The sequence below is a fragment of the Neopsephotus bourkii genome, unplaced genomic scaffold, assembly GCF_033783945.1.
Source record: "Neopsephotus bourkii isolate Nb327-2 ecotype Australia unplaced genomic scaffold, CSIRO-AGI_Nbou_v1 NB_1749, whole genome shotgun sequence".
Classification (NCBI taxonomy): domain Eukaryota; kingdom Metazoa; phylum Chordata; class Aves; order Psittaciformes; family Psittacidae; genus Neopsephotus; species Neopsephotus bourkii.
Window position 1 is genome coordinate 7,290,401 of NW_026902223.1, and position 135,048 is coordinate 7,425,448.

A 135,048-nucleotide genomic window follows, 5' to 3' on the forward strand; every position below is an offset into this window, starting at 1 on the left:
GTCTTGGGGGCTGAGGACAGCAGTTCACACCCTGTTGGGATGCCGTTTCCCAACTGCCTCTGTTGATGATACTTAATTCATTTTTGTTTTTCCTTTCCACCTTTTCTTTAGGTGATGATGGAGGGTTAGAAATACGTGAGCTTTGCCTGATGGGAGCTGGGGTCCTGCCTCCGCTCCCGGCTGCAGGAGCTGTGGTGCTTTTCAGGTGCCTCTCCCCTTGTCCTGTCCTTCAGCAGGGTTGTGTTGAGGCAAATCAAGCTCCACCTTGAGTTCCTACACGTACTTGTTCTCTTCCATGGTTCCTAACAACTGAATTCGGCACCTGTTTTCCAGTGTTTTGGCCTCACTATAATTGCGTTCAATATGATTCTCATCCCATAGCCCAGGAAGTGGCAGTTCTTAGAAGGGAATCCCCCTCTTTTAATTCAATTAATGTTGAGGGTAATTTCCAGCCTGGGGCTGAGTCCCGCTGCCTTTGAAGTCAATAATAGTTTTGTGCTTCCCTTCAAGTGGAGCAGGTTTGAGCATGCCCCTCGCAGGGAATGACTTTGCCAAGCATTTCAAAGAGCTCTGTGCATTTTTGTGCCAAGAGAGCTGCATCCTGCTTCAAACTACATTTCAGCAGGATGGGGCCACAAGTCAGAAATCTCTGCCTGTCAGGCCAGGTAGATGTTAGAAGATGGAGTCCATTTGTTTTGGAAGCATGTTCAGGATCTTGGGTAGAAGGTCCTTCATGGGAGAAGAGTTATTGCTCTGTAACCACTTTGAGGCATATAGTATTTGCAATGAAACACATATTTGCCCTCTCTGGGTTTATTTACTGCCAGAGTTTTTATGTATGTGTTTAAAATACCATTTGGATCATCCTTTCCTGGTTTGATTTAATGGAGTGAAAACCGCAATCAACTGGCAATGAGTCTTTTTTTCCTATTCAGGGCAAAGTATGAGGTGACGAATGTTGAGATGTGTTTGCTCACTGTTGAGTTCTAATTTGAGACACTGATTTCAGGCATCCAAAAGGTGATTTTGAGCAACTTCAGGCTTTGCGGTGATTTTGGAATAAAATTAATTGATTTCATAGAAATAAATGCAGGAATCTTTGTGTCGATGGAATCATAGGGGGAAGACATGCAACCAAATTACTGGCAAAAATAGAGCGTATTCCATATGTTATGGTTCTGCTACCTATTGAAAAGTACTTTTACAAAAGTCTTGACATAAAAAAGTTCTGTTTTGCTAATTTTCATGTGTCCTTCATAAAAGGAAACAAACCTGTAGCATTTGGTCAGGATTTAGGATAGAAACCTAACGTACAAAGTTCCATGGGAAGGTTGAAGCTGTCAGTGTGAAATTTGGGATAGATGTGGGATAGATTTTACATCAACTGGTGATGCACTTCTCCACTTCTCTAAAGTTTTGCCCTGTAAGAGAAAGCAGCACAATACCCCGGTGTGCCCCTCCATCTGATTTCTAGGCTCCACACTGCTTATCAGCCCTAATTGCTGAGGACTGCACAGTGTGAGAGGACAGCAGCTGCCTTCCCGTGATATGATAGGAACCGATGGGTAGGACACCAGGAGATGAATATGTAAATAGCTATATGATCCCCAAGGGATAATTGCTTTGTTGCAAAATAGTCTCACCAGGAAAGCATAGAAACATGACAAGTCTCATTGTGCTTTTGGGGCAGACGAGCTGCCCCAGGTAAATATCTGAACTCTTTTGGATGTTGTTGGGGTTTGATTTGGCGAGCAAATGTAGCGCGCACTCTCCTCTCACTGCCATTATTTAGTGTGACACCACAGGGTTTCATGCTAGCTCACTAGCAGGGTGAGAGGCATTCATGTTTATCTGATTGGACAGGGAGAACTCTCAGCCGTAGCCTCCAGCCACAGTCCAGAGTTAACAAGCTCCACGCTCCAGAGATAAACCCATCTGTAATCCTCCGGAGCCCGTGGTACTGCAGCTTGTTCAAAGTACCACAGTCCCTTCCCACTGGGATGGGCAAAGTGATCCCAAGAAAATGAGAACTGACCTGTGCCTTTGCCCCAGCATTTAAAAGGAATGGGGATCTAAGCTTGCCTTTGAGATTTAAAAGCTCTCTCTATATAAACGAGGTTGGTTGGTCAGTTGGTTTCAGTTCTCTTTCATGCTTACAGTCCTTGTGCCAGGGGCACCTCCTGATCAAGCTGGGAAATTTGCTTATGAAAGGACTGAATAAAAAGGAAGGGAGGCAGCAGCCTTTACAGGTGCAGATCTGGAGTTTAGGATAAACACCTACAGGTTTGGATTTCCTGCCTTCCATTTACCGTAACTGTCTAATCTAGCTACCCATTCACCTTTCCTTTCATCCCAGGATGTCTAGTCTGATCTTAACTGTCTGGCCTTTCATCCCCACTATCTTCCTCTTGATCTGTGTTTTTAGAGCTCATTCATCACACCTTCCAACTTCTAAAGCACCCATATAGGGCCACAAAGCTTCTCTTTACATTTTAGCCAAAGTGCTTGAAGGGATGGAAGGCGCAGCCTGGGCTGAGAAACCCAGGGAGAGGAGCTGTTACTTCTTGTCTGAATCACACCTGAAAGCACCACTGAACAGAGAAGAAAATAGTTCACATCCTTGAAGCTCTTATTCAAATCTTTGCCCACTGGAAACATGCAGGTTCATTAATTACATGGCTTTCTTGGCTGCTTTTTCCCTTGTACTGGATAGGGGATGCAAGTGCATAGGGCACCAGCATGCTCCAAGTGAAAGGATAACGGAAGACACTAGGGCAAAAGGGGATACTCCAGAAGGGCTGTTACATTCACAGACACATTTTTGGCCTGTCACTTTGTTTTCAGCCCGGGTGGCAGCTTGATTTTGATTTCTAAAGAGGGGAGGAAAGCATAGAGAACATCTGAACAGGAATAAAAACCTGAACATTGGACAAAAGTGGCTCTTTGAATATGGGACTCCATTAGGGCTCTTTATTTCAAGGTCTGAAACTAGGAAGGTCAGGGTGGAAACGGTCAGTGGAGATGAGAGAAATGAATCATATATCAGTGAATGCTGTTGTGAGTGCCAGCATTGCCTGGCTTGAAAGCGGTGCACTGATTTCTTTAGCAATTTCTAACCAGCAACCAGCTTCAGACAATGATTTAGGGCCAAAATTAGCCTTACAGGGAACACCTCTTTTGGAAGGTCTCTCTCTCATTCTCCTTTGCTCATTCCTTCTGTCCTTTTATTTCTTTCCCTCCCCTCCCTCAAAAGACAAGGTTGTTACTTGGGAGCCCTTTTGAGGAGAGAGAACCATGGTGAGATTCTTGTGTTGGCATGGCTGATGTTAATGGGTAACACCAGGGCCAAAGGTCCTTTAAAGCTCCCACATCTGCAGCTTTGTACGGACCTCACCTCCGAAATGCCTCAAAGTGTGTAGCCAGGCAGGGCTTAATGTGTATTAGCAAGACAAAGGCCCGGGGAGGGGAGGAAAGGGGGATGAGTTTTAATTTACTGAAGATTTATTAGGCCTCATGAAATCGGCCTGAACCACCCATTTTCTATATCATCTGCCCACATCTAAAGGGGGCAGCTTTGTTGTGGGGAGATGGTTGTTGAGAATTATCCCGCAACAAATCTCAGCAGCATGAAAGGGACACAGACAGGAGCAGGATGTGGAGGAGGGTTCACGCTCTCTACATAGAGCCCAAAATCTGGAAATATGGAAATGTGGGAATGCCATTCAAGCTGGATCCTGCCTTCCCTTGACTTTTGTTTGTGGAGTGCATGTTCTCTTTGCTAAGTCTTTCTTGCTCAAGTAGATGAGTGAGATATCAGGAGGGTAGAGAAAGGGAGGAGGAGATGCCAATGTGTGGACATCACGTGAGGTTTGATCCCAAGGGAGCCTTTGGAAGAATGGGAACAAGAGCAGGGGTTTGGCTGTCTTTGAGCATAAGACTGACCAAGACCCTCTCAGTATTTCTCCTTGCTCATAACATCAGCAGAGAGGAGATGACCCTGGATGGTGAACTGTGTATGTTTATCCCAATGTAAAGGATGTATAAATCTCAGCAGGCAGACCACTAAATTAATAGCAGTTAAGCAAAGTATAAGGTGTGAGAGCAGGAAGTGGGATCATGAACCTGTGCCAAAGGGAGGTTGTTCAGAGCCAACAGAGTATGTCTAGAGCTTATGTAGAGGGATGCAAGCACCCTGTTTCCTGATGGTGGGCAGCTAGGTATCTGATTTACACATCCAGTTGTATGTATGTATGATACGTGTAACTAAAGGGGTGGCCCAGTTTTCAGTCCTTGTGTTCCCCTTTCCCATGTTCCCCTTTCCTACAGCGTCCAAGCCACCAAGCCTAGATACCACAATGCTTCTGGGCATCACAGTTTAATGGCTTTCATCTTTTAGACAAGGGCACATCTGAACTATTAGCCATGGTAAGGGTTTCCTCTTCCAGACAGTTATCCCTGGCGTGGAATTTTATTTTTGGATGAACAGAATATAACAGAGAGGATTTGAGAAGAGAAAGAGGGTAAAGAAAGAAGCCTGGTCTGATCTTCAGAAATGAGGCACGCTCTCTCCCCTGGGGCAGTAAGTGCCATAGGTAAGATCAGGCTCACAGTGATAAAGCCTCTTAGTGCTGCAGTCTGCTTGGAAGAGATCCCCCTTTCTCAGAGGGGAGAGGGATGTGTTTTTGGTACTAAACAGGGGAGGGAACAGTCCTTTCACTGACAGTGGAGTGAACAGGATGCCCTGAGAAGTCTTAAGTTTTGTTCAGTTTTAGGACTGTGTAGAGGACAGACTGGAGAGAAACCTATAGAAACAACATGCATGCTCTTGTATGCACACATCCTGCTCCCAGGCATTCCACCTATTCACTGCTGGTAATTAGCCCACAGGAAAAGGTCACTGTAGGGTATAAAGGGTCCTGCTTCTCCCAGGCAGTGGCTACAATAGCTGTACCCAGTGGCAGAAGTACGGAGTAATAGCACAGGGTCTCTCTGTACTTACATTGGTGGACATGGAGGTGACCTGGGCAGGGACCATACCTGAATGGATGTCTCTGCGTGCTTCACTGGCACAAACATGTCCCAGAGCAGACCAGAGATGTGGAGAGAAATCAGGGACAGATGGGAAGTAAACCTTTATGTGATGAGAGGGACACAGTGAGGGAGAAGGGCAGGAGAAGGGAAAGGGGTTGTCTGAACTCAGCAATCAGAGAGGGTGTTCTCTGTGGTTTCATCTCTGTCAGGCTTTGTAGGCTGATAAAAATCACACCAGCATCCATCTCTCTTCAGTGCATAGGCATAAAGGGATTCTCAGCAGCTCCTACAGATGAAGGCATGGCCAAAGCAGACAGACTTCCTTGTTGCTTACTCCTGGCAGGAGAAAACATCCAAATCAAGGTTCCTGTGAATGTGTGTGCATTTCTGCTTGATTTGGGGCTTGGGACCGCAACCCAGTCCTCTGGGGTGGAATCAGGACACTGCACCATTTAGGATGGGGCAGTGCGGGTGGACTGCAGAGCCTCATGGCATTACATAGAAACAAATGAGTATCTAATAGTGCCTTTGAGATGGTGTTGAAGGTGTTTGAGTGAAAGATGCAACACACAGGTCTAGGGTCACTCCTACAGATCCTCTTCTCGGCTGTACTTCGTGAAGTTATTTCTAATACCTTATGAGATCCTTATGGTCTGTGTCACAACAGAAGTGTAAGAGACCTCCCTTGTGCTTCTGATTAAATGTGTTTGCCTTGTGATCAGCTGCAGCTTCACAGCTAAGTGCCTTGCATCGATGCTTTCCAAGCCAGCTCCCTTGGAGCTGCATGGGCTTGTCAAAGGGTTAAGATTTGTCCTATTGATACAAAACTGCCTTTAGACACTGCAGCTCTTGAAAACCTCTGCCTGAACCATTGAACCCCTTTGGAGTTAGGAAGCTGTTCATCCACCCTCAGGAGGAAAGATGAATGGTGAACAGAAAAGTTACAGTCCATGGCCAGGCTGAGCAAACATGTTACGTTTGGAAAGCAGTCAAAGGAAGCTGAAAAGCCATCTTAGATACGGAGCTGAGCGTGAGTCACCCAGGGAAGTCAAAATAGACTGCTCAAGTACTTCACTTCAAAGCCTTCAACACCATCAACTCTCAAGCATCCTAGGAATGTCATTGCTCTTCAAAGGCAGGGAGGGATCACTGTGTGTCCTGCATTCATCTCCTTTCTAAGGGGATTTAACAAAGCCCTTTGCTGGACATTCAGTGTGTGCTCCCTCCCGATGCGGGCAGTACCAGTTACCCTGTTCCAGTCTAGACTCTACTGGCTGAGTCTGGAGTCCATCTCATGGTGTGTTTACACCAGAGCCCCACAGCTTGTGATCCACTTCAGGTTAATTTAACTGGGAACAAAGCAATGCTCACTGGCTTCCCAGGTATTGCAGTGACATCCAGGTTTTCCTTGCGAGTAGCCAAATTACTGTTGCTAACAGCAGATTTCAGTGTGATGGGATGAGCCCTGCTCATAGGTTGACTGTGTCTGCACCCCATCCCAAGTACCTCCCGGGGGTATCCCTCTCTGTCACTGGTTACCAGCAGTGGGTAACATTCATGCCATAGGCAGGGCTTTACAGTCCACAACACAGATTTAACAGTGAGCTCCTGGTGATTTCACGCAGAGGACAAAGCTGAGGATCAGTGTTTGATTTTGTCAAGTGTTGCAAGCGCAGCTGATCCATTGAGATGTGAAATGTCCCTTTTTAAAAATTCAGCGTCATCTGCAGGAATATTTCAGTTCTATTTATCATTCCTATTAATATTATTATTATTTTATTAGGGAAGACTGAAGTGAGAAATCTGCTGCTTTGGTAGACAGCGCTTAACAGAATCTGAAATCATCCTTTTGGGTGACCACGAGCATCAAACTGCTTTTTCTGCATATTTCTTCCTCTGAATTTGCATTATTTGTTTATTTATTCCATAATATTTTAATCTTAGCTCTACTGTGAATGAAAATTAAACCCTGGGCACATCAAAGAATCAGGTTAGGAGGGAAAGTTGATGTTTTTGTATTTATTTTCCTGGAGGAGCATAGCACAAGTCCTGCTATTTGTACCACCGGTAGAGCTGGGATAAGTTTGTAAATGAATAGAAGAAAATGAATAAACTCACAGGGCTTAGTGAAAGCAAAGAGGGATGCAACGCAATGAAACAGAAAACAGGCGAGGGGATTTGAAGTGTTGTAGAGGCTGAATGCAATTGCTTGAGTTGGAACCCGACCAGAGTCCTGGGGCTAACACCTCTCCTCCACGGAAAGTGCTATAGGAACTTTAATATTTATAATGTTCAGGATTCTGGGTTTGTGCCTTGTCCAGGAATTGGATTTAAAAAATCAATGTTGATGCTGCTGAGGATTCTCGCATGGAGGAGAACCTGTGGGCAGGCCACAGGTTTTGTCAAGGTTAAATATAAATATAGCATGTAGGTGACTTAGGTGCCAAAGTCTAATTTTCCTAAGTGACTTAGATGCTTAGGCTCAGATCCAGCCATATGCTTTGGGTCCTAGCTGGGAGACAAGAGCTCAAACTAATATTACACACATGTACTATGCTGGATCTGGGCACTGAAGCCAAACTTTCAGTGTAAGTATATGAGATATAAGTTGCTAAGTCACTAAGCACCTTTGAAAATATTACCTGGGCTTAGGGGAAATAGAGTTTCCAGGCAATTTAGCACTTGGAAGCAAGGTATTGGTGTAATACCAGTCATATTGGTAAGCCTAGGCTATTGCATTTTCCAAGCTGCATGTCTAGCTTAATGCAATCCAGTTTTCTGCGCTGCCTTGGCTGGTGGTGGAGATGGCATGAAGGGATGCTCCTGGGAGAAGGGGCAAAGATGGATTAACTGAATTGTTCTGTCTTTGCATAGGGTGAGATGGGTAACCCCTCATGTGCTTATGTAGCTATGTGCTACATAAAGGTTTTCACTGCGTTAAGAGCCCAGTGCACGAGCTCCTTCTTTCACCTATTACTGTTAGTGCCCAGGAGGCAGCCTGACTGCAGTACATCATAGCATCTTTTGCCTTGACATCCCTCTAAAGGGTGTTATCCCAACCATCCCTCCAGCTGCTCGCAGTAAATCCAGCATTTTGAGGCCCTGCTGGACCTGCCACTTGTAAGTGGCAGAGAAAGAACCATCTGCAGAAGAGTATGGCAGGGCCAAGGCGTGGTGCCTCTTTGCTGTGCCTGTTCCAGGCTAGTTTGTCTGCTCACTGAGCCAGTGGGACTGCGGCAGCTGCCCTTGGCTATGGAGAATTTTTCCATGATAAGACCTTGCTGTTGTTTATACTGGAGTCAGCAAAATGAATGGGTCTTGTGCGCAGTGGTGCTGCCACACTGCCTTGCAGAGGAGATTTACTGTGCCTGGAAAGGAGCCCAAACTCATAAGCCTGTAATTGTTTTAATAGCAAATTAAAGCAATGTAGGATGATACTGTGTTAAGGCCTGTCGTGTAAATGCCATAGGCAGCAATGCAGGAATAGCAGAGATGTCACTACCTAAGATGGCCTTGGAGCTGTCCTTTTGAATGACTCATTAGTCACATTTAAGTATACCACCAGGAGAAACGTATTTTAGGGTTAAATAAGCAATACCTGTCTTCCCTGACCTACAGCTATCTGGCTAGCTGCGAGATTGGTGCTAGGTGGTGGAATTTGGTGTCTGTGCCATGGTGAGCTGATAAAACTGGGATTTGATGATTAATTTCAGGATTTGATGTGGGTTTGAACTGAAGTCCATGGGGACTGTGTTTGCTCTGCCCTTTCTAAGCAATGCCCATTGCTTTTGATCCTAAGTATGAACTTAGATGCTTTCATTTACAGCAAGCCTGAAAACACAGCAATCTGAGTTAGGCATTACCATGCTATAAAGAGGATAAGGCTACCAGCCCACTTTGTAGGAGAGTTAGGAAACTTGATGTCAAACACCACATCCCTCTGTGTAGAAGCCCCATTTAGCCCTGCAGCGAGGGCAGGTCTCCAGCTCCACATCCCAGCCAGGGCTGTTGTGCCCTGGCTGAGATGGAGCCAGGCCAGTGTGCAGCTCCCTGCTTCCCCTGCTGCGAACATGTGTAGGGCGGAGAAATCAGGGCTGGTGGAAGCTGCCTTAATGAGCATCGGTTGCTGAGCAGGCCACCATCTGCAGCCCCATCTGGCAGGGGGAAAGGCTGACACAGCGGTGGCGAGAGGAGCATGGGATCATAGAAGTGAACGCTGGAGTGAGAGCATCAGAGATGTTAATGCTGGAGAAGCTTTTTCACTCCTTATGGGTTTAGGGTTTGTTTTTTTCTCATGCCCGTTTTGCACGTGAGTGAATGGCTGAGCCTATGCTCCGTGTTTGGGAGGACCACAGTTGTCTTGATGAGGCTCCTGCCAAGCTGCCTTTGAAGTCAGGGATCATACACCCACCAGGGAGCATGGCCACAGCTGCCCAGGCTGAAAAGCCAAAGCAGACCCCATCCCAGCTGAGCTGGAGGGCTCCTGCTGTATGCGTTATCCTGAGAGCCTGTGGGTTTGTTTGGCTGTTGTATCCCAGGCACTGCTGTCACTTGCAAGCTTGTGTTAAAAACACTCTGCAACCTGCAGCTCATACTGATTTTCCATCTCACTTCCCTGGCCCAAGTCCTGGGAACTGCGTGTAGGTTTTGTCTCCGGGAGGTTTAGCACATCCACTTCAAAGCATACAAGCAAATCAGCATATGGAGGACATGGACCATGGAGTATTACAAACCAGAAGTTAATCAGCAGTGCACATGCACCAAAGAAAGGAGTCTGAACACTCAGTCTTTCTTACTGCTAAAAGTACCATTAACTAGTGGACTCGCTGTCACCCTGAGCAGTGGTTAAGCTTCCTGTTGGTGCACAGCAGATGCAGGTTCCCCGTGGAGCAGCATGGCATTAGCCTCAGTATTTCAGCACACTTTGGCCAAGCATCCTCCACCAGATGTGACATGGGGCATATGGGAGACCCAGATCCTTTCTGGAGCAGCTGCAGGATGCCAAGGGCTTCACATGGAAGAGCTGCTGGATGCTGTGTTTGGATACCAGGATCCTTCCCTCTGTGCCAAGTACCTTGTATGTTTATTCAGTTGAATTTTTGGGTTCAGGGAAACGTGTACAGCAGAGAAATGTCCCTGGGGTGCCACACAAAGACAAATGATGCCCCCTGCACCCAAACAGTGTGAGTCTGGACCTGTTCACAGGGTTCCCTGATTGCTCCCAAATGTGGTACTCTGACACCATGGTCATTGGGAGAACTTGCCTGCAGAAACCTGCACCACTTGGCTGCTCTGGAATAACCAAGGAGTGGAGAGGGCCCTGAGCTTGGGGATGGGACAGCCACCGCCAAATGGGGCACTTCCAAACAATCAGAGTAGGAAGGAGTGCATTTGCTTTGATCTATCAGCTTTTATCATTTGTAAACATCTATTAATTGGCAGTGTCAGGCCCAGATCCTTATCGTCTTTGGGTCTCATTTCCCCTGTTCGATACATTTCCTCCACTATAAAAATACCCATCACCCACCCCTGTCAGCACAGATTAAATCTAACGCTCTTTCTTTCAGCTCCTCTCCCCAGTGAGGCTGTAAAGCTGTCAGCTCCACACTTGACAAGAGCCAGGCTGCCCTCCTTCCCTTTGTCTCCTGAAGGAGGAAAATATTTAGGTGTCACTGGCTGGATGGCCGCAGTGGAGATCGGCAGAGCTCGACCCATCCATTGATCTGAGCCATGAGAGGAGAGAGGCGTTTCTACCACCACCAGCTGTGATGTTCCCAGTGGATAGGACCAGGGCGCATCTTTGGGATGCATCAATCCCTGCTGCTGCATCCCCGGCTTCCTAAGAGCTTTTGGGCATTCAGCCTTTCAGGGCCTCCTCAAGGACACTTATCCCTTGGAGTCACCCAGCTGCTGGCATACATGTGACATCTAAATAGCTTCCCAGGCAGCAAGGTGCTGGCTCCTCAGTGAGAGGCTGATAAAGGGTGTGATGTTGGGTCTGTTCAAAGGAGATGTGCCCCCCAGTCCAGGTCTCCAAAGCACAGCTTAAGGTCTGAATGTTTTGTAAACCTGTTGGTTGAGTGCTAACAAGATGTCCTGTCCCTGGGTGTATATAAAGAGCAAAGGAGGTGACTGCAGATGGCATGTCTGCATATGTGGAATGAAATAGGTGAGACAAGATCCCTGAAACCCCCTGTTGTGTGTGCTGGTTGAGTAAGGTTGCGCGTAGCCAACATAAGAGCTTACAGAATAGATCTCTTCTCTTGCCCCTTTCCACGTAATACAAAGCATTTGAAGCCAGACCAGTTTCTAGTGTGACTAGACTCAGGGTGACTGGGCTGTGTAGAGGTGAGCACTCAGGAGCAGGCTTTCCTCGGGCAGGTACTGCTGTTGAAGCATCATGGTGCTCACATACCCCAGTTATCTCCTCTGCACAGTGCTTGCACTGCTGGTCATGGCAGCTCAACCATCACCTTCACCTCTTGCTATGATCCCACGTGTCTGAGCCCAAAGTGTCAGCCTTTGAGATAACAAGTGTTGCAGGATGGGCCTGAGAAATACCCCAAGTGTAGCAGGGCAGAGCTGTATCTTCTGCCATGGGTGACTCGAGCTGTGCTTGTTGCTCTGCAACTCAGGACATCAAGCCAAGAAGACTCACAATACCTTTAATGTGCGTGTTAGCACTCCATTAAATATTGACTGTGCTTAAATAAATGATGCAGCCAACTTTCAAGGAAGAAAGTGCTTATTTTGTCAACATAAAATATCCCTCTGTGCCTTTATCCTTGTTAGTCTGTCTGTGGCTAGAAAGGCCTCTGAAGGAGGCCTTTGTAACTGGTTTCACATAACATCACTTGTCCGAAGGAGACTCTGTTAGAGCTGAAAACTCGGTTTGGCCTTAAAAAGCAACCTGAGAATGTCAGAAAGATGACAGCAAAACTGTCATTGAAAGAAGCTTGTGAAGAAGAAATTTGTCCAAACCAACCCGTTCCCACAAGCTGCTTTGACGTAAACGGATCTGCATTTTGACAGAGAAATCCTTCAACTGGAAAATCCCAGAAGCACCTCAAATGTTCCTGACTCACCACATCGTGATGTTGTGTGTGTCCTCCAGTGTGCCATGGTCTCGGTGGACTGAGTGTAGGGCATGTGCTAATTTGGGGGATTAGCCACTAACCCGTCAGAAAAGCTGGACCAGAGGCTGGATTTAGCCCACCTAAACTTAGGAGCTAAACTTAAAGACACAAGCTGACAGGAAAACAGCATCTGGGTTCCTTCCACAGCCAATGGGAGGAGACAAGTCCTGCTCTCTCCTCTCCAGATTATGTAGTAAGGTGACATTTATTTGGCTGAATCAAGATAGAGCTGTTGCTTTTGCCATATTGAAGGGACCATCACCACATTGACTAGACATCAGTTCAGATGTCCTTCAGTTGAGACCCCAGGCTGGGTCAGGGGGGTGGGACGGACTGCACCACCTTTGCTGCCTTTCTTCTTTTCTGCTTCACTATTGCTTTCCTCAGGCTCCCTCTCACTGCCTCTTCACATTTGTTTTCATGACACCTTACAAATAGCTGGTTTTAATAATGTATTGTTGGAGGCTCTTTTATACGCTTTTGGTGCATCAATTATTGAAGCCCAGTGCTGGCGTTCCCTGTTAATAATGGGGGTGTTTGGTTTATTTATTTCTGTTGGTCAATTTTTTCATGGGAATGTTGTCACAGTGGATGGTATTTGCCCTGGATGCTAAAGGACAAGCAGCTCTTCGTAGTGCTTTCATCAGTGACCTGAGTGCATCACCCATGATATCCGGAGCTCAGCCTCCATGTGCTGGGCAGGTTTTGATGTCCCCTGGAGCAATACCAGCCACAATACAGCAATGTCCCCACTGCAAACCAGTACTCAGGAGGGTCACATTTCCCAGGGAATCATAGCTGGGAAGCAGCCACCTTCCTGAGAAAGGATAGAGCTGGGTGCCTGGGGTTTGAACCAGGTTTGTCCCCACCTGCCTCTGTGCAAGCAGAGTGATGCTTCAGCATCCTGCCAACAGTGCTCATGGCCATAGACAATTAAAACAGTAAAATCCATGTTGACAGAGAGCTACATGTGATGCTCAGCACTGTTATCACTGAGCCAGGAACTACAGGGACCCGCCAGCCCAGATGACCCTGCCTCCTGATTCTTTTCTAAGGCACTAATAGTTATCACTGGGCATTTTCCTCATGACTGTTTCCTCTCTTTCAAAACAATTGGCTTGGTTTTTATGTTGAAAAGGATCAGGTTGGAATATGGCCATCTGTCTCAGATGGTTACCTTCATTTTCCAGAGGCCAGTGTCATTCTCAGAGCTATAAGATGGAGACTTGGTATCTGCAAGGAAGCTCAGTGTAGGACTTGGTAGGGCAGCCATGGGTTGGTCCTGCTTCTTTTCTTTCTGTGAGGTGAAAGAAGTAATAAACGTGCTGAATTCTGTTGTACCCTGAGGTTATGCTTCCTTCTCTTTTAAAACTGGAAAGGAAATTGGTTCATATATTTTGCTTGCAGTGCAAAGGCAACCTGACACCTCGACTTTTTCCTTTATTATTAATATTATTATTATCATCATTATCATTATTGTTTTCCTCTCCTACATGGTCAGCACTGCCCAGTTCCTAATGAGAAAAGGCCAGGGAAACCAGTCGGTATACCTCCCACTTCCTTTAATAAAGAGCTGCTGTTAGAGCAGGGTTTGTGGAGCAAGTTTGCTTTGTTGGCTTAATCCACACTCCCTCATGGGTTTATACTGCTGAGAATTAAAGAGATGAACATTCCCATGCTTGTTAATCTGGTAACAATAAGTTGGCAAAGCTGCTGTAGTTTACAGAGAGCACAGCCACAGCTGGACAGATGTTTGACTGCACGAGACACCTTATTTAAACACCAGTCTTGGCGTCAGCCTCGTGTTTTTCGTTCTGGTGAATACAGAAAACCCTAGAAGTTACATGGAGCAGCTGGTGATTTTAGTGCTGACACATCATGCTTTGGCATCTGGTGGCATGGCTTGCCAGCCAGCTGGAATAACACTGTTTTGGATTTGGTGGCATTTTTGAGAGCATCTCCAAATGACTTTATGCCTGCATGAAAGGGAAGTGGTTTCACCCTGAAGTAAATGTGTCAGTTTTGGAGGCACATCAGACCTCCACAGCCATCGGGAGATGTGGAAATGGAAGAGAAAGAGGAGGGAAGCTAGGCTCAGCTCCTGAATTTTCCCTTCTGGTTTGCCCTGTGACTTCAGGCAAGTTGTTTAACACTTCTGTGCCTCAGTTTCCCTGCTGTGAAATGCAGCAATCCTCTCCTACACCTCCAGCATGACACAAGGAGAGGCCCATGCTGTTTGAGCTGCTCCTCACCATTGTGTTACGGGCCATATAAAGATATTTCCTCCTGAGGGATGGTCCTTGTTATCCCATGAAAAGGGACTTTTGCTATCATGTAGGGATGTAAGACCTGACAAATGACTACCATGTCTCTGCCCTGCCTGTCCAGTGGGTTACCCATGAACACAACCTCAGAGCATCACTCCCTCAGCCCCAGCTTTTCCCCCTTGCTGCCATGCAAGACTGCAGGCTTCAGTGGGTTTCGGGTCAGTTACTGTGTGCTGGTCACTCCTGGGTATCTAAAGAGCTCCATTAATTGTGCATATGACTAAAAGACTGATGGATGGGCAAAGACAACTCTCCCCACACCCCAATTAGTACTTCATCAAACACAGGACCTACTCCTCAGGATACTAAAATGGCTTAGTGGGTCGAGGCTATCTGCATACCTCTTGGACAGGGAGGTAATGGAGTGAAATGATCAGTCAATATTTAAATACAGACAAGATCTAAGCTCTTTCTGAACTGCAAGTTGGGCTTTTGTGGCAATGCTGCCCCACGCCCTGCATCCCTCATTTTTTATCATTCTACATTACCCACAGGGCTCTTGCATTCCCACCCCACTTGACCTCTTGACTCTGTTATCTCCATCTTGGAACAAACAAGAAACATTCTATTCCCACCAGCAAACTGTCATTCACATCAGCGGCTTCTGCTCCAAGTCCTCGGCTCGTTTTTCTCCATCCTCTCCCCTGCCCCGCTGGGAGCTCTGTGCCTTCCTGAGGAGGAGAATACAGGCAGAATAAATCCGCTCTCTAAATGCTTTTGGACCACTTGCTCCTTCTTAAAGTAATAGAGCAGATATAAGGCAATTTCTTTTTGCCCCCATCCCCAGTGATTTATTCTTTTCCTGGGTGTCTTTTGACCGGTTGTAAAGATAAATACAAGGGTGGCTGAACAAATCATCACAGTCAGATCAGTCAGGGGTGGTAATTGCAATTAAGATAACTCCTAAGTAACCTACTTTGGTCTAGTGCCTTCCTCCACAGGGGGGCTGTGATTGGAGATGCCAACCCTAAGTTAACCAAAAGAGCAAGTCTTTTAGTACTAGTTCCTTTAATCTACCCTGTGTAATTATTGTTCCCCTCTGATGTTATTAACAAATGGGCACCTTAAGCATGTTAAGCAACCCTGCAGATAAGTTAGATGTGAATCTTGCAATGAGGGGTTTGGAAAGATGTCAGTTAACATGATTGAAGCAGCAATAGCTGAGCTTTGCAAGGGTGCAAACAGCCATGGTGCAGGGTGATGTGTTGAGTTGTTGTGGAGGAGCTGCTTTTTGCTGGTGTTACACGCACACAGTGCTCTGTTACCCCTGCAAACAGGTCAGTGCTGCAGTTCCAGGACTTGGGCCAGTTCCTAGGACAAGGCTTCGGACTCCAGCACCCAGCTGCTCTGGTCAATAGCTGTTGGGTTTTCATCTCTTGGTACATAGAGTAGAGCCTATTTGTCCCTCCATTTAGGGCCGTGCTGTCAGATGGGTACCACAAGGACCTTGGCACAGGCTGTGCAGGAAGGAATTTTGCTTGTCTTCAGTAAGTAGAGCTCTGGTCCCTGCACTCCTGTGATGGAGAACGAGAACCCATTGCTCACAGAGGGGACCTGCCCAAGTGTCCTTATGGAGGAGCCATTCAGGGGCAGGTATCTTGTGTTACTCTGAGCTGCCCTTAAGCAGCTCGCTGAATCTCAAACCCCATTTCTTTGCTGGGTTTAGGAGGGAATTAATCCAGGCCCTGGAGCTATTTACAGAAAACAGCATCTGCCTGGTACCTGTGTAGGGGCTGGCACGTCCCTTGGGCATGAAAAGACATGGAGCTGCTTGAGATGGGTGGAATGGATGAGCAGAGATGAAGAGCTAAGTGCCTCCCTCCATGTGTCACTGTGATCCACCTCTGCACCTGCAGATGGTATGATGACACTCACATGCTTGCTCCACAGGAGCATGAATCCCTTTCCCAGGTATCCATGAGGAGCACAGCTCCTGAGGCAAAGGGAACTGCATCAATGCCTGCAGATAAATGACTACATCCATTGTAAGGACTTGGTAAAGCCCCCATTGAAATAAATGGCAAAACTCCCAGAGATTTCAAAGGGATCAGCCCTGAATGTTTGTAATTCTCTCCTAGACTTATCATATATCCTCAGTACTGTGTGCCATTTCCATAACAAGAGGTATGGCATTCCCTTATTTCCATGTTTGTTAAGTAACAAAGAGAGATTTCAACGCTTGTAGCCTTCCCAAATTTGTCAGGCACCAAAGAGTCTCCCCCTGGCTCCATGTGAGCGTGTTCCCAAGCACAGGGCCTCGTTAGTGTCGTGATGGGAAGTTGTTCAGATGCTATGAATATGCATCAGGGCTACGGTTGGGGTTTTGTTGGCATACACAGTGACTTTGTCATTTAATCGTCTCCAGGGCTGTTTTAATCAACACGCACATTTCCCGTGTCAGATTCTTTCACTTCACTGCTTATTATTTGATTTACAAATATTCTGGCAATTGCTTGAGTTTATTCTGTCCCATTCGCCTGTAACTTGCTCCTCTCTGCTCCGCACCATCCTCAAGCCAGGGACTGTGGTTTCCTTTCCTTTGTCATGGGGAGGGATCAGATTTACCCTCCACCAAGCTTTGCTTTCCCTCATTCCCCGTTTCACAATGTTGATTAAACTGGGAAGGAAGGAGGGGTATTTGCTCAAATGCGATTTACAACAGCATGTGGAGTCCTAGGCACTGGGCTTCAATGGTCTAGACAGATACACAGTAGTGCCAAGGCCACCGGGGATGCGCCTCAGTTCTCTAGCAGGAGCCCTGAGCCTGTCTCAGGGATAGAGGATTTATTGTATCTGGTCAGGGGGAGGACAGGAATTAGCACGGTGCTGCGTAGGCTAATGAGATGTTCTGAAGGAGCTGTCGGGGAGATGCTCCCGAAGCCCTGGGTGAGACGGCTGCTGAGAAAGCCCAAAGGAGCAAGGATTGATGAGATGTAGGTCAGGAGAGGTAGATACACAAGCTGGGAGCTGAGCTGCCAGTATTCAGGAAGCTGATGGAGGTTCCAGCCAACAGGGCAGGAGTGCCTGTGTGTGTGCCTGGGGGAGGAAGATGGATTTTGCAGTGACAATTTGGATGGGCTAAAGAGAGAGGGGAGAAGAGTCTATAATGCTTCAAAGACACGTTAGTCCCTGTGCATAAACACCCCCATCACATCCCACACTTCACTGCACGCTTAGGGGGCTGGGAGGAGATAGCTTTTCCGGTCCTAGAGTGAACACTTTCCCTCCAAACACTCACCAGAGTTGGTGTTTTAAAGGAAAGGTGCCTGCCAGGAATTCAAATATAAGTATTCAATCCGTGCTCATGTGCCTTGGCACGTTTCCCATCGCAACTGCCAAGATGTCCAAACCTGAAACGAGCAGCACAGCATCTTTAATAATTCACTGATGGATGCTTTTAAAAACCGTGTGGTTTATATTCATGCCAGCACTGACCCTCCCTCCCCTCTTCCCCATCTCCCTTTCCTCTCCTTTTCTTGCAGGTGGTCTATTTAATTTCAATTTCAAGCTGTTGCCTCCTGCTTTGGTTCAGCAAAATGACGTGTCTTGACCTATTCATTTCATGTTTCCAAAATCTTTTACATTTCCTGCCTCCTCCACTCCTCCCCCCCACCCCTGCTTAGAAAGAAAAAAAAACCAATTCCAACTCGCAAAATGAAGAATTTCCCTGCATCTGTAGAAAATCTGGCCTCACTTATACCTGTAAAAACAGTTGTTTCCCGTGCAGGAAATGGTTTGCTTCAGCACCTGAATTTTGTTAATTTTGTTTTGTTTTTTTCCTGGTGAGATTTGGATAAATCTCTGCCTGATTTCTGTAATGAGTGGGCAAAATCCATGCAGGCTGAGTTAGCTGTTTGGCCTCTCAGTGTAGAGGACTTCACTTTCCCCTGTCATAGAATCATAGAATGGTTTCGGTAGGAAGGGGTCTTAAGATCATTCAGCTCCAACCCCCTGCCATGGGCAGGAACTCCTTACATTAGACCACGTTCACGATGTACCTAGTTCAGGTTGTACCTGAGAACAGGAGGGTTTTGCCCTGTCAGCAGGGATCTCCAGAAGAAAAACACTTGGACACGTACTTGTATAAGGGAGAGATGATGCCAAGTGCTCAGTAATCGTAAGTGCCTGTAGTCTGTTGTAAACAGGACTGTGTGCATGGACCAAATCCACGGTATGAACCAGTTTCCTTTCCTTCTTTGGCATCATTAGCTTCTACTTGGAATGCCCCTGGTATGAAGATGTTGCCCTTCATGTTTTCCAGCTGTATACGCATGTGTACGTGTGTGTTTGTGTGTCTACCTGGGCGTACAAGGTTATTCAATTCAAGTTCACCTTTTTTAACATAGAGTGCAATTGTTTGATAGAAGCAATAGAGCAAATCACCCCCACGGATAGCACTTGCCATCTGCCACCACACCTTCAAACCCAGCCCCGTAAGAGTGTGGCAATGTGATGTTCGACCCCTCAGCCACACAGACTTCATTCCTGTCTGTGCTGCCCCTGCAGACCAACACAGCTCCAGCAAAACAGTGCCCTGAGGAGGACTGGGAGGTGTTGAAGTCCCTCTGGAAACAGGGTTAAAGTTGCTTTGCCTTCTCTGTGGTCTGCGGTGGTCGCATGTGTAGTGATGCTGGGGGCTTGGGGTGAGGGAGAGCGCGCGTATGTGTTTAGGTAGCTTAACTTTTCATTTCCTGCCTGGTTTCACGTGAGGTGTGGTATGTGCGACCCGGCTGAGCCGATGGACAAAGCAATGTTTTATGTACGTGCTGGGTTTCCAGAAATAACTAGTGGTGAGATAGAGACATCAGTGAAGGAGTTTCAAAGTCACCAGAGAGCCTGGCTGACACAGCTGAGATTGGTTTCAGTTTTGGTGTTCAGAAACCTCCTTTAGAGTTCCCTGCTTCAAACCCCAAAGGGTGAAACGGGGAAGATTAATAAGTCTATTTAAAAACAAATCTTCCTATTTGGAACAGTCTTGTGTTCTGAAAGGATAACAGTTACAAGGCTGAAAAAGCAAAGCAAGTGCTGCTGTAGGTGCTCAGGCTTACAGCATATGGGAAGGATGTTCTAGGAGTGTTCTCCTGGCTCCCTCCTTTCTCTCCACCATCCCCATGTTTTGGAGGTGCTCAGCTCCATGATGCTTGTGTCCTGCTCCACTGCATGACAAGGCTCTGGTATTCCTTCTCCTGACTGCCAATTCTATTCAGCTTTGCAGCCTTGTTAATAAATGGGAGTGTTTGAGGCTCGCAGCAGTGTGAGAACAGCATACCGTGGCCAGCAAAATGATTTCTTTGAAAAGGAGGCATTTTGGTTTTCAGGCGTGTGTTCCCTGCGTGCTTTTGAGCCAGGATGCAAAATTGCCACAGAAAGTAGCAGAAAAGAGAGAATGAAACAGAACCCAGTTGAGGTCATTCCAGTTTGGGGAAGGGAAGGATCAGGGGTGATAAGCATCTTCTTGGCTGCTAAAGACAGAGGGCAGCGGGAGGTAGTTTCTTCCTTTCTTCTCCAGGTGTAAGGGGGAGTATTTAAACTGAAAACCGATTCCACCCTCCATCACTACCACTGCATGGTAAAGGATGAACTCAGCACTTGATAATTGCATGTATATGAGATTATAGTCATAAGGAACAAGGCTCATCCTACATCCTGGAGAGTGCTGGCACAGTCCAGCTCACTTCATGCAACTCCCCTACCTGCTGCTTGTGAGCAGATCCTGTTGTCTGCTGATCCCTAGCTTATGCTTGGACATTAGCTTGGGGATGTTTTATCAGCACAGGCCAACACCCTCCTAAGGCACATGCATGGAGTGAGGTAGGGAAGACCATCATGAGTCACTGGCTCTATTTCTTTTCTTGGTATAGATGTGATCAAGAAGACCAGCTTCATCATGATCTTCCCCTCAAATAAGAGTAGACACCATTCTTCATGTTTTAGTTAGTGGGAACCATGGGAGGCCCAGTTGAAGTATGCAGGACAGGAAATTCAAACATTAGTTAAAAAAAAGAGTGCTTTCTGCTCAAAACCTGCTTCAGCATCCATAACTTTGGTCAAATATGTACATGAAGGGTACATTTAATCGCCCTCCAGGGCTGGGATGGTAAATCCAGCACACGAGTGAGAAAGAGCAGATTTCCTAAGGCAGATTTGAAGTCAAAGACTCTTCAGGGTGTTGAAGGTTAAACAGGGACCTCCCTTTAGGTAATCCATTTGATCAGACCATGGGCAGGTACACCCAGTGCATTTAAGTCATGTCTGCAAGTGTAGTGTGCTATGCTTCACATACTGCTGTATGAAATAATGTGGTTGGGCTTAGCTTCTGCAGGGAGAAATGGTTTGCTTCAAGGTTGGTATTTAAGTCAAGCTGAGATCAGCAGCAGTGGTGAACCCAGATTATGACCCCGAGGTTTTGCCTTGGTACATCAATGGAGAGCAAGGAAGGACAGTGCTTGCAGCCATGGAGCTCTTTAGGTTAGACTAGGGTTTTTCAGTGTACCTGGAGGTTCATGCCAGGAGCAATGGAGGTTTCCTTCATGCAGGTCTCTGTGTGTTGGTGTAGTACTGATGCTCCTGACTGTGAACTCCAACTGCAATTTCCATGCATAGAAAGGAATTGTGCAGGTGCTTTTCAAGTTTAATGCATCTCCTAGGGGCAGGGATGCTTTTTTTATGCAATTACATCACACTAAATCCATAGTTTTGGGTTTTGTTAAAAAAAAAAAAATGTTGGGAAAACCTAACTGGTGCTTTGTCCTCTAAAACTCATTCTTTTTTCTTGACTGCCAAATGGTGTGAAATTCTTGGAAATCTCATTAAAATAAAAGGTATGGGGTTTATTGCTGTAATATTGTGTGACTCAGTATTTCCCCTGAAATCATCCATCCTTCCTCCATAGAAACCAAGAAATTGATCTGTCTTCTTATTCATTAGCCTGAAACAAGGCTGTGGCAAAACCAAGAGCGATAAGATCAAACACATATGCTACACGGGTACTTTTGCAGCTAGCTTGGCTTACAGTAGACATAACATCTTAATTAAGGTCCATTCTCAGTGCATTTTCCCTCCATCTGCTAGGCAGAAATCACTGTGAAGCCTGCAGGATTTTATACCCTCTCAAGCAGAGGGTCCTGCCACAAAACAAGCTTTTGAGAAGTCCTTACTCAGTATGACTCACAGACATAAGGAAGTGTTGTCTAGACGAGACCCCAGGTTTTTAAGCCACAGCTATGAGTGGGAGAAGTGAGAGAAGCCAAGTGGTGTCAGCAGGAGGCATGAACTGCAAAGCTACGGGGTGTCTGTAAGCGTTGGATTGCCCTGGTGCTCACATGGCATTTCCTCCAAGAGGAAAACTCAACTCTGCTGGGAGGTAACACGTTCTCCTACGTGCTGGCTGATAAGAAGGCTGCAGGCTCTCAGTCTGTGATGTTCACTGAATAGCTGGAGTGGTTGGTGGTGGTGGTGTGTGATCGACTCAGTGTGGTGCTTCAGCCTTGCATGTAATTCATCCCTGTCTTGCATATTCCCAGACACACTCTGGACAGCACCAGCACTGCCTGCGTATGAGTGTTTGCTTTGGCACGATGGTACAAGGCAGCCAGGGCTTTCAAACTGGGCCTAGAAACCCATGCACAATCACTGCAGGTTAAGGAGCTGTGGGGTTATTGGCTTGTAGAGGAAATGTCTTAATAATAATAATACCTACAACCAAACAAGTTGAGTTTTACACTATCTCATCTTCTGGCTTCAGAGAAGGGCTCGGTGAAGAATAGTCTATGAGTATTTGGATGATGAAAGGTAGGAAAAGCTCAGCTCTACTATTTATGGAATTGCTGGCTCACAGTAGAGGAGGGCCATGTCTGTGTCTACCCAAGGAAGTGACCAACGAAGGGAACAGATGAACTGGGTCAGAAAATAGCTTACCATTTGCAAAGGATGGGCTAAACAGTGCCTGCTTGGCAAAAAAAAAGCCAAGGGTAGACTGCCTTTGGACTAGTTATACCATTCCTCACTCATCAGCATGTATTTGCTGATGTTCAGAGGTGGTTAAATATCAGATAAAAGGACCATGAAAGCTGTATCTGTGTTGATAATTCAAGCTTGGGTTTCAGCACCTTTTGAATTCAGATAGCCTTTCAGATGAGCCTGGACAGAGGGAAGCCTTTCTAGTGTGCACAGTGAAAAAGCCAAACCATAAAATCATAGCTTTGAAGTCCCAGCTGGTGTTTCCTGCTTCTGAAGTGGCCAGTTCTGGTAGAGGAATGGATTTTCTTTCATAAACTCCCAGTTGTAGTCAACAGAATGGAATTCTGTGATTTTACTTAGCCGAGTTTTCAAGCCAAGGCAACTGCTTTGTTCTGAAGAGCTGGAAAACTACTTGATCAAGCTAAGAATTGCTTTCTAGGTGTTGTCTCGCTGCAGAGAATCCTTTTTCCTTCTGTGTAGGAGCAGGCAGAGTATTTCTGGGTTAACAAAAAAAAATCAGTTGAAACTTAGGCACAGTCACAAAAAAGACGTCTGTAAAGCAGTGATACCTCCTGAGCCAAGGACTTTTTTACTGCCAAATGCCTGCTATTTTGAAAATCTTTGAAGCTTTCAGAGAGAGATCCACTAGGATGTCTTTCAGTATGACTGATTTTGTGCTATAGGGATATTGTAAAGGAGCACATGGTGTGGAGAAGTAATTACATGTGTCTTAAAATGAGTCTCTAACTCTTTCAAGGTTAAAGAATCCACAGTGGTCACCTAACTTTATTCAGATTTATATTCTTGTGCAATCCATCTGACTGTAATTATTTTCTATATGACTCTTAAAAAGGGAATATATTGTCCTTCCATTCCTCCCCCCATCCATCAATGTAATCTAATTTAATCTAATCTAGCCTAAACTAAAATAATGAAGACAGACAGCCCTTCAGAGCCAAACACAATTAATTCATCCGCAGCTGAAATAAAATCCTTTCTTTTTGTATTCTCCACTGGAATTTCCCTATTGAGTTGGACGAGGCCTAAATCCTTTGCCATAAGTTTGGGAGAAGCAGGATATCATCTAGTCCAACGTGTAGCACAAGTAGAAAACATGGGACTACTTGTCCCAAATTAATGAATGAAAAATCAAAATATTCCAAAATTTAATGCCAGTGCATAGCTTTAAATCTGGTTCTCTTTGAGCACTCATTACTGATGCTGTATCTCCTAACAGTGAACTCTCAAAAGGTAATTTGGGTTCATTTTTTTCACTCTGCTACTTAGTATTATTACAGAGAAGCTGTTGCCTATGAAGGAAATACCCTTTCCTGGGCACTTTTCCTTCAATGGGCTCACTGGATGCCCACAGGGCTGAATGCACAAAGTGCTGCAACAGAGCTGCAGAACGTGCAGGTCTCAGGGCTTCTCTAGCGTGGGAAGGGCTGGTTTAATATTCTGTGCAGAAGCTGTTACTTCCAGCTCAGAAAATCGTTTTCAGGTTATCTCATGTCATTTTGGAAAAGGTTTAAGCTAAAAGTTTAAGTGAGAGGTTTAAGCTAAAGTACATAACATGACCTCAGGCCATGGTGCTGTTTTGTTGGCTCACTTTTGTAGGTGTAAATCTACCAGTATAATGCATAAACCTGAGCTGGAAAGACAATCAAGGCCCTGGTTAGGTGATGGGCTACCCTTCAAGTGGAAGAGTAGAAAGACAAGGTTAACTCACTATTGCCTGAGGAGGTAGAAGTCCTTCCATCGAGGTTGACAAGAGCTTCGGAAGGATTCCTCTCTTGACCAGAAGAGTAACTTGGGATGGCTGCTGTACCGACCCAGGTATCCCATTACTGTAATTTAGATAGGATGAGGGTTAAGTCTATGCTCACACCAGCAAATCCATTCACAATTGTCTCCCAGCTCAGCTGGGGAGGAATGAAGGTGCAGAAAGCGCACTGAGGTGATGGTATGGGTGAGATTTTGCTACTCATTTTCCAGCCATTGGTGGAAGAAGGTCTTGCTTTAGGCTGGGCTTGTATGTGTAGAATAATAATGGGTCACTATGTATATATGTATGTTATAGGGCTTCCCTGGGTATCCTTGCACTCTGCTGTCTTTGGCAGGGTACTCTGTCCCATGCATGGCCATCCCACACACTTGGGTGGTGGTGACTTAGGAGGAGAGCAGAAAAGCACCCTGCATTGATGCACAGGTGAAAAAATACACATTGGAATTGCATATATTGGAGTAAATCTACCCAATTTACCAGATCCATCCTACATTTGTATTAACGGAGTAGGATTTGCAGTGTATTTAATGGGAAATCTCCCTGTGGAAGGTGAGGGATGAGGAATGGGAGATACCCCACGGATTTAAATCTCCAAGTAAGAGCTTGTGAACTCTGCCTGTGTGGTGAACTCTGTGAACTCCAAAATCAGCTCAAAGAGCTTCGTGAACCCTCGAACTCCAGCGGGCTTTGCCGTGCCCGGTGGAAAGGCCTTGGTTTCTTGTCATCCCCTTTTTGTTACTTTTGCTCTCTTTTATTAGCAGGGAAGCACAGCTGTACAATCTCTCCCATCTCAGCGTAATTGCATTAGACACTTGGAGGCCGTCGGATTGCCATTCAAGCTGGTATATAATGAATTTACTTGACATGCAGAGGTCCTTATGTCACAAAAGGTTTTCTCATTATATCTGAGCTTTTACTTGTTTATTGAGAGCCTCCAAACCCTCACCCTCTCCCCACTCACAGAGTGGGAGAAGGGCTTCAGGAAGTTGGCGTTTTAGTGCAATATTCATCAGGAAAAGCCCACCTGGCTGCAACTTTTATCTGCAGCTTGCAGGGGAAGATGTGGCTGCAAATGCTTGCTGTGAAGAGTCAGCATTGGGGACTGACATGGACAGGGGTGATTGTTTATAACTGGCAGCATAATGTTCTCCTTAAGGTGTATTGGGACACCTGGGGATCTTATGTCTTTTTCCCAGTAAGATTAAACAGGATCTGAACCCAGAGGGTGCACCTTTATCCTCACTGAAGGTAGCAGTTGGTCCCATGAATGGGTCTTGGTAAAACCTGTAACACAGATAGGCACATTCCTGCTTGGTCCTTCCTGGGCGCTGGATTTGACCGGTTCAGCACATGGCACAGGCTGCAAAGGGCTCCTCAGGATGCAGTAAATAATGTCTCAAGCCTTCATCCTTCAGCAAGGTGGGAACGGGGATTTGGTGTCGTGGCAGTAAGCAAAGCTGTGCAAAACCCCTCAGGAGAGCTACAGAAAAGATGCGATGATGCAGTTCCTCATCCGCTTTGGTCCTGTTAGCCTGGGGTACATGTGGGACTGTACCCTCTGGATTCTGCATCCGTGGGCTGCAGCACTGGGGGTGGATGAGACCTCCAGCAACAGGCTGCCTGCTCCCAAAGTGCATTTGGGGCTGCAGGCTCTGTGAGTCCTGACCAGCATCCCCTTAAAACCAATGCCCAAAGCCTCCCCTTGCAGGAAGGCTCAGAAAGGGGTCTGTCTGCCCAGCCTTGGTGGGGGAAGCCCCAGTCCCTCCTGATTAGCCTGTATCCGAGGCTGAGCCAGGGTCACTGCAGCACCTCTCTAATAATTCCTGCCTATTGTCCGGGGCCTTTCTGGCAGTGATGTGATATTGTTGCTTCTCCGCGATGCTGGGGGCTCTGGCCGGCTCCTCTCCCCAGCAAGGGCCGGGGTGGGAGCAATGTCTCGCATGAATGAGATAAGAGAAGACAAAGCAAATGGGGAAGAAAGGAAGCTTGTAGCTTTTCAAGTTCAATGAGGCTTACCAGGCTTTCGGGGGCCTCTTCAAATCAGAGGCCGAGTTAAAAGAACATGCAGAATTCAAAGCCTGTCCTTTTCCAGGCCCTCTGCCGGCTTTGAAAATCCTCCCAATTCATGTTTACTCTTGTTTCTCTCTCCCCCTCCCCCTCAGCCCTACCTTCCCCATGCAGATGCACACTCAACCCTTCTCCCCGTGCGTCGTCATCCCCCCAAATCAGTCCAAAGCAGCCCCTGGTCCTGTGGTGCCCAGTGATGCCCATCCTCTGGAGCAGGTGGGGTGGCTGTTTCCATGCCCCCGGATCCTGAATGTGGGATGTATGCAAATGGCAGCAAATGGTGGGCAACATCAGAAAAGGATACAATGGACCCCCTTAATCCCTCGTTGCCCAGAGCTGTCTCTCACTGCAGTGAAACACAGCATCAGAATGGGGTATAAACAGTTCCTCTCGAACTGCAAGCATTAAAGTGTTTCTGTTGCTGGCAGGCACATACTTTGGAAGGTTGCTGCGATGGGGAGCACAAAGGCTGGGTGCTTTCATCCCAGGAATTACAGTATGAGCCACCTCTTTCTGGGAGGAATCGAGGGCTGCAGGCAGGGGGACCTGGAAGGATGGGAAAGGATGTGACCTCCATTTATGCTGCTTTGGAAAGTGGTACCATGACTTTACTTGCAGGAAGAGGTCAATGCACCTGAGACACTTCATAGGCAAGAGCTCTGTAGTAAGTGATGTCAGGTGCTGTGCAACAGGCTCAGACTGTGTCTGGCCCTTCAAAGGACAGAGTGCAATAGGCTGCATGGTCAGGGTGTCTGGGAGAGAGTGTTGGCGTCATATCCCAGCTCATCCTCTCATCTCCTGGGCAAGCACAGGACTTTATTGTTAATGACAACCATGCTTTGCATGAATGGGGCCTCAATGGCAGCTAGGTAGGTGCAGGCAACCTTTGCCTGTCTGCTAATACTTTCATTTTCTTGCGGAGGAGCTCAGTGCATGATAAAGGCTGTTGGAGGTATTAACTGTCAGTTGTTCATACCTCTGGTTCCATACTACTCAAGCAATCCTGGCCATAGCTCTATGATTACCACCTCCTGCCCTTGACCAGCCTTATAAAAAGAGAGAAGAAATGGCAAAACTCATACCTGATAATCTGCCTGCTGTCACCCAGCTACGTGTGAGACAAGCTGTGAAACACTCCTGCAGGTTTCCCATCCTTTGCTGTGCGATGGGGATGTCCCATCTTGACACAAACCTCAGTGCTGAAGGGAGCAAAGGGAGCATCAATCTCCAGGACCAAAGCCCAGCTTGTTAGGAGTGACTTAAGAAGGATATACGGTTTTTTGCTGCCTACCTGGCAGGGCCCCCATATAGAAAAGAGCTGCCACTTCTTTTAAGAGTTGCCACATATTGCTTTCTTTGACATGGGGCTGTAAAAGTGTCTGTGAACAAGGGAAGATTTGCATGCCAACTAGTGGCACTTTCTATGACACTGTCGACAGAGTCAGCAACTGCGGTTTCTCTCCCTTCCCAGCCATGCAAATGAGGTTGATGAAGGCACAGGGGTGGGGGGAGAGCGATGTGACAATCATGGCAAGTCACTAAAGCAGAGGGAGTGAAGCAGCCCCGAACGTGAATGCAGGCAGCAGAGTGAATGCAGCCGAGCTCCATCTCATTCGCCGCTGTGTTGTGTAGCCCCATTGAGAGCGGGGCGCCTTCTGCAGCTCGGTAACACAGAGGTGGATTGTGCCTCGTGGTCTCAGTTGTCACTGATCAGCAGGGAGATGACAGATCAGGACCAGCGCCTCGGCTGACATGAGTTCCAAAGTGTCACTGACCTTGTGTGGCCCTTTGTCACTATTGTCTCAGCTCCTCTGAAAAGAAACCCTTGGTCTTGTTCTTCTCCTCCGGGCTGGGAAAACGATTATTATTATGTCCTGGCCTTTGGTTGATGAAAATATGTGCAGCTTTTGTCACACGTTTCTCTAACCCAAGTGCATTTCCCCCCCTCTCCATTTGCTATTCACACTTTGTGTGAATATGGTGTTTGTTAAAGTGGTAGAGACTGGGGGTTAACGCAGGCAGGGAGCCAGGTACACCTCAGCCCTGCTTGGGAGACTGTGCCCTCCATCATCATGAGGCTCTGCCAATGCAGCCTGTATCTGACCCTCTTCATGGTTCTGGACCCCCAGACCTCTCTGGAGCAGCCTTTTGCTGGCATGTTAAATGCTGTGGGTTTTAAGAGGGACAGGAAGGCATGAGGAAGCTCACCAAACCCATTTCCTTAGAATGCTGAATCCCTGACTCAGGATGGAGAGAAAGGAAAACAGAGAAGAGAGGAGAGGAGGAGATGTGTATTTATATATAAATAGATATACTGAATATCTATGGGAGATCATATTGCCTGTTTTGCTCTGCTGTTTCTCTTTCTCCTTGCAGCATCCATTAGCCTTTGCCCCACTACAAAGTGAATGTGAAAGATGGTTTCTAATCTTATCCTCCTGGTTTCACAGTGTGTTACATCTGTCCTTTGCAGTGGTGGCACCCACAGCCAGTGTCGAGTTGGGCCTGAGGGGTTTAGACCTGTGGATGCCAAGACAGGACTGGGTTTAGCTACACACACAGCTCTGTGTTGGCAGGGTAGAGGTTACCTGCCGGTGCAGGGTGTTTCAAGATTCAATAGCACGTATCAGCAGTGTGAGCAGGCCTGTGCCCAGCTGTGTGACTTCTTGGAGTCACTCTGGAGTTAATAATAACACAGAGGAGCCCAGATGAAAAGTCCTCCCTGGTGCAGGCAGCATTTCTAAGCAGATAGAGGTCAGAGGCATTGCCCCGAGGTGACTGTGCTGCTGCGTTCGTGCCTTCATCTGCGTGGGTTCAGCAGCCCTGGATGGTGGTTACTGAGGCTCCTGTTCTCCCAAGTCCCCCTGATGTTCCAGTAAACTGGAAAGATTTAGTTCCTATTCCTTTTTTTGTTCAAATATATAGGGGGACATTTTAAAATCATGGTTTCATATAGGTGATACCGTGAAGGAGGCAGTAAAACTGGGTTTACACCACAAGGCTATACTGCCATGTAAGCTTGGATATGATGTATTCGGCTGGAACAGAATAAATTGGTCTATGGATGGATTTAATTCCCTGTTTGAGCTGCAATTCAGCCAGTGCTGTCTGCTTAATATTCTTTCTGAACAAAACATAGTGCAGACTTTAAGGGCCCCAGACTTCCCTGGAAAGGCAGTTTTCCTAAGGGACTGGTTCACAAAATGCTCTAGATTGTGGCTGCTTGAATGGAACTTGTGGGAGACCACAGGCAGATTGTCAGTCAGGCAAGGAGGGCCCCTCATTAAGAGGATGAGGTCTATGTAGTGGACTTTAATGGCTGGGTGATTCCAATGGGGGAAAGAAAGTGATGCGGGAAGCATCAGGATCCTGCTAGATGGGAGGAGGATGGGCATCTAAAGCTACCCCAGTACTGCCAGCAGATAATGGCCATGTGATATCACCCAGTTCTTTGGGGCTGTAAAGCCGATGGGCTGAATCAAACTATGGTAACAGCATTGATTTTGCCAGTTAAATTAAGAGATGCGTTTGCCTCTGCAGTTGCTCGTTTTACTCTTCATCTAATAAAGCAAGATGAAGTCCCCTGACTGGTGTTACTCCAGGGGCAGTCGGTAGTGGGGACAGCGGGTAGGAAGGATAGATAAGGTTAGAAACATGTTAAAACAGGTTTTTTCAGCATAGATTTTGGCAGTACTCAGTTGCTCAGGACAGTGAGGAGCCCATGTCACACCCCTGGAATGGAGCTGTGGTTGAGTGAATCTCTGGAAGCCAGCATTGCCCAAATCCAAGGGCTCATCCCCCTGGATCTCACCCTCCAGTTTAAACCACTTGTAACCAAGAAGCAGTGGTCTCAGTGATGATGGCACATAGTATTGAAACAAGAGGCTGAGCAGGGAGTGGGGCAGAGCACTGGGGGGGCTGCTGGGTGAGCCTAGCCCTTAGCAGACATGCAGGGAGACCCATGGTGCAGCAAACACCGTGTCATGGTCCTTTAAGTGAGGAGCAATTGCCATACTTAGAGTTTCTTATTGCTAGGACTGAAGCCAGTGTTTGAAATAAATCTCGGTGGCTTTAGCAGTTTTGCTAATGCTTGTGGAAGAGGTAGGCTTTAGTGCTGTTACTTCTGATTTATGCAAAGTGGGAGAAGGATTAGATGCAAATCTGAAAAGCAAGTGTCAGCGTCCTTCTGAACACTCTTAAATGGGGTCAGGGAAAGCAATTTTGGTGGAAGCAAAAGGCTAAATATGAATCCTTTGGAGAAAATCCTCCTATGAGACTTCTAGTGTGAAACTGTGGGTCAGGTGTAGCAGTAGCTGGAAAAGGGTTGAGCTGTTTAACTGCTCCATGTGGCAGTCTTAGTCCTGAACAAGTCGTCTAGAGATGAAAAACAAAGGAGTAAAATTAAGTCAGATGTCATTTGTAAAATGATTCTCAGATCTGGCAGTGATTTGGCATCCATAACATAAATACAGCTGTGTAACAGAGATCTTGTGAGTGCTCACCTCTGTGCTGGGCTGGCATCGTGGCATTGGCTGTCATGTTTGCCAAGGTGCTTTCACTTTATATTTCAGATTCCCCCTTCACTGGGGAGGATTTAGGCAGGTGATGGGGTGCAGTGTCTTCCCTTTGGTGTGACTTTGAAGGCTGTGGACAACCACTCGGCCGTATGAATCCAGCTGTCTTGTAGCAGATGTCTTCAGTCTGTAACTCGTGTATGCTCATCCAGAGGTTAAAGAGAAGATCACCCTTTCTGAGAGCAGGGAGTGAAATGTGCCCTCTTCCTCCCTAAATTCTTCTGCATTGCTCTGGTGGTTGTTGTCATAATTAACTGCAGCCAAGCCATCCTCGCTGTAACACAGACCATCCTCTTTTGTTTCCTTGGGGGGTATTAAAAAGCCACAGGGAGGTTTTAGGTAAACCTGAGAACAGGCCTTTTCCTCACAAATGGACCAGGAGGTGAAATGATGCCCATGCGCGGTCACTGGGATGGGTGAACTCAGCACTCCTTTAAAGCTGCAAAGGTAGAACCAAGATCAGACCGCTCTGTGGATACAGCTCTTATTTCTGCAAAGGTTCAAAGTTCTTTCCTCAGAGTTTGGAGACAGATTTTGCTCCTCTGCTACAGTGAAAATCTGTCCATAACCTTAGGGAAATTCAGAGAAGGGGTTGTTAAGTGTGAATGACTTATGGAAGATGGTTTGAACTTGTTTGGGGTATCTCGGGTCATGGAATTTGGATGAAAACTGTTTGTTTCTGAGCTATCAGGGTCCCTGTTTTCTGTCAGAGCCTGGGAACAGCACTGGCTGGGGGATTTCACTCCTTCCACATCCTTCTGCTCTCCCTCCACAGGTATGGTCATTGCAAAAAAGGCCAATGTGCATTGCAGGTGATACTGAACGCATTACTGCAGTTCAGGACCAGCTCCTGACAGATCAGCAGCCACTGTACAGTGAATCTTGGCCTGGCACCTACTGGGAAATGCTCCTGCTTTACCAGTGTCTGCCTTTTCCACAGGCTTATCAGGAAAGCCAGTAAATAAACAACCTGTCTGACCTGGATTCTTTCCTTACCCCAAGAAAGAGCTCTATCGATCAAGGTTGAAGCCAAGAGATGTCCTTGGAGAAGCTTGCATTTGGCTGTCCATAGTGCTCTGGTTCTGTGAATAACTGGAATTGTTTCTTTTCCAGGACTTTTGGTCTTTGCACTTAATATGCCATTTTTTACAAGGGCCATAATGATGAGGAGAGCCAGAGATGCTGAGGAACAGGCAGGTCACTCCTTGCAAGTGCCAGATGATCTACAGCATACCATTAGCAGGGCAATACACTGCTTTCAGAACCCACGCAAGGTTTCTCCTATAAGCCATGGGTTTGATCTCCACCAGGCTATCTCTTTCTTCATGTTTGTCAGTTCTAGGGGAAGAGAATTATTTCTGCTTCCTTGTCTGTAATAAATTCAGGTAGGGCTTGTGCTGGCTGTGAGGCTAAAGCTGAAAGATGCTCCTCCCATGACATTGAAAACGGCTGAAAAGAGGGACATGAGCAGATTGCCAGGCAATCAAATAGTCCCAAGGTAACCTGTGCTGAGGGATTTGCTTTGGTCTTTTGCTGGTATCCATCTTCTTTTTCTTCTCACAGCATCAGTACTTTCTGCCAGATGGCTATTATTTTTTACAGGACTACAGACAATTATACCTGTCAAGGGCATGCCAGAGTAGTTAGCATTTATGGTGTTAAGGAGATTACCTTCTAAATGTTAATGGCAGATGTAGATGTGGTAACTTTCCTACTGAAGATCCGTATTAGATCACTGCTTTGCAGTGCTGAATGGATGCTGTGAGATTTACAGATGTGATTGCTCTTCAGGTCTGGAAATGTGCCTGTACACAGGATGGACACAGCTGATGGCCACACAGTTTGTCACCATGTGTAAGCACAACAGGGTCTTCCACCACTCATGTATGATAACGCTCAAGCCTAGAGGAGTTTCCTTTCACATGATTCTCTGAGCAGGGTCACATCTGCAGGTATCAAGGAGTGTGTTTCCTGGGCATTTAGGTTGTGGGGGACATTTCTGTTGCCATTAGAGCCAAAATTGATGTGAGACCCACTAGATTTCCAGTCACTGCAGCTGCCTGACTGTGTTCTCAAAGGACAGAGGGTTTAATCAGTTGTCAGGAGCTTGGGAAGGGTAGCACCGTGCAGAGAGATGGACATGGGATGCTGTAAGACATGTCAGAGAACTCCATCTAGACTGAACGTTGCATCTGGGCGAGCAGAGGGGAGAGCGTTTGTTGTCTTGTTGGGTTTTGGGTCATGAGAAAAGCGAAGGCTGAGGCTGAATAAGGAGTTCTCCCAGCCTCTTGTTAGTGGTATGGATCTGAAGAACAGCGACGTTTGGCCCCAAGGAGACAGCCCTTTCCCATGGTCCCAGGAAAGCTGAATTAGAGTTCCCATAACAAAATCCTTGGCTTTTCCTGCTGGTGTGCAGCCAGGCTGGTCAAAGGGTGTCAGAGGGTGTTGCAGCTCGCTCTGCGTCAGGCTGTTCCTGAAGGCGTGCTGTGCAGACACAGGGCAGGATTTGCGACTGTTGATTCCAGGGAACAGCAGTGGTTAACACCAGAGGCAAGCCTGGCCCTTCCTGTTTATTCTTTCCAAGGGCATCTGTCCTCCCACAGCTGAAGGGGAAGGTAAAACAGAAATGAAGAGGAGGATGTCCCAGACACTGTCCTTGGAGGGAAGAAAGCAAAACTGAGTGAAAAGGCGAGCAGTGTTTCTGTTTCTGCCCTTGATGCATCAAAGACAGAGGTGAGGGGGGGTTAGCAAACCTTGGGAGGAGGCCCCCAAAACCCAATTTCTTTGACATTAATTGGGTTGAAGAATAAGGAGATTCATTGCTGATTCTTACATGTGACTGTCTCTGTAAGCACAGAGGAATCTCACGTCAAGGTCAGCAGCTGAGCTATGCCCTTGGCAGAGCATGCACTGCTCTCACTGGGCTGTATTCTGCTCTCAGTTACACCAACACAAGCGCAAGATGGCTCAGCTCAGGCCAATGCAATGGGTGAACCAGGGCATTGCTGTCAGTAAGAGTTTGGCTTAGCAGTGTCGGGGGGTTTTATTGCTGTGCTGTGCTGACTGCACTGGGGGATGTCTCATCTGTGTGTGCCCATCTCATCCAGGCATCTGAAAGCATGGGTTAGATCAGCTGATGGGACTCAAGACCTGCTTTGAGGAAAGAGGGGCAAATCTGGCACAAATACATCTGTGTTGTGACTGTTCACAGGTAGTATCTGCATTTTGGATGGGAGTGACGCTTTCTGTTAATGAGCTGGACTCTGACAAGGGTGTTGGGTTGGCAGGTGAGGTGCTGCCATGGTTATTCACCAAAACCTATATCCATGCACAGCTCTCCAGAGCATTTCCAACCAGTGGGATAAGTTAATAAGGTCGCACAAATGCGAATAATCATCTCGGGTGCTGCTGTGTCAGTGTGACTGTGGCATCTTGATTATATCAATGGAGAGGGTGCTTTGGTCCTGCCAGCTGAGCACCCCCCCGAAGGAGGAGGAAGGAGGAAGGCTCCAAGGACTGGCGTCCTCTACAGGGAGATGTTATTAATGACTTTGGTACAATAGATTAACTCATTCCCCAGAAAAGAGGCTCTAAATGGAGGAAGAGTGAAAGGAAACCAAACAAACACGTTTGCACAGAACCCATATACACAGAGTCTGTTCATCCATTTGTCTGTAGATGTTGTAGACTCACCCAGCGCTGAATGAGCTTTTCTTACCTGACACGTTCCCAGCAATTGCAGTGTCTTTTCAAGAACAACAGTGGCTTTTCCAGCTTCCCAGGACTACACAGGGAGAGGCATGAAAAGTCTTGGGCTAGCTGCAGATGTCCCATTTGCAGAGCACAGCAGGATTTGATTCAGGAGTAGAACAACTTTCACCACAAAGCTGAAAGGCTTTGGAAGTGTCCCCTTATTTCCTGAGCTCTGTGGACAGCCAAATCCACTGAAAGTGAGGGAAATGGCAAAATCCTCACTGGTTTGGCAAGTTCCTCATGATTTGATATTTTATTTAATGGAGACTTGGGTATTGCCAAAAGCAGAATTCAATTCTTATTTCTCCAAGCAGGGCTGATTTGATTTGGTCACTCCAGGAGCCTTTTCAGCTCAAGATTTAAAGTCGGATTCAAAAGATAAGAGTCTATATCCAGAAAAATGGAGAAAGGCTCCATATCCAGATAACTTTTGGCTCTGAAAAGAGCAGTCACAGCTGTGACTAGCTGTGTCTAGCTACGACGTATGATCCGCATCCATCCTAGAAGGGGTTTTACTGTTCTTTTTAGTATAAGAGCTGCTTGAAGGTATCTCACATACTTCACATTTCATCGAAGTTTTGAAATTCCAAATTTTGATGATAAATATAACACCTCTCATCCACTCCCTGTAAAACTGACCCTTTTCTGTTTTTTTCCCTTAAGATTTTAATATTTTTAGCTTCAAAACATTGAATGACTGGGTAGAAAGACAACTAGTGAATTCCTCCATCCTCCCTGTTTTCCAAGGCTCTGGCTGATGTGTTCTGCGCCATTAAGTCTGAGAAAGGCAGCACCTTTGAATATCAAACTGCAGAAGGTGCCTACAGAGATACACTATAACCACCATCTTAAAAGTACTGAATCAAGCAGAAAAAAGGGCTCTTTGAAGAGCAGAAACATCTTTGCTGTTTTGTGAGGCTGTGCAGATAGGGCAATACTGGGAAGCTGGTTGCACACTGCCAGTGCTGCCCACAGTAAGCTTTACTTGAAAGACCTCGGTGTCCAGCTTTAATTCCACTCAGGCTAAAAAGACGTCTGCAAAATCTCAGCTAGAAGAGCAAACCCGTCCAACTCCGCCTGCAGCTCCTGCTCACTGATGATTTTCAGTCACAAAGCTCAAATGTTCAGCTCTGGGACAGCAGCCTGCTCCTTTGTTGAAGTTAATGGAGTACACAACTTCATACAGCCCAAAGAGCGCTGCAGCTTCCAAAGGCAGATGTTTCTCTCCCTCAATTTGTGCTTGTTCTTGCAATTTTATTCATTAGATGTAACTCACAGGAGAAACACCTTCTGGTGTCGAAGGGAGGCAGCGCCGCTTTATCTGCAGTTGTGCAAACAGCTTTGAGGTTTGTTTCCTGCAGTCATTTTATGTATAAGTAAAATGCACTTGGCTGCAGAGTTTGAATGAAGCATTACACTCAGCTTTGATTGCATTTTGCAAGGAGTGACCCCTAAATGGATACCATCCATCCCATGGGTATGAACCGCTAAAGGTTTGTGTGCTGTTTGCTTGGGATGTTCACTGGGCAGAAGGAAGACCAGATTAGCTCCTATTCATGCTAGATGCTGTATCTCTTACACAAAGAGGCAGTGCCTGCCTCCATTCTGCAGTACTAGTCAGGGTGTCAGTAATAATCCTCTCAATGCTCATCAGGGTGTCTCCAATTTGGGTATTTCATCACAAAAACAAGGTATGGGGCAAGAGTGAATGTTCAATGCAACAAGTAAATGTAATTACAGGCTCAGAATTCCTCACCTGCAAAAATAGCGTGTAGTTATTCGTTCTGGACAAGAACACACTCCTAAATTAAAGAAAGGTCACCAGAAAAGATGTAGTGAAACACCCATACCCTCTTCTCATGGAGGAGAAAACCCCTGGTCTTAAATTTCAGTGGGTATTAAGGTTGGAGTGTCAGGATGAGCAAGAAGAGCAGCAGATCATGGGCTAGACGTGTGAGGAAAGCAGCAAATGTCCCATCACTGATGGGTACTCACTTCAGCAGCAGTGTAAGCCACCACCTGGGTTTTGAAGCCTATCACTACCTTGTCTCAGCCTGGCTTTCTTGCACAGACTGTTCTGCTGCAGTGAATGCTCTTACTAAGCCTCCTAATTGAATCAAGTCAGTGTCCCGGTGTTGGTAGAGAGTATTTCTTCGCTCTGAAAAGCATTTTCGTTGAAGGGCACCTAATACATTAAGAGGAGAGGTGCCACCATTCACTCCACTTGTCACTTTACATCTGGTCAGGGGTGCCAGGAAGGAAATCCAGCAGTGCAGGAGAACAGGATTAATTTGTTAATGAATGACAAGAGAAAGGCCTTCTGCAAAGGGGTGCTGGAAGAGGCAAGTGTGCAGAAGTGGTCGTTAAGGAAAGAGCTGTTTCACTGATGTATGAGGTAAATGTAGAGATAGATGGATACTGTTCAGAGTCAAACGGTAAAGTATATCTCAGGGGCACAAGGTGCCTCCTAAAGAATCACCACGATATATTTGGGGTTGGGTTTTCAAAGTCACCCAGGGGTAATTTCTTTGGGGTTTTTAGTATAATGTATTGGTTTGCTTGAAAAAAAGAAACCAATCCATTTTGAACAACCAAGAGAAGACAAACAGCTGTAATCGAAAAGCATTGAGAGCTACGTCTCCGTTTTGAAGAGGAGAGTGATTTTTCAGAGCTCAAAGCAATGAAGCACCCAGCCTTTACTGTACTTCAGGGGAATGTCAGCACCTAATTCCCTTTAGTTAAAACTGAAACACAATGAATTTTGTGTCAAGCCAGTTCTCTGTACAGAAGAGCGTGTAAAAAGGTTTGCAGAGGATGTTTAGAGGCATAACATAGAGCTATAATATGAAATACATGGCAATTTAACATACAACTACAGTTGTATTATGCAGCCGTTATCGACGGTGTGACTGACACAATGTCCAATTAGGAAGCAGGAAATGACATCTCTTGCAGCTTAACAACTACACTGTTAAATATGGTCAGTCTTTGCCTTAGGAGAGTTATTAAAATGGCAGAAATTAGTGTTAAAATAATTGATTGGCATTTCCTTAAGATGCAGTAATATTCCTGTAAATCTCCTTTAGATAAGAGGATGTACCTGAGACATTTAAAGGACTTTTGGTGCATGTGCAGTGAGGGTGACTCTCAATGAATAATAAATGACTCTGGGTGACTTGTTGTTATGGCTCTGATACTGCACGATATTAACTTTAAAGGCATGCCTCCAGAACTCAGAAACTTTATGGACTCCTGTGGTTTACGATCTTATAACCTCAAGTCCTTCATCCCGGAGGCAGCAGCTTCTTTGTTCCATCTCCTGATTACCAGGTAGCTGCTGGCACTGCTTCCCTCTCTGCACCTTACTCTCCGGATCAGGTTCTCTAATGAATGTTAGTTTTACCAGGCTGGAATTGAACCACTTTAAACCATATTTCCTCAGACATAAAAAGTTACCTAGGGCTTTACCATTCCTAAGTGATGTATGCACATTAGCTAATTAATTTATCTGGCTGAGTAGCATATTCATTTCCTTTAATTTCCTATTCTCACTCAAAAGGTAGCATTTCCTTGAATCGAGTGTGGTGGTATAGGAAAGGATTGGCAGATTTAGGCTTTCAAAGACAGCTTCTGGGGTTGGCTTTGAGTTATGCAGCAAAATACATGCGAGTATGCATGTGCATACACACAGACACAGACTCTTGCCTCTACAAGACAGACATGCACCATTTCTGTCAACAAAACAATCATTCTGGTCCAAAAGGGCCTTCTTTTACTAAGTAATCAGCCTAGGATTACTTACCTCCTGTTTTCAAAGATGGATGATCCCCTCCGGAGTGGGGAAACAGTAGGACCTGTATTACATCTGTAATAAAGAGACAGCTACTATCCAGCTTCATTTATTGGTTTATTTATTATAAATCCCAGCTTCATTTATTGGTTTATTCATTATAAATCCCAGCTTCATTTATTGGTTTATTCATTATAAATCCCAGCCACTCAGAATCCTAGGGCATGTTCAGAGCTGATTTTACCCAAAAAGAGCCCTTTTCTGAGCAGTTACAGAACCTATGGTAGGTAGAGCCTTACCCCTCCCTGACTCTGCACCTAATGCAGAGGCTTTTAAACCAGTCTCAGCACCTTTGTGCATGGGACAGGGACACGTATCCAAATATCATTATTCCAAAGGATCACATCAGTGTAATCATATGTACTTCTGGAAATAGACTGGGAAAAAGCCACAACACAGCCTCCAGACAGGCTAGGAGCCATTGCCTCACCTAAGGTCTAGATGCCAGCAACCAGACATTGCTGCCCCATGAACTCATGTGTTTTTCCTTAGCACTGATTTGGGACCACCCCAAGGCCTTTGACATCAAGCAGGACCATAATCTTCACAGCACTCTGTCTGCTCATAGGGGTGACCACAGATTTGCCTCAAATCAGTCATCACCTAGTGATGAGCACACCTCTGGTGTGGTGTGACAGGTCTCCTTCGTGGGCAAAGCATAGTCATGGAGCAGGTTATCCACCTCATCACCACACTCTTCCCTGTATGTAGCTCTCCCAGTATGGCAGTAATCATTCTCTGCAGGTGAGTGTTGGCCACAGCTGGTTTGATTTTCACATGAAGTATTCTGACATGGTGCTGTTCTCTTTCTTCTTCCTTAGCCAGCCCATGCTGCCTCCCTTCTTCCTTCTCATTCGTACTGTGCTAGAAGGGGTAACGGAGCCAACATTCCTTTGCTGAGCTTCTCAGGAACTTTTTTGGGTTTTTTTCTCCTTTCCTTCTTTTTCTTTCCCAGATTTCTCAGCACTTCCAATCAGCTGTTTATATTTAAAGGTTGTCAAACTCATTTAAGTTATAGGAGTTATTAACTCATTTCCCCTCTCTAAGCAGGCTGGAAGAGGGCAATGCTCCCTCTTAGCTTCACTGTTATGCTTTTTAATTGTCCTTAGCTGAAAACTGCTACAAAAAAAAGATGAAGAAAACAAAGTGTAAGTATTTTCTTAAATAAGTGCCATAAATTCAGGGCTTCTGGCAGGGGCTTGATACTGGGTTGATGGCATTCTTGCAAGGGTGGGTGAGACTCCTCTCTTCTATGTCTCTGATATGGGCTGAGACAGTATATGCATTATGCTGGAGTCAGTTTAATGGTGTACTTGACCTATTCAAAGTAACAGATTTATTTATATTTTTCCAGGAAAAAGAAGCAGTTCAAGGCATGCAAAATACTCCGTTTTCTTTAGGACCTCTATGCATGGAGAGGGGTCTGGTTCAACAGGACTGAAGTAGGTTTGGAACTGGGATTCCTTTATGAACTGAAAAATTGCATCATATTGCACTGCAAACTCATACCTGACAAGCGCAGTATTGCTTGAGAGCACAGAACATGTGTGCAGGGGTAATTAAAAGGCTCTTTAACCCATATAGTCTCATGAAGTCTCTTCGACATGAATGTGCAGAACAGTTTAATTGAGCAGATTTTGCTTTTTATGGGAAAGGTGTAAAAAAACCTCCATTGCCATAAGAAAATCATCTTGGTCCATGGCAGCAGAGGCAGGACACGAATGGGCACTGCTTGACCTCAGGTCCTGGTGCTGCAGCATAGCACTGAAGGAACCAACCCCATTTTCACACTGTTTCTCCAAATCCACCAAGTCCCTGGTTATACCAGACACGAGCCATCTCTGCAGCTGCCACGCTCTAGAGGTGCTGCACTTGTTGCTACGAAATCTAGGGGGAAAACCATTTTTTCACCACTTTTCCCTCATTTTCCCCACCACAATTTGCTTTTCTGACATCCCAAAATGGAGTAAAGCTGTTCGATAACCGGATGGTGCAGGCATTCAGGGAGAGGTAGAAAATCAGGCTAGTGTAAACCTGAAAAAAATCAGCAATTTGTTTAAAATACTTGTTCTAATCGTATTTTCCCTTTTCCAGGCAGTTTTGGGAGTGGATAGTAGAGAGACATGCATGCATTACATCGCCTTGTAAGAAGAGAAGGCTTCATGAAGACCTCAGAGCAGCCTTCCAGTACCTGAAGGAGGCCTATAAGGATGCTGGAGAGGGACTCTTCATTAGGGACTGTAGTGATAGGACAAGGGGTGATGGGTTTAAACTTAGACAGGGAAGTTTAGATTGGATATAAGGCAGAAGTTCTTTACGGTGAGGGTGGTGAGGCACTGGCACATGTTGCCCAAAACAATAGTGAATGCTCCATCCCTGACAGTGTTCAAGGCCAGGCCAGACAGAGGCTTGGGCAACATGGTCTAGTGTGAGGCATCCGTGCCTATGGCAGGGGGTTGGAACTGGGTGATCTTAAGGTCCTTTCTCAACCCAAACCATTCTGTGATTCTATGATTACAATACAAAAGCAACATCTTTCCTACTGGAAGTGTGCATACACACATAACTCTGGGCTTATGTACAGCAAGAAGGGGGGGGAACACAAATCAAGCCCAAACATTATAATGTTTTTTGCATTGAGCTGTCTGGGTTGTCAGTTAGGGAAATTAGCCTGTCTGTCACACACCTCTAATTTCCCATCACTTCTCCTGAAACCTGTGGGCTTTTAAAGAAACTTCTTCATTTTCCTCTCATTATTGTGTTTCTTTTTTGCTTCCTCCAGTTCTTAAGTAGGAAGGTCCCAGAGGATCCAAGCATCTGAAGGAGGAACTTCGAAGCACTTTTGTTTCTTGCATGAACTTATACAGAAGTAATGGGGAGCGTGCAGAACATGCCCAGGTTCCTGTGCTGGGTTATCAGGCAGAGAGGGACATATTGAGGGAGGGAAAGGAAGGATGGTGCATGGCCAGCCTGGTGTTGATGCCTGCACAGCATTAGAGGTGTGTTGGAAACATGTTACAGGGTGTTTGTACAACAGCCTGGGTACATGTTTGCTCTGTCTGGGGTATTTGGTCTCAGCTCCTATACATGTTTGTTTGTGCCTCTTGCTGCTCACTGGGGGCTGTATTTGTGTGGGTTGTGCATAAGCCTGTGCCCCTGGGCGTATCTGAACTGTCACCATTCACATAACAGATCCCCATCCAAACCACCTGTGGGTGAGCAGTCCCTTACCCTCCTTATGTGTTCACCTGCACGCCTTCAGCTTCCTTTCTTATTTGATGTTGTGGCTCCCCAGCAAATCCTTTAAGTTTGTAAATGTAAGAAAATGACAGAGCAGAAAAGAAAGCTGGAGCAGCTGGGGATGCCTTGGGGACGGCGCTTCCTGGCCCTTGAGATTACTGTGCTATCGCATTGCACTTAATTGTTGCAGTGTTTAGCAAATTGCATTAATTAAAGTGGCACATCTGGCCTTTTTATCAGAGGCTGTGCAGTTCTGGTTTTGATCCTGCAGTGACAGACTCTGACGGTATCAGCACCCCTGGGTAAACACTCATTACGCCAGGGCAAGGGGTTCCTTTATTCTGCAGGAAGCTGAGAACTGGATGTGATGGGAGCACAGAAGCCTCATTGAGAAGCCTCTGGTAAGCCCTGGAAAGAAAAACTCGGTCATTACTAAAGTTGAACACTACCCTGCCCAGAAAGGTTGGGCTTTGCCTCTTCCTAACTAAACCTATTGCAGGTTTGCACCCAAAAGGCAGCTGAATCAAATGATCAGCCAAAGCTGAAGCTCTGCTCCCCTCCAGAGTCACCTTCCTTTTCCTGTCTGTGCACCTATAGCCTGTACTGCAGCCCCCTCGTTGTACAGAGCAGCTCACAAGCAAACATTGGTTAATTCTAACTCTCCCAGCCTCCTAGATTCAAGGAAGAGAGCTGAAACTCTCAGAAAAGATTTAATGCACTCTACAGTCGAGATCTCTTCAGCTCTGAAGGTACCCACAGGTCCTTAGGGGGGGAAAGTACACACTTTCTTCATAAGAACTTGGTGCCTCCACTCTCAGATCATCACACACGCACTCCATTGTTTCATCCCAGCTAGTTTTAAGGATACATCACATAAAGGACACTTTGCCCCTTACATCAGGGGGAAAGTTCTTAAAATGATGGACCATGAATGGAGCCAAATTACCTAATGGAACAATTATTTTAGCAGGTATTACCTGCATTTAGGTAGTTTTCATATAACCGGAAACTTCGTCTGCTTTTTATTTTAGCAGCATTTATATCCTGGTGCATTGGCCATGGCATTAAAGACCTCGTCAGTTAATCTTAGCAAAAGGAGGAAGAGGTAGGGGAGAAGAGAAATAGCAGGACTCATTTCAACGTACAATGTCAAACCTGACTCTTGTGTTTGCCTTTTAGACTAATAGATTTACTTAAGGAGTGGACAAACTTGCATCCAGACTCATGTAACACAAACAAGCATGCCTGGGTGACAATTAGGTTAACATTTTTAACTTCCTAGTTAGGGTTGAGTGTATTTAGGAGCCTTTCAGAAGACAGCTTCTGAAAGCCTGCAATTTGTGTGCTAATAGAGCCAGCCCCTCTGCAGCATGACCCATTCCTGGCTTAGCCCATTGCATCCTCTAGCACCACTGTAATAGGAGAGAAATGACCCTAAGTGCTATTTGTGATGGCCTGGAAGTTGTAGATAATGACATGGTGCCTAGGACAATTACTCCACCCATCTAATCCCACACTACCATGGCAGTTCTTCCTTTGGGATGGCTGCCTGTGTGCTCCGTGGGGGTCATTTTTGGAAGGGGAGCCAAATTGGGCTTTGTTTTGCCCAACACTTTGGAGAACCAAAGTACTGAATCATGGCAGTTGCACACGTTGTTGTACTGGGCACTTATTTAGGAATGCATCACCTTAATAGTGCAAGTGATGCTTTGCACACTGCATCAGAAGCTATTCTTAAGGAACTGTAAATGGACCAGAACACCTCCTGGAGCCAGTATGAGCTGTGACCCTCAGCTGGCTTGCTGAATCATCAGCATGGACTTCACATCTCCAGGAAACCCATGGTTTGAGCCCAACTTTTAGGTCTGGATGCTCACTGATGCTACAGCATCCCTGCTGAATCTGTGTGCAGGTAGATGAGGGATCCCAAAGTTTTGGGTGCGGGGAAGGTTTTATTTCCCAGCTAAATTAAATGCATTTAGCATTGTCTTCAGAGAGCTTGGTCCCAGGTAAGGCCACATGAGCAGTTCATTTTCCACACACCTGAGTCTGGGTGATGGGCAATGCCTTCAGCAGAACTAGCCCCTGGCTCACACCGTTGCCAGTAAGCCCTTAGCTAAATAACCAAGAGGTGAGGGAGGAGGGAAGGGTAAACTTAAACACAGGAGCCTAAGAAAGAGGCCACTTGTAAATCCAGCCACAGCCAAGCTCCCATTAGAGGCACAGAAATACGGCTGCACAAGGCTGTAGCAGATTTGCAGTTGTATGGGGGAAGTGTTTGCTTCCCTCTCTGTATAATGACTGTTACTGATATCATTACGGTGCTCCACTTGGCACATCCGTTCACTTGGCAGCTCTGGCTGAGGCATTGGGCTTTCCAGTCTATAGAAAGCTTTGCAACACTTCTCCTCGAGCACACGCTCTGCAGCTAAACGAGTAATTATCCAGGAGCTTTAATCAACCTTCATTCTAGCTGCATTTGCCACTAAATGTGTAGCTAACTTTGAAGACCCCCTGAAGCATGAATGCCGGCTCGGCGTTGTGTGCAGGGAAGGCCTTCAATTGCCCTGTTGGTCTGAACAGGAGCTTTCTGTCTCCTACAACTGCTCTCGCCTTGCAGGATTGAAATGAATGGGTGCAGGGATGGCAGCAGAGCTGTGTCAGGAAACAGCTCAACATCTGCCCTAGTGTGGGACGTTTTATTTATGTTCCCCTTGGCAAAAGAAAAGAATCTGCCATCAGGAGGTGGTAAAAAAAGGTGTTTTCCTAACAAAACCAGGCTCTCTGCAGGCACAGTTGCAGAAGAAGTTTGAAAAGTGCCAGAATTTGCAAGCCTGTGTGGGGAGCTAACATCCCTTCAATGCATGGCAAGCTTTCTGGCTCTATCACCCAGCATTAGAGACATTTTGTAGGCTAGGTTGGACGGGGCTTTGAGCAACCTGGTCTAGTGGAAGGTGTCACTGCCCGTGACAGGGGGCTGGAACTGAATGAGCCTTAAGGTCCCTTCCAGCCCAAACCATTCTGTGATATCCTGATGCAATATCAGGAGCAGGAGGTTTGTTCACATGAGTAGTTCCTTCTGAAAATGCTGGCTTATGTCTCTCATTGCATCTAATTTCACTTTTGTCTCTTTTTCTCTTGTCAGCATGGATTCATTTGCTAGCTCCTGTCACCATACTGCACCCTCCATGTCCACACTTCCAGAAGAACCAAGTCTGTTTTGTCCAGCCCCAAGTCCAAGCCATGCATTTCTAAGCCAGAGCCTCTCCTACATGGCGGTCCGGTTTTCCAAGGCATGACTCCATGATGATACTGATCAACTCACAAGCTGAATTCACCAGTCCCCACTTATCTGACTGCAGAGCACACATCAAGAAGGTTACATCACCTGATTTGACCCTGCTAGAACAAGGGTAATAAAGTATCAAGTTATTTCAGCTTTCAACCTAATAATATGTTGCTGATTATAATTTCAGTTCTAGAATTATGAAGATCTTTTTTTGCAAGTAAAAGAATCCATCAGTTCAGTTGATCGCTTGTTCCAATGGTTAATTTTCCTCATCCTTAAAAATTGATGTCTTGTTTCTCATTTGAATAGCTCTAATTTTAATTAGAAGGCATTGGCTTTTGTTGCTAAATTAAACAGTGCCTTGCCTTTGATCTGGTACATACTGCACTGCACGGCCCTTGCTAAATGAAACATAAAGGTTTTTAAATCTCTCTCGAGGAAGTATGTGAGGTATTCAGTTATTTCTGTATCCACTGTCAATGCATAGAGCAAGAGACCACCAATAGAAAGAGCAGCACGTGGAGTGAGAGAGGTACAGAGGGGTACAACTAGATCAGTAAATGGAGAGAGTAAATCCAAAAGTGGAGAGAGAAACAAAGGGAGGAACAGACAGATCAGTAGATCAACAAAATCCCCATTCCCCAGCTTAGAATGAGTCCTTCACCTTAGTGAACAGCTTTTCTTACCTGAAAACTGTGAGCCAGTTCACACATAATCCATCACTGTGTTGATGAAGCCATTTGACTCCTTAATTTCACCTGGAAATCATGGCTGCTCACTAATCACATGGGAAGCAGCCTCCCTTTTCACTCCCCACATCCCTGGCACCGTTACTCCTTTATTTAGCAGTCACTTCTTCCCATCACTCACCAGAATCACTCTACATCCAACACGTTCAACTTTGCATCACAAACTTGCCAATTGGCAGGAGCAAAAGCAACTTCTTTTTTTTTATGGTCCTTACTTGACTCTGGCCCCCGGCCAGTCAGTGTCTTCATTTATTGTAATGAATTTGTGTCATTAATATGTTGGATATGCACAGCAATTGCAAAGTAGTACATTAGTACAAAAGCTATTGCTCTGGATGCCAGCCTTTTATTGCCACAGCTGATTTACAGGCTGATAAGCAACTTTGTGGTTGTCCTTGAGAATGGGAAAAGGACAGGTAGCATGGCAGAAGGGAGGCACTGTGGTGCTGAGGGGAAGTGTGAGGTTTCCCAGACCTTGCACAACAGGGGGTGGTGGACTTTATTTCGTCTTTCCTCTTCAAAATGTCCTCATGATCCCAGAGAAACGCTGCAGACAAAGCCTGGGTGGGAATCTTGGGCACTTGGAAGGAGATTAAGTGCCATTAGAACACTGTAGGTTTGGGAGCTTCTCTGTGCCTAGCTCATAATGGAGCCATGTCATCACTTTATTGCAAAGATACAATAAAGACAGGCATTATATGGTGTTAACATTTAACAGCCATAACTTAACTTTCAAAAGACATTACAGGCCAAGCCACAGTGAAATGCTTCTTTCTATGCGTTTAATCCTTGGTTCACGTGCTATAGAGCAAGGGTATTTGCAGGGAAGATAGAGTGCTAAGCAGACAGACTGACAGACCTGTCTGTCTGTCAGCTCGGGAGGGTAATCCCTTGAAATGCAACCTGGAAAGAAGTATTTAAAAGGAAAGAATAAAACAGAAACAGAACCAGCACAGACAATATATTTGACTGTCAAACAATGAGCATCCCCCTCCTGTGACTGATCCTATAGCCAAAGGAGTCAATCGCAAGCCCCTGTATGTGATGCTCCTGGAAGCTTTGGTGGGGCAGGATCAGGAGTGAGGAGTGAGAGCCACAGAGAGACCTGGGCAAGGTCAGAACATCAGCTCAGGTCCAACATAGCTGTGGGCTGGGAAGGATTTGGCCAAGATGCTCTGCATCCTGGCAGTCCCTCCCAGCATAACACCCTGCTTGGGCTCCAGAGCTCATCCCAGCGCAGAGGCACCCAGATCGAGAGATTGAATTTGGAGAGCTGTTGGACAGTCGCTTTGCTAGGAAATAGATTCCCTGTGGCACTCACTGCTACAAGGTATGACTGAAAGCACTATGAGACAGAAGCAGATGACCCCTTTATAGGGGTAACTTGAGCACCCAGAGAGGGGTGTCTCAGAAGACAGCCTCTTTGGAAGGAGTGCTGGATCCTCCTGCTTTGGGCCCTGAATCCTCATTTCTCTTCTGGAGAGGAAAGGGGAAAATTCCCTATGGGTGGAGCAGGGCAGGGAGGATGTTATTGCTGTAACCACCTGGTCCTGCCTCTCCTTCCAGAGCAGCTGCTGTAGGGCATGGCTGGGATGAGCTATTGATCCAGGGGAGCCCTATGCTCTCCCATCTGGCCACTGGAAGGTAGGAGGGACAATCCCCCCATATTTCATAAGCCCTGTGAAAATGAAGTGGGCAGTCCAGGGGACCTCCAACCTGTCACTCCCCATCTTAATTAGCACTGTCAGCTTGCCTTGCGTTTTAGGTAATTAATTATGGTGCTTCATAGCTGCGTTTCTAGTTGACACCAGTGCCCGCTGACGGGACAGGGTATCGATTTTCCAGCCTGTTTGTTTGTGCTTGTGGTCAAGACTCACACAACAGGAAGCGTTCGGTGCGCGCTCAGGGAAATAATCACCAGCGTTATCTGAGAGCCATAGCAAATAGATTTGGGCCCAGAAATGAACTCAGCTGCTGAAAAACCTATTAGCAGCATCTCAGATTTCCTGTGTACCAGCAGGTTAGGGGGCAAGCACTTTAACATTGCCCACAGCTTGTGGTTAATTACTGTTTGTGGAGTTCCCGTCTGTAGTTATGCTTGACAAAATGCCCATAAAGACAAAAATGAAATGCTTGCTGGTTTTGGATGAATGCCACCTGGTCCCCATACCCTTCCTCCCCCACTGGGTGCTAAAAGAACAGCAAAGGCAAAGCAGAGTTGGGCTGGTTTAGAGCTTTTGTATTGAGTGTGAGCAGTGGTGCCCCGGAGCAGCTAACAGGGGGATGCAGACCCCATGGTGCAGTGCAGCCATTCAGAGCTGTGACCTGATAACGTGCCATAACCCAACATGGCTATTGCACGTGTTCCTATTTGCCCTCTGAGATAGCCTCTGGCTTTGCCAGATGCAGAACATCCAGAGCTACCTGCTAAAAGAAATTAAGAGTTGATACAGCAGGAAGTAGGCTTTTTTCCTAGCCCTAAATATGTTCCCTCTTAAGGGCTACAGTGCAAGAGCCTCCTTGGGCTGATCTATACCACCAGCAAACATGCACCAATGTACCTAGTCAGATGGAAGCTGTCTCTTCACATGACAGGGGGTTGGAACTGCATGAGCTTTAAGGTCCTTCCAACTCAGGCCAGTCTGTGATTCTATATGAGGCGAACAGAGATGCGAGCTCCTTAGGATGGTGTTTGGAGGGCCAGGGGAAGTCTAGGCATACTTCCAAACGCTTCATGACTTCTTATTCCTGATGAAGAAGCTAACGGGACAGGTAATGGGTTGAGGGCCATGACCTAGGCTGGGCATCTGCTGCTGACCTCTCCCAGGGGTTGTGACCCAAAGGCTGAGAGCAACTAATGCAGAGATTTATGCCTTGTTAATAACAGAATTGAGCAATCAGTGTAATGAAATCCATGCTCTGCATTAATGAGTGGCCGAGGCAGCAGGGGCTGAGCCTTGCCTTCTCCCAGGGTGGGCAAAGGGGATGAAGTCTGCCTGGATTCAGTCACTCCCTCCAGAAAATGGGGCCATGCCCAGTGCAGGCAGGACCCAGTACCCAGCAGAGCTTTGGATTTGCTACTGGACCAGCCCCTGTGAATGGGCATAGGGCAGGGAATGGCGACATGCCCATCCTGAGTTGGATGTTGAGTATTGCCTCAAGGCATAAAGAACCCTGATGATTTTTCCACTTGGCTACAAGTTGCAAGTTTTAATCACTGCTAGGTCCAGCCTCAATATTTTGGATTATTTCTCCCCCATAAATTCCTGGCTTCTTTTCTTGAAAAATCAGGAATAAGAAGGTATGAAGAGCATGGAGGTGGGCCTATACCTTCCCTGGCTCTACAAACTGTTATTTCCCTATATATTTAGAAAGATCTTGTATGAGAAGACATACAGGAGAAAGATGCTGAAGTAACTCAAATATAGTTACCATCACATGGCACAAATTTTGAGTCCTGACATTGCGATTCAGACACAGCTAAAATTAGAGCATGGCTCTGGGCATCACTTGATTTTTGCTTCAGAAGGATGGTATGACTTATGCAAAGCTGTTATGCTATAGCCCAGATACACAGCTATCTAAAATCAGCTGTGCTGCCTCATCTCTTACTGGAATATAGCCTTACTATAATAGTACTCCTTTGCTAAGGATGCCAGCTCCTTGTTGTCCAGCAGGGCCCCGAGCCTGGAGGGTGGAATTTAAGATGTGAGAACAAGTGCACATCTTTGGAAAAACTCAGGTTTTAAAATGATTCATTTGTTCTTTACAAAAAAAAGAGTGCCTGGTGTGTAGTATTAGGGAAACTACAGAGCAGAATCAGCTGAACTGCGAGGCATTGCTAAGATTCTGTCATCAATTATTTAAACACATCTTCCAGAAGGAATAAAAGAAATAGAAGTGGTTATGCTCTAACTTCTGTGGGGAAAGCAATCCTAGGGACACAGTGGAGCCAGCACTGCTGCTCCTGGGAGCCTCGTTGGCGTCTGCCCCATCCCCGTGGCACAGGGCACTACAAGGTACTTCCTCAGATTGCTTTTATCCGGTTGGCTGTCACAGGGGAAAAGGGGAGGAAAACGGTGCTGTGAGCTTTGTGTCCAAAGCAGCAAGGAGGGAACCTCCTGGGGGCCAATTTGCTTGTGGCAGGGTTTTCCCCGTCAGAAATAGGAGGTGGAGGATAAGCATTTATACAGGGATGGGTGGCTGCCAGCCTGTCAGTCACAGGGAAACGAAGATCTCCAACAGGTCTAACTGTAAAACATCAACTCATGCCAGAGGACCCAGCTGAGGTTAATCTGTTGCCATAAAGGATTTATTAAGTCGGATCATGACGTGCCTGGGGAGGTGCTGGGAAGAGAACGCTCCGAAACCCGCACACCCCATCGCTTGCACAGCCCTCTGCCCAAACAGGAAACATCCCATCAGCGGTCCAGTATTTATTTCTCTTTAACCTCCCACCCCTGCTAACCACCCCCTGCACAATTAAGCTGGATTCCCATGGGAGCTGGAGGAGAGGGGGAATGAGAGGGGCAGTGGAAGCAGAAAGCTTCCCCCCCTGTGTCATTAGTATAAATTGTGTTTGTGCAAGTTAGATTTTACAGCAGCGTGTCAATTAGGGTGTGAAATTTAATAACCCAATCGAGCTTCCCTCGCTCCAAGCTAAATTGAAATGTGCTGCCTGGTTGGGAGAGGGAAGGGGGATGTCACGGGTGGGAGGCTGAGATAGTGGGTAGGGTAGGGGTGTTTTTCATGTTGATTAAAAGGGAAGGCGGTTGTCATCCTTAGCCAGGCAATAAACACCAGCTTTGCTTGGAGGGAGCAGCTGATCTGAGGTTTTAACTTGTGTTTTGTAAAGGTGGTGACTTTCTGGTAAGAGAATGCTTGGGAGGGAGAAAGGGAAGCTTATTTAGTTGCTTACCTCTAGTAATGTTTCTAGTGGGAGGTAAATGTCACCACTAATGACTGCAGCACTGTGGAGCACTCCCAGCTCTGAACACCTGAAGCGTTGCTATAAGAAGGAAGAGAACACACCTCACCAACACCTCATCCCATGGCAATGCAGGGGTGGGATGGGTGCCTGCCCAAATCCCACCAAGAGCATGAGCACCAAAGCTGAAACACACAGGGTTTTTAGGCCAGTAGGACTAATATTGAGAGCACAAAGTGATCACTCTACCTGTAAAAAGGGCTATTAAAACTCCTAATATGAAACTCAAGCAGATATGTTATTGGTTCATTTAACTTGCTTCAGGCTTTAGGATGGATGGTGGCATCAGCTGGCCCTACCCTGCTCATGCTGTTTGTCTCCACCACTGTGATAGTAAGAGATTCAATAAAACCATAAAAATCAGTGCTTTCACCTAATGGCAAGGCTCCAGGAGCTGAAGACTGGAGGCAAACAGCAAATTATGAGACTTGTGAGAGCTCATCTCAGATTTTAGCCTCAGCCTTGCAATATTTTGTGGGGTTTTTCAAGCATCCCCAGTCCCAGAATCACAGCATTGATCCCCTCTTGCCATCAAGGGATGGGCTGAGAATCACAGCTCTCTGTTTCTATCCCTGGAGACTGGAAGAAGACGTAAAACATGAGATAAATGTAGAGTCTTAGAAACCAGGCAACAAATAACAGTAATTCAGTGTGTTACATTAAAGGCAGTAAACCTTCCAGGTCTGTATTTAATCACTTGCTCTTTTTGAGTCTAGTCTGCCTGGCTGGAGTTGTCCATACCCATATGGGAACAGCAGCGCCCTTCATGCCAAATGCATAATGTGTACTCACAGCCAGGTCCTGTTGTTCTAAGCTGCATTTACCCAAATACTTTGTTTTTTGAGGTGGGGTGGTGCATGCTGTCTCCTGCCTTCCCAAGACCTTGGAGGTGCCCAGAAAGCCTTTAAAGAAATGGGGTTATGAATACAATTCCTGAAGGACTGCTACAACCACCATCAGTCAAAGACTGGAAGCAGGGAAATTGTGCAGTTACACTTATGTCACAGCAGGTAAATGCCTGATGCTGACTCTTAAGCACTTTGTTGCCTGTGTTTTAGCTTGTGGGTGTTCAGCTGTGCATGCAGAGTTAAGCAGCTCTAAGAAGAGATGCAAGAGCCTAGGAGGAATGAAGGGTGAGAAAGGGCAGAGGGACAGGCAGCAGAACAGTGATGGCCAAGTCATACCAGCCGTTATCCACAGCTGCTAGCTTCCAATACAGTGAATGGAAAGAAGAGATGGCAGTTCAGACCACTCACTGGTGAGGTCTGGATTAGATGCTCCCTGTTTATGAAAGGAGAGGTCTTCTGGTCAAGGAACTATCTGAATCATACGCTGCTGTCCTGACCAGGGTGCTATGACAGGTCTTAACAGGAGTTTAGGCTTCTAGAGATGCTTTGTGCATCATTTTGGTGGTGTCAGTCTCTTTATCCAGCTCAGGGATAGCAAATCTGGTGCTAAAGATAATAGCTTCATTTTGTATAGCTCACTGCTCTCCCTTGTTCCTCGTCCACCACTGCCCTACAGTAACATGTGTTGCTCCATTTCCCCTCTCCATATCCCATCAAACTGCGACACTGCCCTTATCCAGTCCCATGCCCACACTGTTTTGAGGCCTTTTCCCTCCTCAGTGGCAGATACTCTCCAGCCAGGCTCCACTGCAAACCTCTCCTGGGCTGCTGGTCTCAAAGCTCTTTAAAGAGACCCATTATCCAGGCGACGGATGTCTAGGACTGCTTGGCTTTCCCGGAGGAAAGCAACACAAAGGATAGTTTTGTGGTAGCATCTTTGCACCAAGCCCTGCTGAAAATATAAGGCAGTGAGCTGGAAACAGCAAAGAAATGTTTATGAAATTGCTTTCATGGACACTGCACATGTGGTGATAATGTTTGTAAATCAGGTCATGCCATTCCCTGAAATCTATGTGCAACTTTCTGGATGTTTAATGAAATAAAGATGTAATTAGCTTCAGCTTTTTAATGCTTTGGAAAACAGCGTCACCTTGATTTGAAGGGAACTCTTAAATAAGATTGAGTTACCATGCTGAGCAACCCACTGCAAAGATACAATCTAAGGAGGGAACCTGACCCCACCAGGATTTCCTCTATAGTGTGTTTGCATTGTATCAGCATCTAATCTGGAGCACATATCTAGGCTTCTCTGTGTCCCATTCAGGCTAGAAAAAAGCTGAGTAGCTTCACTGAATGCTAAAATGGGAGAAATTTCCTACAGGAAGGAAATTTTAAGGTTATAACCTGCATGGTCCAAAGTGCATTTTTAAAGCATCTGAAATGTTAAAGGTCTCCCGTGTCCTCCAAAGACCTTGAGAAGCAAGATAAAATGCCGCACAGCAAAGGCCTTTAGGTAGGTTTGCAATGGGGAAGGAGATTAAACATAAGATTTGGGATGCCAATGACCCGTACACATTTTCAGTGAACAGCAAAATACCATGAAAGAATTCAGTCCCCTTCATGTAATCAGCCACTAGCAATGCCCGAGGTATCCTGAGATAGCAAATCCACTCTGGGTCTTCTTAACTACCCAACTGCTTATCCCTGGTTCCTTATCTTTTGATCGACAAGGCTTGATTTTCAGAGGAAGGGGATGAAATATTCCAACAGGATACTGTCAAGACTGGTGAGAATTTCACTGGACATGTAGAAGAGATGCCCATAACCTGAGGTCAAGTCCCCAGCTGGGTGCTGAAGGCATGGCTATAAACAATGCAAATGTTTTAAGCCCTCCAAAATCAATACAAGTGTAGTTATTAGAGCAAGTAACTCATTGCACTACTTCCCAAACCTGGGCTAAAAACGGTATTTTAGCCTTCCAGCAAATAAAAACTAAAATTGAACAGCTGAAAAATCAGGAATTTGAAGCATAATGAAAGACAATCTGGGTTTGTGGGCACAGGAAAGGAAGGTCTTCAAGTCCTTCACTGGAAAACCCTAGGTTTGACCTTGCCCTAAACTACTGCAAGGCAGGCTCTGTTACTTGATGATCCAAACAGGCATGAGGAGCTTCAGGGACAGAAAATTTTTCAGGGAGCAGAAAAAAATATCTTATTGTCATAACATTTGAAAAGAGCCCCCAGGAGTCAAGGAAAATGACAATAAAAAGTGTTAAAAGTGGACAGAAGTGGGAAAGGCTGCACGAGGCTCTCAGGGTCTGGGTATAAGGCAGGAAGAGGTCAGCATGAAGCCTTGCAAGAGGCACTACAATTAGTTGTTGGAAAATGAGGGGTCTCAATGAATTTCTGGGGTGTTTCATTGAGAGTTGTCCACTTTGGAGAAGCACTGAACTTCCCCTGAACCCCTGCCCCGAGGTTAAAGCATCCCTCTCACACCCACAAAGCACAGGCTCTGAGAAACACAGTCTCCTTCTCCCCTTCTCTCCACCCCTCTTAATATCACTGTTCTCAAGTTGCCTCATGTACCGTTTATGACAGAAATAACCTGCCTTGGCACTGACACTTGAATTTCACTTAAGGTTCATCGCATTATTAATGGCAAGATCAATATTACCCAAGCCGCAATAAGAGCTCTTACCATCCATCCTCCTCCCACCCCTCCCAGGCACCACGCTCTTTAATCCTCCATCTTTTTTCAAGGGTATCCTCCTCAGCACTGGAAGGAGACTCTCCCATTGGTGGGGATGGTTCATTCAATCCCTGACAGCTGCCCTGACATATTTCTCCCGAGCCTTGAAACCTGAGTGATAAGGCTCAGGAGTGGAATAACCCACAGACTCTGTCTAATCACAGCGACTGCCGTGGCCTTGCTGAACTCCTCCACTACAATTAGGTAATCACGCTGGCAGACAAGCCTGATTCATATCGTTTTACCATCAGTAAAGTGATATCTATCACCTCTACGACAGACCCGTTATTGCTGCAAACCACTTCATCCTACCCAGTTAAAACCCCTTGTAAAAGCAAAAAAAAAAAAGGGGGTTTGGACATATTTTATGGCAAATTAACTTTTCACATATTCTTTCGCTCCTTATATTAAGATCCCATTCGCAGCTGACACTTGCAATAATATCTGTGCCCCTCATCAGTGGAAAGGGTGGTCCTGAGTGAGGGCTGTCAGCATCCCCCAAGGTGTTGGAAGGGGATTTAGGACAATCAGGAGAGATGAATTCCCTGCTCCCTTCGCTCACCTCTCTGTTGACTCTGGAGGAAGCCCAGAGTTAGTTACTTGGGATGAACTCTTCTCCAAGGACAAGTCTCTGCCCCAAGGAAGGCAAAGGCACCCAAACTCAAACTGAAGCTCTCTCTGCCCCATTGATACTCAGCTCCTGTAGCTCTGCTCCTACCAGACCCCTAATGCAAAGTCAATCAAGACAAAAGGAAACCTCATCAATTCAAACAAGCTTTGGATCAGACCTACAGAGCACTGTGGAAATAAAGCCACACACCTCACTAACGCAGCACAATGAGAAGCTGCATCTTTATCATGTAGGGCCGTACACATATTTATTACATTTTCTTTCAGTTCTGATTTTTTTCTAGTAATCCATTTCTTCTGGACCTGTACCTTAGCAAAGCCAAAACCTGCAGTACCAAGGTGCAGCCAAGCTATTGTAGAAAAATACCTTCACTACAGCCCATAAACTTCCCATTATAAAGGCTGTATATGAGCACTGATTGATCCCTAAACTGGCATTTCACTTTATTTCCCACTGGAGGACTCATTCATTATGGAGAAATAAGACTATTGAATGCATGATAAAGCACATGCATCAATAGATGAGGCTGGTGGTTACTTTAGTGTACCTATCTAAACAGTAGCTGGTAAATAAATCAATTTGTGATCACATAGGACCTTTTAAAATGAATAAAGAAGCAGTAATTATTAAGCAGCGGATTAAAAAAAAGGCAAATAATTGCTTGCCAGCTTTACCACCATGCATACACACACAGAGCACATTTTGCTGCTGCAGCTGTGACTGCAGGGCAAAGGCAGGTCAGATGCACAGATTGTAAGGGAACTACCAACAGAGCTGCTCAGAGCCCCAGCGGCCTCTTTCAGAGGCGTGCAGGTATGTGTGTGCTTATATGGGAGCAAGCTCTAATCTCCAGCAGCAGGGAAAGATGCCCAGAGAACACACAAGATGTTTGTTTCAAGAATATGAGTGCCCATATTGCAGTGGATGAAGAAGAGGCAAAAAAGAGAACCTAAGCACATCCATGGTAGGAGAAGGATCCTTACATTGTGGTCTTTCTTACCTGGTGATAGAGCCTCTCCCTCTCTCCTCACTTTCTACAGCCATTTCCCCTTCAACACGCTGCCTTGCAGGATCTCCCTCCCAGCTTTTGGCTTCCCAGTCCTGATGCTTCTTATTGCTTCATCTCACTTTGAGAAGATGCTTGAGGCCACTTACATTGACCTTGACTCACCACTATGCCTCTTGTCCCAGACCCTGGTGTGCAATTGTTTCTGTCTTGCCAGGAATCCCTGGGAGCAGGATTTACCCTTTGTCTACACTCAAAGATACAACAACTTGGAATAAAACTGGTAGCTGTGATTGGGGTTGGTTGCTGGGTGAGGAGAGATGAAAATGGAGAAGCTGGATGGGAGCACCAAAAGGTGCCCTCGGCCCTTGGTGCTAAAGATTGCCTACTTTCCTCTCAGTTTTGGTGAATGAAGGGTTGGCACCAGGGAAGCTTATCCAAATCGGCTGTAAAGCTACTTCTTCCATTTGTTCTTTCCTCTTTAAAGTTTGAGGGATTGAAACAAAAGCCAAAACACAACCCCGAATTCTGGAGATAAAGAGCTCCCTGAATTCTTCATGGAAGTCATGGAGATTTCAGATGAAACATCTGCCACTGGAATAGCTAAAAAGTTATTTCCACATCTGGTCAACATTTCCTTCTGCTGATCTGATCTCATTTTTACCTTGCTACCAAACAAGCTCTTAATGTTTATCACTAGGTAACAGTGGAGAACCTGGGACAAGCTGAGGTGATCTGCTTCAACAGGGACAGGAAAGGTGGCAATGGCAGAGTCAGACAAGACAATGAGAAAGCAAGAGGGATGAAGAAATGAACTGTTTGCAAATCAAGAGATACAAGTCCACAAGAGTCTGAAATGGGACATAAGAAGCAGCAGTGGCCAGAGTCAACTTTCCTTGAAACTGTTGTGCAAATCGAACCAGACTGCTGCTTTCTGTGCCCATTTTTGAGGACACTGAAAAGTCCCAAAACTGCTCCAAAAATCTGAAAAAAAATATATAAAAAAAAGCCCAGATTTTTTTTTCTTTAAATAAGAAAGGGCACTAAAACCCCCCCAAAACAACTACCATGTTGTTGGTCATGTTCTTAGACCTCCAAGAAACCAATGTCAAGCTAAATAGATGGGACATAACTCAGAATTGAGCGATAAGCCATTACTTTATGGTATATTAGGTATAAGCCTGCCTAATTCCTAGCCCAGCAGACAGTGATTTACCGGTGCAGCAGGACACAGAGGGCAGGGTGGGCTATGGACCTTCCAGGGACCATTCCATGTCGTGGTGGTCAGGAGCCATCTCAGCTGAGCAGGTTGGTGGTGCTGAGTGTCTGAGGACAGATTGCAGAGCTATAACCAAATGCCCTCACGCGCTGATTTAAGTGAAACAGAGGGGGGAAGCAGTGACACACGAATGGCCGTTGTGGTCTCCATCCTCAGATAAATCAGTTATCTGTTTTTTCTCACTGTGCAGGCAATGGCAGTTTATGAAGCAGCTGTCTGAAAGGAAATTTACTGGACAATTAAAAGTGCTGACTTTCAAGCAGTGCTCTCGAGGTGGAGTCTAAAATTATTGGGTGTGAAATGCAAATAGATTTAACAGTTTTACTGCTATTTAGATGACGTTCACCCATTCCCAGCTATTTCTCCTCCCCCCCTTTTTTTTTCCTCTTTGCTCTGATTTTAAACAATCCCAACTTTCACAGGTTTTACCAATCTCAGACACACGCAGTAAAACCTGAAGCACGCTCCAAGGCTGAAAAAAGCCCAGACCAGTGGTGTGTGCAGTGAAGGAAAGTGGGTGAAAGCAAATCCTATCCCCAACCCCTAACAAAATATTCATTTAGAAATAAGCTGGTAATTGCATTCAGCTTTGGGTCTGCCCCACAATCCTCTGAGGCGGTTCTTATTCAATAAGGCTTTGGCCAGGCCCCAACAAACTTGAATAATCACAAATTGACCAGACTAGTTGCTCTAGGAAAACCTTCCCTAAGGAGGGATGTGGGAACCCACAGCCCGGCGGTTGGTCAGCCTCCGGGGGAATCATGTTCCCATGGGAGCACCCATTTCCATAGATGCTCCCCTGAGGTTCAGCGTGATCTGTCAGAGCTGGGATGGAGTTTTTATGAGGCTTAACTCCCTGCCTGCTACATTACATTAATGACCAAAACAGTCCATGGCTTAATTAAAGATTAACTGTTAAGATCAGGAAAGCAAGATTGTCTCAGCTTGGCCAGGCAGGGCCCTTGAAGAAGTGCAAAGGGATGAAAAACAGTGGGAGAAGCAAAGTGAAGCAACCCCCACAGAGCCTCCAGCACTGCAGAATTAGGAGTTTCGTGCCTTTTAGCTCATCTAACTTCTTAGTTTAATCGAGGGCAAGTATCTATTATTCCTGCATGCCTCCTCCTGCATCTCACTTTACAAAAGGTACCACCGAAAGGTACCACAAAGAGGGATTTTCTGTGCTACTTGTAATGATACTCATGTACACATAATATCTAGTGCTACAAGATTTACCACTGCTGGGGAGAAATATTTGCTTCTCAGACATTTTAGGTTTCTTGTGAGATCTATTGTACCCAGATAGCTCTAATCTGAACCTACTTTGGAGCCAACTCAGCGCATTTCTTTGCTTATCGTACGGTTTCTGTGCTTGTGGCTTTCATTATCTTTCATGAAAGGAATCAACAACCTCCCCTAAGAGAATCTTGCATCCCTATCTTGTTTATAAAATTGTATTTGTTACTGCTGAAAGATTACCACAGCTGAATTCACATATCCTGTTTATGGGTGAAGTATCTGCTGTTAGCATGCTCAGATAGGCACATACACCAGCCCACATGTCCACCTGCCATTCCACCATTGACACCACAGTACTGCACCATTAGCTCTAATAAATAGATATACCTATACCAGAGTCCATACAAGACTCATCCATTTGCCTCCCTTTCCTATGGAGAATTCTATTAATTTTACTGCATTTCTTTTGCATCTTTCTCTTTGCATCCAGCCCTGGTGAGAAAGATTTGGCAAACAAGCGTTTAAGTGAAACCATAAATGTGATTTGTCTTGATTTAGTCTCACCAAGGGATTCACTTCCCATCTTTTCTCCTCTGCTCTAGATGTTCCCTAGCTATGGCGAGGATGTATGGTAAGACACTCTTCTAGGTGTTACAGATACAACCTACCTGAACCAAAAGCAAGACACAAGTAAAACACCGTATCTGTCTCTCTGCAATATGCCAAGGTGTCTGCAGTCAGTTACACTGTGGCCCCATGTATTATCTGAGAGCCAACACCTATTCGCCATGGTCTGGGGTTGAGCAGAGAGCTGAGGGACTGGGACAAGTCCCCAAGAGGTGAATCTGAACCACAACTCTCTGCAGCTCCAATTGCAGAAAGCTCTTCAGTTTTTCCTCCATTTGTCCTTCTATAGAAATCAAATCTGATGTGGGGAAAGTGGAGCAGTGCCTTGAATGTGAATGCCTTTCCCTCCACCCTTCTGTTACAGAGCTCATGTTCCTGAAACTCACCCATCAAGATAAACCCCCCCCCAAGATCCTTCCCTGCAATGCAATAAATAATAACAACCCTTCTACCAACTCATATTTCTGCAAGCTGGCACTGATTTATTCTTTTTGGCTCTTGCATCTGAAATAACTGAAAATATTCAATGGGATAATGAAAAATCTCACTTTTAATTCTGAAGCAAAGTTTGCCAACCTGGAAGGGCTTTAAGAATGATTTTCTGATGAACATACACTCACTGGGTCTCCATTTGGCAGCTACATTTTGATTAAATCCCTCTATATCCGTATATAATATATGCAAATGTAATTACAGTCAGCTGGGGGGGCTGAACGGTACGAATTTGAGACCTCACTCAAATAGCTTTGACCTAGAAGAAATTGTGCTCCTAATACAAATAAATAAGACAGTTCAGTGAAAACCATGCCCATGCCAAAGGGATTGTGCTCCTGGTGCAGAGCAGAGCAGGAGTGCTCACAAGCACTTTCATCATACTTATGTCTGGGATTTCCCAGCTGGAAATGTCTGTGCTTGCACTGTATAGCTTGCAGGCGATGAGTCTAACTCCCCCAAGAGGCATCGCCATCACTGCTCCACCTCTGTGTATGGCGAGTAGTGTGTGTGTGTGCTCATGGGATATGGCTGCTGTGCACAGAAGCTATCAGCCTTAACGACAGCACACTGAAGCTCTGGTGCTCCCAAACAGAAGAGGACACATCCAGGAAAATCTGCCTGGAGGTTGTCACCAGAAATAAGGTTTAAATGAAATGCTTCCTGCATGCACTGGAATACTGGACATAGTGGATTCAAATCCCAAGCGTCAGGCACCCAAAACTTGGGGCTCCCCAGACTGGCTGCAGAGCTCCCAGGGCAAGGAATGGCCATACTCATGAAGCCCCAAGAGCCATGCGCATGAACCTCACGCTCCATAGACAAGTCTCTGTACATCTTTCACCAAGTGCTGGACATGATGCGATGGATGCTTCAAGGGTGGGTTCTACTGAATTGGGGTTTGGTGAAAATGATGTCAACAGCAGAGCAGACAGCGTTAAGAGCAATGCTCTTGTTTTCAAGTGCACTCTTAGCTGCTACTTGTGTAGGGTCAATGGGGGCTATTTTCTGTTGTGCAGAAATGTGATAACCCCATGTCTTTTGTGGTACATCCCAAACAGGGCTGCACTTCCCAGATCCCTAAATAAGTGGTGGTGTGTGTGTAGGAATATGAAAAACTGTTGAAATTACAGGATGGGCAGCCTTAATAGATGTTTAATAAATATAATAATAAATAATAGTAAATAATAATAAATAAAAGTCTGGAGTTCCTCCTGTACACCATGGTACCCTTGGATTCATTCCCTTGGGATCTTGTGGGGAAACAAAGTGCAAATGAAAAGTGAGCTGGGCTCCTGATAAATACACATATGCATAAAAGTGTGTCTAGAACTATAGCTCTATATTATCATTTTGCTGTGAAAGAGTGGTCTTTAATTCTTTGCCTGTGTTCCCTAGCCTCCCACCCAGCAATTCTAGGCTGTAACATATCCCATATTGGCCTCTTAGAGAGGGGAAAGTCTTTATCTTTTCCTGGTTTGCATTTCCCAAGAAGAAGCATTTGGAAAACAAAATCATGTCTGGACTGCATGAGATTTTCTATTAACCAGAACAAATTAATACAACCTTCAAGTCATGGTCCAAGTAGTGAAGAAAGTAAAAGGAAGGAAGGCCAGAGCAGAGCTAAAGGGTTGCCCCGGGCATGTGATTTCATCGCTGCTGAAACAGCAGAGTACAAGCCCATACCATGGGATGGGAACAGACACTCTAGGATGGGCTTGTAAGCTCAGAGTGGATTTCTAGATGGGATTTCATGGTGAATGGAAGAGACAGGAAACGTTTTAACCACAAAAATACAAATGGAAGTTTTGGGAAGAAATTAGGGGCATGGGGTCAGGAAAGAAAAGGAATAATGCGTAAAATTGTGTTTGATCTTTCTGGATCAGCAATTAGCAAGAGGAAATCCGGGCGCTACCTGTCTCCCATCTAAGGTATGGGCTAGCCATATGGCAACAGAGGAAACAAGACATCTCTGATCTATTTGCTTAATAAGCTGAGATCAAGCAAGAGCTACGCATGCTTCCCTAAGGACGTGACCACATTCAGTGGTCAGTGCTAAGCCAACCTTCTTATCAAATGTGGCCATTGAATCAAAAGAAGTCTGACCGCCACATCTGGAATGAAACAGCTGGCAACCAAGCAGGAGTGGAAGGGGGAGCAGGGTGGGTAAAACCTCTCCCATAAGGCTATTTCATTTCAACAGTGTAAAAGGATTTTGTTTCAAATGTCATGTTGATTCATTTCATTTTGACTTTTATATTAAACCACTAATTGTATTATATATAAATGTTGACATTCTATTAATATATTAATACATTAATACTGTGGTATAATATAACACTCCATACAAAACGAATGGGAAAGGCAGTGCACGTACCAGATGTTTCATTCTTGATAGGGCTCGCACATCTCACGGCCACAAACATTTTCAGCATTCTTTCTGCCTCCTATTTCATCTGTTCCTCCCATATTTGATCAGCTCAGATTGTCTCAGAGCTGCAAGAAAGAAGCTTGCAGGTTAGCTTCTAGTAATTGCACATCCTGTGCGGGTTCCCACATGTCCTCCCATATCCCAGGGCAGAAAACGTTCAGACAGAAGTCCTAATCCCTCAGTCTCATTTTAAATGTGAGGCCCTTTTCCACATCTTCCTTCTCTCCTTTTCATTGCCAGGGTCCTGGGGTCCCCTCTTCAATGCTCCCTTCAGCCCATCATGCCCCACAGAACACTTTTAGTATGAAGACATTCATACTAAAGAGGACCAGTGCCATTCTCTTCTGATGACATTGAGAGGAATGGGAGACAATGCGACTGCTTGAGCATTGGTATGAGAAATGGAAAAGCTTTAACCCAAAACAAAATCCAATGAATCTGCAAAAGGTTTGGATTTTGGCTGCACTCCTGGCAACAGCTTCTGCCCTTGCACATGATTTATGCAGAGCTTTGCTGTAGTTAAGTACCCACTAACACTCATTTTCTTGTGAGCATCTAGGGCTGGTTTGAAAGAGGGTCCCCTCCAGCACATGGAAAATATGGCCACATTTTTCCTTAATTTTAAAACAAAACTAAAAAAAAATAAAAAATAATGTTTGGGCCTCTTGGATTTTGGAAAAACAAAAACTTTTGGGTTTTTTTTTCAGTTGAATCCTTAAAATCTGCTGCCAAACCCCCCAAGCTTTTGGATTTTTGTCCAAAAAAATAATACAATTGGGTTTTGAGGTATTCTTTTGGCAAGAAAACAACATTCTGAGGCGAGCAGATGCTTTCTGTAGGAAAATGTCATCTTGTCAAAAGCACAATCTTCCTTCTTAAAGGACATTTATGCCAGAAAGTATTTGATCAGCTCTGTTAGCATCCCTTATCCTCTTCCAGGGATAGCGACATGGTGACTGCTTTTTAACAAGATGAGCCTTCCAAGAATAGTTACTGAAGAATCATGAATTTCTGATCATATCTGGGCTTGGTACATAGGATTACGAAAGGAGCCAGTCTTATATTCCAAACCATAAGATCCACCTATAGCATGGTGTGCGATTGTTGTTAATAAAGTGACTCCATACTTAAATGCAATTCCTCTGTTGTATAAATATATATTTCCTCGGCGGGACGTTGTGGTTACTCTAAGAAGCTGGAAGACATCAGAGCATCACGTTCCAAGCTTGGCATTGAACAAGAAGCCACCAGAATTAAATCAAAGTGCTTCTTTCTGGCAGGCGAAGCAAGTGTAATGAAAATTCCAAGCCTTGATCCTCTGCCAGTGGTAGGCAGCAAATGGAGTGCATGCCTACCACTCCCAAACTGAAGTCCTTCAGCCTTGCCTGGGATGCCAGCTACCAGAAGTACAAAAGATGAAAACAGTCTGCCAGACACAGCAAACCAAAGCGAGCTCTTCATTAAGAAGAGCTTATTACTTTCTTCCAGCTCCACCCATGAGCACAAATCCACCCTGCTCAATCTTGTTGCGAACTAATGAAGGGAGGTTGACTGCTCGTGGTGAACTCGGTATTCCAGGAAAGCTTCTGAGGTGTCTCCTTCAGCGACCAGGACCTGCCCTGATCCGCTCCCCAGAAGGTTCACATTCTTTCCAACTACAAGGTACAAGATCTCTGTGGTTATAAAGGCAATATCCCTTGAGGTTCGATGGAGAGCCAAGGGGAAATGTCACAGTGGGAGGAGAGGAGCTTTAGTTTAGAGAGGAGGCAGGTTCACAAGGCTGGTTTGCTTTCTCTCAGTCTCAAAGATCTGAGTAATATCAATTATTAAGAGGAAGTGAAGCTGCCTTTCTTCAAAGCAAAAGTATTTTACTAGTGGTACGTGGCATATACATTGCAGCTGGTGCTATGAGGCTGTGTCAGACTGGCAGCTGCCCCTCCACTGATGACAGAGGGAGCCATGGTCCAGCCTCTGCAGAGAGTAAGGAACCTCAACTGCGCACCCAACCCTCCAAAAGAGGCATCATAGCAGTCACAGTTTGTATTTGAGGGCAATATTCAGATCTCCTGCCTTTTGATGCTGGTGTGCTGAGATTTCCCATCTCACTGATGGGTCCCCTTCACCCCCAGCCTCCTCTTACCCTCTTACACACATTCACACACGTTGAACATTGAACCTACATTGAACAATGCTCATCCCACCGCCCACTCCTGTGTTCATCACCTGGGCCCAAGACATCTGATGGGATAGGGGCAAAGACAAAATCCTTAGCTGGAGAAAATTATACTTTGTTTCATATACCTTGTGCCTCCAGAGAACCTCTGCTGAGGCTAGAGATTTGCTCCAAATTAATAGAAATGAGGCTAAAAAGCAAGCTTTACCTGCTGGCCTGATGGAGCTGCACTTAAAAGCTTGGGAATATTGCTATAATACTGGAATGGAGGGGGGGGGGACAAGGGGAGAGCTTTCGAAATGGCTCAGACCTATTTTGCTAGGGACTGCGGTGAGAACAAGGTTAGATCAACACTGGGTGCTTCTGAAGGTGCCACCCTGCACTGAACAAGAAAGCGAGGCTTTGAAAATACTGAATGGAAAAAGGGGCCTTTGAGATTTTTATCTGAAAGTCGGAAGCAGCAGCAGATCCCGATCAGTGAACACCCCCTTTAGAACACCGCCCCCCCAGCCATCTGCATCTATACATTCATTTCAAGAAATGTGGCCATTTAATAATTAATGTCTATAAGTGCCTGGCTATGAAAATGCAAAATGAAATATTAACTAGCGTCGGAACCAAATGGGAGGACTTCCGAAAGGGAATGAACAAGAGCCATGTCATACACTATTCCCAGGGAGCAGCCTCGAGGATCTAGAGCAGAACGAATCCAGGTAGATGAATACAAAGTGCTTGGTAGCAGAAGAGAAGGTGGGTCTCTGATATTATTGTCAGAAGCCCTGGTCCCTCAAGAAGTCAGATATAAGGAGATAAATCACTCCCAGGCATGGTTGTCTTGCTTCCTGTGCCGTATTTAGCCCAGATTTTGGATACCAGGATACCTTCTGTGTCACCAACTGGTAAGGCCTGCAGCTGAATATGAATAATGAAGAGTGCAGCTCATGGAGCTAACAGTGCATGCTGCGATGCACGTTTAAAATCCCTCGTAAGCTCCTGATCCACTTCTGATAGAGAGGATGCTTTGGAGTGACCTGAGAGTAATCAGCCTTAAGTCAGAGCAAACCATTTCTACTGTCACTGCTGGTGAGAGTCAAGGCTGTTAATTGTCTCAAGACTAAGAAAACCTGGGTTAAGATGTTGGTACAGATTATCAGGAGTATTTAGGGCAATAAACAGCTTGGAAGTTAAACCTCACACTCCAGAGCTCAAACAAATCACTCTTAGAAACCAAGCTGGAATTACTGTGGGTTGCAGATAACCACATTTCTGCTTTCGCTAGGCATTTTACATCTTTGTCTGGCAGAAGCAGCAGTTTTGGGAAGACGAATTCTTTTCAGGTTTCCTTGGCCATTCCTCCCTAGAAGTTTTAGTGTGGAAGGAGAGAGGGCTTACCTATGTTTTGGTTTTCCAGGATTCCCAATTGGAGCAGATGTTTAGCATCTCCAGCCAGTCTGATGACTAGCAAGGCTTGTGCCAACCAACAAACAGTATGTCTGTGGTAGATCCAACACTTTGGGTAAGTGCTGGCCTTACCACAAGTGTATCACAGTGGTACTGGCTGCATGTCAGCTCCAGAAAGGCTGGACATGAGCCCCACATCTGTCTGGGAAACCCTCAACCAATGTGCAGCAGTGCTGGCTATTGGCAGTCAGATGTAGGCTGGGTTTGACAGCTTTGTTCCCATGCTTAAAGTCATCTCTGTGCCTTTACAAAGTGCTGCTTTATAGTATGCAAGCACAGCAGGGTGCCTGCCCCATCACATGGACTTTGATTTCCACCTATACCTATATATATAGGTACCTTCCATGATGAGTCTGTTCTCTGCCTTCAGTAGGCACTGCCAGAGATAACACCAGCAGGTAGGTGCTACAGTGCTGTGTGTGGAGGGGTAGGAGCAAACACAGATATACAGAGCATGAGAAGAAGCCTGCAAGACAGAAGGATGTAGCTCTGATGTGGGATGCACTGCAGCCATTTCCAGCAGCAGCAGGAGTTGATCAAAACATGGGATTTTTAGGGAAAACTAAGGACATTGCATTGACTACAAGCAGAGCAAGGAACCAGCTCTGGGCACAGGGCAGCTCTCCCTCACTTGGGCTTTGTAGTCCAATTCCACACATCAAAAAGGGCTTCCTTGAAAGTAAAGAAGAGACTCTGGAATCCCATTTCATAACATGGGGCTGAGTTTTCAGCTGGCTGAAATCTCCATAAACCAAACCTAGCAAATTTACAACCAGCTCAGATATGTCATGTGCAGCCTGAAAATGAGAACCTCCTTCATATGCTTCCTCTCCAACGCGTCACAACGAATACTCTGAATCATCCCCAGCCAACTGTATATTCCTTATATTCTGCATTTATTTACAACTCCAGGGTTAAGCAAGTGACTCCAGTACTATGGCATCCATACAATTAAACGTATCATTTTCCCATCAACTGCCTGGCTGTGCCAAGCCGGGCAGCTTGGATCCTGATGCCATATGGAATGCATCTCTGCCTGCACAAGACTCAAATATGGCAATTAGAAATGGGCTGGGCTTTCCCCCTACCTCCATAAGCAATAAGGGACTCTGGAAGCATTTAGTGGGGCTGAGAGGACTTTGATTAGCAGAGCAAAGGGTATTTATCAGCCCTTTCAACTGGGACTGAACCATGGGCTTTAACTGATAGCCCTTATGGGAGGTGATGTGGACGTGATGCTCCTTATCCCCTTTACTGAAACAGAAGGTGTTCTCCAGTAAAACAGCACCATGAAGGTTTAGCTGCAAAGCAAGTGCTTGGCACCATGCAAAGAACACTAAGAGACTACTCTCTTCCCAGAATCATGGCAGATCCTGCCCATCTTCCATCAGATGATCCCTGGAGACAAGCACATTCTGCTCTGCAGGGCAAACTGCTGCCAATGGCCTTTCATAGACATGGACACGACAGAAGAATTAACCTGAGCTGCTCTGCATTTGTGGAACCACATCTGACCTTCTCTTTTGCAACCTCCTGTGATGACCTTGAACATACTCATGTTCCCACTGCTCCTGAGCTTGGGCTCTGGACTCTGTTTTAAGTCTCCCATGAATAACTGTCAGATCTTCACGCAGCTATCTCAGGAATGTGGTCAGGCTGATCCCCATGCTTACTCAAGGTGACATTGATTCATTCTCCCTCTCACTGGCCAGATTACATTATGAGAATGTGCTTCATAACATCCTTACTTACCACCACCCGGCTCCCATCCCTGACCTCCATCTTTGTCAGCCCCCCCCCCTGGGGTTTAGGGTTTTCTCACCAACAGAACATGCAACCACTCAGGGGTTGGGAACAGGCTGAGAGATTACATTTAGAGAAGCTTGAGAGGTCAGGGTTTGAACTGAGGCCCTATCCCTACACTCCAATCATTTTGTGCTCACACACCAATGCAGAAACCAGGCATATCCCCAAGGAGGGCAAAGAGCTGGGGATGAGAGGACCATGCCCAGATTCAGATCCATCCATAGGGGAGGAATTGCCTCTTAAGTGATTTGCAAGCAATTGCTTTCATATTCAAACTTCTCATACAGATCTGCAGCCTATTGCCCATTCATGGCCTGGACCCAACATCACCTCTTGAGTATCTATGCTCGAGGCACCACATAAAAAAGAGACATCTCTTCTTACCCACAGAGGTGATGTATTTATGATACATGGCTGAAAGGTGTTTAGGCAAAGGACTTTAGGGTTTTGAAACACATCCAGGTCTTTGTTTTTTCCAGGCTTCTGTGGAAAGTTTAAATAAAGGATTCAGCTTTGAAAAAAGAAAATAAAACAAGGAAAAAAGAAGACAGACATCTGGATGCTGAACAAGGCCCTCTCCTCAGGCTGACCTACTTATGGTGTTTGGGGAGAGCGTTACAAGCCTGTTCAACAGGAGGAGCAAGCAGCAGAGGATTGAATTCAGCCTTGGAGTAAACAAACGCAGCTCTCCCCACGTGAGCTCTGCACTTTTCCACCAGGTCTCCATCTGATCACCATCAGCACATCTGGCGTGGAATGGCATTCTGGAGCAAGCGCTCCTGCCCACCTGATGCCAGGAGAGCCCCGATACAGCATCCCCACGGCTGATGTATGTGCCCATGGCTGACAGAGCTCTCCCTAGCCTACCCTGTGGCTTCTTGTGCACAAACAATAGGGAGGACAAACAAACAGGCAGAGCCTCTGCCAAGGGAAACAGCAGCTGGAGCAGCCCTGCCTCTTCCCTGCTCCATGTGTGGCCCTGGAGACGCAAGTCCTGTGGCAGTGACAATGCCACAGTACAGCCTGTGTCCAAGTCAAGGATGCCAGGGCAGACCCATGCCCTGCTCCCTGCTGCGTGCCCAGCTTTTGCTGTGGGTGTTCTTCACCGTGGGCAAAGGAGGTTCAGCATGAAAGTCACAGCAATGCACTGGAATGAGGGCAAGACCAGCCACATGAAGCGCATGCCATTGCATTGTCACTTGCTGGGGGCAAAGGCTGCCATGCTCTGCAAACCCAGCAGGGTGCTGGGTGGACTCCATGTGTAAGGAAGGTTCCAACCAAGACTCCAAAAGTAAGGTTCATTTCTTGGTGTTTTTGTTGCAGGCACTGAATGGAGGAAGCAGAGCAGGTAAAGCAGATGTGGGGGTACAAATGTGAGATGGGCTGATGCCAAAGACCACCTCCTAAAACTTGAATGGTGGAATCTAAGGTAGAAGGCCACAAACACTACTGCCATGCTGTGACAGTGGTCAGGGAAATCAGCCATCTTCAATCTGGCTCAGAGAAGCAATTCTAGCTCTCAATAAATCTCCCTTTAGCAAGGAGCAGGAAAAACACCCAAAAACCCTGGAAATCAACTGAAACTCTAGTTCACTGCCTGCATTCCAAATGCTGACAAAGGGCCCTCCTTCATGTCAAATTATTGCTGAAATATCAGCAAGTTCCCTGCAAATCAAAAAATAGGAACTAAAAGTGGTGCCCCCAGGACTCTCTTTGCAGGTTGAAGTCCATCCACAGCCTGTCCTGGGAGAGCTGGGGCAAAGGGTAGGTTTGATTAGACATTGCCAAATAAACCTGCTGGGATTTCTTTACACTCGACCTTCTCTCTTCCAACTTGCTACTGACAACCTTTACCAGTCCCATTTCAACTCAAAATCGTGTTATTGACAGTAAAAGAGGTCAGCCTGGCTGTTCCCTGAGATCCGGCTGTTATTCCCTTAAAATCACACCTTGCTTCTAAAAGGCAACGTTTCATACAGCAAGTTGCTCAAGGTATTTTGGCACGAAGCCTTCTAGTTGTGATCAGGAGGGTAACACGGGCAACACAGAAGCGAGATAAACAAAAGGCTTGTTTTGGAAACACGTGGGTTTAAATCAGTGCTTTGGCCATCGCACTGGCTCAGAGATAACTTGTGCGGTTCTTGCCCAACGCAGAACAAACTTGGGAAAACATTCTCTGATAAAAAGGGGTCAGAGGCAGGGATTCCTGAACTGAAAAGATAAAGTCAAGGAGAAGAAGTCAGGGTGAAGCCGCTGGGCCCTCAGGAAGGGGTCAAAGAGGAGAAAGCTATTTACTCACAGGCAAAACAAGCCCAAACATCTCCGCCTGCGAGGCCTTGGAGAGATGCCCGCGTGCTGTAAACACCACCTCCCAGGTCAGTGTCCTTCAATTCATGACCAGGACAATTTGTACTGTTAATTTAGCTGCAAGGGATGTGCACTCTGGACAGACAAGAAACCCAGTGTTTGCTGTAACAGCCTCCCCTTCCTGATAAGAGCTGCCCTTGGAATAGTCCCATCAGTCTCCAAAACAACCAGACCGCCTGTTAGTGCTCAGAAGCACCCCAATAAGCAATTTATTTCCTATTATATCTTAAGACAGTTCACAATACACCCATAGGCTGCAGCACATTGTGTCAGACCAAAACCACATTTCTATTAATATCTTCACTCCCTTCTCCCCACAAAACCTGCTCGTGGTTTTTCTTTCATTCTAAGCACAGAAAAGCCTGGCCTAATAAAAGAAAAGGCTGAGAAGCAAAGGCAGGACTCCTCTTCAGATCTGAACATTAAAATAGCTCAGGGATCTTGGCACTCTCTAAACCTTGTCTAGATGTGATGCTATTTGGGGCTTGCTTTGCAGCGGGTCCCTAGAATAAACCAATTTTAAGCAAAGAAAGGAAAAACAAACCCCAAAGCTCAGTTCTTCATTGCCCCAGAACAAAACCAGATTCTTCCTTTTTTAACAAAACCTCATCACAGAGGTGAAAAATGTAAGTACAGGAGGAAAATGTGGGGCCTATTTTATTAAAAGCAACCAAAGAGGCTGGTTTGAAACTTTCCAGCTTTCCCTGTGTTTTCCTTTGCTGCTCATCTTAAGACTGCATACACATAGTTTGGACCCCTCAGTTTGAAAAGCCACAGACAACTTGCTAAATGCAGCTTAGACCTGTGCCCAAGCCACTCTACTCCCGTTACCTCTCTCCCATGTTTATGGGGCTGTGGGGAGCCAGTGGTACCCTCTGGACCTTAAATATTCCTGCTGGGCTGCTGATGCTGCCTTGGGAGAGGCCTCATGCTGGGCAAGCTCATGGTTGTCACTCACATGATGCTCTGAGAGCAGCGCCCAGCTGCAGGCCCCCTTCTGCATCCTGCAACCCCAGTGGTGGACACAGATGGCCACTCACTCTGCCAACCTGACATCCACGGATGAGGGCTGTGCAAGTCCATTTGCTTCCAAGAGCACCACTGGAGACAAACACTCCCCAGCTGCAGCACAGAGCTGATGCTGGGGGCTGTGATTGACTTTGGTCTGCACCTACCATGGGGTCGAAGGTATAAGCACCCCCATTCAAACACGATACCAAGAACAAGGCAAGGGAGCGGCAGGTGACAAATATACCCAAATACACCCTTTCTGCTCATATCCAACCCTTTTCTTCTACTGCCTGTGAATGTGCCCACCACCCAAACCCACCCCGGAACCCACAGCAGCCCTGGGGTAGTGAGAGCCAGCGCCACCCCTGAGGCAGCAGTGCCAGGGGTACAGCCATGCTTTTCTTTCAGGTCACTGAGAAAGGAAGGTCCTTTTTTGCTGGTGATGAACAGACATTTTATCCTTGCTCAGCACTGAGCGTGCCTCCTGCTGCCCCACATCACGTGTGTGAGCAGAGGTGGCACAGTCTGCCCGCAGCCTGATAAAGGCACACTGTGCAGTCCAAACAAAGATAACTCTGGGGGCACCGGGTCAGAAAAAGCTGTGTTTTTCCTTCAGGGTGAGCCCCTGTGAAAGAAGAGCCAGACTCATTTCAGGCCAAGTGAGAACTTGTAAAAAGAGCCTTTCTCCATGCCCACTGGGATGCTAAAAGCTTACAGCAACTGTCCTCAAAACAAAGAGCAGCAATGAGTGAAAGAGCATAGAATGGAGTGTTCTGGGCGGCGGAGCACCCACTGGTAGGAAGTGAATCAGTGCTGATCAAAGGGAAAGGGTAAGCCTTGCACGATGCAAAAGCCAGTCCCACTGTTCAGAACAGGTTGCACCAGGAGTCAGCAGGGAGCTTTCTACTGGAGTTGGGGCTTTTTTTCTGATAGAAAATAAGATTTCTACAAAGCTGAACTATGTCATGGGAAAATCTTTCTTTTTCCTCCCTGCAACTAAATTGAATTGTTCATCCAGCGAATCAAAATGGAACATTTCCTTTTGGGCTAGTTAAAGTCAAAAAGGAATGTTTAATTTTGTTGGAATTACCTGAAATGCTCTATTTTGAAAGCAGGCTGTATAAAATCCAGCTCCATTTCCCTGTCAGCTATTGCCTACTCAAAGGTTTTGTCTCTCACATGCTCCTCTTTTCCATCTAGGACTGATTCCCCTGAGAAGCTACTTCTCCCATCACCATGCACGCAGGGAGCCGTTTCACCCCATCAGACCCCTGGTACAGCAGATGGGTTCAAACAGAAATGGGGGAAGTTCAGGTTAGATATAAGGCAGAAGTTCTTTACAGTGAGGGTGGTGAGGCACTGGCACAGGGTGCCCAAAGAAGTGGTGAATGCTCCATCCCTGGCAGTGTTCAAGTCCAGGCTGGACAGAGCCTTGGGTGACATGGTCTAATGTGAGGTGTCCCTGCCCATGGCAGGGGTTGGAACTGGATGATCTTAAGGTCCTTTCCAACCCAAACCATTCTGTGATTTCTAAAGAAACACCTCCCCAGCTCAGCACAGCAAAGCAGAAGACGTGACCCACACTTGCAGCATCCTCCATCCCCCAAAGCGATCTTTCCAGCTATATCTAATGTTCCTTTAAAACAGTCTTTCAGCTCCATTAATAATCTAAACAGATACCAGGGGTCTAATTAACAGCCTAACCAGAGAGCACAGTTGGGCCTGTACTCAAGCAGGAATCACAGTGAATATATTGTCAGTGGCAATGAGCAAAGAAGAAACACTCCTTTGCACCAAGGGCCCGGTTTGATCACTGATTTATAGGCAAGGTCTCAGCCACACAAATAGAGCCTTGGTGTAAGGCACTATTTGACCACAACGAGAAATAGCTGAGGAACACCTAGGCTTCACCAACAAGGATTTTATATGTGCATCCATGAATTTCACATCCCACACACTATTGAAAGCGACTTTCCAAACAGCTTTCCAATTTGTATGACACTGGGGAGGGGGGGAGTAATGTTCTAAGACTTTCCAGAAGTTTCAGTTATGTCATGTATGTGTCACACAAATGTATAGCACAGGAAATAGCTGAATTTCAACACCTAAAATTAAACATTTTCCAGGGTAGCATTCCCCTTAGCAGCCTGCAGGAAAACATCCTCTTGTTTCACTCCTCGAGGTTAGCATTAGGAGAGATGCAAGGTCCTTGTAGCATAGATCTCCTGTGATGTTAAGGGCACTTTTCACTGCTATAAACTCATACATGCATACACCATCTTACCAAGTAAACAATTCCAATCAAAGTTGGACATTATTCCTATCCTGCAAATATGTTTGATGCTTTAATAATACCTAAGTCAGCTTAAAAACTGCAGTTTCCACTTCACTGCCTCTTGTCAGTTCAGCCTCAAACTGCACCCATACAGGTGATGCTGCCCCTGCTCTGTGTCCTGCTCAGATCTCACAGCAGCAAAGCCATGTCCTCAGGGACATATTTCAGGTCAGGGAGTAAACACGAATTACCCCTGAACTGAAGTTTTTCCATTCCATTTGGGAAATGAAATGTTTCACTAAACCCCAAGTGAAAGGCGCTGGTTTTTCCTGGTGGGAATTCGAGTTTCAGTCGAAGCCCTGGTTTTGTGGGAAGCGTGTTTTTCCTACCCCTTCAGCAGCAAAATCCTTGGCAAGCTTCGTTATTACATCAAGGCCACACTTAAAGGATGCCACAGCCTTGGGAACGCCACGTGGCATTGGCAGCACCACGCGTGCTCCAGCACTGTGGAAAGGCTGACAAGCACATGTGAGCCTGGTGTGAAAATCCATCACTTTATGAAACGCAAGTGCTCTGCCAGAGCATGTTCTCTCCTGCTCAGAGATGTGTCTGACTGGCAGTGGACATGCTCGGGGGCTTAAAGGATAACAGGCATAAGCAGCACAACATGTCTTCATTGTGCAGTTGAGCATATGCCAGCAAATACATACACACATACATGTACCTTACAAACAGAAGGCTTGGGGTTTGCACTAAAAGAGTCCCCATGCTGCAGGTGCTCGAGGTGGTCATAGCTGTACATCTCCCCTGGATCATTTTTGGCTTTGGAGCTGGGCAGTGTCAGTCTTCACTGGGATGCAGAAACACCTATTTGTTTTGACAGCCCCTTCCGCTGCTCATCTGAATGTCATCGTGTGGGCTCCAGGCTGTGCCAGCACACACTTCCAGGTAAGATTCCTGCTGATTCCTCTCATTTACACACACAGTGAAGACAGCCACGTGCAGAGCATTTTAACTTGTGTGCCTGGTCTCAGGAAGCAGAGAACTGCCTGGCTGTAAATCCTGTTCTGCCCTGTGACATTTCCCATCCCTTTCTAAACAAAACCCATCTTTCTTCTTTCTCCAGAAGCTATTCCTCTCTGCCCTAGGAGGCATTTCCCTCTCCCACATTGGAGAATGGAGCAAGTATTCTTTTGCAAAGCAGGACACATTTGCAGCACATCCCAGCTTTGCAAGAGAGCCCTGCATTTTCCCTGAGCTCTCAAGGGGCTGACAATCCATTGGTGGCTTCAGTCCCTCTTCTCACACAACCCGTTTGTTCCCTGGTGCCTGCTGGTGCTGCAGATTTTCAAGTGTCTGTTCTGGATGGCATTAACTGGGCAGGACATCATGAAAAGAGACGGATGCTTTGGGTTGAAAGAAAAATTACTGCCTAAAGAAGGGATTTGGCTTTGCCCTGTAGCTTTCCCAGTCTGCACAGGGAGGACCACCCCAGGCCTCTGGGCCAATGGATCAAAACAGACCAAGAAGGAATATAAGCTATGGACCTACCACCTGCTAAATTCTCTGTTACAGATAAGTTAGAGCGTTCCTCAGCTCAACCTCTTTGTCTCTGAGTGCACTGACTCCTCTGCTCAGTCCTGCAGTCACTTCACATGCAATTTAGCCATGCTTTTCCTCCCGATGCTGAGCCCCAAGAGCAATTAAAGACTAACCAGAGCTGACAGATGTTAATAACATGCAACGCAGGCAGGGAAACAGCAACCTGGGCAGATGCAGAGGGGAGAGCTCTGTGTCTGTGGACTTCCAAGAGACTAGGGGCTGAAGGAGGCTCTGCTTCAAGACTGTATCTACGCACTGATGGAAACTCAGGCCAATAGAGCCAGCTTTTCCCCACACAAGGAAACCCATCCATATGGGGGGATCAGTTCAGGCCACCCTTCAGATCCAGCCCTACAAGCATGGGGTGCTCACACAAAATAGTCCCTTGGCTCTGGTCCCAGCCATGCAGAGGTGGCCATTCCCATGGCTGATCCGCTGCCTCACCCAGACACATTGCTGCTGCAGCTTGCCATCAATGCCAAACACTGATCTCCCCACCCAAGCAAAGCCAAAGGCTTTGTCTCCTATCAGAGAGTAGGTTTTAATTAAAAATGCCCAATCCCTGTAGCTAACAAGCAGTCCCTGGATTCCTTTTTGCACCGCTTTGAGTATAGGATTAATCTGAATTCATAGTTTACACCACAGCTTCTAGCAAGAGCGAGCCTCTGGGGCTTTCATGTGTCAGAAGTTAGGTTCGGAGCGAATTCCCAGTCCAGAGAGGGTCCTGAGTTTATGTGCAACTGCTGCAAGTGCCTTTATGCTGCTCTCTAGTTTTTCTATTTCCTATATATATTTAACATGCAGCAGCTCTTAGGATTCCACAAATAAGGCCCAAGGAAAAGAACTCTCCAATGGCAATAACATTTAACACAAACACATTTATCATCTACCTCTCAGCCGTTTGATGGCCTTTTGATGCTATTAACTACCACATAACCCTTCCGTTCCCCCCATGATGTTCATCATTTGGGGCTGGGGAGGGGGGTGAAATGGACCAGGAGGCAGGAATTCTGTGCAGAGCTGGCACGGGAGGGCAGCAAAACCTTCCAGGGACTTGGAGAAACCCCCTTGTGCTCAGGAGCCAGCCCTCGTGCCATGGGTTTTCACCAGCTCTAATTCACTCCAAGCTGGAGGTTGCACTGGGCCACCAAGCTACCACCAAGCAGGGGTTTCCAGACCCTGGGAGAGAGCAGGGATTCAGAGAGGGGCCAAGAGGCTTTTGAAAGTGCTGAAGCTGTTGAGGTCTCCACTGCCTTCCTTGTGCAGGCTCTTCTGGAAATGCCCCTTAATGTTTAATTAAGAACTTCCTCTGGTGCCTCATGGGATCCCTCAACCAGCACAAAGTCATTCCCCTCAGTCCATACACTTCCATTTCATCCGTATTGAGGATTATAGCATGCAGGGTGTCAACTCTGACCATGCATAAAGAGAGGAGCACCACGAGCATCAAGGCAGCATGGTGCCTCTGGGCTCTGCGCACCTCCAGCGCCACGGCTGGTCCAGTGTCCAACAGGACACCTGATGTCCCAGCTGGACCGCAATGAGACCTGAAGGCACAGGCACAAAACACCATCCCATCACACTGTCATTGCCAGCATCCAGGTTACACTCACAAACAGCTGATTTGCAATGGAAAAGGGAGAAAAGCCACCAAACCTGCTGCCTCCTCTCCCAGCAGCAATGGTAGATGACAGGGGCCAGCCCTTCCCTCCTGCGCGGTGGCTGAGAGTGGGATACACACACACTGTTATTCTCAGTAATAAGATGCCTGTCAACATATAAACCAATTAGGTGCAGCTTTTGTGTTCGTAATAAAGCTGGGCAAAATGCTTTCTGTGAGCAAGTGCTTTCAAGTGAAAAATAGCTTCTGAAAGAATCTGACAGTTTGCACATGAGGTTTTGGTTTGCTCAGGGTTTGGGGTTTCTTTCTGAAACAAAGCTCCAGTAATGAAAATTCTGACATTGTTTCAAACCAAGAAACTGCCTCAGTTTTCAACAATCCTCCTGTCACACACACTCGGTTGCTTTAAGCTTTTCTTCCCCTTTCTTCCTTTTCTTTTAATCACAGGAGAAAGACGGGAAAAAAAGAGAAGGAAAGAAAATCCGTGTCTGAGAGGAACACACTGGAAATGATTATTTCCTTCATTTTAATCATATGAACTCATTTCAAACCAATGTTCATGAGTGTTTCCATGTACTCCCAACTAAGATCCATGTTTTGCGATGGGAAGTATTTATCATTCTAGTTTCAGTTTTCAAATTACCTGTTAACCACTGTCATCACAGACTAGCCTTTATCTTAAAGATAAAACCTGAATTCCAGCTTAAATCAGGGATGAGCACCCTTGCACGCTGCCCATGACTACAAATGCTCCCCAAACTGTTTCTGTTCCAGGTGGAAAAGCTGAAAACCAGCAGTTTAGTCCCATATATCATATAGCTTTTCAGAGGACAACAGGAACAACTCCCACTTAAACTAAATGGAGGTGTCAACCAAGTGTGGCATTTGGGGCTCAAGCACAGAGTGCTAGAGTGAGGAGGTGTAATTTCTATTAATAAAACCCCAAAGATGCTCCCAAAATAAGGATCCAGCAACCCTGGCTCAGCTTCCCTCTCCAGATAGGGAAAGGTCTCAATGAGTGACCTTACCCTCATTCCAGCTGTGCAGCTGCAAAGGGTAACTGCTGTTTGTTACAGATAACATGAAAATTACCAATATCAAGAGTCATTATCATCTCCCTCTAGTGGTTACTCAGCTCTCCGGACCCTAGACACGGATCCGTGCCGCAAAAAGGAGAGGAATTGCGGGTAGAAAGGAGGAGCCACGGAGGAAGCGGAGCTTGCGACAAGATGCTTGTACAGAGCCCCGTTTGCACAGCTCAGAGATGAAATACTCGCAGTTTCATTTTGGCTGGGTAAGCACCGCAGCTCTTCTCCTCCCCGAGATGCTGCAGGTGGCCCTAAACCATCATGCAGCATCCTGAAATAACTACGGAGCGTAACTCACTGAAGGCAGGGTGTAGCTGAGCCATCTGTGGTACAAAGAAGTGGTACAAAGCAGCTTTACTCGTGTTGTAACCAGAGCATCACTGCTGGCCAGGTACCTATGGCTGTGCAGTGCAGGACTAGCAGAAAGGGAGATGGGATGAAGCAAACCATCACCTTGACATAAATCTGTGCCTTTTAACAATGACCACAGGAGAGCTATTTTGTAATCAAAGGCAAACCCACCCACCCTGGCACCTGCAACCCCTTTCCAATCCATTCACATGTTGCAGAGATGCATTTACTATGGAAAGCTGATTGGGTTTAGAGGTGGAGCAGTGTAAGGGGGGAATCAGGATCTGTCTGCCCATGTTCCTGCAGCACAATGCCGGGTACCCAGCGGTCTCTGTGTGTTCTCCTAAGGGCCCACCTGTTACAGCTGAAGGGGTTTTGTTCCACCTTCCAGAAAGAAAACCTGGGAGGGATAGAGATATGAAACCTACCCAGATGTTGAAAGGCAAGGAACCCCCTCCAGTCACAAGACACAGCCAGCCTTGCAACATGTGCAAAAGCCATTTCCAGAAACAAGTGGAATTCAGTTCCCTCTTTGTACGACAGCAAGGAGGTACAATAGCAGCAGTGCAAGAGAGCAAGCAGAGACAGAGGATTCTGGACTCATGCTTGATGTTTGGAGCCAGCCAAGTCTTCAGGTGGAAAGTGCCTCTAGCCTTGTGGCTGGCTTTGCAAAGCAGCCCAGTACCTGCAGCCTTTGCCTCCCATAGCAGGACGAGCATCATTCAGGCTGCAACCTCAGAGTATCCCTCTATGCAGAACCATCAAGGCACAGTCAGACTCAGCAATTCATGCTCAGCATAATTTTCTTGCATACGAAGAAAGAGCAAGTGGAGGAGAGGGGCCAAGGGGCTGAGAGCAATATGTACCTATGGATGTGAACAAATAGACTTCAGTTAGGACAAAAAGAAGGATCAGTAAAGGTCTGTGCAGCCTGAATGATCTGGAGAATTCCCAAGGGCTGCTTTGAAATCCAAAGTGTTGTGTTTTGAAATGGACACAGACCTTGGTGGGAAGTGGGGGAGCAGACAGTAATGGTTTAATAGACTGTGGAATGGCCATAAAGAAAGAAAAAGGGGGGGGCAAAAAGAAAAAGCAGATGGCAGCCCCTTTGCAGGAGCCATAAAATTTCATGGTGTATTTTCTATCCATGGCTTCACTGTAATTCAAGCCTTGGGGGCCAGCTTTCTCTGGCAGTGGTTACTGAGGGGCCTTGGAGGGCAGCGGTAACAAAGGGTGGACACTTCTTGGCCCCACTGACCAAAAGCTCCTGCTTGGGCTGGGATAGGAAACAAAAAGCAAACAATTGCAGAGCAGCACCTATCGGAGGCTTCCCAAATGCAGCCTCAAAGCAGAAATGAAATGAGGAAAACCCAGAAAGGCCCTAGGAAATTGAAGTGAAAAAGGAGGCACTTTGCATCTCCAGACAGAATGAAAAGGAGAAGTACTGTCCCTCGATGCTTCTTGCATGAAAAAGCACTGTAATTTCCACAGCCATGTCCTGCCTGGGCCACTGGGCTCTTGGGAAGGACACATGGTCAGGCCAAGACTGCATCTGACTTACAAACAAACCTCTTAAACCTCTATGTTTTGCTGGTAACTGTGCTTAAATACCACTCTGTGACCCAGGTACCTGTGTCTAAGTTTGACCTAAAACATGGTCCAACTCACAACCACATCTAGATTTGACTTTGGCTCATTACCATGTAAAATTTGAACCAAGATCACAGATATAAATGCAAATAAAACAGACTATAAATTTTATGTACATTTTCCAGACACATCTCCACTTATTAGCAGCATCCTGCACTTTAGTAACAGAGTTTGGGCCAGTTCTGGTTGCATTTCAGTTTATCTTCCAAAGTCCACACTTGTGCCATCAGTCTTGTTTGACACCATCTAACTATGCAAACAGAGCACCCAGCACACGTCAGTACAGTTAGCCTGGTCCCACATCATTCATTTGCCATCTCTTGCATCAGGAGACGCAAGGAGAGCATCACCAAACCCAGAACTACAGCACACCTTCCGCTATTCCATCCTCTCCTTCTACCCAGCACATGGTCATTTGGGATGTGAACACAGCACAAGAGATGAAATATTAATTTGGCCATGATATATAAATAAACCAGCACAATTACTATGCTGCACGAAAAAAAAAAAGGGGTGGAATTATTTTAATTTGATCTATCTTGCAAATGTATTTTGACACCGTAGTTCAAAGATTAAGCATTTCACACCCATTAGAGATAAAAAGCAGTAATTAGAAATGAATGGAGTGAAAACTCAATTTTTCTTCCACCTGTTTCCCACTGAAACGACTGCTGCATGGAACATAAGGAGAGAAAGGAAGGGGAAAAAATAAGCCCTGTGAAGCTGTGTGCTTCAGTTCCATTTATTCTCATTATACCAAAATTTGTCTGCAATAGGTTTGCAAGCCTCTTTGTTTCCAGATGATATCAAAGCAGCTTGGAAGATGAGAAATATTTTCTCAAGTATAAATGAACTTAGGAAAAAATCTTCACTTAATGGCTACAGGTGGCTTGTGATACACAAAGCTGGGGTAACAAAAAGAAAGAGGGATAGGACAAGGGGAATGGCTTTAAACTGACAGAGGGGAGACTGGGATGAGCTCTTAGGTAGAAGCTCTTCCCTGTGAGGGTGCTGAGGCGCTGGCACACGGTGCCCAGAGAAGCTGTGGCTGCCCCATCCCTGGCAGTGTTCAAGGCCAGGTTGGACACAGGGGTTTCGAGCAAGCTGCTCCAGTGGAAGGTGTCCCCATGGCTGGGGTTGGAACTGGATGAGCTTTGAGGTCCCTTCAACTCAAACCGGTCCAAGATTCTATGAAGATCTTGGATCTGAGGTGCTGGCAGCAGTGTCAGCCAGGCACATGCTTACTGCTGGGTATAGACGCATCCTAAACATGTACATACACATCCGCATAGTCCAAGCCTACTCAAGACAGACCTAAAGAGTCAGGCATTACACAGTGATGTATACAACAGCAGAGGGAATAAGCAAAGGATGCTGAGGGTAAGAGCTCAGAAACACACCAGAGGGGGTATGTATGGGTGCTTGAACACCACTTTCTCCTGCAAAAACACTGGCTGGCCCCGTGCTTTATCTCAGAGCAGCATGCATGGCTCATTGCCCCGTGCCACGGCTGCCTGCCACCAGTGCAAATAGTACTGCAAGACCTTCCATGTCCAGGCTGAGCTCTGCTATTGCTCCTCCTGTGTTTTATTGGGGCAGGAATAAGAGTAATGAAAACCTGATGATTTTGGTGATAATGCAGCTGGGATGGGGGAGAGAGGCTGAGAGCTCTCTGCCTGCATGGAGAATTAGAACAGCTGAGAGAAAAAATGGCTTTTCTTTCCATTTTGTGGTGGCACAGGGTGAAACAATCAGTTTCCTCACTGAGGCACGGGGCAGAAGGGAAACGGAGACATGGGACTGACTTTCCCTCTCCCTGTGCATCACTGAGCTCCCTTTTTTCCACAGAACCAAACCCCAGAGATGCCATTGCTCAGCAAATTACTTATTTCAGCTATTTCTTTAGAAAGATCTTGCACCAAAGGCCTATTTTTGCCATTTCAGAGCTCTCAGGATGCATAAGAAAGGGATAAGTGAGATTCCCACTGCTGGGAGCCAGCGCTATCCTGCCTGGCCATGGTTTTGTGTAGCTTCTGACTGTGTACAAGGCAGAGGCAACATTTCACACTAATGAGCAATTCCTCAGGAAGGTTAAAGAAAAGTCAAGGTTTTCATTAAGGGTTTGGGCCATTTAATTGGTCTGTTTGACAAATGCAATAATATTTGTAGAAAGGGCAGATAAAGGAAAAAGCAAACAAGGTCAGCAGCATCCGTGTGAAACAGACCCGGGGACCGCTACTGCTCCTGCCAGGAAGGGGATGTTTCACCTCCTCCCACGGGCTGTAGATTGCCCTTAAGGGCAAGTCCCTGCTTGCTGTGATACACACATTTGCCTTAAGGATGAGCAGATTCGTGCTGAATTAACACAGGATGTCCAGACACCCTGGGCATAGCTAGGGCAGGCACTGCTTACCCTTGTCTCATAAATGGTGCCCTGGTACCCCTTCACTGGGCAAGATGAAGCTGTTCCATTTGGATGGACAGGAGCGGAAATGAACTATGAGAACATGGGTTTCCTTTAAACTTGGCTTTGATAAATAAAATCATAAAGCAATGAAAGTATATCCAGGAAAAGAAAGCAAAGCTCCAGAATTAATTTCCCTGTAGTTTTGTGTGCCCTCCTGCCCCATTTCGTTTGTTTCTTTATAAAGGGAGAAATTTCCACTAAAGAGTGTAAAAAGCTGTGGCTGTTAATAGGCATTTTCAGTAAATTAGGAGGAAGTACAAAACCTGGCAATAGACCAGACAGCATCACCTTGTCACCATCTGCAGTGATCTTTGCCCTGTTGTCACCAGCATTTTAGGGCTATTTCAGCTCTTTCAGGGAGGCCGCTCCCTGGTAACACCCCCAAACAGCCCTGCAGTCCACAGGATGCTCCTCTAACACAGAGCACCCGGGAAGATGAAACGTGAAATGTTCAAAACAGACCAAAGGAAGCATTTCTAATGCGAGTAATTATCCTGTGGCGCTTCCTGCCATGCGATACAAGGGAAGCAAATAATGCAGAATAATTCCTCAAAGACTCAGTTACCGAGTTGAATAACAGCATCAGCTGCAGTTTCGCTGCCTAGGTCTAGCATTATGAAGGCTCCTGGTCCTCGTGCTTCAAACTAATCCCCTGCTGGGATTAGAAAAGCAAACAATATCTCAGTATCAGTGACACTCACAACTCCAGGTAATAAGGAGCACCGCTTCCGGAGGCTGGCTGGGGAAGGAGATAAAGCATTAGTTTTGCTTGCATCTTTTCCCATGGACTAGTTTGCCCCCACGGTTTTCCCTACAGTGCAAAGGAAGCCTCTCTCTAACGGAAATACCTCTCTTTGCTTAAAGCAAACTGCTAAAACAAATATAAAGCACCTTAAAAGCGCACAGAGCTTGTGTTTTCCTCAGCAAGCCAACACCTCTGGGTGCAGGGAGAGTCCCATTCATGCTTGTGATGTGCCAGCATCTCCCAGGCACATTTATGTGGCTTTTTGGGTGCTGAACCCCTCTGTCTCAGCCCTTGGTGACCCAGCCATCCTCATTCACAGGCACGATGCACAATTACATCCTGCCTGAGCACAGAGGAGCAGCAGCTTTCACGCTTAGGTTGGCACAGCCTCTCCTCTCGGAGCAGATGCCTGGGCCATTGCTCTGCTCTATCATTAAGAAGCAGCTATTTCATGTCCTTACACAGTAACCTCGATGCTACTACATGAGTAAACTATGAAGTTACACATTAGGTCGTAACATTTCAGGACCTATTAGGAACAAAAGTGCCTTTGTGGCCATGCAGGTTACTGAATAACCTCCTCCAGCCCCATAAAAAGCAGCAAGAGGGATCAAGCTTTTCTCTTCCTTTTAAACAAGATCTGGTTTATATGCAAGTCAGGGTCTTAAGGCTCCTTTTTGTGTCTCCACTGCTTGCTTGCCTTGGTCCAGCCTATCAGCTATCCTTGGAGCAGAGTTCCAGTGGGACTGAGCGCTTAAACAGATTTTAGGTGCTGGGGTAAAGGGGTCTGAGATTTTCTTGCTGTGCAGGGCAGAAGCAATAGTACCCCTAAGCCCATCCATCTATGGGTGCATCACACATGCTCCACACTGCCCTGGGGGGCTAATGAGAAAACAAAGCAGGTTTATTTGCAGAGAAAGCAAATGGGGATGGAGGGAGGAAGAAAACACAAGCCATGTGCACATGTAGCTATGGGATATCCTAGTTAACAACTCTGAGGTCAAAACTTGACCTTCTTCCAGTCCATGGCAGTTGGACAGATTCAATGATACGGGTGATACCAGGGCACCGTGCAGTTGCTGACTGGGCCAGCAGTAAGGAGGGAGGGTGTACATAACCCCTTAGCCCTTTCCTGCCCTCCACCAGCCACATGTACATCATGTTTAGGGGCTTGACGTGACTGTTTATCACAGGAACATTTCTCAATCACCTGCGAACACACTGGAGAGCAGCCAAAGCTGCTCTAAGTACCAGACTCTGGACCCTGCCCAGCAGGCCCTCATCGAGCACATCTGAATGCTTGAAGGCTCCTTGTTTCCCTGCTGCTTTCCCATCTGCCCTCTCCTCTGGGCCACCTCCTACACAGTTTTCTCCATGCCTGCAATAGCTGTGGTTCTTTATGGATGAGCCATAATGGAGGCACCGGCGTGCACCAAGCATTGAAGCACCCCATTATTGACTGCTGCTTCAGATGCATGTTTGCCATAGCGCTTTCTGATGCAGTGCCTTAAAACTGAGTGTGATGGGGAGCCCTGGAAGCAGCAGGAGCTACCTGGACTTGGGTTATGTGTCCCTGAAATAGCTGGTTATGAATACTGAAGTGACACACAGTTCCCTGCTCTTGCGCTGAACTGAACTGTTATCACTTCCTACCAACAAGTCCTCCTTTCACACGGAGCCAGCTGGGTCCTCTCGCCTCTTTCTGCCTGGAAACCTCCCCTGCACAGAGCCCTGGGAACCCAAAAGTAACAGCTCTGTGCTTTCTGACCCTCGTTTCCTCTTCTGAGCCATAGAGAGCGATTCTCTCATAACCAGACTTCCCAGACCCTCCACTTGAAGGAGCGTTCATGTCCCTGTAACTCTAATTACATTACTCACATTGCAGCTCATTGGCATTCCCCACCATCTGCAACAGGCACTGTGCTGGGTGATGCTGGGCTGCTCAGGCTGCGAGACCCAGAGGTGCTTCTGCCATCAGAGACTCACCCAAAATCACAGCAGAGGCAGGGGCAAAGTGAGCCCAAGGGCTCCCATGTCACAGTTCCCAAACTAGCACCCTAACCACTGGATAATGCACTTAAAAGCATACCTATAAATGAACTTGGGCTTTATATAAACCCAATTAGAATACACTAGCAAATTATTCAAGGAAGCTGGCAGACACATACTTTACTTCAGGTGTCAGCCACAGGAGAGTATTGTGGGGTTTGCATTACAGGGAACGCATTGTGACTTTGAGTTATATTGCACTTAGCCTGTAAGTGAAACAATAACAGCTTGGTCTACGGAGATAACACCCCAGATCAGCTCCCTCCAATAAATTAGTGAAACATTCCACTCCCCAGCACTGCAGTCTCACACCTCTAAATATCAACACAAACTCCAAGGGTTTGATGGAAAAAATGGTGTTAAGTCTCATGGTGTTTGAGGAATTTCCCAATATGCACTAAATTAACTTTCTGGCTCCACTAAACAGAGTGGTAGAAAACAGCCCCATCTGAGACAGATGCAAGGCGAGAGATCCAAGCAGCTGTTTTGCACATGAAATCAGATTGAGATTAACACTTACCCTTGGAGTTCTCGCTCCAGGGATAAAATACAGCTTAAGGGACCCCTCTGTTTAAAAATACCTTGAGTTTCATCAGTGCACTGGGATGAATTGGGAATTTGAAATCTCCAGGCTATGAAAAGTCAAAGAATAAAAATCTCTTTCCAAAAGCAAAACCCCAGACTTAAATTCATCCCTTTTGTTTCCTCCAGCCTGGCATTTTAGGGATTTGGCCTAAATCATGAAAGTCTTGTTCATCAAATTCAGCTGGAGAAATCCACTTATTGTTGCACCTCACTGTCACAAGAGGACCAAGGCAGGCACAAAATGTGATTAAGGAAAGAAGCGAAGCTTTGTACAAGGGAGTGATGTGTCTTAGTGGGATAAACAGGTGAAAGCAAATAGCAAGGATTTCAGGGATACAGCCTAGTGAAGAAGTGCACCAGAGAGCTCAACCATGGCTTTTCTTCATCACTTATTGGTATTTCCATGAATTCAAAATCCTGGAGGAGAGAGAATGAACAGTCCAGGTACTGACAGGCCATCCCCTGGATGCTGGCCTCTCTTTTACCCCTTCCCTGCTCAAACATGAGCCTGAGCACTCCAGCAGACAGCCAGTGCATCCCCATGGCCCAGCAGCACATCCCAGAGGATTCAGCTCATTTAGGCCACTCAGCAGATAACACGAGTTTGTTTTCGGGAAGGCAAAGCAATCTGTCCATAAGGATTTCTCACGCTTCATGTGCCAGCCCTGGCCAGGGAAATACAACATTAACTACATCAAAAGAAATTGTTGAATGAATAAATTATAGAAGCATCCAGGGTACCTATCTGGGGTATTATTTTCCACGCTGGTGCCGGGTAGGTTAAAGGAGCATGTTTTGCTGTTATTGCATTCCCGGGTCTGCCTGCAAGGACTCGGCATCGCTGTGAAAGTGAGACTATGGACACAAGCTCCCTGCTGGCACAGCAGGACCAGGCATAGGTTTTGCTAATGTCACCTCGCCTCAAGCACTACCCTTCAGAGGAAGGCAGCATGAACGCTGATCATAGGCAGCACAAGAGGAAGAAGAACCCTCCAGACACAGCTAAACACAAGCCCATTGAAGCAAGTCCTCAAATTGCAATAGCACAGACCCATGCTGCCTGCTAAGCCCTGTCCTCCTCCTCTCTGCAGCCACACAGCACAATATTAATGTCTTGTTTAGCCAGCATCCATCGCCCAGGGACACGCAGCTCTTTACACAGACAAAGCTGTTGGAGCACTTGTGCACCATTCCACATTGAAGGATTTCTAAAAGCTTTGCAAATATTATACAATTAAGCCTCACAACCCCTCTGTGGATGGGCTGAGTATTATTCATCACAGTTTCTCACTGGTGGAAAGAGAGGCAGAGAGTCATTAAGTGATTTATCTTAATATCACACAGAAATCTTACAAGGGAATTAGGATTAGCACCCAGATCTCTGGATTACCAGCCCTTTTACATGCAATTTATTCCTGATCAAAACCATACAGTCCACTTCAGGGCTTTGCTCATGGGAAGACTGCTACCCATGCTGAGTTTATGCCATTGCTTTTCTTCTAATGGGGAAGAAAGAAATAAAAGAATAGAAAGAGAATTATAGAAGGAGCTAACTACCATTTCAATCAGCAAGCATGCACAAAGTCTTGCCTTTGTGCTAAGAGCAGTCACCAAAGGACTTCCAAACCTTTCCTAAGTTGTACAGGGAGGAGGACCCAAAAGTTTTGGTGCTAATCCCAGAATCACCTCTTTTGCAACACCCAAGCCCCATTCATGGAGCAGCAGGGTGAAAACCCGACTCCATAAAAGTTATGGGATTGCTGCCATTCCCATTGGTGGGGCCAGGGTCTCACCTGAGGTGGTTAGTGGGTGAACGCTGTTGCCTTTGGCATGATAGACCTCCCTGGGTCGCTGTAAATTATTACAAAATAGTATTAATTTTGGCCTTTTACCTAAAGAAATACAAGGCTGTTCGGAACTGAAGCCTCCCCACATGTAGATGGGCTACAAGCTACAACCAGGGGAGGGGAGAAAAAGAGAGCTCAAAGCCAGAGGCAAAAATGGGAATCTGCTGCTGCCTCGCATCGAATTCAGACTTCTCATCACAAAGGACTTTAATTTGGCCCCTGCTGTACAACCACAGTCCCCGTTAGGCCGATCTCCCCAGGCAAGGCAGTAAATTACGTGTCCCTGCATCTGGCCCCTCTGGTCTCCTGTCCATATGGTAACTCTCAGTGCTGGTTAACAGGCCTTGGTGAACCCAGGCTCTTGCTCTCAATGTCCCCCAAGTTCCCCCCTCAGCAAGCTCTGTGGGTGATTTCAAGGTATATCATCACAGCTACCTCCCAGAGGTGTTATTTGCCATCTGGAGCTGGGCAAGCATTTCAAATGAGCACGTTATCCATCAAAACCCACACTTTTCTGCAAACTCAAATTGTTTAAATTTGAAATATATCTTGGTTGGGGAAAAAAAATGCCGTAAAATAAAAATATTGGTGTTTTCAAAGCAAAATACATCAGTTTCCCTTTGAAAGAGGCGCTTATTTTTGAAGTGAGAACAAGCTTCGTTTATAGAAAGAATTTGAAAGAATTAAGAACTTAAAGCCAACAGAATACTTTCGGACTGACTCAGGACCAGATGGCCAAATAGAAAAAACAATAACCCAAATCAATCCCGTCGTCTCCATTTCCCTCTTTTCCATGCTCCCAAAATTTCGGCTCAATCTAATCCAGCTTCAGCAAGTCCCACTAAAAACAAAACCCAGGGACATCAAGGAGCATGGACAGAGGTTCAACACATGCAAACACCCCGTTTCCACCAGAAGCTCACAGGAACAGGCTCCCCTGTCACACCTCGCTGATGGAGCTGTGGCTCAGACAAGGAGACTCAGCCAAGATCCCCTAAAATCACATCTTCCTTCCTGGTGCTCCATGGCTACTACATGAAAGGGGAGATACCATTGCTCCCATTGCCTTCTGTCTGGCACATTTAGCCCCACATTCCTGGGGAAACCAGGATTTTAATCTGAGCTAATTTACTCATGCGGCAGTGAACTCCACCACTATATGAGGAGGTGATATATAGAATATATTCTACATATATAATATATTCTATCCTATATATAGAATATGTTCTATAAGACATTCTGGCCCATTAGCCCTGCTGTTGGCCACCCTTCCTGCTTTTCCACCTCCAAACCCAAGCTTTGTAAGGACCTCCAGATGTGCTAACAGCTGGGTACCCCTGAAAACCACTGTGGATCCTGCAATAGCCCAGCCTGCTGAGCCAGCATCCTGGGCAAACCATCCTTAACATTCAGCAGATCCCTGCAGAAAGGGTGCTCAAGGACAAGGAATCACAACTACAGCCTGAGACTTCCTTTTATGTAATATGTCTGCAAAATGAAGTCATTTGGACTCCAGGCTGTTTACAGCTGTCACATCTGAAACGGATTTTGCCACTTTGGTGTCAGAAGGCTGGGTCTGCAAAAAGAGACATAACATAACAATCCCTAATGGCAATGAGGCAAATCATGTGTAAATTGAGCCATAGTGTCTCTGGCTGTGTGACATTCATTTAATTCTCTTACTGCCACGCTTAGGCAGAAACACTCCCTACCTAGCTAGTGATCATGGGGGGGGGAAGGTAATAAGCATATAACAAGGATCCCCAGAAACAAGTAATGCTGGGCTTTTGAAAGGACTGTGCTTTGGAGCATTTGCATTTCAATGGGGTGGAAAGCTTAGTTTCTCAACTGTGCCTTGCCAAACTCTCAGGAACACCCTTTTCTTTCTATTTGATTAATCATTTCATGCTTAGAGTCTTTGAAAATACTGCTACTTCTAGCAAGCGGATAAATGCGCATCTCTGCAGATGAATGCCTTAAGGCTCTGCTCTGTGTTGCTCTTTTCCTCTTTTAGCTACTCCAACTCCTAAATCAGCAAATGCACAGCACAGATTTTCTGCCTGGGTAAGAAGAGTTAGTGGATTTGAAAGACTAAAGCAATACTGCAGGTTACCCTGCTTCAACCAGGGCTGGGAAAGTGCAAAAGTCGATGTTGTAATGAAAAGGTGAGTTTTTCCAAGTGTGCAGCATGATTAAAACTCAGCCAATTAAAGTTCTCATTCAATATAGACCCTGAGTGTTTCCAAATGTATTAAACAGTTGACACCAGCATGACATCTGCCCTTTCCCTGCAGCTCTCCAGATGGAAAAGAGATCTACCTGCCGTCTCTGTGCTGCTTTGTAGCAAAGGAGTTTAGACTGAGCTAAATTAGATTTACCAGGAAAGTCTTTAGCCCTAGCACAGGTCCTAAACATGGACACATTTCACTTCACACCTCCTTAAGCTGCTTTGTAACATATAAAAATGCTCTATGAGTTCAGACTGTCTTGTCCTGGATCTATCTCTGGCAGCGGCAGCAGGAGATGCTAGTTAGAATGAGCTTGGCGCCTTTCTGCAGTTCCTTCCCTTGGTACCCACCAAGCATTCATCCACAGCTGCTGAATGTAAGAGACTGAAGTCAAACCCATGCCCAGGCAATTTATCAAGCTGCTGTGCATGACTTTTTAAAACTCCCTTTAAAAGCTGCTGACTCACCACCTGCATCACTTTGCAAACCTCTCCCATGCTGCAGCTCAGCTTCCTCCTCTCCAAACTTCTCCAGAACGATACCTTCTCCAGTTATACCATGGTCTCCACAGGATTAATTTTAGTTCATTGCTGGACTACATATAATAAATGAGATGGGTCAAAGTGCCATTTAGGCAAATCTGCTGCAAAGGGGACCAAGCACAAGAGCTAAGCTGGTGGATCTTCAGTGTAGACAGCAAGAAGCTCAAGGAGACCAGCTCAGGTCCCAAATGCAATAGTTTCTGTGACCCAACACTGTTTTTACACATGAGGGAGCCCCTTTCCCAGCACCATGAAGCCCTCCAGAGACCCTCCTGCTACCCTGTTCTTCCCAATCTCAGACACAGTTTTGTCCTGCTCATTGCCTGTATTCCTATGCTGCATTGCTCTGGGTGGACATGCCCACCGTGAACGCTGGAGCATCAACCTGTTCCCCTCAAACTGAGAAGTGCAGTGGCACAAACAACAGGCAGCTTTAAAAGTGACTGATGCTTCTTTTGAAGCTCAAGGAAAGTTGAAACTTGGTTCAAATTCCATTTTAAGTGATCACTCTTCATTCCTAGTACTCACATCCATCAATGTCATAGGCAGTGAGTACTGTATTATGTATGTATTCCATGAGTGACTGCAGAATCAAGAAGTGTGAAATACTTTCTGTGCTCACTTCTGTACATACAAAACTAGTAATCAGGAAAAATACAGGTTGGACAAGAAGAAAAAATCCAAAGCTTTATTAAATACCAAGTGCTAAAGCAACCTTGGAAACAAAGAAAAGGGAAAAAAAATCATCTAAGGAGGAGAAAGGGAATAAATACACCAAATTGCAAACCACAACTAATGTTTTGGCCTGGGAGAGGACAAAAGGAACCAGCCTGTGTTTTGAGAGATGAACCCTTCATTCCTGCTCTATACTGTTTTGGTGATCTCCACATGCTATGACAAAGGCTATTCACACTCTTCTATTAACCAGATTAAGTCATGAGTCTGCACAAATGCTCATTGTGAAGCCCACAGGAGCTGCTGACATTCCTCAAGGAACCCTCTGGGATTTCAGACATCACTTTGGGCAGCAGCACGTGAGCAGCACTGTCCCTGCCTGCAGTACCCAGGGAGCTGGGCAGAGCAAGAACTCCTGTAGGAAGAAGGGGTCTTTCAACTGAAACACCATGAAGCAAACTGCTGCTTCATCCCATTTCCTTCCCCAGCAGTCTCCTTGCAGATCTTCACCATGCCGGTGAGACAAGAGGAGCACACCTTGTAGTATCCCTCTGGCCTTGTTGAGTATCCTTCCACCCTTACATTAAGGGGATTTGAGGTATGTGCTGTCTGTGTACAAGTTCCTGGAGCCCTTGTACCGCCAAGGTTCATTTCTTTGTCTTTTCTGAGTACAACTGTAGATAGGAATTGTTTGAAAGTCTCACACTTGGAGGGGAATGAGAGAAAACACATGGCAGGTGTTAGCCCTATGGCCTAAAGGATGCCCAGAGTGTGCCCAGACATAGGTACGGTTTGGCATTAAGACCTTCCCCAGGAGGATGAGGGGAAAGACATGAATGTATTCCTCCACCCTGGCCCATTTCTGTAGCTCATCCATGGGAACATATTTATCTCCGTTCTCCTTGAAGAAGGGAACAGGAGAAACTGGTCCAGCTTGAAGCTTTTTTGTCTTGGGCATCCAAAGAGCTGTGTGCTGCCTTTGGTGTACCATCTCTTTTATTTCTAATGAGACCATTGATTCGTATCCCAAAAGATATGGAAGGATTTTGGTTTATTTTGAAGCCAGAACCATTTCTCCCTTCACTTTTACTCCTTTGATCTTGGCTGAAATGTATGACTGGAACAACATCTAATGGAGTACACTGAATGAAGCCCAACCCAAAGGAAAAGCAGTATGTCTTCAGAAGTGCATGTTGGCCACTCTGTTTCAAAGACATCAGCAGTGCTGGAAGACACAATTGCACATAAGCTGTCAGCTGCAAGGAAGTTGGATATCTGGAGCTGAAACTCCCAGTAAAGCAGTCCTAGCTTTGCAGAGCATGCAAGTGAAAGAGCTGCAATATGTTGTAATCACAACTGCATTGCAACCCACTATTGTTTTCATAGTGAGCCTGTTTTATAGTATTTTATGTCCAGGTAAGCTCCAAAGGGCTATTTCTCACAGAGCAGCTATATCTCACTCTCAGGGAAGCCTGTTTAACATCCACGCTACAGGTTAATAAATGCCATAGTGTCATTTCCTCCACTTGCTGGTTTTAGCAAATGTCAAAGGGCAACAACATCGTAGCAGAAGCCAAGTGTAGAAAAGGGAAACAGCAGGCATCAATAATCTCAGAGAGGTTTATACATCCTTCACCTAAATTCTTCCAGGTTTACTTCATATTCATGCTTATTTGGGAGAAAAGCTCTGATTTATTACCACTGGCCGATCCCATATTGCACTAAATACCAACAAGCTGCTGGTGGAAACTACTAGATCTAGATGTCCCTCAATTTTGAGCCCACAGACCATCTATAGCCTCCTCCTTTTCTAGAGTTGTGCAATAAATGGAGCAGAAAAGCGAGTTTGGTTCAGGTTTTCGGAGATCAGCAGGTCCAACTGGCATTTCATTTTAGAAAGCAGAGCAAACAAAACCCTACCTACAGCAAAACCCCCTTAAACTGCTACTTCAGTAGTACTAAAACGAGATAGACTGAAACTCTTTACAAACCAGAAACCTAAGGGTGTTATGGGGTTTGGGAACACTTGAACCACCCCTCCTCCCCTATCCTGCGCTTCGGTTACAAAATTAGGAGTAAAAACACCCTAAACCAATAATTAAATAAATAATAATTTAATTGGTTTTATATTTTATGGTTTAGTGAATAAACAATAATTTAATAAATAATTAAAAATACCCTAAAAAAGAAAGCTTTATGCAGTCATTGTGTCCAAGCCAATGCACTGATACAATTATTATAGCTGGTAAACACAAACAAGCATGTATTGTGATCATATTTCCAGAGTGAAAACGTGAATGGGCAGAGATGCTGTCAAAACTGTACTTTTGCCTGATGTATTTTGGGATGGATGCATTTGAGTGACAGAGCATTGCCTAAAACCAGGCCAGTCTGCCACACAGCAGCAGACAGTAAGAGTGAGCAGGCAGCGTATCAGCCCACGCCTCTCACCATAGCTGAGCCCACACATCCATGCACCCACCACAAAGGCTTCCATCCTTTTGTAAGGGAATTCTGCACCTCTGGAAGTGTTGCTACACAAGAAAGGCTCTTTTATTCACAGTTTGGAAGCAAAAATCCAAACAAGCTATTCAAATCACTCAGCTGCACTCCCTGCTCCCACGGTGAAACCCCATATCAGAGCCACTCCTGCTGAGGATCAAAGCCCATGTACCCACCAGCATCAGCTACAGTTTTTACCTAGGATTTCAGCTAGGAGATGAGCAGTGGTTGAACAGTAGCTAATCTGTCAGCAGAGAAGGGAGAGAAAGGCTCTACAGTGAGAAATAGATCCTGAAGCAGGGAAAGAGCAAGGACATCCCATGAGACTGGTCTACCCATATACTTCCTTGTTCATCCACCCCAGCCATGGGAAAGCAGCACCAAGACAAACAAGCACAACATGGTCTTCCACAAGGAATAGCTTTCTGCCAGTTTTCCTGCTTGTATGCACTGTCACAGGCTGCGGATGGGCTGCCATTCAGAGGAGAGGCCAATGATGGATGCTGCCGTGACCTACCAGCAGCAAGGCCACCAAGCCTTGACCCATGTAGGTTCCAATTAGCCAAAATTAGTCAGCTGTGGCCAGGGTTTGGCTTCCTTTAAACACCTAACGGTGTGAAAGCAACAGCCCCTTTCTCCAAGTTGCCCACTCAACCCTTTGTGGCCTTACACCCTTCCCCAGGGAGCCTCCTTCAGTTTTGTTTCTCCTTTCCATGAGCCATGCCAATCATTAAAGAGTCTTAGCAGCCCCATTATCATCCTGGGCAATTCTTAACTCATTAGGCTTTAAAGCTGTTGGACTGCAGGGAAAAAAACCCCAAACCAAGCAAATGCTCAAGCACAATAAAAGGATGTTAATGTTTTACCCCATGGACAATGACTGAATCTGGAGGACAATTATTACGGATATTTCCATGGGTTTAGTATTACTTTTTTCCTGACATGAGGTCCTTTGGGCAGCATCTAATTAAAAATGGAGGAGTTTAATCTGCAGCCAACCTCAGAGGTTGATTTGAATTCTCCCACTGTGAACTTTCAAACATGGAAGCACGCCTGTTCGCACCGGCGGGATCCAATATCCTGCCTTCACAATGGACTTCCTACATTTTGGCAGGCTGCATGCCTACGGTTGTGCCAGACTGCAGCATAAATAATTCACTACCTGAACTGATCTTTCAGCATGAAACACAAGTAAAGACGACATTAAGTGCTGCTTGGATTCCCCTTCTCTGCCATTCACCTATTGTGTCTTCAGATAGTGTTTATTCTAGTGGGAATTTAGTTTTAAATTAACACAAAGTCACATCTTAGGAGGTCAAAAGCACGTCTAGTGCTGAAGAGAGAAAGCAGGATTTCCTGCCGAGTTTACCTTTCAGCCCAATGCTCTAATTTTCATCTGAACCTCTGCATCACATAAAGATGAGGCGCGTTTAGATTAGGATGCAGGAGAGGATGACAGGAATTTCAGATTCCTAATGAGCAGCATATTAACACTTTTCCCCTGGTTGTGTGAAAAGGCAGAACACCTATGGAGGTGAGAGAACACTGCCCTTTTTGAGAGGAAGAGCACCATATTCTAGCAATATTTACAAGCTCTTCTCTGCATTGCAACAGAAGGAAAACCTCTTCCAGGAGAGAAAGCAGCACCAAAACATGTTTATACAGTTGAAAATTGTCTGAGCCATTTCTCTAGTGTCAAGTTAACAGCCTCACAAGCTGTTAACTTGACACTAGTTGAAACAAGGAGTTTCACTGCACTGGTTGAAACAAGGAGTTATGGAGCAGATACTTCGGGATGCTTTCTGCAGTGGCAAAACTATTCTAACCAGAGTCTTCAATTCCCCAAAGCAACCTAAAAGCTTTGACAAGTTACAAACATCTCATGTCCCAGCTCTTGCCTTTATCAGGGGCTGTATTTTAAGTTAAAAAGCCCACTCCAAAAAAATCCAACCAAACCAACCAAAACCTGGGAAGTTGAGGAAGATAACCTCAATTCTGATAAAACAGTTGAGTGTTTTGGAGAATGTGCATTTTTTCACATAGTCCTATGTGCTTTCTATTTGATGCCTTAATTATTGCATCCCAAAAGCTATTATAAGGAAGAGAAAACACTTTGCTGTCTATTCCAAAATCAGCTGTGTTGCTATTTTGCACTCATCCACTGTTCTGGTACTGTTATCGCATTAACACTTAGAGATCCCAAATAAGGTCAATGCCTTTGTCTGTCAGCCTTTGTACAGTCAAGAGACAGTCCTTGCCCTAAAGACCTTAAAATATAAATAGATAAGACAGACAAAGGGAGAAAGAAAGGGAACATTTCTATCATGTTCACAGATAGGAAACGGGAAGATAAAACGGTTTGCTGGAGGTCAGTGACACAGAGCTGGGGAAAGAACACTCTCAAGTCTCTGTCAAGTGTCTTTAACCATGAAGCTGTCCAAAAAAGGCTTATATTTGCTCCAGTGTTTCGTTCAGGTCCCTGCAGAGAAGCCCAGAAAAGGGAGGAATCACTGCAGACTTTCAGAGATAGTTGGTTTTCAAGAGTAACTTCTGAAAGGGGGACAGGGCAGAAGTTTGAGCGAATCTAAGTCCAAAAGCAGAGACCAGAAATGCCAAGCCTGGACTCAACTGAGAACACACAAATCGAGGGCAGCAGTCAGGGCTGGCCCAGCCCCAGAGCTGCTCCTGAGTGTCCCTGCCAGCAGAGAAAAAGAGATCACTCTCCAAGCAATAAGAGCAAGAAAAATCAGGCAGCAATGGAGAGAAGGAAGGGAGAATGCAACAGCCTAAATTGATCTGCCTTCAGTGTGTCAATGGCAGCACAAGGATAGGGAGAATGTGCCTAGTTGAATTCCACTTGTCCCATAAACATTGATATATTGAAAAGAGAGTAGGGCCTGTCTTGGGCAGAATTAAAGGAACTGAAGGACTAAGTTTACTACTACTCTCTTCACCTTGATAGAAAGTTAAGGAAGTCAGGGAGGGGGAAGGAGACCACATTTCATTTGGCAGAAGAATTTGCACTTCAGCCCCATTTAGTGGCTGGTGCATGCCCTGTCATCCGAGATTCTCCATCCTTTATTCATTTCTCCCCTTGTGTCACAAAAGATGTCAGAGAAAGAGCTCTCCCTGACAAGCTTTATGTCCCAACATATCTGGGGGCAGCTGGCTCCGTGATTAACTGTGCGCTGTGTGGTGGCTCTTATCCCTGGCTGTGACATGCCAAGCAGGTAATGTTAGAAGTCTAATGTTGAAACAGAGTTTAAGAGTCTGTTTAGTTAACCCAGGTTAAGTTCTGCAGTTACTCTGCTTTCTTTGCCTTCCCCCAAGCATAACCGATCACAGGAATTTACATTTTTGGGGCTTTTATTTGAAGCCTTTGTCTTCGCAGTAGCTGGTGTTAGACCGCAGCAGCTGTACATCTGTTGTAACATAAAGAATCAAGAGCAGTGCAGTAAGTTACATCTATATCACCAGCATCTTTCAACATGCGATTTGTGCTCAGTGTTATCTGCTCTGAGCCAGGTCAAGAGGCTTCATTTTGAAGCTGGAGTGCAAGTGAGTATCCTGCCCCATGCAGCCAAGAAGAGGAACTGGTCCCAGTTTGGCTCTGGATTGCTCCTTATCCCGTAACAAGTGGTGCTGGGATTTGACACAGCCTAGGTGAGTGTAAGAGCAAGATCATGTTTGCATCAAGCTGTGTGTTAGAGGAGAGCTTTACACCACCAGCCTGGGACAGGATTAGCTCCCTGCTGTCCCCGTGTCTTCACAGCCCAGAGGGAAGAATAAAATCTGTTATGCCCATCCCGTAATGCAGGCATGAGGTCTCCAGCAGAAAACAGCTCCCACCAGCTATATGGGGGACAGGCACAGCAATACCCTGGCCTATAACTGGGTCTTCAGTTGCTAATGTACCCCAGGAAATCAGGACAGCCTGTATTTTACCCAAACCACTCTTTCCAGTCCTACAACCTGTGACCCACCTTGACTTTGCCATTTAAGTTCCACTTTGGAAACCATCACCCCTCTTTCTTAAACACAGACCTTCTTGAGGACTGAGCGCAGACTGTTGCTGTAGGTACTGTGCCCATCCAGAGCTTTTACCAGTGTTTAAGGAAAGCTTGAATTACTGATGAATGGGAGGCACTGGCTCACAGTTGTCTTTGTTGCTGGTGGCTCCATGGCTGTAACTCCGCCAGTTTATGCAGCTTTTGTGCTTGGCTTTTCAAGGGACACTGCAGAGCTATGGGGATCCTCTGTTTTTGAAGGGAAAGATCCTTCCCAACATGCATGGGACCAGACCCAACCAAGGCTGAGAAATGAGAAGAGAAGCTAGCACATAACCAAGATCATAAGCACAGCCTGCCTAAACAGGATTGATGACATGTTGCATACCATCAATTTGCCCATTCTTAACCCATCTCTTGGAATACTTTGTTGTCTTTTTCCTCACATCTATTACTCTCTCCTCCACACTTCCTACACACTGTAATGTCTTCCAATTCCCCCCTCTCATTTTTCTCCCCAAACACACACAGAGCCTGCTGAGCAGGGCGGGGAGCAGAGGCCCCATCTAATTGGAATGGTCATGGAGATAGCTCATCTCGCAAGAGCGGTGCACACAGGGCAGCAGGGATGCTGCAGCATCCCATCCTGCCTGCAGACCCACACCTGTCCTTTGTCACAGCTGGGCTGCCCAGACCTGGAATCTAATCCCAGGGAGGTTATTTTATCTTCAGAGAAATGCAAACAGGATGGGCACTCATCGATCTTGAGAAAGAAACATTAGCCAAGTCAAACACATACTGGGGTCTGAAGCAACAGGATGTCCGTGATGTAATGCCTGGATTCACCTTGGCATCTCCTTTTACACTAAGGACAGACTTGGAGGGAAAGTGAAGGGATGTGAGCATGGGGCAAAGAAAATCTGCAGAGACCATTGACCAAACCTGTTCTAAATCAGTGCTGGCTCCCCACAATAGCAAACAAGTTCAGTCTTACTACTGGCAACCATCACATGCAGCACCATTAGACCCATAAATCTACCATCATCTATGGTACATGTCCACCCAAAGTGTGTCCCAACCTATGATGGGTATTGTCTTCTACTGCCTTGAGCAATACAGCCATCCATTAGAATGCCTTTGCAGGGCTCACTGCAAAAAGGTTTTCCTCATGTATTCTATGGTAGCGCCCCTGGTGAGATGGAGATCTGCCTGGGAGAAGAGCCCATTCATCTCCAGCTGCAACCAGCCATGACTCAGCATGAGCCAAGACAAAGGCACCTTGGCAGGAGATGGGAACAGTGGGACACCAGCTTCCCCTCACATCACACATGATTGTGTGCTAGAGCAGATGCAGAGATTCCTACAGAGAAGCTCCTGCTGGCAAATTTACCTTTATCCAAGGCTATGAGACTGTATTTTTAGTTATTGGCTCAGACCCTCTCACTTGTGGCCAAAGAGCATGTAGGAGGCAAACCAGAAAAGCAGTTGTAAGCACCCTCACGCTGACCCTTTTTGGAGCCAGCTGACAATTGTTCCAGATAGCCAAGTTCAGAGCAGCAGTAGGATGACACTGGGACAGTGAGGAGCAAACAGCTCCAGGCTCAGCCAAAAGGCCATCTATCAGGAGCTGAGAAGCTGCTTTACCCTTAAATATAGAGATTAGATAGGTACAGCATAGAATAACCTTTAAGCTGTAGACTGTGGAGGCCAAGACTAGATCTCACAACACATGGTGGCTAGAACCCTTGAGCCAATGAAACCGGTGTGACTGCAAGCATCAGCATGCGGAGGTCTGGTTTGCAGTCATGGACTATCCAGTGATCTCCATCAGGATTACACTGGCCTGAATTTACTTCTGTCACTGATGAAGGTTCACACTACCTCTACACCTTCACTAAAACAGTCCCCTGGCAAAACAGACACCAAAAGAGCCACCACTCCTCTGAAAAACAGCTGCCAAGGGGCAAACAAACCTCCAATGAGCATAGTCAAAAGCGAGGCTCTGAAGTCAAGGTTGTGCCAGCCCTCTAGCAAGAGCTCCAGCATTTTGAAGTCTCTGGTACTTCCCAGGTCTAACTGGCACAGGTGGTACCAGGAGGAACCATAGTCCTTCCCCTGCAGCCACTTTCTCTCCTCAGAGAAAAGGGAAGAACAGAAACGTGATTAAAAAGCACTGGGGAGAACTTAATGGAAAGTCTGCAGGATGGGTGGGGGCTCTGTTTGAGCTGAACGTCAAAGTTCTGTTTGATCTACTCATTTACCAGAGATAGTTTAGGGAGCCAACTACTGGCATGGACCTCAAAAGTTCATTTCCTTGCCAGTATTCCCAGGCTTGTATTACCTTCTTGAACAGCAACACTCTAAACTTGGACCTTTGTTAATGCTGAATTGCACAGTAATTCACAAAAGAGAGCAAACAGACTGAATGTGACCATCCAGGCGTTGATTAAAATGAACACTCCTGAGAACACTGTAATAAAGATTCAACACTTCCAGTGCTTGCCATTAGCGACCTGTCTTTCTGTAATGATTTGCCTCATTAAGCCAGGCATCACAGACCTGCTATCCCTACTCAGATGCTTCCTGACACTCAAAACAGTTGCAGGTGGGAGGCAACACTCACCCCATACCTCTATACCCATTCCTTTTACCCAGCCTGGTTCTGGTTAGGAACTTCCAGCAATTACTTTTAATACAAAAACACAATGTTTTTCAGCTGATAGGAGATTTGCACATTGCCAGTGGGAAATGAGAGGGTTTTTGCTGAAGGAATGCAGTAAGTGGGGGGTCTTCTCATTGCCCACACTTCCTGAAGAAGCAGTTCGTATTTCCTTTAGAAGTTTTCATTCTTTCAGTAAAATCTAGTTGGGTTTGTAAAATACAGTTTGTTTTCCAGCTGGAGGCTTTAGTTGCTTTGGCTGAAGTGATGTGTTGTTACCTCTGGGGCTTTCACAGTTTAATTTCACTCTTTGGAAAAAAAAATATTAAGGAAGTTCGCCTAAATGGGAGCCTTTACCAAAAAAAAAAAAACACCCCATTAAAAGCTTTGGAGAAACTTTTGTAATTAAAAACTGCTCTTAAACAACACCATGAATCCTGCTCAGATTTAGTTTTTCTCTATTTTATTTACCTTCCTCACCATGGTCCCTAGCAGGAAATGTGACTCAATCCCAACCCCAGACATATTAACAGCCCTTTCTTGAGCGTGCTACCAGAGATTTGTGATTGTCGGCCTTGATTCACAAGCATTTGAATGATACACCTTTTAAATGGAAGAGTTTCAGAAGTCTCTCTTCAGCATCAGCACATTCTGAATTCAGACATAACTGATTCTGACACTGTTCAAGTTTGTACTCAAAGTGGAACATGCAACTAAACAGTTACTGAGAAGCATTACTTAAAAGGAAGGAAAACCAGATTCTTGGAAGTCTTTCTGGTTCTAAACAATAAATAAATCAAAATAGGCCCAATTTGGAAGTCTACAGAAGGTAAAACAATTGACACAAAAATTCCCACCACAGAGACACCTCACAGTGATTTTCCATTTCTGACCAGCTCTAGAAGTCATTCAAATCTAGCAGTAAAAAGAAAAGCTTATTTAAGCACACTTGCCCACCTCTGCATCCCAGAGCATCTGAAGACCATGGGTTCCCAGGCTGGGTGAGCAATCACATGAGTCTGGCCTGACTTAACACAGTAGGGAGGGAGACAAGTCTTTCCTTTGGTACTTTTGTGTTCTCATAGCCTAAAAAGGGAAAAAAAGATGCAGAATGAGCCTACTGATCTGACAGCAGCGAACCTGACACTCAATTCACATGCCACAGTGGAGCCAGCCCAAGCGTAGCACCAGAGAGAAAGAGCCAGAAATAATTCCTCATGTTTACTTTCTCTTGGTGTGTGAGGCCTCCACCAGGCTCATAGCAGAGAAGAGATGCCCTGAACACCAAACCTTGGAGCCTTCAAGTTTTCCCTAACGTGGAAAATCCCAGTTTAGATTCCCAGCTGAAGGAAACCCCATCACTGTGCCTAGCAAAATCAGTGCTCCTGGTCTCCATGGCTCTAGAGGGAGGCCTGATATCAAATGCAATGGAGATTTCTTTCACAATGGCCTGCTTCAACCCAAAACCAGAGCATCATTAGAAGCCCTGGCATATCCTCAAGTCCCATAGGGATTACAAAGACTGCTATTATCTGAATAACATTGAAACTTTGGAGGTCTGCAAAGGCGTTAGTGAGGCTCAGCATGGTGCCCTCTTCCACCTTGACAGCTCCACAGAAGACACCTAAGGGGCCCAAGCAATGAAGAAGGTCTGTTGACTACCACCCACCTCCCAGTACAGCAAAATGGTCCTTCTGCACTAGTGAACACAGATGGGTCAGACCACACACCTAGGAGAGCAGCACACATTCACACAAGCCTACTTGGTCCTCTCCCAGGCTATCACCCACTGACTGCTCTGTAGACAGGGAGGGCAAATACCATGCAATGGCCATTAAAGCTTACTTTACTCCATCAGCATTTGCTCAAGTGCTCAGTCCCTTAGCCTTCTAAAGAGTTGAAATGTCCCCATCCTAACCTCCAGCACCATCCCTCTCTCAGGACATGAGAGCCTTCTTTTACAGGGCTAGGGCTTCAGTTCCCCCAGGCATTTCTGCAAGGTCTGGTTGCTCTGAGCTCCTTACTTACTTCATTCTCTCCTCCAGAGTTGCCACAAGATGCTGGTTCTGCCTCTTATAATGGTCCAAAAGACACTTATTTAGGAGTAATATGCAAGATGGGTTGCTGAAGTGGTTCAAAAGCTTCCAAAGCTAGCTTCAGGACACTTACTTCTCATAGAAGATCCACTGCAAACCCACTCCAAAGCAGGAGATACAGTGGTAGAGAGGGGGAAAAAAAGCCCCTGTGCCACCTGAGCATCCCAGCAGAAGACCAGCCACTGATCTGTTTAAGGGCTGTGAAACTCAAACCCAGCCCCTCTAGCGGGTGGGTTTTAGGGAATGCAATCGCTGCTGGAAATGGGAGCACCTGCTGAGGAGAGATGGTGTTGCTCTTGGGAGGGTCCACAAATTCCCAAGCTCTGTGAAAGTCACTCATTACAACACTCCAGCTTTCACCAGTGCCACAGCCATACTGGTGTGCCCCCAGGCTATCCTGCAGCTTAGGGACCTACATTTCTTCTGCAGGAGCCCTGCAGAAGGTGATAGCACCAGTTGCTTCATTTCACCTTTTGTTTTCACTTTCTTTACAGTTATATAGAGCTGAGAAGAGCTCTGAGATATTTGCTCCTAGCAATCACCCTGGTTGCAATGTGGATTGGCTACAGCTGCATGCTGAAGCAGGTGAAGGGTGTCTCACCCAGCAATATCAACCTGATCCACCTCCACCTGTGTTCTATAACAGTGAAGTGCTTGTTCTACAACCATGGTGGAATACATGTTGAGACTGACATTAAAAGCCCCCAGAGCCAAATGAAACCCTGCTGCACCGCAGTGTGAAGATGCTCAAGCCAAGGCTGACAGCAGCTCATCCTGCAACAGCAAGGGGGAAGTTTCACTTGTACACATATACTTGCCCAACAAACATCCATGCTGCTGTCACAACAAGCTGAGATTTCCCCTTCCCAGCAGCTGCCAATCCCACCTGGAATTAGTGCTGGTGGCTGTGTGGGAACAAGGGAATAAACGTGGAAAACTAAATGCTTGCAGTAGGGGGATTGGGCTTTGGTAGGTTCTGCTGCAAGATCCAACTCACTCACTGGTGCTGCAGAGGAAAGCAGTGGGTACAAGGGTCCAGGAGGAGCAAAGGGGAATGGATGCCATGGATGAGTGAGGCTGCAGGTAACTGAGGAGCCTCATCCCATCTTCCTGAGTGGCTTTTCCAAGGATTTGAGCAGGGGGGAGAATTCTCCACATAGCATTACTTTCTAGTGAGAGTTTTTCACCTGAGCCTCTAGCACAGTGTAGAGCATCTCCCTATCACAAGGAAACGTCTCTACTTTCCTCCCTGAAAATGGTCCTTGAAAGCCCTCAAACTGCCTCTTTTCTGTGATTTGGTTTTGTTCCATTACTCTTCCCACCGGCTGTCTGTACTGCCCTGCAGACAGTGATCTGTTCTCATCCTCTGCCTCTCCCATTTGCCTCTGAAAGAGTGAGGTAGGAAGAGAAAAGCAGAAAAATGAATGATAAAATCACGTTTGAGGAAAAGCTGGGAGCAGTTCCCTTCTCCTGGTGTTATTCTTGCCCAAAACATTAAAACTTGTGTTTTAGCATTATATTTCCCCTTTGCAAATTAATTTTCAGCCAGCTCCACTTAAGGTTCTTATAAACATAAGGGGGAACTAAGGCCAGGGTTGGTCAAAAAACCTTCCATCTTTTGTTATCTTAAATCTCCATTGATTATCCATTTTCAAACCAAATCCTCACCCTCACAAGCAAGCAGCGCTTTGCAACCTTTTCACTCTATTTTTCTATGATTTTTTTTTAAGTGCATTTATTTTGTTGTTCATTTATTTCAGGATTCTCTTTATTTGGCAGGGGCAGAGTCGATCCCACACCTGCAAACCTCAGCTCACAGCCGTCCTGCTGACCACAGCCTATAGATAAGCAGAACTTTTGTCTTCAAGCGAGAGCTGCAAATACTTCCCTAAGCAGCTAAACTCACCTGCTCCAAGCCAGGGGAAACCTGTCAGGTTTATCCTGGTTTAATCTGGCCAGAAGAAAGCCTATAAGGAGGTATGGCAATGGAAGGATGCAGGGAAGGAAGAGCGTTTTCATCCAGTGCTTGGATGCTTGGAATGCAGCTCATGAGCTTCAGGGCTGCCTATGGAGCACCAGCCCTCAAGTGCTGCTGGTGCTCTACCCCAGAGCACTGGGGTGTTTGACATGTCAATTATTTACGTGTTCATGCTGTGGGTTAATGCTGACTGACACTAAAACACTGCCTAGATTTAGCTTCATAAAATTTTTATCCCTCTATGAACTGCAAGTCTTTCTCCAATTTCATTTAAAGGAAAGAGGGTATTGAAAAGCCTACTGAGGAATTCATAAGCAACCAGCTACAACCTCACTTTTCCTCCTAGCAAAATCCCAGGACTTCATTACCATGGCAACATATCATAATTTTAATTCCCCTCCTGATTGCCGCTGCACAGAGCAATACATCTGCTTGCTTTGCTAGGAGCCTGCCGCGCACTGTGCAGGGGGTGTAAGGTACATGGCACTTGCTTCTTGGGGCTCATAAGGGACCCAGGAAAAAATGCTGTGTCTTTTTGTTGGATGAAACACCCAGAAAAGGTCAATAACACTCAGCAAATCCAGGCAGAGCTTCTGGTGCTCTGAGCTTTGGGCATCTCAAACATGCAGGCATAGCCCAGTGCGGTGGGAACCTCTGGAAAGAACAAGTTTTATGTCCTTTATGGGACTTTACGTATTATAGCAAGAAGAAAAGGCAGCATCCATCACTGTAATGAGAAGTGGAAAAGGGATGAGCGGTGTTTATGAAGACACAGGGTTTACAGCAATCACTTTGGGTTTTCTCTTATTTTAACAGTTATCACACTCAAAGGCATGAACAGGATTACCATCTCTATTTGCCTTGTAGCAGATTGCAGGCACTGGATATGCCTTACTCAATTCATCCACCGTACCTGCATGGATACAGCATAGTTGCTGAGAACAAACAAAACTCACTCTGCTGCAGCATGCAGTGCCTTCTCATCCCCATCTGCCCTGGGCTGAGCTCTAAAGCAGTCCCCTCTGCATACAGCCCAGCAAGGATGGAGAAATGCTGTAGGTATTCCTGTGGGAAATTATATATATTATATACATTTTTGTGTGTGTATATATAATATTTATTATATATGTATGCATTTATGATGTTCAGTTTTGTTGCAGACATCTGGAGAACCACAATTTGTTTAAACACAGAAAAGGCATGGGAGATTCACCTTTCTTCAAGGGCAGGAATGAATGTTCCATTGAAAAGAGTAGAAATCTTAGTAGTCTGTGTGTAACTACAAGCAGCCTTTTCCTCCACATCTAAAGATCCAGCTCTTCCTCTTGCTGAAGGGTTAAACATTCTGAACAGAAACCACAGTGTTTTCCTTCTTTTTCTGGGCCTTTTTTTATTTAGTTATCCTTTCATTATTGTTTTCCTTCATCTAAAATAAAAGTAATCCAAGTAATTATAATCATAAAATGGATGTGAGCAAAACGGGTACTGAGGGGTTTATAAAATACAAATTTCCCTTTTCTGGGAAATACGGTCTCTCCTGCACTTAAACCTTTCAAGCTGTGCCCAGACTCCTAAGGTGGCACAAACCCCACAAGTCTTGTAAGGCCCTGAAGAGGAAATCACTTAAACCTCCAGCCCGCCCCAGCAGATGCAGGAATGGTGAGTGCTTCAGCTCTAGTGTGTGCTTCAGCACTGCCTTTAACAGGGGTATGTCCTGCATTGGAGTGGGAAAGGATCATTGGCAAGCATAAATTAGTAAATCTCCAAGAGATGATTAGACAAGGGAAGTTCAGGTTAGATATAAGGAAGAAGTTCTTTACTGTGGGGATGATGAGGCACTGGAATGGGTTGCCCAGGGAGGTTGTGAATGCTCCATCCCTGGCAGTGTTCAAGGCCAGGTTGGACAGAGCCTTGGGTGCCATGGTTTAGTGTGAGGTGTCCCTGCCCATGGCAGGGGGGTTGGAACTGGATGATCTTAAGGTCCTTTCCAACCCAAACCAGTCTGGGATTCTGTTAACACTGGGTACACAGAGAAATGTCTTTGGTAGAGGGCCAGTTGTACAGCTCAGCTGAACATGATCGCACCCCACTGAGTGCCACCAGGCTGAGTACCTGACCTGTGTTTGGTAACCCTCACCCAAGCAGGAATCAACCTCAGCCAACAAAGGACCCCACTTAGTTTTGGGGTTTTCTTTCTTTCCTTTTTTAAACTGTGTTCTGAAAATGACCCAAGAAAAACCTTCCTTGATGTTCACTAAGCAGCCACTGGCAAAATATCCCCCTGAAGTGAAAACAAGGAATCTTTCTTAAAGGTTGAATGTATCCAAATTGCTCCAGCCTGGTCAAGGCCTCTTTTCTTTTTTGTTATTCCTTTATTTATTTTTTAATTGACAACTGCTCTTGACACCAAAGTCAGGCAGAAAGGGGGAATTCTGCTTTTGGTTTAGGAAAGGAAAACACCAGCAATAGCCTGACATACCATATAAACACCAATAGAAATTAAAGGCAGGACCCTAGCTCCAGAGAAGCTCTTTGCTCCCCTCTGCAGTAGCAGGTCAGCACCTCACAAGCTGCCTTTAGGTTTCTTCTTTCCTGGTCTATTTGCCACCTTAGCAGTGGGATATGAACTGCATGGGAGATGGCAGGGTTTGAAAATGAGTTATCCCAGATCCTCTGCACTGTCTGAAATGGTCTGCGGTACATCCCAAATAATTAACTGAGATGTTATTCCAGTGTAGGGCCACAACTCTCTCTACAGATCCTTCCAGAGCTCTTCTTCTGCCCAGAAATATTAATCAAGACTTTTTTAAGAGGACTTTGCTTCACAGCTCCACCTTCGACACCAGCATCCTCAATGGCTAGAAATGTATTCTCATTACTTGAAATAAACCCAGCTCATTTCAAAAAGCTTCACAGCTTTTGAGCTGAAGAACTTCTAACCATAAACAGCTCCATCTCTGCCGCCTGGAGTAGCTGCAACCACCAGCAGTTCCCCATGCAAAACTGCAGACATCAGGTAGTGTGGGATGGACACCCAGTGCTCTGCAGCAGCTGTGGCTGAATCTGGTGCCTGATTTTGGAGGCACCCCTCCTGTTAAAACATCACCAAGGCTTGGGGAAGCTTCTTCCCTCTGTTGTCTTACATTCACCGCAGCTTCGATTTAGCTGCAGAGAGGCCAGGCAATGAGAAGGGCAAGGGCTTGTTACCAGTTAGGGTACTAACATGGCTCTAACACATAGGGCACCTGGTCTTCAGCAAAGTGGGGATAGCTGTGGTGCTTCTTCATAGCCTGTCTGTGTGATTTGGGCACCTTGCTGAGGATGGAGTTGTTCTTGAGTATCCACGCTGATGCTCAAGAGATGAAGATGCAAGTCTAAACAGTCATTACAGTCTCCCTGCAGTCAGAGCAGAGAAACAGGCCCTGTCAGAAAATGGTTCAGATCACAGTGCAGTAAACGGCCAAGGTTAAAACATGTTCACCCTCCTTTATATACAGAAAATGGTGATTTAGAGTTTACATGTATAGAAGACTTCCATTTGCAGCAGCTCTATCTGAACTATCTATATGGCCACACTCTACCCAAACTCATCTGCTGGTCAAACCCTGCAGGCTCTCCAACATGAGTGCCTGCATCCTGGCTCTCTGTGGGAGAATCAGAAGGGTCTGATGCAGCACAAACAGCCTCACTGCAGGTGACAGGAGGACAAGGTATGGAACCCTGTGGCAGTGCTAGGAAGAAGGTATCACACAGAGATATGCCTAAACTTGACCACTGCACACCTGACCTCCCCAGCAGGTTGATGGGTCTTTGCTGTAAAGGGATCAGTGATTTGATTTTCTCCTTAGGCTTTCTTCCCAAACCCCATTCCCCAGTGCAGGACTGACTCCTGCACGTAGACCTTGGTGGAACTCTGGGAAGGCAGATTGCAGCCCCGTGCAATAATGTACATTTTTATGCTAAGTACATTTTGGTTTGATGTGCTGATTTTTTGGCAACATGACAGCAGAGTTAATCAGACCTTTCATTTCTCTAACCAGCTTTAAAGGATTTGTAACATTATACTCAAGCTATTGGAGAGCAGAAGGAAATTGTTTGTCTGATTATGAATCTGTTATTTATTGTGTATTAAGAGCATAATCACCTAATGCAGTCAACAGCAGGATATTTTATCCCAGTTTTAGGGAGGTGGGGGTGGAATTCCACTGTCCCATCCTACCACATGACATAAACCGACTCTGATCTCAGAAGCCACCTCCTGAATACTAAAGAGCTGGGATATAATGGCTTTTAAAGAATATAGTTTCCAATTAGGTCATTGGTTTCAAACACAGGGTGTACTAAATTAGTAACATTTGGTGGTAAATTTCTTTGAAGTTCTCATTAATCTTGGTCTTGGATTTGAACTTTCCTTGGCCATGTTCCTCATAGAATTTGGATCCCGGTTATGTCAAAACAACTGATTAGCCCCACAGTCTGTAGGCAGGGGGGATTAGGTAGGGCGGGTGTTAGGTTTCATGAAAGGCCTATTTACCTACTCGTTTAGCACGACCAAATGGGAGGGCAGCCAACAGGGGTGACATGCTGGAAAAATTCCAACGTTCCTGCCTCATTAGAGATCTCCGCAGCAAATGGTGGGGTTTGTGATAACAGCCACTGTTCACGTTCGGCTGCCTACTGGGTCCAGACAAGGGCAGAGGGCTTGCCTTGACCTATAGTGGCTCTTCTGCATAACCAGACTGCCCACCTCTTTGGCTCTTGTGAAGTCAGTGGGAAGGAAGAAGTACTTTCAACACATGTTCAGGTGGTGTGCCTTCTTCTTCATGAGTGACCTAAAGCAAACATCCTCCCCCAAACCAATGGAACTCTTTCCGTCTAACCCAATGCATTCAAAACCAGGCTTCTGAATAGCTCAGAATCACCCAAACAGAGAGATCAATGAGATGCTCTCATATAGCCTCTCTAAAGAAGCAATGAGTTTAACTCATGAACTGATGAACCATGGCCCAGAGGAGATAAATACACAGTGACTCATGGCAGCAGTGAAGCTTGGGGAGTTCTCAATAGGACATATTACAGTGAATGAAACCTGCAGCACACTCATGTCCACGGTGCACATCTCCTTCCCGAGGACCCAATTAGTCAATGAACAAAGAAATATACCAACCAGGAGGCCTCTCCTGGAGATCACAGCCCAGCATCAGAGACCTGACAAGCAGAAGACTCGAAAGATACATGAAGAAAAGGTCTGTGTCTTACTGAAGCGTGGAACAACTGAGAGCAGATTGAGACTCTCAGTCCCCAGGGGACATCTGATCTCAAGCCAGGACACAGTGCCAGCCCCAAGGGTTGCAAGGATAATGTTATTTACAGGTAAGGTGGATGCACGCAGGCTTGGCGCAGCTTCAAGCCCCATCTCTTGCAGTTACCACTAGCTTCCATGGTACCAAAATGGGCAGGAACAGTGTTTCTGGGTGGTAAAGCTGCGTGAGACATGAGCCAGCCTTCACATGGCTTGAATGCTCTCAGCAACACCCAGTGAGCAATGCTCTGAGCAAACCAGCCTCAGGAGTGGAAATGATTACATTGCTTTAGAGATGAAATGCATTAGGAAACTGCAACTGGTGCAGCAACAACACTTGGTAAGCAGCTCTGAAGACACCAGTACAGTGCTCAGCTACAATAATGTGGCATAAAAATCCATTAAACTCATATTTTCCTTGAAAGGAAAAGAAAATACTCTTGGAATTGTGCTTTGAGGACGTGATTGGTTCAGTTATTTCATATGAAACTCGTGCTTCCATCTTTAGACAATCTACCTAAAACACTGCATTAGTGATCAGAAAGTCCTCTATTAGCCCTAAATGCAGTGAATATCTGGGTGCAGACCTTGTACTCACCAGCACTAATAAACACATTCAACTTCCAGCACGGATTCAGCCTCACTGGCTTTAGCAGGAACTCTTAACATCAATAACATTTGTACATATGCAGAGGTGTTTGTAGGATCATGGCCACACAATTAAGATAGAGCTAACTTTAATAAGCCTAATTAGGGTCATTCCCCAAGAGTGTGAAAAGTAGCACTGATACTTATTGGCTGGGGAGGCAGAAATCACAAGTCTGATTGACCATGTGTTACTTCCCCACAAGTTGGTGACCTCAGGGTAGGGCTTCAGAAATCTCTCCTATAAAACTGGAGCTAGAGAAAATCGTGTTGGCTGTGTTCAGATGGAGCATGGAAAAAAACCCTCTTGCAGCAGAACAGTTTGGCCCAGAACCATTTCTTCCACATTTAGGAGCTCAGTAATGTCCCTCATGTAATGATGTTAAAGCATGGAAAAAATAGCTAAGAGGAGGAGCAAGAGCCCTTTTGGAAGGGCTATGTCCTGAAGAAAGGGAACGTTTTATGATGTATAATACAAGCTATGGAGGCAAAAAGAGAAGTCTATTGGGGTGCTGCTTGTCTTGCCTTCTTCAGAAAGATAAGAATGTGAATGTAAGCTGCAGCAATGTCATGAAACCACTTTGGTTACCTGCTGGCTTTGGGATCTTGCTTTCCTACCATTCATTAAGTTCTCAATCGAGCAGAATCATTTCCACCACTTGTCCTCATGTCTCTCTAGCTCAGAGGACCTGTACCCAAAGCCAACTGACCCAAATCCACAAGATGCTGCGGGCTCTCCATCATTGCCCACCTTGAACCCAGCACTGGGTCTTTCACATGTACCCAAACCTTCAGCATGCCCAAAGACCTTGAGCTGTCCCTGAGCTTTCAAAGGAGAGGATGACAGTGATTGGAGGTGTCCTTTCCTGAGGTGGACCATAACCCTCCCTGACCCACGGACACTGTGGTGCTTCCAGCAGGAGCATGGCAGGAGAGAGCAGGCAACAAATGTGTGTGCTCTGCAAGAGAGGGAGGTGTGAGTTTCCCAGGATAAAGCGTTTCCTCTGGTTCATGTCCAATTAAAAGTCATTTGGTGGCCTACAGCAGCTTCTCATCTGGCATATCATGAAACCACTATTTCAACACAATTTACAGCCTTTTGGGGAAGGGAGAACTCGGTTATTTAGTAACTTCCCTGCTCGCCCTTAGGAAGGTCAGATCCTTTTGTTCCCTGCCAGAACAGTGAAAGCTGTAAACTACAGGAGGGAAAGCATGTTAGGAGCCTGTACTTACAGCACAGTGCACCTGGATAACCCTGCAAACAGCCATACAATGCAGGCAGGTCACATATGGAGAAGCAGAATATTATGGGATTGATGCATCAGATAATGGTACGCAGCAGAATCGCTGGAGGGCAGCTCATGAGCTGAGTGCTACAACACAAAATACACGGATTAGGTGCATTTTATCGAGATTTGGATCAGAACTGCTGCTTAAAACCAAGCATTCAGTGGAGACCAGGAGGGGCTGTTCCCCATTGATTTCCCTCACTAGCATTTTTCCTGTTAGGAGGTGGAAAATAGCAAAGAAGCTTCAGATGTTCTTCCCCATAGATGCTGGCACCTCTAAAGCATGATGTGGTACCCAGATTTGCTCCCGGACTGTGCTGTCCATGGCTGCATCATCTTGCAGGCTATTACAAGGCTAACTTTGCACTGATCTCCTCTTTCCCAAAAGATTATTTGTTAATAAACATTAAAATAATATGGATTTTTAAGGAAAAAGAAAGCAACATTATTTCTAATGTTCACTGCCTTGTGTCTAAAGTTTTGTGGATATTTCATTGTTGTTATTTGCTGACACCTCAAATAGGCTCACATCACATATACTACAGCCTCCATCACGTGGAGAAGCCACCTCAACACACAACTAATTGTTGCATTGAGTTTCCCCATGAACTCACTGAATTTCCAGCCAGGGAGCTGAGGAATAAAGGTTAGAAAATCCTCCAGGATCAGAAAATTCACAGGCGAGAGGAGGAAACATCTTCCCTTGCTGCTAACACATTTGTTAACATTTCATTTCACAAGAAATCAATACAGCCCAAACTATTTCTGCCACAAGCACAAAGGAACAATGGTTAGAGGCTGCAGCCTGCCCAGAGATCTCTTTTATCACCCCACTGAGGTATAAAACAAACACTTTTCTTCTGCCTCCCTATTTATTCTGACAAATATTTGTCCATGAAGAACTGGAACTTATCTTCAGGAAGTTTGCAGAGGAAAGATAGCAGATGAAGAGAAAATGAAGAAAAGCATTTAAAACAGTGCAGGCGAAGATGGCCAAGCAGTAGCTCCCAACGTCATCTTCATCTCAGCTTGCTCAGCCTGACAATCAACATCTTATTATGCAGTCCTAACACTTCTCTGCAGTTTGAACAAGGCATCGGTAATGGTGTGTGATCTTCAAGGTCACTTTCTGGAGTGCTGTCCTTAGCCCTGTGGTCGCTAGCTATTTAGGAATAAAAGCTAATTCACTAAAACAAATTACATCCTGGAAGTGTGATGCACTTCAAGTGCAATGGAAATGGAGATCCAGTTGGAATACCTTAACTTCTCCATGTATAAAGTCGGTTTCTGGGATCTAGAAACATTCCAGGAAAGAAAGAGTGCCCCCCTGCTTCATGTATCTCCAGGTATATGGGTTTATAATTATAGCCCATCTAAAAAAAGCAATCTCTTGCTATTGTATTTGGATGCATCTGCCTATTTAGAGTGTATTTCCTTGGAGGTTCTTTACCTTGCAGAAAAGCACTAATCTCTGCCACAGACAGGGAAATATTACTTTCTCAACACAAAAAGCTCCTTTAGCCTATCATGCAATTTCCTTTCTTCCTTATCCCATGCACTTATCTGAAGAGAATCTTTTTCTTCCTCCATTCGAGCATCTCTCTTTCGTCTGTTTCAGCTAGTAACTGCCTGGGGCGTCACAGTAATTCCTGTGATGATTAACTGATGTCACAAAGACCAGGCTTTGACATCATAGAATAAGCAGGTTCCTTTTGGGAACAGATGGATTTATTTATTCAGATATAACCGATGTTGGTAAATTCCACACAGCGTGTATTTGCCAAACCCTCAGGAAGGTTTTCCTCACCTTATACTGGAATAAAAGACAAATAGAGGTTGAAGAAAAGGGTGAACATCTGGCAATGCATGCTCAAGTCAACTTGAAGTGAATGCTTAGGGAAATGGTGGTCTTATATATGGTGAAAAGAAGAGGTGAGGGATGGGTGGTGATGTAAAGCCATGGGTTCACTGGAACATGGCCCCAAGGTGGCAACAAGACTATGGATGGAAGAGGAGCATACTTATATTTACCTGCAGTGGGTCGGTGATTTCCAATGGGCAACTTTTGATGCGCTTCCCCATTTCACAATGGCTCCATGCAGAATGGCTTGTAAAAGCATCACACTCATTCCTATCAAAGTTCATAGCCTGACAGTTCTGCTTTGCAGATAAATCTAACACATCCTCAGCCAGGACTGTGCCACTGACTTGAATGGAGAAGCAGGACCAGCCCTGAAGCAGGGGGTGTGTGCCTGGGTTCTGGTTCTGCAGCCAGACTGAGCCAACCAGGCAGCAAGGCTGGCTCACTCTGGCTGCAGAAACCCATCCACAGGTGTCTGAGCAGCATTCAGATTCTTGGGGCTCGCATTTATTAACATCTCAATTTGTTGTTTAAGATGAAAGGATGGGGAAAATCTTTCACATAAGCTTGTAAATAGGATTTTTTCCCTAGTAGAATGACAGCTTTTGTATGTGAAGTGTATTCCCTCTAGCTACAGTGCATGTGAAAGGAGTTTTTGAGCAGCATAATGCCACATGCGTGTAGGTTGCTAACTTGGAAGAGAAACCTCCCCAAAACAAAGTCTAACATCAAAGACAGAGCCCTAAACATGATCTAGTTAATGCCAACAGCCTTCTCAGTCCAACTCACTCAGCTCTTAAAGCTGGACAGAGTGGAACCACTTGTCTTCTTAGTGCTTGTCAGAGGTGTGCATCTCTGAGGGAGTACACTGGCTACCTTCAAAGTGCCGGAAGGATGCTAGCTGTGCTCCTTTGGAGACAGTGGTCAGGACTACAATGTCTACTGGGCTGGACTGTCCTTCAGGCATTTGTTTCCAAGGTGAAGGCTGGAGGGACAGAACAGCCCCACCTCAAGAGCTCCCTGGCTTTCAGCAGTAGAAAACCTCTGAGGTTTCCCAGTCATTCCCAAAAATTATCTGTCATTTTTCCAAGAAAGAGAGAACCAGATTTGGAAACATCACAGCTGCTCACTTCAAAACCACGCGTTGGAGCTTCAACCAGCCTCACCAGAACTTTACCAGTTACACCTAAAACGAGTTCATCAATGGCAGAAGTGGTATGGAGGGAAGAAGGTAGGACTTGAAGATGCTGTCCTGGTCTACCTTATCTCAGTGACAGCCATCACTTCCTGGCTGCCTGCAGAGATGTGCCGTCCAGAACTCCAGGAGCAGCTGCTCACATCCCACATGCCCCAGTGTTATTTTGGGGCTGAGTCATGCCCTTTCATATCACAACATCACAAGTGACACATGCAGGGCCACATCTCCCTCTGCTGACATCATTATACACACTGGCTCATGAGCTCACTCATGTTGTTTTTTAGATGAAGCAACAGATATCTACATGGTGAGATGCTGAGAACTTGGCTTCAGCCTCCAAGGAGCGAGAGTTGCCTGTGTTTAGATTGCATTGCTCTACCTCATGCAACATCATCTGTCCAATAAAGCTCTGTACTTCCCATTCAGACGAGGAGGCAGCTCACAGAGCTACCACACATTCCATACCATGATGCTTCTAATGGGAAAACCTTGAAACTTTCATGAAACTCCGAGCACTGAAAAATAATTGCCAAGCCCATGTGTTTGCAGCCTGACATCCCTGCTGTGCTGCTCAAAGTGGCTACAGAATTCAAATGAAGTCTTCAAGTCCACCAACGCTTTTTGATCAGAGGCATTACCCCAGAGCATCCCCATCTGGTAGGAAAAGCCAGACCAATGCCACCTTTAAATTGATTTTGGGATTGAGCCCAGGGCTCTGTTTGCAAAGGGGAACTTGCTGGTACTGCAGTGCCAAATCCAGCCCTGGTTGCTCCCACATTCATGCCTGGATCTTACACCATCTACACTGCACCCTTGCTTTGCATCCACTGCCTTGGCCTCCCTTCTGCAGACCTACAGGGTTGTTTGCTCCCACATCCAGCAAGCAGGAATGCAATGCTTCCATGAAAATACTTCATCTTCACCTAAGACACCTCCAGAGCAGTGAGCAAAGGTGGAACCACCCATGTCCTCTCAGCTGACCAGAGGACACAGTCACCTAAGGGACTGTGATACTGTCATACTGTGACATCTGGGACAGGCACAAATAGCAGTGGCAATAACCATTGTGACTGAGAGTCAAAAGACGCTCGTAGGATGTGCTGTGGTCACTATATATACCTGGCCAGGCTAAAAGCCACTGAAATCTAATTTCAAGTGTTTCTTACTGACTGGACTTAAACTTTGTGAGACAAGTGGACAGCAGGAAATACATGGTTCAGTCATGTCACAGTGAGTTATTCTATTTTAAAATGTCCCTAAATCTTCATGTATTGCCCAATTTTATGGTGACAACTGTCCCAGCACTTCAAAAGCCCCAAACATCCCAGGGCTGGGGACAGGACCAATGTGCCAAGAGCTCACAGGCACGAGATTAAACCTTAAACCATTAAGACCCTTCTGGGGTTTGGGTTTCCCCCACTTCCTCTCTCACTGGAATTAGGGAAGTACAAAGCAGCAACTGTGAAAATAGAAATCACTTTCTTTTCACAAAGTTCCTTGAACTTCCTGAACCTTGTGTTTCATTCCCGCTCAGGGCAAGGATCCAAGACAGTTATTCCTGTACTTGAACCAGGCTCAGTCATCCTTCCTAATTAAAGGCACTAGATCAAAAATTAAATTTATTGTACCAGGAACACAACCACAATGGATCCTCATAAAGTTCAACCACACGGAGAAGTGGGTTGCCTGAGATCTGCCATTCAAGCGGGCTTTATTGCGTTTATATATAGAATCATGAAACATGAATTAAGAAAGGGGATGACCCTTTGTCTACCTAGAGGCCTATGAAAGATGCTTGCCTCTGATACGGTTGGAAAATTAGCATTTTATAGGGCCTGGAATGTTGCCTGACACACAAAATACTTTAAAATTCTGTAAATAATGTAAGGAAATTAACAAGAGATAGTGACTGCAATGAATAAACCATAAGTTAAGTACCTTTCTAGTCCCTCTGAAGCCTAGAGGAAAAAAGTGACTAGACTGGGGGGAAATAATTGCAAGTACTTATCATGTTGTTAAGAAAATATAGAGATAATTTAGAAACACACTGAAAAGTCAGTCTGAAGCATCTTCACTGTCACTAGGAGAAAAGCCAGGCTTTTGTGGTGAAGACAAGTCCCTTGGGCTGAGTTTTAGCCTTGTTTGGGGCAGTCCAACACCATTAAGTGCTCAGGAAGAATATCAAGGATGAGTCCCCCCTCTACTCTCCCTTCACCATCCCATCGGGCTCTTCAGAGGAGGTTGCTCCTGGAGAAGCTAAACACAGCTCAGGGGGCTTCCTCCTTCCAACATAGGCTGCTGAGCCCCACCACAAAGTCCTCTGCTCTCCCCAAAGCAAGTCAGAGCTCAGAGAGCCAAGGAAGAAGAGGGAAGTTCAAGTTCAGTGCTTATTGCTCTGCTGTAAGGCATGGGACTGTAGCAGAAGTGCTTTGAGCTATAAAGCACAACCATCACCAACCCCATACTACTTCCAACACTAGGACTGCTTCACTAAGTCCATCTGAAAGGCCGGGTATGCCCAAGCAGTCCTAGCATGGCTCCGTCAGCAAGGCATATGGCTGCCATATAGACTTATCTAGGGACAGATGTGAGTTTGGACCTCTCATAGCATTGACGCATAGATGGGGTTGCCCACTTGCTTGCACAGAAATCTATTTTTAAATAGAGAAACTGCCATGGGGATTTGATACGACCTCAGATAAGAAAATTAGTTGTCCATCAGTGGAAGAAAAGCACGTGTCCCAGAGAATGAGGTCATATGCATTCCAATTGGTGAGGCATTAGGTGGACACCACCTCTATTCTTACATTTACAGTCTGGATCTGGCCTTGAAGCCCTAACCTGACATCCCTGGCTAAGGCAGAGCAGGAATCCTGCAGCAGCATGCCGGATCGGAGGCGCGAGCCTTATCAGATGGGCTGGAAATACGACAGCAAGAGCCTCTCCCAGGATGTTTTGGCTTGTGATCCGAGATGAACACCTGGAAGCCAAGAGGAGCCTCGAACAGATTAAATGAGTTGGCCAGACTCTCTCATCTTGTTAACACGCTGCAGGCTTCATTTGTGTTTTGGGCAGGGATTCAGAGCGGTTCTTTATTTGATTCAAACCAGATAGCCCATCACAGATCCAAAACTCCTGCTCCTATCAGCATCACCCAGATACTGTCCCTGCAGAAAAAGGTCTTTCTGACAAGACCATCTCTGACAGAATCAAACAGCACACACACAGACCAGGGGTTTGCCGCAGATGAAAGCTAGTGGAATATTCCACGTAGTCTCTTCCACCTTTCATCCTCTTTCCTCACTCTTTTACTTCCAGTTTCATGCCCCAGATCACAGGAAGATTTGAACCACAGCAGCTTCCAAACCCTGCATCAGGAAGTTCAGCTGCAACCTCTACAAGCGCAAACACTAATAACATCCCCTTGGAGACCCTGAACTGCAGCCACCACGTGTGCCGTGGCTGGGATGTGGCTGATGCATTGTCTCCCACCACCCCAGACAACAGCCTCTATTAATTTTCCCCCTGAACAGCAACCTTCTTATGTCATGTTTATGGAAATAACTCAGAGATCCTGCAGAGACTGTGTTTCTGTAGCCATCTTGTGCCTTCAGGAGATGTGTAGCCAAGTACATCCAGGAGACACCAGCAAGGATGCACGCACACTACCACAGCTGTCCTCTGACCCACCACCCCTGCCTCACCCAGCACTCACAAAAGCTTTCCCTCTTTATGGCCCATAAGACATAAATGAATTTAAATGCAGTTGAGTGGTAATAGTCAAGCAAGAAAATCACGATGCAGGTGGGGAACCAGGACAGCAACACCACAGGTATGAGACAAGGTCTCTCTCTGTGCTGCTCTTAGACCAAGTGGTTTTGTGACCAGGAAAGTCCCATCATGACTGTATTTGCAGGTAGCAAATACAGGCCAAATACTTCAAGAGAAAGGCAACTTCTTCTCTTTCCCCTATTCCTGCCAAGGATCCAACATCCCGTCTATCATTTCCACATGGCTCGTGCTGACAGTATGAAAATATGCTCCATGCAGACATTAAACTGCTAACATCCATTACCAAATCAAGGAAATGGAAGGATTTTACCAGATACCATTAATGGAGATCTGCCCGTGTCCAAGACGTTCCAGCAAAGATATACATCATTAGTTAAGCAATACGGAGTGGGGTGTATGGACCTGCTGTTAGGAGAGATCTTGGCTGACAGGCAAGGGAAGTAATCCTGACCTGCACTTCCAGGCAAGCAATGTTAGCACTTGAAGCAGAAAAACATTGGGTTCTACCCCAGACTCTGTAATTTATTCATTTTATGATCTTGGCCAAGGCCATTTTTGCCTCAGTTTCCCTAACTTAAATTGGAAGTGAATCCAACCAACTTCTGAAAGCTGTTTTAATATTCATGGGAAAAAAACAACCAACGAAAACACCACCATCAAAACCAAATAAAGGTTTTACATGAATCGTCCTTATGAGCAACCAACAACTATATTTTTCCTTTGCAACATCAGAAATCTATGATAAAGACATTATATGGGTAAAGGCACTCCTAGCAAGTAATGGGAACAACACAAAAAGCGTAGTTTTCCCTGTTCAAGGATTTTGGTCAAATGATTTAGCCATTGGTTTGGGGCTTTTGTCTCAGAGGATATCAGGATTTAAAGTCCATTGGTTTACAAGTAGTCAGAATAGGTTTATTGTTGTTATAAGCATTTTCCTTCGAGACCTGCTCAAATAATTTGCTTTCTCTACCCCCTTCCTATTCCCCTGCCCTTACATACCATGTGATCCATTTAGATCTAGCTTTGCTTAAACACCATTGAAAGACAGCAAGTTCAAGGCTGGCTTGGATACTGGTAGGACAGCCCCGGGTTAGCTGCTTCTGTGCCCATTGGTACTCTAAGGAGAGCAGAGCTGAGCAAGGCTGCTCAAAGTGCTCAATAATTTGCTATTCCTGAAGCACAATCCCGATGTACACCCGGAGCTGCTCCTAGAGGAGACCTCGACTTCAGACACATCTGTGAAGCGCCCGATGCTGCAGAAGGGGCTGCAGGAGCTGTGCTGCGAGACCCAGTGCACAGGATGGTGCATAGGGTAGAATTAATCAGCCTGCTCTGAAGAAGAAATTCTCCTTGCGAGGGAAGGAAACAGCTTGATGAAAGATTTAAGAACCCCTGGCCTGGGAGTTTCCTCCTGGGGCCGGTTAAAGCAGCAGCCTGAAGAGAGAGGCAGATCTTTCCCTTTGCATATGAACTGCACATCCACTGCTCCATCTCAGTGAGTTTACTGAACAAATTGCCCTCCTTGCTCTCCTCAAACCCAGGGGGATATTCATCCCTTCCGCCCTCCAGAAATGAAACAGCTAAAAGAGGAAGAAGCCTTCTTGTCTTAGTTAATATTTTGCTGAGAGTGAACTCAGAGCTGCATCAGCCCAAGCAATGCCAATCCCAGCATCTCCCTCATGCCGCGCAAGCATTTGCTACTCTGATTCTGTAGGGAAGAGGCTAGATTTGGGCATTTAATAGCTCTGGCAGCCTTCCCTGTAAGGCAGCCCTGACCAAGGAGACTGTGTAGTTACTCAAAAGAGAAACAGCTCCTTTTCTTTGGGATTTCACCCTTTCCCAGGTTCAAGGGGATGGAAGCATCACCCTTCTTCTGGCTCCATTTCCATTGATAGAGACATTACCCAGGTATGGGCACCCATGACTGGTGATGGGAACCACACAAGCAGTGCAGACAGAGGCTGTATTTTTCCATCCTGCCCATCCCTTCTCCATGGGTATCCAGCTGTTTTCTCTCCAACCTCAGGACACGGACAAGGCCAGGGAGGGAACTCTGTATGAGGGTCCCTGGGGAGCTCCAGCACTGGCCCTGCTCCATCAGCACCCCTGCTGAAACCCAGAGTAAGCTCAACAGGGGCTTCAGCAAACAGCAAACAGGGCAGGCAGCAGCGCCCATAGAACAAGCAGGGCTTTATGCAAACATCTGCATCTCAGCTCCCATCGCCCCTTAGGCCAAACAAAAACAAAGGCACAAGCTTTCCATTTTCTTCTTTTATTACCCACCTCCAAAACTAAACCAAAACAGTGGTCAGCCACAGGATTCCTATTTTTATGGAGACCATCCTGCCATGCTATTGCTCCACAAGGACATTATTAATGCCATTTACAGCTCAGCTAATAACCCAGCCTCGGCCGCTCTGTAGGCGAGAGCTGCGGAGGAGGCATTCCAAAGGTGATCCCAACAAAACCTAATCCTGCCTGGCCGCATGCTGGCAAGGCCAAAGCAGCAATCGTTCTGTGTGTTGGCTGTAAAATCAAATTAAAGAAAAGATCCCATTTCACCAAGGGCCTAATACTAATTTGTGTAACATTTCCATTAAACAATGCTGCCTACAGAAAACATCCACTAAAGCACTTGGACAATTTAACAGGGAACATTCCAATAGGAAACATTATTAGATTTTCCTATTAAGCTGCTCAGGGCTCACGCTCGCTTAATAGACATTAATTACATTAGCAAAGGCTGCATGTTCAGTCCTGGTGGAATCTAAGTGACTTTAGCAAAATTGACTCAGTCTTGGGATTTCTATAGGGACAAAAGGTAAAAACCAAACCCCAACACGTAGATAGCAAATTGGAACAGAGCCACCGTGTCACCACTCCTTCAGCAGTAGCTTTTGAACGTTTTAATGTACTGGCACATTTTGCTTTCACCTATTCAGAGTGGAATTTGCGCTGATTTCCCAGCTTGGCAAAGTAATTGGAGACAGCTCATGATATTTGATTAATGGATTTCTCTTTTTGCCACTGGAAAGAACGGTTGAAGCAGCAAAAAGGCTGAGTTATTTCAGCCCAGCATTTCTGTCGAGCCACTAAAAATATTTCATACTTCTTCAGCATGTGCTCGTGTCCTATTACGTTCAATGGGGATTTAAATACACACTTTGAGTTAACAAGGCATATAATGATTAGCCTAAATCAAGATCTAATTACAGAAGATTGTTGACAAATGATTTCAGACAACATGTAAATGCAAGCCAAACAGTATTTCACTCGCACCCAACAGAATTACTCTTTTGGAGGTAATTAGCTTTGGCCTACAAGTACCATAGCTACCATTTGGGGCTGTGCTGCCACAGACAGCTAGCCTCAGCCACATTTTGGAAGCATCCCCAGCTCTCCACTGACGGCCGAGGGAGCCTAAGCATGGATTTAGGGCTCCACAGCTAGGTAAAAATCGCTTTTAGCACAGCCCTTGATATTCTGGGGGTGTAATTCCTCTTTGCTTGTGCTGTCCACTCTTACCCTCCAGCTCTTCTTCACTAGTAGAAGGCAAAAGCCTTTAGATTCCCATTCACAGGGCTGGGAATGGAAAGCCATTTGCCAAGGCAGAGCTGAAACACACTCTGATACCCCCAGCCCTGCCTCGGTGAGTGCACATGTGCACACAGACCCCTTGGGGTTGCATATGGTCCCAGCCCAAGGGGTTCTACAGGAACCACAGTGCATGAAACCCATATGAAGGTTGTCTGACATTGTCTCTCTTCCCACACGCAAGCACAGGAAAGGCACTTGTATATACAATGCAATCTCCTAAATCTTAATTAGTCATCCTGCAGCTTAAATTCAGTAATGAGCTGATGACTCAGGGCCCTGGAAAAACCTTTGGGTCCATTTAAACATTTCAGTATTAGAAATGCTACATACAGCAGGCACTTCAAATGTATCCAAAACCTTCCCCTAATCCTTCCCCTTACTTCAAGCTTATATGATCTCTAACAGATGCTTTGGATTAATAATTAAGATACTTTTAAAGGAAGATTACGCTTGAAAGCAAGTTGCTGGAGAAGTTTTAGGTTATGGAGTTCAGCACAGTGGCATAGGAAGGTAAAGGACCCACCTGAGCTATGTTGTTACTGCTGCGCTGGAGGAACACCGTCTCTATCCCTTGGTGGGATAGAGCCTTCTCCTCAGTGCAGTGTTATCAGCCTCAACAGAGGGAAATCAAGCCTGAGGTTCTTATTCACTTCCCTTTCTGCATTGCAGAGCTGAATCATGGCTCTTGCAGAGGACTCTCTGGTGCTGGGTCCTGCTGAGTTGCTGTTTCCCATCAAAGTGACAGCAGCTGACAGCTTTCCTCCAAAAAAGTGAGCACACTGTGCTTGCTCTTCAGCATCCTGAAAGATGCTGTTCATGCTCCCTTACAGGCTGGTGAGCCACCATAGTTCATTACTTTGAATTCAGTCTAGCAGCGGTACACCTCTTGGCCTGACTTACCCCACATGCAGTGTAGATGGAGCACCTGGAGCCACCCTGCTTCTCCTCCCATCAGTCTGGCAAAACAAAGACCTGCATTTTCCCAGATCCATCTCTAAAACTCAACCTCCAGCGCTTTCCATCTCAGCAGCCAGGATAGACCAAATCCCCAGAGATCCTCCCTGTCCTGCTCCCCTCATGCGCTCCATCTAACCCAAGTCTTCCAAGGTATGAAGGGGTTGCATTTTGACCTCTTCCATTGAGAAACTGCTGAGATAAACACCTGAGGAGGAATCTGATGCTTAGGTACCATTGTGTGCCCTGCCACTTCACTGCAGGATGACCCCATGCCTGGCAAGGAGGGACTCCTGGTGCTGACTGCCAAAGGTCTGCAGGGAGCTGAGTGAAAGTGGAAACCCACTGAGAACAGGAAGGACTTCATCATGGTAATACTGGGTAGACCCTGGCTTTGGGGGAGCTTTGGGTAATTCTCTGCTCAGTTCCTTGACCTTCAAGGACAGCAGGCAAAGAGCCTTTATACATCTCCATTTCCATCCCCTTGGGACACGTATGTGTCTGCATTGTACCTTTTGGTGCCATTTCCCCACAATGCACATACACTGAGGAGGTGGAAACAAGAACCTGCTTGTCTTGACATAAGATTTCTGACAGCTTTTAAGTAGACAGGCAGGAATTGAAAGCCACCCATTAGCAACCTGCCTCCCAGGCAGTCACTCATGTTCTTGTCCTTTGGGCTAAAGCGTCATTTAGACTAATTGGCCTTTTTCAGAGGCGAAATGCTACTTATGAACCCTGGGTTAAAACTACATGCAGCCAATGGCATCTCCAGAGTGAAGTCTTTCAGGCTCAAAACATCTAATTAAGTAGATGATAACATCAACACAACTCCTGCTCCACTCCAGGAGCTGTCATCACATCAGAACTACTGTTTTCTGCAGTTTTTATCATGAAATCCATTATATTTGGCATTTTTCAAGTCCCTAGTGCAAGGACACATGTTATTCTATATGCAACTCTCAACTCTCTAATTTAACTCCATTTCTAGCATTCATGCTTGAAAGGAAAAGAAAAAGGACTCTAGAAATCATGACGCGAGTAGAATTCAGGCCTCAGAAGAAGTTAATTCAAAGCAAAACAGACACCCCCCAATACACACCCCATCATGCCCTCATTTCCAGCAGCAGAGTTTGATTCAGAACCATGATATTGCTCAGCTCAAGTGATGCGTCAGGAACAAGGCCCTGGCTGCAGCTAATCCTCTGAAAGCAGCACTAAACACCTAAAAGCATGGAGGGATCTTGTACCATGCCCCACATCCTACTGTATGCTGGGACAGCCCAAGAGGCTGAGCTTGGCTCGACAAGACAACCTCGTGTCTTCACAAATTGGACCGATAGCCATGAGCATCTTTCAATAGGCAATTCCACAAGGGCTCTGAGGGCACAGCTGAGTCTTCTTTTAGGAATAAGGGGCTAAAACTGAATAAACTGCTCCCCCACCTCAAAAAAGGTCTTTGTGTCTATTCATATCTGTTGTCTAGGTAGGAGAACGTAGTTCTCTAAATCAAAAGCTCTCCTTCTGTAGATTAGGCAGATTCAGAGCCCACATCTGGCCACCTTGGGGGCTGCTCTCCTCTCACTCTCTGCCAAAGCCCCTCTAGCATCACTCGGCACCATCTGAAACTGCTTTCCCACTGTGAAAACAGACCTCTGCTTTCCTTTCATTAAAACCCTTCCAAAACCTGCTGCACCTTCAGCTCGCTCCTGGGAACAGCGACCGATCAACAGTTGTTTGGGTGTTTATGCTGTTCACATGCCAAGAAGTGACTCTGGCGCCTTTCTGCCATTCAGCACCCCATAAAAACATTGGAGCATATCAGGAGTTTCAGGAATGATCTTTAGACAGGAGCTGTTGCTAATCCATGTGCATCACGTATCTACCCACCAAGTTCTGTCAGTGGGTCTAGGATTGCAAGAAGGTGAACCTTGAGAGGCTGGTGACCCGCCTGCCATGGCCTTTGCTTTCAGGTACCAGCAAACAGCAAGCCCCCCACACTCATACCAGCACACAATTCCCATTAGCACTGCCATCCATGTGCTGATATTCATCCAAGAGCTGAACTCGTCTGACCTCACTTGGCTGAGGAGATCACAGCCCAGAGAAGTATGGCTGCAGGCCAGTGAGGAAACAGATGTCTGCTATAGACACCACTCATTGATACTTTATTCCCATTTATTATTTATTTAATACACCCTCTAGGTCGATCAGGGCTCTGTTCTTGTGAACTCTGCACTAATGCTTTTATAAACAAGGTCTGGCCAAGAATGACTGGAGAGACTCCCTTGCCAGGGAACAAGACAACTACAGCAGTTTGTTGCAAGAGGAAGATTGTCTCAGTGATGCTTTGGGGTTTTCTCCCCACTCCTGCTTTGCTCTGTTTAGAAAGCTTCCTGGTAAGAAACACTTCAAAAAGCATTTCGGACCAGCAGTTCCAGCCCATTGGCATCCTCCCTAAGGCAGAGCTTACCAGGAGCTGAGTGTGAGTCCAGTCTTCAGGGTCAAAAGAAGCTGACAATCAGTCCTAGCTTTCCTGGCACAGCACACTTAGTTCAGAGACAGCTATGGCATATCCTGGATGCTTTGCAACAAAACCCCACTATTTGTGACCCAGCCTTACCACCTCTGTGCTGAAGATTGCACAAACGATTTTTCTTCAATTACCATTGAGGGAGATGGGAGGAAAAAAAAATCAAGGGAAGATAAAAGAAAGATGATCGTACCCTTAACATCACAAAAGCACCTAACAGAACAGTGCAAAGATAGATCATGTGAGTATAAAAGCAGTTGGGGGCAGAAAGGAAAAATGAGGGAAGTCAACCCATGGGGACAGGGAAGACCTCTGCCATTGTTGGGAGCTCCTTCCATGAGGAAAGACAGGGCTGGATACTAAATTATCCTAGGGATTAAAAAAAGGAAAGAGATGCTGCATTGGCTGTGGTCTTCTGACAAAGGGAGAAATGATTACTCATATATGTGCAATCAGATCAGCTCCCAAGTTACCACTGTCTTGCTGCAGAGAAAACCCCTTGCCCACTTCATCAGATCCACTCTGGGACTAGAGATCAGCATGTGGTTGTTTTAGTCCAGATTCACCTCAACCCCATGGGATGTCCAATTCAGGGATATAACTGACCTGGGATCCCTCTACCCTCACTAGCCAGAGAAACGCACCTGGAATCATTGATGCCAACTGGGTTTGTTGGCTGCTGGATATGATGGGCATTTTATTCCACCCATGCATATTACAGGAACATGCATAACCCCAATATAGCTTGTCTCAGCTTCCCGACAATCCTCAGTGGAAACCAGGAATCAGTACGGGTGTGATCCACATCCCTTTCCTGCTCTGTATTCCAGGGTGAGGGATGGGGAGCAGCCTGTGCAAACGCAGGCAGGGAGGCATAATCTAATGACATTTTCCTTTATCCAGGCCTAACTGATGAGCAGGCCATTAGAACAGAGATTAATGTCACAGGGTCACAGAAGATAGTCTAGAAGGGACCTTGAGGTCATCTAAATCCATCCAGTCTCCCAGCAAAAGCCTCATTTCTGACAGATATTTGACCCCTTCGAAATAAGAGGGTGTTTTCTGACCAATATTTTAAACAAGAATTGTCTTTGACTGCAAAACACTTCATTCATAGCTCTCATGCAGAGAAAGTCTCTCAAGGCACTTCTTCCAGGTATTTTCAAAACACAATCAAGTTCTTTTTAAGGTGCCAATCAAGAGAGGCACTTCAATTTCTAGTTTGTTTCTAGCAAAATAACTCATCTCGGGGCCAGAAGAACTCCAGGGCTTATACTTCTCTTGCTTTTAAGCTTCATGATCTGCCAAAAAATTCAAGTTGCTTTGATTTAAAGAATTGTTTAGAACTGACAGCAAAAAGAGATTATTCCTATTTGCACAGACAGGAGGACCATCCATCTAGGACCAATGACACGAGTTGGTTAAGGGATGTACTGTGGCATCAGAGAAGCAGTAAGGACACTTAAGGGATTGCTCAGAAGAGTTTTGGTGCAATAAACTCCCTTTTTCACACTTTCCCCTCCCCTTGTTTCTGCCTGTGTTGAACCAGAAGGTAGGTAGCAGGGAAAAGAGGGGACTAATGGACCTTCATGAAGCACCCTGCTGAAGCTGAGTGAAAGGTGCCACCTGAGCGTGCAGCACTGGGATGATGGATGTGGAAGTGTAATGCAGTGTTTCCCTCCTGTAATTACAATTTCATCATGTAATAATAATAGGTAGTGATTGATTGCGACCCTTCACCGCTGCAGGATGTTGGTGGTTAGGAAGAACTGATTGATCACTGGAGCTGCCATTTGGCCATGCAGAGCCCTTCCACTGCCTTTTAGTAGGGGAATGGGAATCTCTTTAAATAAATAAAGCTTTAAAAGATCCCAGATGACTGTCAGGAGGCTCTGAGCCCCTTCCTTATCATATTGTGTCAGCCAGCAGAGCAGAAGACTGACAGAGATCTGCTTCAGAAGGCATCATTTGGGTGCTGTGAGCATGCAGATATCCTTCCTTGCCATAGTCATCATCATGTGTAGGGGCAATGAGGTAAAGGTCAGCAGGGATCATCCCCTCAAGCACGACAGGGTCTGTTTCAGTTGGTGGCTGTGGGATGGTTTATGCTCTCTGATCCCTCGGGACAGCAGAGGTCCAGTCTTTAAATGGGATTTGTATCTACCTCAATGCTGCAAACGGGAGCTGTGGTCTGAGGGCCAGGAGCCCACCTTTGATTGCAAGCTCTGCCCCAGGCTTCCTGCATGTCCTTGGCTTAATCACTTTTAGTGCAGCGATGAAATTCCTTGTGTCTTCAGGGATGCTGCCCTTCCATCCCAATGGGGCTCAGTGTGGCCAAAGGCCTCTTGGGACCTCCACAAAGACCTCATGCTCCAAGCTCTCTCTATTTCCATCCCCTTGAGAAACGCAGCAGCTTCCCAGGTGACTTTAGGCTGGTGACAGCACATCAATAAACAGAGAGATGGGCTGTCTGATGGGGACGCAGCATCTGTGCTCTGCTGGCATCTGCCACGAGGGCTGTCAAGCAACGAACTGCCTGTAATTGAGCTCTCAGAAGTACCTGCCCTGAGGTGAGCTGCAGAGAAGTTTCACAAATGAAGATAATAGATGTTTATGTCACACACACAACGAGAAGCAACAAGCTACAACCACCCACTTGATAAAACCACCTTCAGCAACAGCAAAGCTGAGTTAAGGTCTCTCTGGTAGCTCTGGATGCCTCAGCAAACAGAGTGAAGCTGCTTATTGCCCTGCATTGAGCCATGCCTGGAGCTGGTCATAGCAATCCATGTAACACCATCTTCATCCCACACATATTCATAGTTTCCTGCAGATTTCCAGACGGGATTCATTATCTGCAGCATTCACCAGAACACCTGGAGAAACAGGGCCAGCCACACTGCTGACATTAATCAATTCAGCTCCCTTGAACTCAACATGGCTATGCCAACTTGCCCTTGCCAAGAATTAGTCAATCTTCCCTAACCTATAGGCTCTTCCTGAACTTGCTGTTTATTCACATCATCCTCTATACAATGAAAACAGGTGAACAGCAAGAGATACACACATGCATCCGGCTGCAGCATCCAAGTGCTGCACCAGCATTAACGTCACCAACAGGGTAGGCAAAGGCATAACCAGGGCAGACAGAGAACAGAGGCACGCAGGCAGGGTAAGCATCTTGCCAAAAAACACCCCATCAAAACCATCCAGGAGCACAGAGAAAGCCTCCCAAACCACAGGATTTAGTTTCAGCTCTTTAGATTAGCTCCTAACAGGGTTCTGGACCTCTGAAGAACCAGAGAAGCTGCCCAAGCACCCAGGGATTCAATGTTTGAGGTAACTTATTCAGAGCTGATGGGTCCTGAAGCCCAGATCCCAGTTAGACATCTCCCTGCCAGCAGTGCCAGTGTGAGCAAATTGCTTTATATTTTGAAGCTAGAGGCCATAGGAATCCAGTTCTCATCAGCTTTCCATAGGAAAATGAGTGCCAAGAGCCCAAGTTGCTTTTGAAGACGGGATTGTACAGAGTTGGAAAAGCACCTCATAAATCTTTTATAGTGCCTGCAAGAAACACCCAGAAGAACAAGGTATCCCTCCATTATCCTTCCTTGAGAAGGGCAGAGTGTGAAGTTGAGTCCCTGAAATAGAACTTCTGAATGGGACCTTCTGCGGTGACCTCTTGGTTTGGCCACTGATGCAGATCCAAAGAGGGACTGCTGGCTTCATCTTTAAAGAGCTGCACCTGACCACAAGGGTTAATGCCTTTAATTGGTGGGCTCTACCAGAGATGGCAACACAGACACTCAGCTTCATATACTCCCCTTTCACAGGGGATGCAACACACCCAAAAACCCCAGCACATTGACCTCCTTACTCCAAGGAATGCAAGACTCACCTCCCTGCATCCCCCATACAACTGTACCATTTGAATCACATCCCTCCGATTGTCTGGAGACTGTTATTCACTGTTGATACATAAATATTGTCTATTCTCCAGCACAATACTTATACAACTGAGTTGCCAAGCACGCACTCAAACAAAGCAGTATAAAGCAAATACACACAGAGGAAGTGTAACGAGATCCCTGTGCTGTTACCCCTCCAGGGATGAAGAATGCCAGCTCTACACAGGGCACATGGATTTCCCCTGGACTGGCAGCCAACTGGGTTTCTTCCTGCATCACTTCATGCATCTGTGGCTGTGTCAAGGTAGATGGAATAAGTCAGTCTCCACCAGCACCACAGGGCTAGGACAGGATGGAACAGGAGGCTCAGGCATTTGTTGCTGTCTTTTGAAGGCTTGTACTTAGCCTAGAAGCAACGTGGAGGCAGATCCCACTGGATGCCGTGAGCCTTGTGGATCCACTGAAGTCCCTTGGACAACCTCAACCACAACGTGCAAAATGAGGCCGATCTACACTAAATTGAGGATCTGGCTCTCCACACTGGCATTTAATGCAAAGATCTGAATAAACTAATACAGTATTATTCTATGATGGCCCCGAGTTGTCCATGTCTCAGCTGACCTGAGCAGCCCACAGCCCATCTTGCAGATGGAGACACAACACACCTACAACTGCACATGACCACGGCCCCAGATTTGGGTGAGTATCTGCTAAATTCAACACTGCACCCCAGAAGAAGGGGTGAATGAATTCCTTGGATTACTTTACCTATTAAACTGTCTTTATCTCAACCCAAGAGCTTTCTCATTTTCACTCTTCCAAGTCTCTTCAACATCCCATTGCGGGGGAATGAGCAAGCAGTTGTGTGAGGCTCAGTTACCAGTTAAGTCATGATAAAGAGGAAGGCTATGGCAAATCCAAGCCATCTGTAACCATATAACCTCTGAAAGCTGTTGGTGAAGCACTCTAGAGACACCAAGCTGTAGCTCACTTCTCTTATCCCAGCCTAACCAGCAGTGCAATTCCAGCCCTGATGAGAGCTTCAAGAGCTCTGGGCAGCCGGTTATATCCAGTTGAAATGATGCATTTATTGTCCTAACAGGCATGACCCACTGGGTTTCAGAAACACTCTTGCATATGAAGTACCTCTATGCAAAGGGCACAGAAAGACAGCATTTGAGGTATTCCTGACCCATTTTCTACAGCACCTTTCAGGATGTGTTTGGTGCCTGCAGCTTCATCCCAGGCTCATCCTTTGAAGGCAGTGCAGCTCTGCCAGCAGAGGCTCTGCCTGCCTGGCATTCCTGGCTGTTTGCTCCCTCCTTTCCCCAAGGAAGGGTTGGAGCAGCTCTCGTTGTCTGCCTGGGTCATCTGCCAACCAGGTTACCTTGCAGCAACCCGGGCTGGCTGGAAAAGGCAGTTCCTCCCATGGGAGATACAGCAGGATTGCTCTTGGTGACTGTGGGCAGCAGCTCTGCTTCTGCAGAGGCTGGAAACAAAGGAATTTCTGGGAGGTTTGGGGCAGTTTATGTAAAGCAGCCAACACTTGGATGCCTTTCTGAATTACCTGAGTTGCTTTGATCTGCAGCTGGGACTGGAAGTTTCATAAGAAGGGGTATTTGGTAATCTCTTTAGATATTGTTCAAGGTTTGCCTTGACCACAAAAGGTATTCTGATGCACTGCCAGACAAAACCCAAGGACAGCATGGGCCTCTAAAATACAGATTCACCTATGAGCAGCAGAAAAGAAAGGTTCACTTCCAGTTCCTTACTCTTGGAGCTACCCTATTCAGGGATGTGATACTGAATGCAAACTGCATGTCTGATCCAGTCCTGTATGGGAGCATCCTCAGAGCTTGCTCCAGGGACTTGGAAACAAGCAGAACTTCAGATAAAAACCATTAGTAAAAACCAAGACATGAACCAAAGCATTGAAATAGGAAGACTGAGACTTCCAATAACCAGAATACACATGCCTGGTGTGTCCTGTTTCAAATGACAGAACCTCTGCAATAGGCTGTATCTATGAGAAGAGCCAGGGATGCTGTGGCAGACAGAAAAGCCAGTGATGTTCTCTGAGAAGCAGTTGACAGAATTCCCCCAAAACTGCAGGAAAAAGCCTCTTTTTTGCTAGAATGAAAGACCAAAACCCTGCATACACAGCCTGGTACTAGAAGAAAGGACAAGGGAGGCCTCAGGGAGCAAAGAGAAGATGGAGGAGCAAAGGAAGACCTGCAATAGAGCCTACCAGGGCTCCTGGGGAGGGAGGCTGCAGTCATGCCATGAAACCAGCACTTGATTCCCTGCCCCCTTTCAAGGGTGATGCAGAATTATCAAGGGATGCTGGTTCTTATTAACAAGAAAAACACTTTCTTTGCTTTGGTGCCAAAAAGTTCTATAAAGATAATTCATGGCCAGATTAATGAGAGAGAGAAAGTCATTAGAAATCAAAAATGAGATAATTCTGCTGTAGACATGAGTGATGGCGAGAAATAAATTATATTTGGCTGACATTACTTAATTAGTTGGAAACATGGTGCTTTCTTAAATTTTCTATGGTGAAGCTTTTAAGCTTTTGACACATAAATTCCCAGCTAAATAACCTGGATCTCAAAGCAGCCAGTTGCATCTTCTCTGCCAAGCCATTTTTCAAGTATATGATTTTAAAACTTCCTTCCTTTGTTCAGGATTTCAGTTGCTGCCAGGGCATGGCATGGGATTTCTAGCAAGAGCCCAGGATCCACATTAGACTTTGGGACAGTGGGTACCCACATCCTCCCTACCAGCTCCTGGTGCAATGGGAAAAGCCAAGACAAACGGTGATGCCTTCACTGCTGTAAGCAGCTTGAATAAGCAGCAACACTTAGCACTGCTGCAGTGCTTCTTGTCAAGCATCTCAGAGGACTTAATGAGCATGAATTAAGTCTCACAATTACAGCTGAATATATAAATAGTTGCAAATGATATTCCTGGAGGATGCTCTTCAGTTTTTAACTGACTTGCTGCAACAACAGTGGCTGATCCTTGCAATCCTATTTGTAAGCCCCTTCTCAGAGGGAGGAGGAAACTGGAAGCAGAAGTTGAGAGGTAAAAGTCCTGCAGAACTCAGCCTGGTGTGCTGGAAGATAAGGGAAAGCATCCATAAAGAGAGCAAACAGCTTAAAGGGCTTAGTAACAGCAAAATCCACCAGCCTTCTGTAGCTTGGGTACCAGTTGCTGCCTCCCAGTGAAATCAATGCATAGGACCCTGCAATGATCTGGAATAGGTGTTTTAATGGAATTTATTATAATCTGCAAATGGGGAAAATCCACATTGACAGGAAAATCCCATTGACCACGAGGTTTTACCCCAGCTGAGGGTACCAATGTTTGACACAGGAATTCCTCTCTCTAATAAAGCAGCCATTAAACAAGGTGTTGAACACTTCACCCTGCATAGAAATGTTTGAATGATTTATAACTAATTAGTCAGTATTATTATCTTTAAGTATATGCATTAGGAAAGGAGTTAACACCATGGTTCTTAACCACAGAAATTGGAGGATAATAAAGTTTAGCTCTAAATAAAGCTGTTAACAGACAGGTCTAGTGGCTAAGTAGGGTTTTTGAAGGGGACGGAAAAAATAACAGAACCTAGGAAAGAGAAGCAAAGCAATTCCTATTGCAGCATCCCAGTGGTCAGGGAGCTGGGGCTGCCAGCAGCTCAAACTCCCAGCCATCTGTACACCAGTCCCAAGTCAAAAAGCACTTGTATAATAATGATTTCTCCCTGAAACCAGGCCCCAGTAAAACCCTTCTCAACCTTCAGGGTCGTTCCAATGCATCATTTCAGTCCAAAGCCCAGTAAACATGGACTTACACACTCTACCAACACTCTCAATAGCTTTGTTAACATGGACTCAACTCCAAGCTTTACCAGCAGGTTTTTGCCTCCACATCCTGCCTAGCTTTCCCCAGTGTTTACAGGCTGCCCCAGCTCTGCCCTCCCTCATTTTAACCTTCCATCACTCTCCTCTACTTGATCTCCACCCACCACATGGAGCTCACAGCCCTTTCCCCATCAGCTGAATTCCTCCTTGCTTTGTGCTTTCTCTTCCCTGGTATCTGCATCTTTACAAGGTGATTCCCTCCTGGGATGTTATCTCAGCACTGAACCCCAAGTGCCTTCACTAGAGATGCCACATTAATTTGTGCAACCTGGAGACCTGGTTGACTCCTAGATTAAAGCAATAACTCATCACCTTTCTTCCACCAACCTAGAGAAAGAGTAAATCCACCTTAGTTATCACCATCATTAGGAGCAACCTTTCAACAGCTGCCTCAGCCTCACCTACTTCATCAACCCATTCTCCTTTATCAAGTTCTTCCTCCTTCAGCTAGGGTCCCAGAGCTAATAGAAGACCCTTCAGGCCATCTTCTTCAGAGCAAACACTTGTCTACATTCAGGACATAAGCCATAAACCACACAGGCACCCTTATTCTTAACTTCTAGGTGCTCTTGCTGAAACAGCACCTGAGAATGGGGCTTAGGCCAAACTGGGAAAGGAATCCCCAGTATCCACACACTGGGAATAGTCTATAGGGACAGTAGGAATGTAGGGCAGATGCTGAACCCCAGAAGGACTTACCTTCCCTTTCCTCTGCAGCACCAATCCCCCATGAAGGAAAAGCACCCAAACCTATTCCATCCCAGAACAGAGCGGCTCTTCTATAGGAAATACAAGGGTGAGCTCTATAGGAGCTGCTGCAAGACCAGGTGGAGCTCAGAATGAGAACGGTTGTGGATTGGCATCTACTGAGGCCTGAGCAGAAGAGCCCCTGATTGGGAATGCAACCCAGGTGAGGTGAGAAGGAGCTAACAAGTTGCTTGACTCCATCAAGCTGAGGTCAGCTTGCAGCACATCAGCTGTGCTGCTCAAAAGGAATCTTAAAGTAAAATCTATGTGTGTATATATATTAAAAATGAGACACCTGCAGAGTTTAAGCATTGCCAGAGTGAGGGAGCAGCTAATTATAAAGCTGATGAACCAGAGGTTTCCAGGTTGAACTCTTCTTAAATCGCTGTATTAAATCTTGTGCTTCAATCTGATTCCTCTGCTAGAATGCCTCTGAGAAATGGGCAATCTGAAATACTCCCATCAATTACCTGCACCGGATGCAGGACTTGCTAAGAAAAATGAAATGGTTTTAATTCAGTTTAGTTAAGTGGCAATTGCTACGTTACATAAATCTGTGATGTTCTTTAGGTGCTGCTTTGGGTAGCACCGGCCTGGGACTTCAGAGAACTTAATGATAATGAACTTTTCTGTCTTAAAGTGCTGAGTGTGTAGGGAGCAAAAGCAACTGCTGGCCCCAGAGTTTTGGACCAGCATAGAATCATGGAATGATTTGGGTTGGAAGGGACCTTAAAGCTCACCCAGTTCCCACGGGCAGGGACACCTTCCACTGGAGCAGCTTGCTCCAAGCCCCTGTGTCCAACCTGGCCTTGAGCACTCCCAGGGATGGGGCAGCCACAGCTTCTCTGGGCACCCTGTGCCAACGCCTCAGCAACCTCACAGGGAAGAGCCTCTGCCTAAGAGCCCATCTCAGTCTCCCCTCGGGCAGGTTCCAGCCATTCCCCTTGGCCTGTCCCTACAGGCCCTTGTCCCAAGCCCCTCTCCAGGTTTCCTGCAGCCCCTTTAGGCACTGGAGCTGCTCTAAGGTCTCCCCTTCAGGAGCCTTCTCTTCTCCAAGCTGACCCAGCCTGGCTCCAGAGCAGAGCTGCTCCAGCCTTCTGAAGCACCACTACCATCAGTGCAATGCTCTTGCAAAGAAACTTAGCACTGAAGTAGTAGGAACCTTCCGCACCACATAAAGGACTAAATGTGTCCTCCAGCAGCCCTGACGCCAGAGGATGGTCTCACCAATCACCAACACCATCCAGGTTTCGCAGCAGGGCTGAGGGCAATCCCTCAGGTCTCATTCAATGATGTTTGATGAAGGTGCATTCAAGGGAACAGGTCAGCTCCCACAGAACCCAACTGAGCAGAACATGCATGCATTCACCACCCAGTGAAGCCTCCAGCTCCCAGCCCTGTGCTGGAATGAGGCTCACGTATGTGATTGAATGCATCTCTGCAGCCTTGAATGAATACA

At 46.0% G+C, this 135,048-nt stretch overlaps 2 long non-coding RNA genes across 4 annotated transcripts; one reads left to right on the forward strand and one right to left on the reverse strand.

Moving 5' to 3' along the window:
* Nucleotides 1-4,368: 4,368 nt before the first annotated feature.
* Nucleotides 4,369-101,968, reverse strand: LOC133225092 (uncharacterized). 3 transcript variants are annotated; one of them, XR_009729021.1, is made up of 3 exons: nt 101,786-101,968; nt 100,707-100,843; nt 4,369-4,382 (listed from the first exon to the last, which is right to left on the reverse strand). It is a non-coding gene; the product is annotated as an uncharacterized LOC133225092 (long non-coding RNA). The 3 variants fall into 3 exon arrangements; XR_009729020.1 differs by lacking the exon at nt 4,369-4,382 and adding an exon at nt 59,746-60,232; XR_009729019.1 differs by lacking the exon at nt 4,369-4,382 and adding an exon at nt 59,747-60,236 and having other exon boundaries at nt 100,715-100,843.
* On the forward strand, nt 42,195-45,445 carry LOC133224985 (uncharacterized). Its single transcript, XR_009728988.1, has 2 exons — nt 42,195-42,693; nt 44,869-45,445. It is a non-coding gene; the product is annotated as an uncharacterized LOC133224985 (long non-coding RNA).
* Nucleotides 101,969-135,048: the final 33,080 nt, after the last annotated feature.